The 119,346-nt window shown below is 41.0% G+C and overlaps 4 protein-coding genes across 4 annotated transcripts; 2 read left to right on the top strand and 2 right to left on the bottom strand.

Moving 5' to 3' along the window:
- Positions 1 to 2,031: 2,031 nt before the first annotated feature.
- Positions 2,032 to 6,504, top strand: LOC139463463 (chymotrypsin-like serine proteinase). The gene is made up of 6 exons (XM_071244732.1): positions 2,032 to 2,071; positions 3,281 to 3,458; positions 4,234 to 4,324; positions 4,960 to 5,131; positions 5,232 to 5,377; positions 6,367 to 6,504. Exons 1-6 carry the CDS (start codon positions 2,032 to 2,034, stop codon positions 6,502 to 6,504), a joined length of 765 nt encoding a protein of 254 aa, XP_071100833.1.
- Positions 6,505 to 11,701: 5,197 nt separating this feature from the next.
- LOC139463462 (ribosome biogenesis protein SLX9 homolog) lies at positions 11,702 to 16,236 on the top strand. The gene is made up of 5 exons (XM_071244730.1): positions 11,702 to 11,877; positions 12,137 to 12,344; positions 13,897 to 14,044; positions 14,719 to 14,775; positions 16,109 to 16,236. The coding sequence occupies exons 1-5, from the start codon at positions 11,776 to 11,778 to the stop codon at positions 16,230 to 16,232; spliced, it is 639 nt and encodes a 212-aa protein (XP_071100831.1). The 5' UTR covers positions 11,702 to 11,775; the 3' UTR covers positions 16,233 to 16,236.
- Positions 16,237 to 16,649: 413 nt separating this feature from the next.
- Positions 16,650 to 18,574, bottom strand: LOC139463615 (RNA-binding protein 6-like). Its single transcript, XM_071244887.1, has 2 exons — positions 18,023 to 18,574; positions 16,650 to 16,688 (listed from the first exon to the last, which is right to left on the bottom strand). Exons 1-2 carry the CDS (start codon positions 18,572 to 18,574, stop codon positions 16,650 to 16,652), a joined length of 591 nt encoding a protein of 196 aa, XP_071100988.1.
- A 3,299-nt stretch (positions 18,575 to 21,873) lies between these two features.
- On the bottom strand, positions 21,874 to 94,936 carry LOC139463461 (uncharacterized). The gene is made up of 64 exons (XM_071244729.1): positions 94,813 to 94,936; positions 93,262 to 93,397; positions 92,184 to 92,249; positions 91,375 to 91,449; positions 90,579 to 90,641; positions 89,622 to 89,699; positions 88,985 to 89,053; positions 87,922 to 87,993; positions 85,949 to 86,026; positions 84,065 to 84,136; positions 83,684 to 83,755; positions 82,628 to 82,780; positions 81,443 to 81,520; positions 79,744 to 79,878; positions 78,869 to 79,018; positions 78,120 to 78,266; positions 77,325 to 77,390; positions 76,374 to 76,517; positions 75,220 to 75,363; positions 74,218 to 74,361; positions 73,469 to 73,609; positions 72,836 to 72,976; positions 72,350 to 72,493; positions 71,696 to 71,764; positions 70,509 to 70,652; positions 69,666 to 69,878; positions 67,957 to 68,141; positions 65,071 to 65,191; positions 63,966 to 64,147; positions 62,695 to 62,761; positions 61,526 to 61,735; positions 60,612 to 60,698; positions 59,595 to 59,770; positions 58,910 to 59,007; positions 56,952 to 57,183; positions 56,188 to 56,304; positions 55,008 to 55,201; positions 52,975 to 53,144; positions 51,717 to 51,970; positions 49,569 to 49,688; positions 48,197 to 48,405; positions 47,503 to 47,659; positions 46,052 to 46,221; positions 44,678 to 44,843; positions 41,881 to 42,206; positions 40,635 to 40,886; positions 40,240 to 40,389; positions 40,000 to 40,113; positions 39,341 to 39,448; positions 37,815 to 38,019; positions 35,513 to 35,636; positions 34,923 to 35,008; positions 34,429 to 34,524; positions 32,938 to 33,168; positions 31,248 to 31,429; positions 30,438 to 30,610; positions 29,401 to 29,544; positions 28,388 to 28,468; positions 27,422 to 27,624; positions 26,453 to 26,535; positions 24,805 to 24,870; positions 23,426 to 23,549; positions 22,279 to 22,349; positions 21,874 to 21,915 (listed from the first exon to the last, which is right to left on the bottom strand). Exons 1-64 carry the CDS (start codon positions 94,934 to 94,936, stop codon positions 21,874 to 21,876), a joined length of 8,694 nt encoding a protein of 2,897 aa, XP_071100830.1.
- Between the last annotated feature and the right edge of the window lie 24,410 nt (positions 94,937 to 119,346).

Below are 119,346 nucleotides of genomic sequence, written 5' to 3'. Positions count from 1 at the left end.
GTCAAGTACGGCTACCAAGCACTTGTCTGCAATACGTCATCGTGACTGACAGGTCATCGTGACCTGTGAGGCCCTTATCATCCTAGGAGGCCAGATGCTTAATTTACGGCCGTGTGTGGGGCGTTGTGGGAGTACCACTGACCTTGAGGTCAAGTGCATAAGATTATCCTTGAAGTACTTCCTACACATAACAGTTTACTGCCACTTCACGTATAGCAGCTTCAACAAACACAACACATCTATTGTAACACAATCATGACGTACATGTAACGTATACAGACACTGTACACGTCCAACAATGCCCAAATATGGCTTTAACTTTCACTCCATGAACAGCGTGGCATGGGATTAAATTAAATTATAAGAGAATGTTAAAATGATTTAGATTTAGTTATGGGAAAAGTTGTAACGACAATAGAAAAACAAACAAAATATTTCATGGAAATTATAGGAAAAAGCAAATATATTATCATCTATAATAGATACAGATATATGCTATTGTGAGTGAGTTTGGTTTAACGCCGCTTTTAGCAATATTCCAGCAATATCACAGCAATATCACGGCGGGGCACACCAGAAATGGGCTTCACACATTGTACCCATGTCGGGAATCGAACCCGGGTCTTCGGCGTGACCCGACCGCCCCTCTTATGCTTATTGTGAAAGTTTGATATGAATAGTATAATCACCATGTCATGGCTATATTAATCATACAAGCATCGTGCTGATCGTGACATTATTTGATTTGGTTTGATATATAATAATTTGAATAATTTATGTACCAGATCGACCATGGAGAAATTGTTTCTTTCAAGAGCACCCACTGTGCCCGGAATATAGACTTTCCAATGGCCAAATGTCGTCATCTCCGATTTCGGGGCATTTTGAATATTTTACACAGTGACAATTTTGGGGGGAATTTTCCAAATAATGCAATCACCTTTGTTAACTTATTCTTTATATAACACTTTGAGTGAATATCTATGGGAAGGACATTCAAGTTTATTTTCTTCCCTTTTGAGTGTTGTTTGTTTGTTGTTTATGGTGCCGAATATCAAAATGCGTCCAGTTTTGTATAAACAAGTTTTTTTCACAAACGTCAAGGGTGCCAAAGAACTATATTTATTTATACTTAGTATCTGAAGGACCCATGGATCATGCGGGGTCGAAATTGGAAGGTCATGTCATGTCAACATTCTGGCGGACTATGACACAAAACAAAAGTGGCCACTCAAGCCTTTCTGTTTTCATATCATGCTTTTATTAAGGCAACGGGAAAAGTGAGGTATTATTGGTCGACTTCAATGTATTTTTGAACAATTTCGAATCATTTCGTTTGATGGTTCATAATTTTGTGAAAGGAAATGTTTATTTCTGACTTTGATTGTTCACGTGTGACTTGACAGCCGTGCTATGTGTACCCACTGTGACGTAATCCAGATGCTGAAGTACCCTCTTTAATATGTTCTTTTCTTAGACAACATAAATTTCAATGAATGAATAGAATTAAGGCCGAAACACGATAAGAAATTTATTCTCACACATAATACCATTTGGATTCACATGGGGAACGACTTTGCCATATGGTCTGTCGAAAACCCGAATCAATGTGGCGGCTATTTGAGATTGGTGCTTTTGTTATCAATAGGTTTATTTTGATGGCCATGTGTCCCTTCACAACAAAATACAGGAGCCAAAAACAAGCAAGTAAACAGGGCACATAGTTAAACCTTTCCGTGTCATGGTATTTTTTTAAAAGAGTTTTTCTTTGCTGTACAACGTTGTGGTGTGTATATTTCTGGCTTATTATTTTATGTATATATTGATGTCACATGGTTTAAAGTGAACAATCAATATCGCGAAATACTGTCTTGCCTCTAACTCTCAAAATATAGCCATAAAGTTGGCATGAGTTAAAAAAAAGTGACCACTTCCTCGATATGACAATGGGAAAATAACTCATGGCATTTCTCTGATGTGTATATAAGTCCCTCTGTTACCGTATCTCACCACTACACCTGGGAAGGCAAGATGAACGCTCTCCTGACAATTCTCCTCTGCACCTTGGCCGGTACGTATATATTTATTTTTATTTTGAAGATAGTTATGTCCATCTTGCAGCGACCGCCTCCGTGGTCTAGTGGTAGAGCGTCCGCCCGGAGAGCGGAAGGTCCGGGGTTCGATCCCCGACCGCGTCATACCAAAAGACGTTAAAGATAGTACTTGTTGTTACCCTGTCTGGCGCTCGGCATTAAGGTGGCTAAAAGGGGCTAAAACAAGGACAGGTCGGCTCGGAGTCAGTATACTGTGTCTGAGTGGGGTATTCATGTTAAACTGCGACATGGTATCTCAGTGAGCTAGCACTACATGTTCAACTGCGGCATGGTATCTCAGTGAGCTAGCACTATAAATCGACATCAGTCCGGACTAGTACAAGCAGCCACACACACACACACACACACACACACACACACACACGTGCATGCACGTCGCTATGTAAGTGCAATAATCTTGGACGTTAAACCCTATTTCACCTCACCTCACCTCACCATATTGCAGCCTTGTTATGTGCTAGGGCGCTGCTCAATCTTATATGATGAGCTCTATCAAATACCTATTACAAATATACCATTTCCTCAGTGTAGACCCGTGAAGATCCGCGATAGAATAGGTCTTCAGCCCATGCTTGCTGTAAAGGCGAAGATGCTTGTCGTAAGAGGCGACTAACGGGATCGGGTGGTCAGGCTCGCTTGGTTTCCCAATTGCGCGGTACGATGCTCATGATATTAATCACTGGATTGTATGGCCCAGACTCGATTATTTACATACTCCCGTCATATAGCTGGAATATTGCTGAGTGCGGCTTTAAACAACAAACCAACCAACCAACCAACCAACCAACCTCAGTGTAATGATCACGACTACCCACGATAATGATGTTAAAACTGAGATTATAACCATAATTTGGGGCACGGGTGGCCCAGTCGTCTAAAGCGCCGCGATCCGCTGTGCAGAGTTGCGTCCCTTGGGCACGCCAGAAACCTATGATTGTGGGTTCGAATACCGGTTCGCCCCGATTATGTTTCTAGGTTTGTCAGCACCATACCCGTGCTCGTGGGATTCACCGAAGTGGTAAACGTCTGAGACCTGCATCACTTCGGGCTTTCCTCCCACATTAAGCTGACACGCCGTGATATAACTGGAATACTGTTAAAAGCGGCGTTAAACCAAACTCACTCACTCACTATAACCATAATTAGTCATCGTTCGTGTGTTATAGCTACGGCCATGGCTGAAATCAGTCCTAGGATTGCTGGAGGCAGCAATGCAAGTCCAGGAGAGTTCCCCTGGCAAGGAAGTGTTCAGGTGAGGCGCGATGGCAGCTGGTTCCACAGTTGTGGCTGCGTCCTCTACACCGCCACCAAGGTCCTCACAGCAGCCCACTGTCTCTACAACAGGTACACGTCACGGACCTATCATCAAAAAACATTCAGGCACCTTGCAAATGCCACGTGTATTAGATCTAACGTTAATGTTGTTTCTTAATTTTAAGGGGGTACGGGTGCCCAGTCCTCTAAAGCGCCGCGATTCGCTGTGCAGAGTTGCGTCCCTTGGGCACGCCAGAAACCTATGATTGTGGGGTCGAATCCCGGTTCGCCCCGATTATGTTTCTAGGTTTGTCAGCACCGTACCCGTGCTCGTGGGTTTCACCGAAGTGGTAAACATCTGAGACCTGCATCACTTCAGGCTTTCCTCCCACATTAAGCTGACACGCCGCGATATAACTTGAATACTGTTAAAAGCGGCGTTAAACCCAACTCACTCACTCACTCACTTAATTTAAAGTTTGAAGTTACTACCTCTGAATGACAGTGTCAATGGTGGTCTTTGTTAGTTTTTTAGATCTCAACTCAACCAATTAGGACTTTATATATTTACAGTGGTGAATGGAAACTGATGGAAACGAAAAAGGGAACAATGAAAAATTTGGGGAAATAAGCTTAACTGTCAGTACATTTGAAATAGCGCGCATACAAATCCAACACATGTCAGAATCAAATGTTGAGATCAAAGGTGTTTCTGTGCATTGTTTCCAACGCGTATTTGGTAGACAAGGCAGGGAACCCATGACAGCATATCGTTTTACTGTGTCTAAAACTTAGTGTTCCTTTATTCATCAGTATATTACTCAAGCATGCCGATTAAAATATAACCGAAACATTTATCCCACAGCGCCAGCGATTATCGTGTTATATTTGGCATGCACCGTGTGAACATCATTGATGGAACTGAGCAGTACTCATCTGTCACATCGTACACCAACGTGAGTTTGTTGTGTAGATGTTTTCCCATTCCGATATATTCTCTCTTTGTATTCAGATAAGTTCTTAGGCAAAATCTATTGCAATCTCATTAAAATCAAATCTAAGTTCTCGCTACCGCTAAACAAAGATCCGAGGACATCCCATCAGGGGTCACGTCAGAACGACCAATCAGAGCATCGCTTACCAGATTATGAAAGTGACAGTCGGAATGTGATTTCTGATCATGCAACCACTAAAACTTTAACTCCGAACGATAGTTACGGGTTTAACGACTGAATCCATTTAATCTACATCATCTATTAGCCAGTCCAGAACGTTCTTTTGTTCAGGTTCCAAATTTGTAATCGAGAATTTGTCAAAATATGTTTCGAAGCATAGTCGCCAATTTGAAATTAGTGCCGCAAAGCACGAGAAAGCTGCCTACTGATTGGTCATTCCATTCGTCGGTCAAAGTTCGCGCAAGGTCGGTCTGACGTGACCCGTTATGGGATGTCCTCAGATCTTTGTTTAGCGGCAGCGAGAACTAGGATCTGATTTTAATGAGATTGAATCTATTGGATAGAAAATGTTGAATACACTTTTTGACTTTAGTCTTTCATATATATTCGACTGTTTTTACGTTCTTCTTCACCAGCATCCCCAATACGACGGTAATGCTGCTGGCTTTCCCAACGACATCGCTGTCATTAGACTTGAAACCCCAATGGACACAAGCAGCCCGGCTGTAAGCACCATCACTCTGGCTTCCGGAAGCAATGACTTTGCCGGAAGTAGATGCACCATCTCCGGATGGGGAGTACTCCCAGGTGAGACTTAATTAAAAGTTGTATTTTATTTGAATGCTCAGCTCCTCCTATACAGAATTTATACACTACAATGCACACACAAACCTGTTTGTTCCTGCAGATGGCAGTACGCCCGACATCCTCCAGAAAGTAACAATGACGACAATTACCAACAGCGACTGTGCCAGCAGATGGTCTGGCGCCAGTGGTGCCGCCATCAACTCTGGACACATCTGCATCTTCGAGTCAGGCAAGGCCTCCTGCAGTGTAAGTTTACTTTTTACTATGTACAACGCCAAGGTAAGAAAATAGAAGAGATGAAATGGGGTTCAACTTCGCGTGCAAGATTATTGCACTTAGATAGCGACTTGCATGCCGACCAGTCCTTGTTTTAGCCCCTTAATGCCGAGAACCAGGCAGGGTAACAACAAGTACCGTCTAATAACGTCTTTTGGTATGACGCGGCCAGGGATCGAACACCGGACCTTCTGCGCTCCGGTCGGACGCTCTACCACTGGACCACGGAGGCGGTCCGCAAACAAACAGTGTCAGTTATCCGAAGAAACAGATCCCATTGGGCGTAATTGGTAAAATAGTGGGGAAAATTAAATAAACAATCACTGAAGACCCTTGATAACACCAGGTGTTCGCGAATAGGGTAAACATGTTCTGCCACTTAATTTGCTTTGAGAAGTATGTGTTGTCTGACACCAAACGGCGACGCCGGCATGTAAACAAACTAGACAACCAAGTGATGGACCAGACATCCAGTCACATAATAGTGCATTAACCGATGACGGATATTAGTAGGAACACGAACATAAATTTGATAACGTGAACTACTCTTCTGGGTTAGTGTGCTATATGTGGCATGTAAGCATGTTTGGTTTTTGTTAAGTTTTCTAAGTAACTTGTTTGTTAGCATTATATGTTCTTTACGATGATATTTGAAATATCCTCCAAAAGGACACTTTGTTTGTTACCTAACGCCCAAGGGGCGGTGGGGTAGCCTAGTGGTTAAAGCGTTCGTTCGTCACGCCCAAGACGATTCCCCACATGGATACAATGTGTGAAGCCATTTTCTGGTGTCCCCCGCCGTGATATTGCTGGTATATTGCCAAAAGCGGTGTAAAACCATACTCACTCACTCACCAGCTAACGCCCCAGAGCAGTACTCCTGCAACACGATATCGGCCTTTAAATAATCGTATCAAAAGATCGTTGTTCATGTATCAATCGTTCTATATCGTTTTCAGAGGGACAGTGGTGGCCCGATGGTGTGCAATGGTCAGCTAGCGGGAATCACGTCTTGGGGTGTCGCAGGCTGCGTTGGCACCCACCCAAGTGTCTATGCTCGGGTGTCCCACTACCATAATTGGATCCAATCACAGTGAAAAAACACACAAAAAAACCACCGAGCAGTCCGAAAGAAAGACATTGTTACAAAAATATACAATATATCATGTTGTTTATTGTGTAAAACGTTTCTGATTTTATAAATACTATACATAAAAAGGTTGCTACAAAACCATTTACTTACTCATAATTAATCTCTGCTGAAGGTACGAATCCGAGTACACATTTACTTAGTGATGATACAAGATGCTGGGGAAAAGGTAAGCATACCATGCCCCACTGGTGGCACCTGTCACAAACACATGCAAAGGCAATGCAAGTGTGTTCACTTGAGCAAACATGTTGTACAAGTCTTAATAAGGAATTTCATCGGGGATAATTCTGGTCACTTGTGGGTCAGATTTGGAAATGTGCCGGCATTTACAACATGCTGGTACTCTATGGTCTGATGATTAGTCATTTAATTGGTGATAGTTTAATCTGTACGACATATTGTCGACTTCACGTTTGGTGTCTGCTAGGTTTTGCTGTTGTGTGTATTTGACTCTAACCAGCTCCAGAATGGTCGGACAGGTATCACCAGGAAATAAGTGATATGTTGTCGTGTTGACATTCAAACACATGTCAAAGGTCAACGAAATGTCAAGGACTAAGAGTTGTACATGTTTGTATTGGGTTCATAAATGTAAGGCTCCATTAAACGCAATGCTCTGTTTGTTTGTTTGTTTGTTTTTGTTTTTATTTGATTTTTAACACAGCCATATGACGTCGGCCTGTTAATAATCGAGTTTGGACCAGACAATTCAGTGATTGACATCATGAGCATCAATCCATGCCATTGGGATACGATGACATGCATCAACCAAGTCAGCCAGCCTGACCACCCGATCCCGTTAGTCGCCTCTTACAACAAGCATAGTCGCCTTTTACGACAAGCATTGGTTGCTGAAGAGCTATTCTTCTCCGGATCTTCACGGGTCTAGATTTGTGTTCCTTTGATGTGTCTGTATCGGCTGATCGTCGGTTTTTATCCAATATTTGTCTTTTTAGGATCTTTGGTGTGACTAATAAATAAATTCTAGCAACTTGAAACAAGTATTTACAGTCAACTTGAACATTTACAGGAATTAAAGTTTCATAAATATATAACGTCAACACTGCGGAATAATCAGTCTCCATGTCTGCCGAAAGAAGCAAAGTAGTGATGAAAATGAAAATCAGTGATGACACCAGGTGTTCGCGAAAAGGGAGTGAGTGAGTGAGTTGGGTTTAGGTACGCCGCCCCTAACGGTATTCCAGACGTTTACCACTTCGGTGAAACACACGAGCACGGGTCTGGTGCTGACAAACTTAGAAACATAATTGGGGCGAACCGGGATTCGAACCCACAATCATAGGTTCCTGGCGTTCCCAAGGGACGCAACTCTGCACAGCGAATCGCGGCACCTTAGACGACTGGGCCACCCGTGCCCCCGTTCGCGAAAAGGGTAAGCATGTCCTGTCCTACCGGGAGCAGTCTGCTGAAAACACGACATATGCCTCCTTTATTTCATAATCAAGTACCCTGTCATATATCTAAGAAGCTACACATCAACTTGCACGTTTGTTGTGCCCCTAAACCTGTAGTTGGCTTAAGTGTACAGTGGGAGGAGGTCATGCGATCACGTGACACTATCGTCGGTAAAACTAGTTAACGTTAAAGAACGCACGTCGGCTGTCATTGCGTGATAAGATTTCTCACGCACAATCTGCAAGTGAGGTATCTAACATTTAAGAATGTGTACTGTATTTTCGAGCCCAGACTTCGGACAGGTCGTCAGTTACGGCGTTCAAGCGACTTGCCTGTATCCGGAAAAATCACATAAGCCCTGATCAAAACATTGATATGCCTTTGCTATATCCTTACTTTTCACAGCAATTCACACCGAACACTGTAAAACCTCTTGTCACCCAACTCAATACTTATACATTACAGCTTTCTCTATTTGTTGTACGCAAGATCAAAGCAAACTCGATTTTTTTTATCATTCAATTATCTATTTTTATTTCAGGATCCCTCATAAAGAAAAAGCAACAACAGGGTGTAGACTAACATGTCCCAGGATTAAAGTCATCTTTTTTAAGAATATATATCTACAAATATAAATTAAAGCCTGAAGGGAATCCAGAACAATGCTTTGTCAGGCCTAGTGAGGCAATCTAGACTTGCCAAATCATTCTAGACTTGAGACCGCCTCCGTGGTCTAGTGGTAGAGCGTCCGCCCGGAGAGCGGAAGGTCCGGTGTTCGATCCCCGGCCGCGTCATTCCAAAAGGCGTAAAAAGATGGTTTCTTGTTGTTACCCTGTCTGGCGCTCGGCATTAAGGGGCTAAAACAAGGAGTGGTCGACTCGGAGTCAGTATACTGTGTCTGAGTGGGGTATTCATGTTAAACTGCGGCATGGTATCTCAGTGAGCTAGCACTATAAAACGGCATCAGTCCGGACTAGTACAAGCAGCCACACAAACACACACACACGTACATGCACGTCGCTATATAAGTGCAATAATAATGGACGCGACGTTAAACCCCATTTCACCTCACCTCACCTTCCAGACTTGACTTGGATTCATTTCTTAATCTAGCCTTCATGGTCTTGGACTACCCAGGGCGTGCAATCATCTTTCTGGAAACAAAATAACCAAATGAACAGATATTCTGATATTTTTTCCCACTTTCATCCACACAGTACTTTCATTCACACTGTACTGCTTAACAATGGTCCTCATACACGTAGAATATAAAACCTGGGCCCACTTGCACAAAGCGATCTTAGCACTACAACTAGTGTAAGCCTATGTTAAAGGATGGGAGTTACAATCATCTTAGCGCTAAGATCGCTTTGTGCAAGAGTGCCCTGAAGTAAGAAATATGGCATACGATTCAAGTTCTTCAATGGATACTTTATCTTCAAACAATATAAATGACACCCTATGTGTATAAAATCATTTGTTTTCAAATTTTATTTACATTTATAAATGAAACAAAATCAGCAAGTAACAAAATGAGATGAAATACATATGATATAGCTCGCATATTGTTATACATATGTGAGACAAAGATAGTGGTAGAATAGCAATCCATGCTTGTACGAGGCGATCACGGGAATGTAGGGCTTGAAACTCGGAATATGACTTCTTTCAGCACTTGCTAATGTTGATGTATCCAGTTTTCGTACATGTAAACAACTTTTGATTGTTTGTTAACGCTTAAACGTGTTTCTATCTTATGTATACGAACTTTACTACGTGAAATAACATGTTAAAACAAAACCTGAAGCGACATTCATGTTTGACTGACAACACAATGTAATTGTTACGGCTTACATATCCATGTTACTGGTAAATGTATATACCCTCATGCCAGGTAATGTGTATTAGTATTTCCTGAAGTGATCCACTTAAAGTTCAGGGCCCCGTTCCTCAAAGCGATCTTAGCACTAAGGTGATCGTAAGTCCAATACTTTAGCACAGGCTTACGATCATCGTAGCGCTAAGATCGCTTTCAGGAACGGGGCCAGGGACTATGTAACGACACTATATATCTTATTTTATTTTTAACCGTCGCTTCAGAAGGATGGCATCACCCATTTCTCTATGTTTCGTTTTATTTTATCACCAAACTCAAAAATCCATTTCTCTAGATTCCAGTCTAAATTTCAAAGGCAAAATAACTCTGATCTGATTGGATACAATGGATAATGCGATAAAGTGTCAGTAAATTGCAGGGGGCTTGGTGAAAAAAATAAACGCAAAGAAATAATGAACATATGGAGGAAAAAAAATTCAATTATTTACCTTCAAGATATCCACATTTCAAACCAAGACAATAATTCATTGAAAAATGAATGGGGGTTTAAACTTTTAATAACACCATACACTTCAAACGCAGAAGTTGCAATTCTTTTTAACAATAATTTAGAAATTGATATACATAAGAATTTTATAGATAAAAATGGAAACTTTATTATCACTGACATCACGTTGGATGGAATAAGACTTACCCTTATTAATCTGTATGGCCCAAATAAGGATGACCATGTTTTTTTAAGTTTTTTTAAAAACAACTATTTGGTGAAATTGATAAGCATGCCAACGAATCGCTGATAATATGTGATCTCCAGTAGATTTAGAGAATTATACAAATATAAATACCCTTAGGGAAGAAAAGGAATTTTAGATCAAATAGAAACTTTGGACCTAACAGATGCTTGGAGGGAACAAAATCCTGATCTAAAAAAGTGCTCTTGGTGGAGGAAAAATCCTAGACAACAGGTAAGACTGGATTTTTTCTGAACATCACAAGACACATTAACCAAACACTTGATACTGATATTGTCTCCAGTTATAAATCAGATCACTCACCAATTTTGTTGCCATTCTCAAATTCTCTTAGTAAGAAAAAGTGAAGAGGCTACTGGAAGTTTAATACTTCACTTTTAAGAAACAATGAATACATTAAGATAGTAAAACGTACATTTGAAGACACAATACAAGATTATATATTCCCGGAGTACAAAACTGGTGAAGCAGTAAATTTTGATGATAATGTGAAATTGAAAATATCTGATGCTCCTTTCCTTAAAACCTTTCTAATGAAACTTCGAGCGCTTCCTCGGCGCGTCACGGCGGGCGGCCTGTGCCAAGGTGGTGAGCTTCACAGCTAGCCAGTATTTTTTAGAATTTGAGAGTTTTAGATACCCGGCGCACTTTCACAGCTGAAACAGACATTAATTCGGATTTTAACACAAGAATAAGCTGGAAATAGCAGAGGATATATATCTAGATACATTCTTAATGTATTTCCCCAAAACGACATTTGCCTGGCGTGTTCTCTTATTGTGGTGTGGTATTGGGTTTCAGGGCAACGTGGACTATCAAAGGTTTATTTGCGCCCAAAACCTGAAATATCTTTAAACAAGAAAAAATTGAGTGAGACCATAGACCACTCTGCTTCGTGATCTAGTTTATATTTTAAAGCCGCAAGAAATCACTAAGTTATTTCTCAAAATTAAGAACACATTCCTTAAAAAAGCAGGAAAGAAAAAAAGGGAAAACCTTTAAAATGTTTTTAGAGTCAGTACACAGTGTATGTGTAGGTCTATGTCAAAGATGTCTGTTGTTAAGCCTGGACGAGTTAGCTCCCTTGATTGACATATCAAAGGGGGGTAACTCATTTTGTGAAACAAAATGGCCGCGCCCACAGAGTGCATGTGTTGTTAGTGGTATCTGGTGTGTGTTTTGTGTTTCTGACTTACAGTTCACGTTCAACATGGGGAAAGTGAAAAGACAACGATCTAAACTCCACAACACGCCAATTAAACCCAAGAAAGATGAGAAGACTAGCATAGCTGACAAATCAAAAGCAAATCTGGTTCGTTGAACTGCAGAGCCACAGGCACCGATATACCCTAATTATTATCAATATCATGTTTAAGCCGTTTGACATATCCCTATTAAATTACACTTCACGCAAGTTCTGAACTGGTACCTTTCGATGTTTTCGATAAAATCATGCAAAGGCAACAACTATAGTGCCTACCTTTCTTTTTTCTGAAAATTTTGCAAATGTGTATGGCTAGTAAGGATTGGCAGCACGTTGTTTTTTAACTTTCTGTTTTCTCTACTTCCAGACAAAAAGTCCCTCTAAAGCTGCGGTAGAGTCCAAACCTGTTTCTTTGTCTGACAACATTTTCAGCTCTCTAAAGATAGACAACAAAGCCCTCGCTCAAAAACTACCAGACTTTGATGCACGGAGTACAGTGACCAGCAAGACTTTCAAAGGACTGAATCTCAAGAAAAAGGACAAAAGGAAAATCAGACATGAAGTTTTCATGCAGAGTGTGTATTTAACATGTTTAACCTACAGCGCACTTGTTGGCATCTAATTTTTTTTTTCGAAATTTCATTGGAAGAGAAATATTTATCCGCAAATGATGAACAAAACGGACACTTGTGAGGGAATATTTTAAAAAAACTATTTAATCACCTTGATCAAATTCAGAAAAGACATGCAGGTGGTGCTACATGACTAATTCATGCGAAAATAAAAATCAAACAACACGATGATGCACATTCAATTCTGTCATTGCTTACTATCTGTCTGTCATTTCTACTCCAAACTACAATACTAAAACCTATTTGAGATATTCCAAAAATGCATAACCTGTATGTATCACAAAATCTATAGAACAAAGTGTTAAGCATGTGCAGGACAAATTTGGGGAATATTGGTTTATGTCAGTTTGCGGATAACAAATTGATAATAGCATTTCTAAAAGAAATTGAGTGATATACCCGAGATAATAAAAAATGTGTATAAATCATGCGGTCTGCATGATCACAAGGCACGTGCTGTTAAGATGATGCCGATAACTGGTACAGATAGTTGACAGGAAAGTTCTATTTCCACTGTTTTGATTCCCTATTGTAGCGTTATAACAGAAATCTACTGAAACTTGCTCAGATTTTCTCAGTTTCACAAGCATCAAAGTTACACGGTACATGGAATATGTCAGAAATAACATTTAACATGTTTAAAAATGGTGATAACTGTCAGTGACAAGTAAAGATTGTCACCCAATGTAACATGGGATTAACATGATTAATATTAGCATTGATTTATTTGCTGTGCCAAATCAGCATGATCTGTTGGCAATACAGTATATTGAGTAAAACGTATAAAAAACTATTTTCCTGTCTCCTGATTATGATGCTGATATAAAAAATGTCATCAGTTCACTTCTAAGTCTAAACTGTTTAGTCATCCAGAGTTCCAGATAACTTTTTGAGCAATTGAGTTATTACTCTAAGGTTTCTATTTTGTTTAGGTTATTACATTATTCATAGGGTAACCAATATTTTTTCACTCATCTATTCATCACTCTTTTGGGCTTTTCCTAAAATTAATGGATATTTTAAGATTTTATAAAAATTAAATAATGTTTTAGATGTATATAACTGTTCTTAATGTATAGGCTTGACTCCAAAAGTAAACTGGCTCGTAATTGTGTGTTTGAAAATAAGCTCTTCTGGTAGCATGCTGAAATACCTTCATTTGGTATTCACACATGCTGTTTTTATAATTTGATTTTTTTCATTTTTCTGTACGCAAGTTAATTGAGAGTAATTGGGTTCCAAATAATTGGCGGGGCGGGGTGGGGGGGGGGGGGGGGGGGGGGGGTTACGCAAGTACTCTCCTTATCTGTAGCCCTGTCTTCAGGATAACTGGTGTCTATAAAACTGAAATAAAATGTGTTCAATCCCAGAAATCAATTCATTTCTTTTAAGGTCATGTGACAAGCTACACGTTAAAAGCATTGCTTCAATACAACACCGGAGAAAATACATATAGTTTGGACACTCGAAGTTACTTGACATGTTTATTTCACAGAGATCGATGCAGTGAAGACAGCCAAACAGAAAGCCAAGGACAAGAAGAAGCGAGAGAAGACCCCCATCGTGGGAGACATGTCGGTGATGGAGGAGGCGCTCCCCACCCTGGAGTTGCTGATGAAGGAAGGCAACAAGTCCCAGAGGCAGTCAGTATATCATTCATCAGTATATCATGTATCAGTATGACATGTATCAGTATATCATGTATCCGTATGTCATGTATCAGTATATCATTCATCAGTATATCGTGCATCCGAAGGAAGGCAGCAAGTCCCAGAGGCAGTCAGTATATCCTGCATCCGTATATCATGCATCAGTTTATCATCCATCAGTATATCATGTATCCGTATGTCATGTATCCATATGTCATGTATCAGTATATCATTCATCAGTATATCATGCATCTGTATATCATGTATCAGTATATCCAGCATCAGTACATCAGAACATGTGTAAATACTGTCATTATTTTTCTGACCCGTGAAGATCCAGTGTAGAATAGGTCTTCAACAACCCATGCTTGCCGTAAGAGGCGACTATGCTTGTCTTAAGAGGTGACAAACGGGATCGGGTGGTCAGACTCACTGACTTGGTTAATGCATGCCATCATATCCCAATTGCGTGTATTGATGCTCATGATGTCAGTTACTGGGTTGTCTTGTCCAGACTTGATTATTTACAGACCACTGCCATATACCCTGAATATTTGCTGAGTGCGGCGTTAAGCAACAAATAAACACACACGACAATGTCCACATTTGAGAGTGTTTAGTAACTGAATGTGATAGTGTGGTGAGTTGTCTCGGTGTTTCCCTTCCAGATCCAATCCTGAGAAAGTGAGAGGAGTAGCCAAGGAGAGGAAGAGAAGGAAGCAAATGTAAGTTCCCATGGTTACGGATCTAGTGAGCATGGAGAGTAGGGATGAAATGTGTCAATGCTCCAGACTTTTCATGTATCTTTACGTCACGCCGAAGACCTGCGTTCGATTCCCGACATGGGTACAATATGTGAAGCCCATTTCTGGTGTCCCCCGCCGTGATATTGCTGGAATATTGCTAAAAGCGGCGTAAAACCAAACTCACTCACTCATTTATCTTTACAAATCCTACAGACCCGTGACGATCCGGGTAGAGAATTGCTCTTCAGCAACTCATTCTTGCCGTAACAGGCGACTATGCTTGTCGGAAGAGGCAGCTAACATGTTTGGGTGGTCAGGCTCGCTGACTTGGTTGATGCATGTCATGGTATCCCAACTGCGTATATCGATGCTCATGATGTCAATCACTGGATTGTCTTGTCCATAAACTACTCAAAAGAAGTTATGGATCACCTGATTCTTTCATATTACTATACTTAATCTCTCATGTCTTGACAGATTACCTTTACCATTATGAAACAATCGGGTGATCCTTAACTTCTTTGAGTAGTATATAATCGGAATATTACTGAGTGCGGCATAAAACAACAGACAAAAAAACACGCAGATATTATCTTCGAGGGTTTTCTGAACTGACACCTCCAGCAGAGGTTACATAGGTTGAACCATTACCAAACTACCGCCCAATCTAAGCAAAGGGTGTGTGAGTTCTTGAGACAGTGAGATGTCAGCTTTGTGTAATGATTAGGCCTCATTTCTTTTTGATTTGGAAATTTCAATATGTACAAATGAAAACCCTCTAAGAAAAGATTGGCTTGTTTGTTTGTTGTTTAATGCTACACTCAGCAATGTTCCAGCTATATGATGGCGGTCTGTAAATAATCAAGTCTGGGCCAGACAATCCAGTGATATTCGATCCACGCAATTGGGATACGATGACATACATCAACCAAGTCAGCGAGCCTGACCACCCAATCCCGTTAGTTGCCTTTTACAGCAAGCATAGTCGCCTGTTATAGCAAGCTTGGGTTGCTGAAGACCTATTCTACCCCGGATCTTCACAGGTCTGTTACGTAGGTATCCTCAGATCTTAATGCAAAGAGGTAAGTTTGGAGTAAGATCTGATTTTAATGTGATTGTCGTGAGTGAGTTTGTTTTTACGCCGCTTTTAGCAATAGTCCAGCAATATTACGTCAGGGAACACCAGAAAATGTACCCATGTCGGGGATCGAACCCGGGTCTTCAGCATGACAAGCAAATGCTTTAACCGCAAGGCTACCCGAACACCCCTAATGTGATTGTATGTAAAGTACCATGTATATCTTGTGCACAGGTTGTCCGACATCGCCATCTTCAAGCAAGTTCTGGAGCACCCTGCCTTCATTGAAAACCCAACAGCCACCATCTCCGAACATCTGCAGAACAAGCTGAAGCAAGAGGAGGAGATGGATACATGATGGATGGGGGGAGGGGGTGTGGTGGGAGGAACGGGTGTGTCAGGATGGGTTGGGTGTGTCGGGGTGGGAGGAAAGAGACAGCGATGAATTGTCACTCTGGTTTATTTTCTTCCAAATGTTCTGGGTTCACTCTACTTGTGATGCCACTTGTACCAGTTCAGTCCTTGTGTGAGATCACAGTGAGTGAGTGAGTATGGTTTACGCCGCTTTTAGCAATATTCCAGGAATATCACGGCGGGGGACACCAGAAATGGGCTTCACACGTTTTACCCATGTCGGGAATTGAACCCGAGTCTTCGGCGTGACAAGCGAATGCTTTAACCACTAGGCTACCCCACTGCCCCACAACTGCAGCATCCAGTAATCTGTTCAAATTGGCTGAATTAACTTTCAAGATAGCGTGAGGACAAGTGCAAGTTACTTCCAGAGAATCACCTTCACATGTGACCTGGCTGTCTATAAGAGATGGTTGAACAGAGGGAGGTTGTCAACATCAGAGTTGATAAAAGTAAACATGTTCTCAGCAGGAAACTAGAGGTTCCAGCACTAACTATGCAGAGTGTCCTCCCTTTGTTGCCAGGATTTGGATCTCGTTTGATCCTTGGTGTATAGGGACCATACATATTCTCACGTCTTTCATGAAAGTGGTAAATTTCTATGACCTGTTACATGTACTTTCCTGTCATATGCTATTCAAAAGAAGTTAAGAACCACCTATTCGTTCATATTACTGTACTTAATCACAGAATCGGGTTAATCACAAATTAACTATAGTAATATGAAATAATCTGGTGGTCCTTGACTTCTTTTGAATAGTATATTTAGCATACAGGTCGTGTACAAGTGAAATAGTTGAAGACAACGCCAAAGCCTAACGTGTGGACATTTGAAGTTCTTAGGGCACCAATCCTCCTTTACCTTCTTGAGAAATAACATTAAATAAAAAGATTATTATGTCATTATTACTTCGTGTTTAGGTTTAACTCCATCTTACAGATTCACTTTGTTTACACAATATGTTGTGGATGTATAGTGTCTGGTATATCAGACAATGTTTTAAGCATCACAAGACTGCAATTTTTGTGTAGTGTTTGTTAAACTTCCCTGTTCCTGGCTATGGACAGGTCACTCTCCTGCCACAGGATTCTGAAGCTCTGACTAAAATAATAAAATTGTTTGAGGTTGTTTGTTTATTTACTGTCAAACACGCCTCCATATGTACATGAACACCACGTCATGAATTTCTTAACATGACACAAGTGTCGCAAAGAACATTGTCCAATAAACAATTATTGGAGGGAGACGATTGGGTTTATGTAGCAATTGCAATGTAAAAAGGAGACTGTGTGTCTATGGCCATTGTAGTTTTCACAGAAATGCTCATGCTCCTATGATATCTATTGAATTGGTTGTACAGATATTGTTGGATGAAATAAACTTGTTTTGTAATTTGTGTTGGTTGATCTATACTTCTTGGCTTATCCACAAGTAGTCGGCTTTTACAGTGTAATCAAAGTATATTTGTATCTAAGACAGTGTGTGGGGCAGTTGTCTAAGGCGACGCTATTTGCTTTGCAGAGTTGCATCCCACGGGCATGCCAGAAACCTATGATCATGGGTTTCGATCCCGGTTCGCCCAGATTTAGTTTTCCAGGTTTGTCAGCACCAGTAGATTGGACGTAAAGTCCTAAACGTCCAAGGCCTGCATCACTTGGGGCTTTCCTCAACATCAAGCTGACAGGCAATGAATGATTGATCACTTGCTCCCTCCCTTGCTTCATCCATCCCACCATTACACTTCCATCCCTCCCTTGCAACTCCCTTTCACTTCCATCCCTCCCTCGCAACTTCCTCTCACTTCCATCCCTCCCTTGCAACTCCCTCTCACTTCCATCCCTCCCTTGCAACTCCCTCTCACTTCCATCCCTCCCTTGCAACTCCCTCTCACTTCCATCCCTCCCTCGCAACTTCCTCTCACTTCCATCCCTCCCTTGCAACTCCCTCTCACTTCCATCCCTCCCTCGCAACTCCCTCTCACTTCCATCCCTCCCTTGCAACTCCCTCTCACTTCCATCCCTCCCTCGCAACTCCCTCTCACCTCCATCCCTCCCTCGCAACTCCCTCTCACTTCCATCCCTCCCTTGCAACTCCCTCTCACTTCCATCCCTCCCTCGCAACTCCCTCTCACTTCCATCCCTCCCTTGCAACTCCCTCTCACTTCCATCCCTCCCTCGCAACTCCCTCTCACCTCCATCCCTCCCATGCAACTGCCTCTCACTTCCTTCCCTCCCACGCAACTCCATCCCTCCCTCGCACCTCCCTCCACCCCTTGCTTTCTCCATCCCTCCCTCACTCCCTCCATACCTCTCTCACTCCCATCTAACCATCCCTCCCTCACTCCATCCATCCATCCATCCATCCCTCCCTCGCTTGCTCATAACATAACACACAACATGAGACATAGAAATATTTAATACAAAAAAACTTTTTACAGGATGCATTGTATCAACATGATATATTTAACAAGAGGTAAAATAATATAATATTCATCATAGTTGTTTTAAACAACTGTCGTCATTTCTTGTCATAAATGTAATGCTGTTTTAATTCACTATCAAACATGGAAAAGAGGATTGTCTCAGTAGTTGAATGTGTAGTAAATGTAATATGCATTTTCAACTACCAGTTAAACTGGCATCGGATTTGGAAGAAACTTTCATATGCAGTTCAGCATGAAGGTTAAAGAAACTTACATAATGACAGAATCCTTGATTCCACCTCACCATAAAGAAGGTAGGGGTATTAATGAATAGCTGTGTGTGACCAAACAAAATCAGCAGGATATTAAGGAATACTGTTTGGGGATTGACCAGGTTCAAAATATTGCAACATAGTTATATGCATTCAAAATCTGTGATTTAAAGCAAATAATTTGAACAGGGAGAGAAAGATGTGGCCATTTAAATCTTCAAAACTCATTAATTTTAGCCTTGGCAGCATGAACATTATCTTACTGTCCATATAAATATTTGTTTTGGGCAAAGTGGTAACTGTGAGCCCCTAATTTCCATGCCTGAAACTTCCAAGAGAATGAGAGTCAAAGAGTTCTCACAAATAGACCTTTTAGAAACTTTGACAATGGTATAAGGATCTATACCAAAATGTCATTACGGTAAAAGAAAGAAGTTATCCATGAATTGTGTCTATGTTGTCATCCATCAACTTCTGAGTCATGTCTTTCAAACAATTGTCAAGGTTTGTTCAGAAATAGGCATGACGTTTGAAAATTACAATTATGAATTTCGATTTAGTCATCAGCAACTTGCTTGTCCTAAGACACTGATGAACTGATATATTTCTATGATTCCAAAACCAGTGAGTCCACGACTTTTCACTGTATGAAGAAACAAAACCTTCAATAATCTAGTATGACAGAGGAGGCGGCGAAACTGTTGATAGAAGCGCACCTAAAATCATATACGCTCGCCCCATTATCTAAGTCCTCTATCACGGGTGAAGGATTTTAAGAGCACTTCATTTCCCAACATGATTTTGAATATAAACACATTAATCCTTTTAACATGTAATACAATAACACACGCATTTTGAATGTTATAATTAAAATTTTATGTACAATTGAAAATATGTTTACTCAATTTTGCCATGAAAGGTGAGAAAATTGAATGTTGATGTTTATCTCTTCACATGGCCAGCATGTGGGTGTGTTCCTATTCAAGGGATTGTCCAACACGGCTGTGATCACTCTTATGTTTAACCATGTGTGCCTCTGTTAAAACTGTTGTATTCAAATCAAAGTATATTATCATACTCATAATATGTCAGCCTTATTGACTAGTTTTCAAAAACGAAGTATCTGTTGTGTTGAGAATTGCCAAACAACCAGAATAAATTAACAGTTTTATGATCTGTGATCTGTGATTGAAACATCATATGCAAATAACCAAATCTTTAATGTATGCAGTTAAAAGAGTATTTGACTGGCAGTCAAGCCTTGATGTTTTATACGTTTGCAATCCCAATGAGGGATGTTAAGCCGTCCTTGTTTTTTGTTAGTTGGTTAACATATTATTTCTGAACATTGGAAGTTAAAACAAACAAAAAATGACACTCTTCAAATATCTTTTGATTTTGTAAGAAGGTTGGTTTGGTAGTATAAACAAATAAAGGAAGTTTCAAATTCTCTCCTATCCCTTTGGTATTTTAGCGAAATGTAGGAATGGTAAAAATTTAAGTGTACAATGTTTGGTGAAGCTGTGAAAAGTGTTTGAGCTAACAGGATCACTGAGTCAGCCAGAAACAATGTGTGATGTTTTATTGAGAAGTGGGATTATCAGGATCTGAATAAATACTCTCAACCACACATCACTGACACTCTCTATAGCCCTGTAGAATACATATGCACACCGGGTCTTCGGCATTACATGCGAATGCTTTAACCACAAGGCTACCCAGCAACCCCTACCCTGAATAGAATTAGAACTAAGTGTCAACCAGGAGTTGGCACCACATGCCTAGCAAACGACTCATACTAGCATGATAGCCAAACAGAATAGGGAATCTAGTTCCCAGTTAGTTATCCTGGAATAATTATGGAGCTTTATTAATTTGATTAATTCTCTCATCTGTTTTTGTAGAATAGGGTTGTTACTCAAAGACATTCTAGAGTGTCCAAAGTAGCATATTGCGACTCTGATATATTTATCAAAATAGATATATAATATGCTGGATAATCCAGGATGTCACAGACACCAGACTTATTTCAGATTCAGTAAACGTGAAAGTGGCTATCTGCATCAGTTTCCACTAATGTCTGGAAATAATCAATGTAGCATTTTTCTGATAGTATTTTTTAGTCTTGCAAACTTAAGGTTAACCTTACATGTCTAATTAATCAGTTTTTGTGTATCTGCAATCTCATTAAAATCAGATCTTAGTTCTTGCTACTGCTAAACAAAGATCTAAAGACATCCCATTAGGGATTACATCAGAACGACCTTTCATCCGACCAATCAGAGCGTCTCTTAACAGATCATGAAAGTGACAGTCGGAATGTGATTTCTAATCATGCAGCCTTGAAAACTTTTAACATGGGGTATTCCAATCGATAGTTACGGGGTTTAAGACTGAATCCATACAATCTAGACCATCTATTAGCCATTCCAGAATGTTCTTTTGTTCAGGTTTCAAATTATTAATGGAGAATTTGTCAAAATATGTTTCAAAGCGTAGTCACCAATTTGAAATTTGTGCAGTAAAACACGAGAAAGCTGCCTTCTGATTGGCTAATGTCGACTTCTTGTCAGTCATTCCATTGGTCGGTCAAAGTTAGCGCCAGGTTGGTTTGATGTTACCTGTAATGCGGTGTTCTGAGATCTTTGTTTAGCGGTAGCGAGAAGTAAGATTTTAATGAGGTTGGTGTATCTGACTCTTGTTGAGCTGTTGTTAGTGTTTATTGTGTTGCGTTAACAAAATACCAAATGGTCATATGACATAAGCATTTCCATACACATGTACCCTATGTATTGATTATCCAGCAAGATATGACATTTCCTATTGAGTATGCACTGGCTGCTGATGGGGAGGTGATGAGGAGAGGGAGGTCGTGAAGTCTCCCGAGTGTTCAGTTGTAGGTCAGATCAAACACTTTCTGGTCGGACGAACTCTGAAAAAATAAAGAATTTCCTGTTTAATTTGTGTTTTTCTGCCAGTTAATTCTTTGTGACAAAATATGGCAGAATTTGATGATCTGTGATTTCTGAAAGTGTGAATGTGACCTATCTGAATCATTATTGTCACTGTTTACAAATTTCTCTATATTTCACAAAACATTTGCTTTGAAATTAGTAAGCAACTCTTAATTAGTAAATAATGTATTGTGTATTTCGTTTATGGGAAATTAGTGTCATAGCACTGTAGCTCACCTGGATATGTAGTCAAAAGTTTAACATATCAAAGACAGCCACTTAACAAAAGTTGGCCAGGTGAGCTAAAAACGCGGTAGGATATTTAATCTGGCATCACTTACAGGAACAATGCCAGGTTGTCCTATCAAGACAGCATCTTGGCCTCGGTACCCCTTGTCCTTGAGAATAGTTGCTGTAAACACGATGTAAATATACATTATTCCATGGTGAGCTACGAACACTATTCAAACAAAGTAACTGTGATCATGTGAATGATATTATGATTTCTAAAGTACATTATTCAAAACACTAAATCTTCTTTCTATGACTGCTGACCTATTTCTTATGTCCCCCTCTGGACCCTCAAGCATTATTGATTAAAAGGAATAGTTCTCCTGTCTTTCATGAGCTCTTAGAAGTTGGTTGGTTGCTTTGTTGTTTGACGCTGCACTCAGCAATACACCAGCTATATGACGGCGGTACGTAAATAATCGAGTCTGAACCAGACAATCCAGTGATTAATATCATGAGCATCGATCCATGCAATTGGGATCGATGACATGCATCAACCAAGTCAGTGAGCCTGACCACCCGATCCCGTTAGTCGCCTCTTACGACGAGCATAGTCGCCTTTTACGGCAAACATGGGTTGCTGAAGACCTTATATATAAATTCTATAATATTTGTATTGGTGTTTCATGGCAACTTCATGACAATACAAACATAAAACAAGAATGAGATACTCATGTCCCCCGCCAATATGAAATGTCCGGTTGTTGCAAGGCATTAGCCCTCCGGAAATGAGCATTCCCGTCATTGTCAGTCTGAATCAAAGTCGATGCTATGGAAACTCGAAAAATAGATTTTTCAAAAATCATAAACTATCAAATGGCACCAGTAGACCTATCTAGAAGAAATATTTACGTTTTTCAAGAACTGCTCCAGAAAGCAGCACTACTGCCATTTTCAATCTAAGTCAAAGTCGTTGCTATGAAAACTTGAAAAATAATAATAATATTTTTGGTTTTTCAAAAATCCCAAACTATCCAAAGGCACCAGTTTACCACAAGACCTATGTATGTGCCAAGTTTGGTTAAGATAGCACTCATGTTTTTCTTGTTCTGATCCAAAAACAAACGTGACGGACGGACGGACAGAAGGGCGGACAACACCCATTCCGATATCCCCCTTCCACTTTATGGCAGGGGATAATACGTTCTCTATGACAAGTTTCATGTCAGCTATCCATTTTGTAGTGTATGTACATACAGGTGTTAGTAGCCTCCTCCATGTTGTAGTGAGCACCGAGTAGGTAGCGGAACGGCTCCTCGTGTATATGTCTGGCCTCGGTGCTGGCAGTCAGTTCCACCATCTGGATGTTGTATATCCGTATCTGTTGAGGAAAACATGGTAGAACACAAATTCTTAAATCAATTCGTCTTGAGAATTAGTTACGATTGAATTGACAATAATAGGGCTCAGGTCCATTATTTTTAAAGAATGAAGAAGTACTCGGACATTCCCCCAACATTGATAATATCTCACGCAAATGACCAGCCTCAGGTGAGACTTTTTTATTAATTGATTTATTGACACATCCAATTCTAAAATAATTAAAAACGAAAAAATACTAATCTGATAAGCACCCTACCCCAGAGAACTCTGCAAGACAGTAGGTTGCAATAGGTTTTAAGATGAGACAAGCTTACTGACACTGCATGCATGGCAAAATACTTGGATAACACAAAAAATGTCTCTTATTATGTTTTTGTCCTCATCTACTGACTAGGAGTGTTTTCACACACAGTCCTGAAAACCAAGGAATAAACATGCCTTGACATTAGTTTGTACTTCCTACTTTGATTGCAAACTAAGTTCAGTACTAAAAAGTAGATCAGCATGGATTGGGAAGTAACAGTTTTCCACTCAAAGAAACATTATAGCATGATATTTAATATTCAGTTGGAGGTTTTCGTTACAGACAGAACAACTATTTTTCCATCACTGCTTTGAGATATACATTTGTTTTGAATCTGAAAGAAGTGAGGTGAGGTGAAATGAGGTTTAACATCGCTTCAAGATTATTGCACTTATAGAGCTACGTGCATGCACGTGTGTGTGTGTATTTGTGAGTGTGGCTGCTTGTACTAGTCCGGACTGATGCCGATTTATAGTGCTAGCCGACTGAGATACCATGCCACAGTTTAACATGAATACCCCACTCAGACACAGTATACTGACTCCGAGCCGACCAGTCCTTGTTTTAGCTCCTTAATGCCGAGCGCCAGACAGGGTAACAACAAGTTTCATCTTTTAACATGACACGCCCCGGGATCGAACCCTGGACCTTCCACTCCGGGCAGACGCTCTACCACTAGACCACACAGGCAGTCACTGAAAGGAGCTCTACTATTCTATTTTCACATCACATTTATTAAGGACAACCAGAATGTCAAGTAACATTTTTAGGTAAAACTTGAAACAACCTTATTTTATTCCAGTGATTTCTGGAAGCAATTATTTAAAAAAAAGCCCTGAGCCCCAGATGTTCGGTCTCCCCACGTCTGTAAACCATTTTGTTTTACCATTGTGTTATTCACTTTATTACGCTTTGTCCCTTATCTAAATTTGTGTAGTATATCACCTACCTCGTCCACCTCTCCCTGCAGAAAGGTAGAGCCGTCATAGCCAACGTACAGGGTCGTATTCCCATCCTGGGTGGGAGAGAGATGTTGACAAGTGTTTCATGCATATACACAGACACGATACATATTATATATATGACCCACCAGGAGAAAAGGGACCATATGGGTGCAAGGAAACAATTATGCTGTGATGTCATAAAGAGGTCTTTACAAAAGTATTTTATTTTCCACTTGGTAGTTCGTAATGTAATACAAACATACTTTCAAAACATTTCAGCATACCATGGCATGGACGGGTAACTCAGGTACCCGGGTCGGGTGGGTACTGAGTAGGACCCGGGTACCCACAGAACTACCCGGACCCGTGGTTAGTCACGTGATATATTATTAAATGACAAACATTATCTAGAACTCTATGGTTACACTACAAGTCACTTAAGTTCGCATTTCTTTCTGACTTTGCACCCATTCCTTCTGACTTTTCATATGGTTGAATAATGCTGTACTAGTAACTTAAGTCAACTTCAGTCTATGCATGGCCAGATTGTATAATACACGTATCTCCATATGTTTTGCTAGGGCTATGCTAAAAATGTTCCCAATCAGACAGTTTATACCTATAGTCAAAATGTTTGATACCATTTATCTGTCATTAAAATAAATTGAATTGTATTATTGTGTTCCTAGTATACTGTAGTTTTAATTATAATGAGAAGTCAAAATGTGATATTTCTCAGCAATCATTCCAACGATGAAGAAAACATAGAGGATATTTATCATTTCTTGTCAAATAACAAGTTTTTTCTCATCGAGTCAGCTGAAAAAGGTTTTGTAGTTTCATGTGCTGCACAGCCACTAGTTAAAAGACAAAACATAATAAACAGAAAAGAAGTCTTTGCTTGTCCAATAACATGTTTATCTCATCTCACGACCTGAAAAGTTTGACAACTGCATAGAGCAGCGATTCACTGTGCAGAGTTGCGTCCCTTGGGCACGCCAGAAACCTAAGTTTGTGCGTTCGAATCGTGATTATGTTTCTAGGTTTGTCAACACGTTACCCATAATTGTGGGTTTCACCAAAATGGTAAACGTCTTAAAACCTGCATCACTTGTCTCCCACATTAAACTGACACACTGAGATATAACTGAAATACTGTTCAAACCCTGTTACACCAAAGTTCGACCCATGAAGATCCAGGTGAGAATAGATCTTCAGTAATCCATGCTTGCCGTAAAAGGCGACTATGCTTGTCGTAAGAGGCGACTAATTGGATCGGGTGGTCAGGCTCGCTGACTTGGTTGATGCATGTCATCGATCCCAATTGTGTGGATCAATTCTCATGATATCAATGACTGGATTGCCTTGTCCAGACTCAATTATTTACAGACCGTCGTCATATAGCTGGAATATTGCTGAGTGTGGCATTAAACAACAAACAAACATAAACCAAACTCACTAACTGTAAGGGACATTGTTGCGCATTGTTGAGGTAGACTGAAAGTAGCTCCATCATTATGTGATATTTATTCCAGTGATATATTAATTTTATGTTTGGAGATAAAAAGAATCTTTCATCACTTAATGCTTAATGAACTGGCCAAGAATTTTGTTACAATACATTTATTCTGGAATGATATTTATGATACTTACCCACACAAGACCTGGTTCTACCGATGTGAGGTGGGCGTCGGTGGTCGTTTTGGGTCCATTCACAATCAAATCTAGCTCTCTTACTGAAATCGACAGACGTAGTATGGTTGGTTCTCTAGCATCATCATCACAAGAATAACGCCCAGCTGACATTGTCAACAAGAATTGCATGTGTAATTATGTTAGAAAGGAAACTTTTGGCAGTATTAAGCATTTTGTCCAAATCAATGTCTGTTCATTGATATATGTTTTGCATCATTTTCTGTGCAGAGTTGCTTCCCTTGGAAAACCCATGATTCAGTTTCTGCCTGGTTTCTAGGTTCGTCAGCACCACACCCGTACTCGTGGGCTTCACCAAAGTGGTAAACGTCTAAGATCTGCATCATTTCGGGCTTTCCTCCAACATTGAGGTGACACGTCGTGATAACTGTTCAAAGTGGCATTAAACCAAACCCACTCACTATTGGATCAGACCTGTGAAGATCTGGGGAGGAATAGGTCTTCAGCAACCTATGCTTGTCGTAAAAGGCGACTAACAGGATCAGGTGGTCAGGCTCGCTGACTTGGTCGATGCATGTCATCGTATTCCAATTGCGTAGATCGATGCTCATGATGTCAGTCACTGGATTGTCTGGTCCAGACTCAATTATTGACAGGGGCACAGGTGGCCCAGTCATCTAAGGCTGTGCAGAGTTGCTTCTCTTGGGCACACCAGAAACCTATGATTTTGGGTTCGAATCCCGGTTTGTCCTGATTATGTTTCTAGGTTTGGCAGCACCATACCCGTGTTCGTGGGTTTCATCGAAGAGGTAAACGCCTGAGACCTGCATCACTTCAGGCTTTCTTCTCTGGAATACTGTTAAAAACTCACTCACTCGACCGCCATCATATAGCTGGAATATTGCTGATTGTAGAGTTAAACAACAAACAAACAAAACGAACACTGTGGGATGAACATTTGCAACCTACACTGAGCGTTGTACTTGAGAGCGACATGGGTCCACGTATTGGCGGGGATGGTCGTGGCTCCTGTGATGACTGTGTCTATCACCTGACCCCGCAGGACGTTTCCCTCCACATACAGGCACAGCACGCTGTTGTTAGTGCACAGGATCGGGTGTTTGGTAGCATCGTAGCCAGTGGGTAGCTTGACCAGTGCTTCCATGGTGAAACTAGGAAACAAAGCATTAGTTAGTTTGAATCAGGCGGCTTAAAATGAATCAAGTCGTCTTGCTCGACAACATGGTTGATTGCGACTGTCATCACAACCCGGCGTTCATCTTAGTATCAGTCACTGGATTGTCTGGTCTGTTTGTTGTTCGTCCGTCTGTCCTTCCACCATCACAACCCGGCGTTCATCTTAGTATCAGTCACTGGATTGTCTGGTCCGTTTGTTGTTCGTCCGTCTGTCCTTCCACCATCACAACCCGGCGTTCATCTTAGTATCAGTCACTGGATTGTCTGGTCCGTTTGTTGTTCGTCCGTCTGTCCTTCCACCCATGCCCCTTCCATGTCTTTCCTAGTGACCAATCAGATTCCACTTCTCATATCACTTGCATTTGCTATTGTGATAAAACGGGTCTCACTTCGTGAAGTGCACCAAGTCATGTGAACACCTTGATTAAAAACATGACAAGATTTTGAAATATCTGTTAAGGCTGAGCTGGCAGTACACATGCTTTGCAAATCCAGCGATCGACCGAAATCTACAAGGCAGTTTACGAACCGGATGTCGATTTCGTTACGTGATTTTGATTTGACTATGCATAGACTCGTTAGTCCAGCTAAAATATAACTCCATAATGCCAGCCTAATTCGGCAAGGGTGGAAAATGGACTTTTATAGTCAGTTAACTCCCTTGCCTCGGGAAGATGATTGACGGAGATGAGGTTATTTCATACTTGTTTTCAAGTATATGTAGTACGCTTCACCCACCTCTTCTCCATGCCGAGGTCCTCGAGACGACCCACTTGAACGTAGTCATCCACCCCATCTAGGGACAGTGCATAGTTCATTCTGAAGACATGGAATGACACTAATGTGACCACAACATGTGAGCAGTGAGATATATCCTCATTAAAAAATAGAAATCAAAATATATATGGGTCGTTTTAAACAACTAATATGTATTGATTTGTTACTAGTCATAAATCATGGAAAATAACATCCTCGATTATCCTGCGCATTATATACATATTAAATATATTATATATATATGGCCAGATTTACTTTTATTTTTATTTTATTTTCATGTTTTTTATTTATTTTTATTATTTTTTAATTTTTATTTTTTAATTTATTTATTTATTTTTATTTTTTTTATTTATTTATTTATTTATTTATTTTTTTTTTTTGGGGGGGGGGGTTGTCTTACGATTTTTAATAATGAAATATTTGGATAGTAGTGATAAACAAAACCAAAAAATGGTAGAGGATCATTGATTTTTCACAGACATGAACTTCCAATTGTAGTTATCATCTCCACCTTAGTCCAATAAATTAAATCACTATTCAAGTATTAATACAAATTTAAATAGAATCAGGTGGGACTGTGGAATCAAAAGAGAAGACAGAATCTGTCAATTATCTACTTTTAATATATGGAATATAAATATAACTTTTTCAAACCAACTAAGTAAAGATTATTTTTCAAGGATCCCATTTGTATAAACTTTACTTATGATTGAAGACTGAAAGTACAGACACAATTAAAAAAATTTCCAGTGTTAATTTTCCATGCATTGAATCTTAGAAAGCATGCACTTACTCAACGACCTGATTTATTTTCACAATTATCTGGTCATTGATGTATATTCTGTTGTACAAATGTACCCTCAACTACATTGATACATACACTATAGGCCTATGGCCTTCTCTGTATATGGAAATAAAGATTGATTGATGCATGTCTAAGCAAATGGCCGTAAAAATGTGTTTGACAAACCTACCTGTTCTTACACTGATATTCCAGTCTCGACCAGATCGGGGCTTTCTGATCAAACACAAACACACCGAGTCTGCCGCCGAGGATGGTGGAGTCGTAGACGGGGCCGGAGTCCACTACAACGTTATCCTCCTGCTTGATCTCAACACTGCAACATGGAGGTCGGAACTTGTGAAAAAGCAAATTAACCAAATTGCAATAAACTGAAGGCACCCTCCCCAGGAATGTTTTAATTGCTTCAAGATGTACAATTTAGTCATAAACTGCTTCAAAGCATAAATATTTTGATTCAATGTTTCAAGGTATACTTTGTTTTTTCACTGCTTCAAGACACAATGTTTATATTCACTGCTTCAAGACACAGGGAGGGCGGTCGGGTAGCCTAGTGGTTAAAGCGTTCGCTCGTCACGCCGAAGACCCAGGTTCGATTCCCGACATAGGTACAATGTGTGAAGCCCATTTCTGGTGTCCCCCGCCGTGATATTGCTGGAATATTGCTAAAAGCGGCATACAACCATACTCACTCACTCACTCACTCACTCACTCACTCAAGACACAGGTTTTTTGGTGGGGCGATCTCAGGCACAATTATTCACAGTACTTTCTGGAACACATTATTATAACACGATAATGGTTTGTCATCAACATTCCCATGGACCCGTGAAGATCCGGGTTAGAATAGGTCTTCAGCAACCCATGCTTGTCATAAGAGGTGACTAACGGGATCTTGGTGGTCAGGCTTGCTGACTTGGTTGATGCATGTCATCATATCCCAATTGCATGGATTGATGCTCATGATATCAATCACTGGATAGTCTGGTCCAGACTTGATTATTTACAGACCGCCGTCATATAGCTGGAATATTGCTGAGTATGGCTTTAAACAACAAACAAACAAACAACATGTCTAGGAACTGCATCAATACTACATCCAAACTTAGACTGACGCTGTTATATAACAGAAATATTCTTCAAAATGGAATTTAATTCAATCCACTCGCCTAACATATCGTTACACCATTATATGAAAACGTGAGGTACCTGATTAGTCCTATAGACGGCCTGTGTACTATGTGCCATCTGTAGGCCATGTTGCATTCCCAGCCACGGAGTGCAGGGTCGTGCCAGATGATGCGTGTAGCGTCGGTGACGTCATCGCCGTGGTATAGAGCGTTAGCCAGTGTTTCTCCGACGTCAAAGCCAGCATCCACCAACTACAAAATAAACCAAACAATTACCTATTGGATGGCAGAAGTTCATACCCTTCGTGAAAGTCGTTACCTCACGGCACTTCCTCCATCTGTTTCCTTCAGTCTCATAAAGGATATTTTGATTGTTTCTTTCTTTCTTTCTCTCTTTAAAGCCGCACTCTGCACTATTCAAGCTATACAACATGGTTTGTAAATAATAGAGGCTGGACCAGACAGACCTGTGCTTGATATTACATGTACCTATATTCTAATCAGACAAACTGCAACAGTGGTTTTAACTGTCACAATGCTGCTGCAGTAGTTGAAATTCCATCGCTAATCACCCCCTTAAAGAAAGTTTGTTTTGTTTGTTTGTTTGTTGTTTAACGCCGCACTCAGCAATATTCAAGCTATATGATGGCGGCCTGTAAATAATCGAGTCAGACATCGATCATGAGCATTGATCCACACAATTGGGACACAATGACGTGCATCAATCAAGTCAGCAAGACTGACCACCCGATCTCATTAGTCGTCTCTTATGACAAGCATAGTCCCATTATACGGCAAACATGGGTTGCAGAAGATCTATTCTACCCTGGATCTTCACGGGTCCATTACAGGAAGTATCCATTTTAACAGCAAAAGATAACATTCCTACCCTTATCTGCAGTCCTTTCATTCCCCCGTTGTAGTCAAAGTTCTTGAACGTTTGTCTCCAGGTGATGAGGTAGAACTTGCGAGCGGACTGGAAGCCGAAGATGAAGCCGATGAAACCCTCACAGACTTTGTCCTCCAGATACGTCGTGCCGTAAAAGTCCATATGATCTAGAGCTTGGGGCCCTGAAGATGTCCAAGTTGATTGTAAGCATCAACACAGTGATATCATACAGGATACTGAGAAAGGCGAATCTTATAACTCGCCTGAAGGTAACACATTTTTTTTAAATTCTAGGGAGAAGTGAAGAATTCTGTTCTACATCTTATTCTTGTGTCTCTTCATAGCACACTCTTCGAGCTGCATTTTTACTTGAACAGTCGTTAAATAAAACATCTTGTAACCTTATTTAGTCAAATGTCCTCAACTGTTATCAATATTTATAGAAATATTCTAATGATTCTAAAATCCTCCCCAGATTTCTATTTCAAGAAAGGGCAGTATATATAGTTGGTAATTGCATCCAGGAAGCAATCCGAGTAGAGAATGGGTTTTCAGCAACCCATGCTTGCCGTAAGAGGCGACTAATGGGATCGGGTGGTCAGGCTCGCTGACTTGGTTTATGCATGTCATCGTATCCCAATTGCATAGATCAATGCTCATGATGTCAATCATTGGATTGTCTGGTACCAGCTGGATTATTTACAGACCGCTGTAATACATTTGGCATATTACTAAGTGCGGCGTTATACAACAAAAAAAGAGTCCAGGAGCAATGTATGTTGATACTACACAAACTGATATTCAGTGATCCATTCATATAATTTTCACCGCTATTTTGTATTTCATGCCCAATCTGTTTTGTCGTATATTCGAGACTGGCTATTTTCTGGCAATGACTTGCATTATTTTTGCATTATGTTCAAAGGAATATCTTGCTGAGTCAAATGAACTTGTTGACAGTGTTGTATGCCTCGAGTCCATTCCTTCCTGAATTAAGACATTTTCAGATAAGCTACAACAAGAGCAAAAGTGAGCGTGGCTCACTAATACCCCCGACCCACCTAGTATGTCAGTAGTTTCAAATTAAATAGCTAGGATAGGGTTAGGGTTGGAAAATTCATTAAAAAATGGAAAATTAATAAAAAAAATAATTTTCTTTTGACTGCGCCCCTCCATATAACACAGATTATATGTACTAAGTTTGAGATAAATCCACTGAATAGTTTAAGAGAAATCGCGTGGACCAAGTTTTCGGACGGACGTTAGGGTTTGAAAAATTCATAAAAAAATGGAAAATTAATAAAAACATTTTTTTTTCTTTTGACTGCACCCCTCCATATGACACAGATTATATGTACTAAGTTTGAGATGAATCCACTGAATGGTTTAAGAGAAATCGCGCGGACAAAGTTTTCGGACGGACGTTAGGGTTTGAAAAATTCATTAAAAAAATCGAAAATTAATAAAAAACATTTTTTTCGGACGGACTGAACCTTGGCCCGACCTTTTAGGTCCAATCTTACACAACTTGTCCTGATCCATTCCTGTGCCACAAGAAGCTCAAACCTACACAAATCACCAGTCAAGCTATATCATGAGCTGAGCTGTTTAAAACATCAGAGCCTGAAGTCATGTTGTGTTACATACACTAACTAACAAGCTATCCCAACACCATGGCAACATGTCTCACCTATCAGAGCAATAGGTCTCCGCGTGGTGGCCTCCTGCCTGACTTCTCTCCCTTGATCTAACACTCTCCAGTCAGGGGCGGCCTCAGTTGACCAGCCTGGGTAGAACTCCACAGCGGTGTAGCCCAGGAAGGATGTGAAGTTGATGAACTTGTTCTCCATGCAGTTGTCCACCCTGTCCATCGTCCCATCCTGGTCCATGTCTTTCTCACACGCATCACCGCGATGGTTACCTATAGGGATGTCGTAGGACTGGGGTAATGGGGTCACTCAACCATGCCAGAGAGTTGGGTTTAAAGTCACAGTGAACAGTATTCCCGTTATATCACGGTGTGTGAGAGGAAAGTTATGCAGGTCTCAGATGTTTACTACTTTGGTGAAACCCACGAGCACGGGTATGGTGCTGACAAACCTAGATATATATTCGGGGAGAGCCATAGATTCGAACTCACCATCATAGGTTTCTGGTGCCAGTCAGTCCTTTACCCTTGCTTCTCGGTATCTCAGTCAGTCCAATATCCTTACTCCTTGGTATCTCAGTCAGTCCCATACCCTTGCTCCTTGGTATCTCAGTCAGTCCCATACCCTCACTCCTTGGTATCTCAGTCAGTCCCATACCCTCACTCCTTGGTATCTCAGTCAGTCCCATACCCTTGCTCCTCGGTATCTCAGTCAGTCCCATACCCTTGCTCCTTGGTATCTCAGTCAGTCCCATATCCTTGCTCCTCAGTATCTCAGTCAGTCCCATACCCTTGCTCCTCAGTATCTCAGTCAGTCCCATACCCTCACTCCTTGGTATCTCAGTCAGTCCCATACCCTCACTCCTTGGTATCTCAGTCAGTCCCATACCCTTGCTCCTCGGTATCTCAGTCAGTCCCATACCCTTGCTCCTTGGTATCTCAGTCAGTCCCATATCCTCACTCCTTGGTATCTCAGTCAGTCCCATACCCTTGCTCCTCAGTATCTCAGTCAGTCTCATACCCTTGCTCCTTGGTATCTCAGTCAGTCCCATACCCTCACTCCTTGGTATCTCAGTCAGTCCCATACCCTTGCTCCTTGGTATCTCAGTCAGTCCCATATCCTCACTCCTTGGTATCTCAGTCAGTCCCATACCCTCACTCCTTGGTATCTCAGTCAGTCCCATACCCTTGCTCCTTGGTATTAAGTCAGTCCCATACCCTTGCTCCTTGGTATCTCAGTCAGTCCCATATCCTTGCTCCTTGGTATCTCAGTCAGTCCCATACTCTTGCTCCTTGGTATCTCAGTCTGTCCCATACCCTTGCTCCTTGGAATCAAGTCAGTCCCAAACCGTCACTCCTTGGTATGAAGTCAGTCCCATACCCTTGCTCCTCGGTATCTCAGTAAAGGCCTAAGACCCGCATCTCTTTGAGCTTTTCTCCCAAATAAATAACTGAGAAAGTGGTGTGTAACCGGCATTAACTTGCTCGCTCGGTGCAACCACTGAAGGATGTGTCTGTGAGTGTAGGTCTTACCATCCAGATCGTCCTGGTCTGCGTTGGGCACGTACATGCAGTTGTCCACAGAGTCGGCAATGCCATCGTTGTCGGAGTCATCATCACAGTAGTCACCTGAGGCAAAGAAAGTTCACGAAATAATGGGGGCAACCTATGACTCGGTGACTGAGTTGATTGTGTCTCTTTCCATACAACGTTTCAAGGTACCTTCATAAAGGTACAAACAACTGTACCGAAACGACGCATTGAAAAAATACACAAGCTGAAATCAACTCTGTCTTCCATGGTACTACGCCTTATAAAATGTCACTGAAAGAAAGTATGCCATCTGATCCTGACAACGTGGATCGTTGCTCATATTATCGATCACTGGTTTGTCTAACTCAGATTTGATTATTTATAGGCTTCTGTCATATTGCTGGACTATTGCTGAGTGCGGTGTTAAAATAATAAAACAAACACCATTAATACATAGATTACAATGAAAGGCTCAGCATCCCTAGGTCGAGTACCTGTCCCATCACCATCTGTATCCTTCTGTTCGGAGTTGGGCATGTCGGGGCAGTTGTCCTTGTTGTCCTGGATTGAGTCACCATCCCTTCAAAATGGAAGTGTATTTTGCTTTTTCATATGATGATGTAAGAGACACGATGCTATCAACGACTCTATATTCATTATAAATACAATGAACAAGGCACACAGCAGTTAATATACATTATTGTACGATATTTCATGTCACTGTATCAAAGACTATACACAAGAGGTTCGCAAGAGGCGATTGAGTTAATGGCTTGTCACCATACCCGAGGGCGTGAACCTTTGCTCATAATATCAATCACTGGATTATCTTTACATTTTTGATTATATACAGGACACATAACATGAGTGAGGTTGCAGATCAGAATAGGTCCAGACCCATTTGACTGTTGGAGCCATCTAACTGAGGGTTTTGTTGAGAGGCAGCTGTGAATAGCTGAAATATCGCGGCATAACACAACATTCAATCTCCCATTATTCTACTGTTTTCACAGCAACAAATTGCATCAATATGTTTACATAATTGACGCAGTGATGCAGGTCAATTATATTGAAACGCAAATACCTGTCTCCATTTTCACATGCATCCCCGATTCCATTCTGGTTCAAATCTTCTTGTCCGCTGTTTGCTACAGTCGGGCAGTTGTCACAGTCGTCCCCATTGCCGTCGCTGTCAGCGTCAGACTGACCTGGGAACAGGTTCGAATAAAGACGGGTTTAGCGTTAGCATCATCCATAAACATCATACCGAGGACACACCAAGGATTCATGTGAGATGTGACGGCCACCATGGTGTAGTGGTTGCAGCGTCTGTCTAGAACATCGGTAGTTTGATCACGAGCCACGTCATACCAAAAAACTTTAAAAGATGTAAGTATTGTAACTCCTGATGGTGCTTGGCATTAAAGGATGAAGGAAGGACTGGTTGGCTTGGAGTCTGAGTGAGGTATCCACGATAAACTGTGATGCTATCTCAGTGGACTAGTATTTCAAGTCCGGGCTTGTACAAGGAGCCTCACACACATGGGAAATGCCGAATAATGCTGTACGAGTGAGTGAGTATGGTTTTACACTGCTTTTGGCAATATTCCAGTAATATCACGGTTTGGGACACCAGCTATGGGCTTCACACATTGTAACCATGTGGGGAATCGAACCAGTGTCTTCAGCATAATGAGCGAACACTTTTACCACTAGGCTAACTCACCGCCCCATTTTGCCACGACAAGATTTAACATTAGGTTGCAACCTATAAAAACCTATAAAAACTTCAATAACTAGGCTTTAATACTCCTGTAGATATGATAATCAAACTATCATTTTATCTTAATGTTTATCAATATCCTCTCATGTGCCCATGCTTTATTTGTATCGATACATATATATATACATACCACACGATACAATATACACGCGATTAGCACAAAGTATCGCACAAAAATTACACCCAAGTCTTCGGCGTCATCAGCAAAAGCTGTACTACTTTGCAACCACTGATATAATTCGAAAAACACAAAATCCAAATTAACTGTGCAAATTAACAGTCAGAAATAGTTAATAAGCAAAAATACAATACTTATTTCCTAAACACCATGTCCACACACATACAACATCATGTCTTTCCTTATTTTACTTATAAAAGGTATATATGATGGTTTTTGTTTGTTTGTTTGTTGTTCAACGCCGCACTCAGCAATATTCCAGCTATATGAAGGCGGTCTGTAACTAATCGAGTCTGGACCAGACAATCCAGTGATTGACAGCATGAGCATCGATCAACGCATTTGGGATCGATGACATGTATCAACGAAGTCAGCGAGCCTGACCACCGGATTCCCGTTAGTCGCCTAACCAAGCATAGTCGCCTTTTACGGCGAGTATGGGTTGCTGAAGACGTATTTATGATGGCAAACCTATAAGGCTGGCCAAAAGGATTGAAGGCTCACTTCAATCAATATGCATTTGACGCCACAAGCATTCTATACACAAGATTTTACAGCAATGTTAAAGCTGATTGACACGATAATCTCATGGCGTTACTGTAGTGGGTAAATGTATCTGCTCTGAATGGGATATCACTAGTTGTAGAAAGGGACGCATTGATCATATGCGTATAAGGGAGATAATATTTAATAGCGGTGTATGTATAACCTATCATAAGCAGGGTACACCAGCAAGAAACCATCTTCCTGAGGAAAGTGAGTTAACTGACTATAAAAGTCCAGTTTCCACCCTTGTTGAACTAGGCTGGAATTATGGAGTTATATTTTGGTTGGACCAACGAGTCTATGCATAGTCCAATCAAAATCGTGTAACAAAATCGACACATGGTTCACAAACAAAACATGATTTCTGTCGATTGCAGGAACTGCTTGTGTACCCTCACCAAAGCGTCGATAAATCTTTTCAAAATCTCTTTATGTTTAAAATAAAGATGTCCAAGTGATTTGATGTACTTTGCAAGGTAAGAACCATTTTATTCACAAAAAAAACGTTGATTATCGATCAGATCGTCTTAACTGGGTGCCACCATTTTGTTTGAAGCAAATGCAGGTGATATGAGAGGTGGAATCTGATTGGTCAGTAGGAGGGACGTAGAAGGGATATCGCTACTGGTGGCGCTATGATTAGAGCCACAAAATTCAAACCTAGTTAGGCAAGGGTGGAAACGGACTGTCAAGAAACGGAATTTGCCTCCATGTCACTAGTAAAACATTCTACAGAATCTCTGTGTTTCACGTTAAACTTCCTTCCCACCTTGACTTCAAATTTGGATGAACTACATCTAAACTGTGCATGTCATGTATGAACTTGAAGGTTAATTGAAGTTAAGTATTCCTTACAAGTAATCGTTCACTTAAACTCACTTGGGTTGGCGACATAGGGGCAGTTGTCAATGACGTCAGATCGGCCATCAGCGTCAGAGTCCACTTGACAAGTGTCTCCCTGACCGTCTCCATCGGCATCGGCCTGGTTAGCGTTGACGTCGTTAGGGCAGTTGTCACATGCATCGCCAATGCCGTCGTTGTCGGCGTCCTCCTGTTTGTTGTTGAACACCATCGGGCAGTTGTCCTGTGAAGACAGTCGAGTGGGTAAGTGATTGCTGTCGGCATTCAGCAATAATCCAGCTATACGGAGACCTTTAAATAATCGAGTCTGGGCACAGCCAATAAGTGACTGAAATCATGAACAACGATTCGTGACATTGGGGCACCATGACATACAATCAGCCGAATAACCCAATCCTCATTAGTCGGGTCTTACAACAACCACTGGAATCTTGGGACCTTTTCATCCCTGTAAACCCCTTGGAGGTTGTTAAAAGAAGAGCACACTGTACATCCATAATAGATGTTTCTAAATCAGTGTCTTCTCAGACTATCCATTTTGATGGGTAGTGGTAGCCTAGTGGTTAAAGCATTCGCCCATCACGCTGAAGACCCTGGTTCGTTTCCCCACATTGGTACAATGTGTGAAGCCGATTTCTGGTGTCCCCTGGCCTTATATTACTGGAATATTGCTAAAAGTGACGTACAATCCAACTCACTGACTTAACTCACTGTAACCATGGAATAAGTCCCTCTGCACTATGAATGCCTTGACATCATACATCATCCTCTGTAATCCAGGGTATTATATCTCCATTAGGTTTGGATACATACCCTTGACCTAGTTTTTCAGTCCAATTCGAATGGCGATACTAAAAACAGCCATACAACATAAAACTCTCATGACCGAAAAAAAAATTGTGTTAAATTATGAGTGATGAAGTCAGTGACGTCACTTCCGAAAGGAAGCTATGGTTGCAAACGGTTCCAGAGTATTTATAGAATTGAGATAAAATACACTGGGTAATCAAAGATGTACATAGAGTATGGAGTATAGAAGGACTTTTAGTCCATTAATTGATATCGAGCATTGTGATATTGATGCTGCGTTGAACAATATTTCAGTCATAATTATCACGGTTTATCAGATAACAGAAGGACAGAAGCCCAATAGCAACGCAAATCGTAGACCTGTACCGATTTAGTAAAACCCGGGTATGGCAGACCAAGGATTATGATACACTGATATGACCTGTCAATAATCAATTGGGGTTAGATTTATATCATTCCCCAATTCCATAGAGTCGTGAAAAAAGAGTTGTGGCGGAATGTGGCAGATCGAGGCAGGCGGCAGTCCTTACAATCAGTTTAATGTCACCACCATCTTCACCCAAAATTGGGTATTTGAGGCAGAATACATTTTCAATCTATGCTTCAAAACGTAACAAAATATATCTGAAAAATGAGCAAACAATTATTTTTTACCCACAACACATTATTTAACAGAATATATATCTTCAGAATATAAATTGGTCACCTCAATGCATGTTCGACACTCTACTCACATCGAGATCAAAGACGGTGTCGTTGTCGTCATCGGTGTCGCAGGAGTCCCCCATGGTGTCGCCGTCGTTGTCCTCCTGTCCGCTGTTGGGGATGTCCTGGCAGTTATCCTGCAGGCCAAGCGGATGGACGAGTGGGGTTTTATTGTTCAAATATTTAGTTTCGTAAAGCGAACATGAAACTCAGGCAAAAGGCAAAACATGACGTGTTTGTAATAACAATATTAAGTTTCGAAAAATGTATAGCGTAATTAATAATTTATATTCTACCATGAATTTGGAAAATACTCGATACTGATTGGTCAATTAGATGTTTCAAATGGCAATAAATCACCATTGTTTGCAACAGTTTTATACATTCTTGTCCACCAACCTCTATTCTCGATACAGACGCCCTGTCCACTAGGCGACAACCAGGTCAACTAGACTGTTACCACACGAACCTCATCATCAACCTTACAACCATCATATATACCAAATATCCTAATCGCACCAGAATCCACAATGTATAGAGAACCCCTCTGTAGTAATGATTAAATATTGCTTATTTTAAGCAACCTAAATTCATTCACCATTTACTATCTAGTGCATTACACAGAAGTAGGGTGCTCTTCAGCAGCAATCACTTTCAATCTAGAGAGATGTCTAGCTGTAGCACTGACCTGTTTACAGTTTCCAAACTCCTCCCCATTACAGGAAATGCCTTCTGCCGGGTAACCATCCTGGTCAGGGTCGGGGCCGCAGGTGAAGCCATTACCGGCAAGTCCGTTGTTACACTGTGGCAGAAAGGTTCAGTTAGACCAACTTCAATCAAGCATGGGCAACGTTGATATAATTTTCCTAAATATTTTCCAAAGCTTGCCAGCTATGTTCAAGATGCACAGACACTCACACATACTCACCAGGCAGCTGTAGTCCCCGGGGCCGGCGTAGACACAAGTAGCGTTGACGTTACATTCATGTTTGCCCGACAGACAGAAGTCTGCAAGCTCACAACTGTACTTAGCACTGCCGATGTACCCATCTTTACACAGACCACAGTAGAAACTGCCCTAGAACCAAAATATCCCATTGACTTAAACGGATGTATTTACATCTCCCAGAGATAGATTGAAAATTGTTACCAGAAATTGGAACCAATAATATCGATTTTTCTTACCAATTTTGCAATAGCTAATATTACCCAGTTACAATTAATCTAAGTCCTATATAGGGACTGGGAAAATTCCCATTGTCTTTTACAAGAGTACCTTTTGTGTGAAACGATAGTTCTTTAATAAAAAAAAAATTCACCCACCACGGTGTTATGACAATAGCCATTGAGGTCACATCCGCCATTATTTGTGAGGCATTCATCTGTATCCTCGCAGTGCTGGATTGGAGAAGGGTCGTGCTTCTGGTTGCAGTCGATGAAGTTCCGGCGGGTCACGTTCCAGGCCAGGGCGTCCTCGAACGACCCCGTGAAGCCTGTGGGACACCTCCGGCACTGGTAGCCTGGCTCTGTGTTCTTGCACGATGACGTATTCCAGCAAGGAGAGTGTTCAACACACTGGGAACAATGGTGGACATGGTTATACCTCTTGAAAGTCTTTCCTCGTGAACATGAAGATGGGTTACAAATTTTAAGTGTCCTAGGACACAGGTGGGCGAATTGACTAAGGTGAGACTTTTCGATGTGCAGAATTGCGTTCCATAGTCTTGCCAAGTGGAATTGGGTTCGAGTCATTGATTCAGTCCAATTATGTTTCTAGGTTTGTCAGCACCGTACCAATCACTGTGGGTTTCATGAAAGCAGTAATTCAAAGACCTTTCCTCCCACATCAGGCTGACACGCCTTGAAGTAACTGAGTATACTGTCCAGGGCGGAGATATAACTCAATCATTTCACATGTTCAACTACGGTAACTCTTTCTCGTCTTGTTTGTAAAATATATTAACCAAATGGATATCTACGACTCTTGGACACGAAGACATTGCGTCTCTTTCAACTTAATTCCGCTCACTATGGGGTTTTGATCCCACAATGAGCTGACACGCTTTGATACAACTGAAATACTGTTAAAGTGTTAAACCCATCTTGCTCAGTCACTCACTGCACACAATAATTCAACCATAACCTTGGCCTTATGTCTCAATGTCACCTTCTTAATCCATCAATGTGTTTACACTTATAGTCTGGAAGGTAATTTAAGGTACGGACGTTTACTACAATATCGGAAAAAACTATCGGACCTACTCCAGTCGAAGTTGGTATGATATTATTAAACAGTCATACATAACTGGATATTACATTTAAAGACAATCGGTGCATGAATAAAAAATCTGTCTATATTGCATCAACAACCAGAACAGATTTATTATTCATGCACCGATTGTCTTTAAATGTAATATCCAGTTATGTATGACTGTTTAATAATCTCATACCAACTTCGACTGGAGTAGGTCCGATAGTTTTTCCGATATTGTAGTAAACGTCCGTACCTTAAATTACTTTCCAGACTATAGAATATGTTTTCAAAATAAAGGGGAAAAAAACTCCTCACCTCATCGATATCAGTACAGCTGACACCGTCACCGTTATAGCCAGACGGACAGGCATCGCACACATGGCCGTAACTCCCGTCAGCGTTCTGGGCATTCCTGCATGTGACTCCATGGAAACAAAGTCCCGTGCTGCCAATGCATGGACACTGAATGTTGTCAGTACATGCCTCGCAGTCAGACCCGTCTCCCTTGGACCAAGACCTGGGGTTGCACGGCGCACAACGGTCCTTCATTGTGGTGCTACGGAATCCGGTTGGGCAGGGTTTGCAGGAGGACTGCCCTGACTGATCCTGGAAGGTACCTGGTCGGCACAGCTCGCAGAACTCTACCGGTAAAACACATGTAAAATTGTGTATTATGGTTTGATCAACAGATCAGATACGATAACTCTCTGCGTCACTTTTTACCATTTCGAATCGGAAATGTGCCACACAACACAAATACATCCTCGTTAGTACATGCTTTTCGGTGTGATACCATGGTGCTTAGAGACAATAGGACGTAAAAAAATATCAACAACAATATAACAACCTGTCTTTATATCTTGCATTCGGAACCCCCCGTTGATGTTCGTGTTTGACATACAGAAATAAGATATGCTGGTCTGATTGGCTTCACTCACTTGTTGCCTCAAGTCTGATTGGATGACGAAACTGTTCATCAAACTCTCATGTTGTGTGCTCAGATATTCATGCAGGGGGGTATCGCATCCGAGTAAAAGATCTGGTATTAATGAATTGCTGTATCATTATACAGAAATCTATTTAAAATGAGACGATGATAGCCATTTGTAGTCTGCAGAGAGCATCGCTAGCAGCCTTTGATATTAATACAGGAGCCAGGAAAAGCAGGCTTGCTCTCCACATCGATGTGAAAGCTGTGTTTTGCTTGCCCTGTATCCTTCTTTATATGCCATAAATGGAACGTATGATCTTCAATGCGCCATGATTGCCATGTATAATCTTCAATGCGCCGTGATTGCCATGTATAATCTTCAATGCACCATGATTGCCACGTATGATCTTCAATGCGCCATGATTGCCATGTATGATCTTCAATGCACCATGATTGCCATGTATAATCTTCAATGCGCCGTGATTGCCATGTATAATCTTCAATGCACCATGATTGCCACGTATGGGCTTCAATGCGCCGTGATTGCCATGTATAATCTTCAATGCACCATGATTGCGATGTATACTCTTCAATGCGCCGTGATTGCGATGTATAATCTTCAGTGCACCATGATTGTCATGTATAATCTTTAATGCACCATGATTGCCACGTATGGGCTTCAATGCGCCATGATTGCCATGTATGATCTTCAATGCACCATGATTGCGATGTATACTCTTCAATGCGCCGTGATTGCCATGTATAATCTTCAGTGCACCATGATTTCCACGTATGATCTTCAATGCGCCATGATTGCCATGTATGATCCTCAATGCACCATGATTGCAATGTATAATCTTCAATGCACCATGATTGCGATGTATAATCTTCAGTGCACCATGATTGTCATGTATAATCTTTAATGCACCATGATTGCCACGTATGGGCTTCAATGCGCCATGATTGCCATGTATGATCTTCAATGCACCATGATTGCGATGTATACTCTTCAATGCGCCGTGATTGCCATGTATAATCTTCAGTGCACCATGATTTCCACGTATGATCTTCAATGCGCCATGATTGCCATGTATGATCCTCAATGCACCATGATTGCAATGTATAATCTTCAATGCACCATGATTGCCATGTATAATCTTCAATGCACCATGATTGCCACGTATGATCTTCAATGCGCAATGATTGCCATGTATAATCTTTAATGCGCCATGATTGCCATGTATAATCTTCAATACACCATGATTGCCACGTATGATCTTCAATGCACCATGATTGTCATGTATGATCTTCAGTGCACCATGATTGCCATGTATAATCTTCAATACACCATGATTGCCACGTATGATCTTCAATGCACCATGATTGTCATGTATGATCTTCAGTGCACCATGATTGTCATGTATGATCTTCAATGCGCCATGATTGCCACGTATGGGCTTCAATGCGCCATGATTGCCATGTATAATCTTCAATGCACCATGATTGCCACGTATGGGCTTCAATGCACCATGATTGTCATGTATGATCTTCAGTGCACCATGATTGCCATGTATAATCTTCATTGCACCATGATTGCCACGTATGATCTTCAATGCACCATGATTGCCACGTATGGGCTTCAATGCGCCATGATTGCCACGTATAATCTTCAATGCGCCATGATTGCCATGTATAATCTTCAATGCGCCATGATTGCCATGTATAATCTTCAATACACCATGATTGCCATGTATGATCTTCAATGCACCATGATTGCCACGTATGGGCTTCAATGCGCCATGATTGCCATGTATAATCTTCAATGCGCCATGATTGCCATGTATAATCTTCAATGCACCATGATTTCCACGTATGATCTTCAATGCACCATGATTGCCACGTATGGGTTTCAATGCGCCATGATTGCCACGTATGGGCTTCAATGCACCATGATTGCCACGTATAATCTTCAATGCGTCATGATTGCCACGTATGATCTTCAAGGCACCATGATTGCCACGTATGATCTTCAATGCGCCATGATTACCACGAATTATCTTCAATGCGTCATCATAACCACATATTTTCTTCAAATAAAGATCAACTGCAACAAGTGTAACATACAGCGGAGATTGGACAGTTTTTTTAAAGAGAGATATTGTTTTAAGTTTTAGAATGTACCTTTGTTTCCATCTGACCACGTGCCAACCTCGCAGTAGTACCTCTGGCCACCCCGACACGCATACCCGGACTCACACTGGGTGCAGGTGGCCGGACAATAGGAGTCATTACAGTAGTTCACGTAGTGAAACTCATCGCATGGTTCAGCATAGCCGTCCTTGCAGATCTGAAGCATAAAACAGATGTGTTGATACATCGTCAAGCTCCTGACAAGGTCATTACAGAGGATGATACCAAGTTCCACAGGCTTGTTTCTCATTCTTTTGTAATCCGGACAAAATCTTTTGATGTTCAATGAGGATGAATGACAAAAAATATGAAATTTAAGTCGATTGAATTAGTCATCTGGATTTATTGGTGATGTGTCTTTCGGTAAGTGATTTCAAAATTGGTCATGTGTCATTAAATGTTATCCATATCTAGAAGTTGTAGGATGCTGTTTTCAGTACTTCGGTTACGTGATGTGTCAGCGGAATGTGGATATCCAATTTAACGACGGTCAATAATATCTGCCATGTTGGAAGAACAAAAGAGCACAGATATGGTGTTGAAAACGAGGGTCCATAATGGGTGAAATTATGAGATTCAAACCCATGACATGCTGATCCTGGCAACTAGGGGACGCAACTCTGTAGTGCAGGTTGCCGTGCCATAACCCACTGAGCCACCAAGATCAAGAGAAGTGTTTATCATGCATAAAATAGCTTATACCAACTGCAACAACACAACAAGTGAGTATTTTGCTGTAATCTTCATCTCAATTAAACAATCAACCAATCATAGTTACCCTTACTTTCACAAGCTACCAAAACCGAACTGGTACTCGAAAAAACTAATTTGAGTGACAACATTGCACATACCCAAAGGTCAGTGGTTAGGTCGCTTTATCGCTTGGATCGATTTTCCTTGCGGGTATTGCGGGACTATTGCTAAAACAGCGTAAAATGTTACACTATCCACAGACAGGTTCCAGTGCAGCAGCTCAGACAATCCACAAGAACACGACACCCACCAGCATGGCAAAGTTCTGGAGAGTGGCTGATGCAATAAGACACTTCTAGTGATAAACATTGTCTTAAAGAAAGACGAGAAAGTGGTCGCGCCACTATGTTTATTTTCTCTTTTTTCTTTATCGTATTTGAATCACATTTCGTTTGTATTCTTTTCGCGTAATTCGTATTACTGTAATCCTAGTTTGGTATTTTTGTCTCCCATCTGAGTAAGCTCGTGAGAATTGGAGAGTCGGGTATGTGATATATTGGCGGACGTTAATAAATCCCATTTCACCTCACCTCCGCAGGATGTTCAGAGATTTATACATTGTAGTTGGTGAATACGATGACATATCTGTGAGACGGGTACACTTGTACTTACCCAACCCAGTGGGCAGGTCACGCACTCAGACGCCAGACCAAAACTGTGCTCCGTGGGGGAGCGGCCACAGGTGGAGTTGGACATTGGGGGGTCACAGCGTCCACATGGCAGCATGTGCCCGTTCCCCGGGCAGTACCACGTGGTCTGGCATCGCTCACAAGATGTCTGATCTGAAAACACAAGAAATACCATATTACAAACTGAGAGTTTCATGGTTATTGGTGGAGACGCGAAAGTAGCGTGCAATGTGCTGTGATTGATTATAATACGTACTAGCACACTAATCGTTGATGAGAGTGACTGAGTATGGTTTCACACCCTGTTTAACAATATATCTCGACGAAAGACTCCAGAAAGGGGTTTCGCACATTGTACCCATGTGGAGAACCGAAACCAGGCCTTCAGCGTGACGAGCGAACACTTTAACCACTAGACTACCCTACCTTCCTCAAGAATAAGAAGACAGCTTTGTTAACATGATGACTATATATTCATGTGATGTATGTCATGTTCGTCTATATAACTCCACAGACATCAGAAAACTGTCTCCTACCTCAGATCAAAGAATTCAAATAACCTTACCGTTCCAAGAATATACTCACGCAAAAAAACTTTTTGGAGTAGGGTTTTTAAGATTAGCCTTACCAGACCATATTTAGCTACAAAATTACCGCTAACGGGAAAAATATAATCAATGTTCTGAAACAAATCAGAGTCATGGATAGTGTTTGTGTATATTGCATTGTCTTAGAAGACATGGTTGATGTCCAGACATTAAATCGTTCAACAGAAATGTTATAATTCTGTTATTGTTAACAGAAATGATATAATTCTGTTATCCGATGTAGAATCGTACCCTTGACACTGCTTTTAGCAGATAGTTGTTATGCTTATTGAAACAGTTTTGTTGTTTTTATTATTATTATAATATATTAATTATCGAATCACCAGAACCAAACTTCTGAAATAATTTGGGGAGTATATAATGACTTTGTAAATAATAATAAATAATACTGAGTTTGTATAGCATCTCATACCCATAATGAGATGTTCAGTGATGCTCTACATAAACAACAACAATAAAAAGAATACATGATAAAGGTTAATCATCGTTGTCAAATGCTTTGCAGTTTTCAGTAGTGGCTTGAACTGTGATTTTAAAAATGCTACCCTGATTGGTAGTATAAAATTGTTGCAGAGGTTAGTCGCAGTAAGTGAAAATGCTCTATTACCCACGTTAACTACACTTGCATAAGTCACTCAGGAAATGATTATTAGTTTTAATCATTATTCCTAGATTATATGAATAATAAGAACAAATGGTCCTTATAAACGTCTGGTATCCTTATGGCTAATCCAAACTTGCTGTTATAAGGCTAGAATTACAATGCATCCATGGACTTATCTTTCAGTAGAGCCTTGGATCAAGGCTAAAGGTAAGATCAACTTACAATGCAACTCCTCCCGCTGTGAACAGCCAGTCAGCTCGAACCTGAGACTGACGTGCCCCACCCATGTCTGGGGGTTAATGCGGATGTATTTCCCACGGGCAGGAGGCTCCAGGGTCACATCCACCACAGTGGCCTGGTCCACCGCCCCATTGAACACCTGCAACATGGAGAAACATGCCACGCCCTTCAGAAGTCAGAACCGGAAGTGCTCGCGTAGGAACAAAGTCTATTAATTATCATGTTCCATATGTATTCATACCATGTTCCAGTTTGAATTGATAATTTACTGCATAGATGGTAAATTGAGGTTTACTTATAAAAAATGTGCTTTTTTTAGTTGTGATAAAATGTGATTTTTTTTCTCAGGTGAGAGCAATTGCTTTTCTGCTACAATGATAGTTTCGCCCCTTGTGATGAAAGTTTTGATAACGCGCTGTTTCTGTATTAGTACATATTTGCATTTTTAATAATATCAAAGCCATGTCGTGGCAGGGGATACTAATAGGCTTCACATATTGTGGGGATTGGAACCTCATTTAAAGCATGACGAGCGAGTGCTTCAACCACTGACCTACGCAAACGCACCAAGTCTCGGTACGGAACAACGTTTTGTTCATGATGGTTTAAGAAAACAACGATTCACCTTTATGCTCTTTACTCAAAAGTAAAGATTAAATAACGAATACAAACATACATCAAGGCCGTTCCCGTCGGTATATTTACTGAAGGTGATGCCGTCGTCACTGACGAAGACGGAGAAGGTAGTGACGTAGTTGACCTCATCTTCACGGCCCTGAATCTGTATGACACGGAACACATAGAGTTCTTCAAGCTCCGTCTGTATCCACTGACTGGCGTCATCAACGGCTGCCACCCATCCCCCACTCAACCCACCAAGCTCCGCTGTAGAACAAAAATATCGTGGTTTTGGGGTTCTTTTTTTCGAAAGCATCACTCAGCAATATGACTGCGGCCTTTTAGCAATCAAGTCTAGACCAGACAATCCAGTGATTGATATGATGAGCAACGATCTACATCATCGGGTACGATGACACACAGTCAATCAAGTTACAGAGTCTTACCATCCGATCCATTAAGTCGCATCTTACGACCAACATATGCTGCTTTGGGCATATTGTTTCCATGGAAACGTAACAAATTAAATTTTAGAAACTATTCAAAATAGCAAAGGCGCCAGTATAGCCGATGAGCAATGCTTATCCCAAGTTTCGTTGAAATTTGTTGAACGGTATTCCAAAATAATTGTCCAGATATTATTCAAGATATGGCCCGGAAACGAACCCTATACTCGTTTGAGACTTGGCAAAGTCTTTCCATGGAAACATATAAAAACAAAATGTTGTCAAATTTAAAAATAGCAAAAGGCACCAGTTGAGCTGAGTACTGAACGTAATTCAAGTTATGGCTCGGAATAGGATGGGAACGCCGACGCTAAGGGGAACCTAGCCAAAAACAATATGCACACCCCACTTCCATTTGGCGGTGGGGAGACATAACAATGGAACCGTGACTTCCCGTAACCTTTCAGAAATGATGGAACCGTGACATTCACCTTTCAGAAATGATGGAACCGTGACATTCACCTTTCAGAAATGATGGAACCGTGACATTCACCTTTCAGAAATGATGGAACCGTGACTTTCACTTTTCAGAAATGATGGAACCATGACTTTCACCTTTCAGAAATGATGGAACCGTGACTTTCACCTTTCAGAAATGATGGAACCGTGACTTTCATCTTTCAGAAATGTAATAAAATCTGATACCCACACTAAATACTTAGACAACCTACAAGGAAAGGCAAATCCAAGGCTATCTAGTTCCTTTTGTAGAAACACGCTCGTCGCTATATGAATGAAATAATGCCGATGCGACGTTTAACTTTAACTCACTCACTAGAAACACGACCGGGCACAAAAGCTGTACATGCACGTACATGCGACGGGTCACAAGTTCTACCTAGACGCTTCATCACGTCTCTATGCGACTTGGTGATGAACATTCAAGACTCTGTTTAACACCGACAAAAGATGACATTGAGCTACCTGTAAGTGATGTCATGTTGAGTCGGGCCCTCTCTGGTCCACTTTCCGGCTGGGAGGATGAAGCAGTGAGAAACTCATCCCGAATGAACGCCTTCTCTACCCCAGCAACTCGCATGCATTCTGATCATTGAGAAATATCAAATATGTAATTATGATCAGCCATTAAAAGTAGCAGGAGACTATAAAAGCCACTCGTGAAAATATCTCCTTTCCCTCGTCACTCGATGAGAGGAACATGATATTTCACTCGATACATGAAATATCCTATATACACTCAGTAACAAAAGTTTAGCAACACCCAAATCTTGAGCACTATTTGAAAATGAGAAAATGTCAGAAACGGACTGATGCACTGACTTCACGGAGAGAACAAATCGCACCAACACACCAAGTTACGCTGATTTTTAGTGACATCTTCATTTACACGTGCATTGCACATGATTTTACTCACATCGGGACTCCCGTGAATCTCGTCACATGAATCGCTATAAAACCTCGACGAAACGTTAGTGGCACTCATTGTTGAAAGGAAAACACTGGACGCTACACGATTTAAATTATGGGTCGACGCAGAGGAATGTCTCAACATGTAAGACATGAAGCCATTAATTGGCATGTTAAGGGCAGGGATGAGCTTGAGACAAGTTGGGAGACTCTTTAATGTGCATTACAGCACCATTTCCCGTCTACAGACACGTGTTGCACAGACTGGGACCGTGAAAGATCGAGCCAGCAGCGGTAGACCCCGTAAAACCACAGCAAGGGAAGATCGCTACATTGTGACGTCATCACGACGTAATCGACTAAACAGTGCACCAGAACTTGCTCAAGCACTTCATCGCGCAACTGGTACACGTGTACATGCACATCTTGTCTGTAATCGCCTCCATTCAGCCGGTTTGCGGACTCGACGTCTTCTTCGACGTATCCCCTTAACGCAACGTCACATCCAAGACCGAGTCGTATGGACACGGATCCACCAAAGATGGCGCCATGCGCAATGGAGACAAGTGTTATTCACAGATGAATCCCGCTTCTGCTTTCGGTTTACGGATGGAAGAGCCCGCGTATGGCGACGACGTAGAGAGAGATTTGACCCTTATAACGTCATTCAACATGATCGACAAGGTGGAGGAAGTGTAATGGTTTGGGGAGGAATCCACTGGGGTGGGAAAACAGACCTCATTGTGCTGAACAACACTCTGACTGCCCAACGGTACTGCGATCAGGTGATAACGCCAGTGGTTCTACCGTTCATGAGAGGTCACCCTGGACACATCTTCCAACAAGACAATGCGCGCCCCTACACAGCTCGACTGACTCAGAATCTGTTGCAACAACACAACGTTGACGTCCTCGATTGGCCGGCTGGGATATCCTTGGGAGACGTTTAAGAAGGAACCATCCTAACGTCAACAACATTCGTGACCTTGGCCTTGCCCTCCAACAAGCATGGGCAACCATCACTCTTGGTGAGATCAGGAAGCTCATTAGAGGAATGCGTAAACGTTGTGTGGCGGTACAACAGGCCGGTGGGCGTCACACTCGCTACTGAGGGATAGCAACAGTCATGTGTGAAAATGGTCAACAAACCCCCATGTCATTTGAGTGACTTTTCCTAATCTCTCCTATTGCTGTCACAAGTATGTCGAACATTCATGAATGTCACATTGAACAACACAATGGTCAAGATAATAAAAAAATCATTTCTCTGTTGAGTTTTCTTCTTTTGTATATTTGAATACGGTGTTGCTAAACTTTTGTTACTGAGTATATACTGCAAAACGTAACATGGTCTGACAACCTGTGTCATCTTCACACATCACTTCACAATATCAAGTTAAGTAAAGTTAAATTTCACTGCCACATTAAATAATGGATACTTGCTACCTTTTCAAACAACAATCGCATATGCGAATACATGAATGTGTTGTCAGAAGCCTCACTGCCTTTATTGAAAGCATAATATTATTTTTTTTTTTTTAAAACGATTTAAAACTTCCGAGGCCTGCATCACTTTTGGTTTTCCTCCTACATTAAGCTGACACGCCGCGATATCACTGGAATACTGTTAAAAGCAGCGTTAAACCCAACTCACTTACTCACTCACTCAGCAGTAGAACTTTGTATTCCTGTCGTGTTACTCACCAAACTCATAATGGTAATACCCAGGCACCACGAACGTAACTTCTCCAGTTATTTCGTCGAGAGGGAAATCAAAGGCGATAGCTTCATACTCCACGGACACCAGACAGGAGTTGTCCAGCACCATTGTGACAGTGCCTTTAGCGCCGCGCCGGGGTACGCCCTCGTCAACGACGAAGACCTCAAAACTCAGGGTTGTATTCTTCGTGTAAACAGACTTGTGAAGATCTTCAGTCTCGTTGAACGACACTGGAGGACTGTAACCAAGAAAATATTCTCTGTCCCGTTTGCATTACAAGTATGAGCGAGTGAGGCTCATTTTACACCGCAGGCAACCGTAGAAATATACAACAACCTCTGTTTGGGAATAAGCAGTTCTACGACGTTGCGAGGGCACGGGTGGCCAAGTCGTCTAACGCGCCGCAATTCGCTGTGCAGAGTTGTGTCCCTTGGGCATGCCAGAAACCTAATGGGTTTCGCCCCGATTATGTTTCTAGGTTTGTCAGCACCATACCCGTGCTCGTGGGTTTCACCGAAGTGGTAAAACGTCTGAGGCCTGCATCACTTCGTGCTTTCCTCCCACATTAAGCTGACACGCCGCGATATAACTGGAATACTGTTAAAAGCGGCGTTAAACCCAACTCACTCACTCACTCACTCACTCTACGACGTTGCGTTCGCCCATTAGTTTAATCTATAGGGCCCCGTTATACAAAGTGACTACAATACATGGACATTAAATTCCGTTATCAGGACGGTACCGGATTAACGAAACATGAAAACGGAGATATGGTTTCTACGTCACCGTATGGCCGCCTCAATTAAATGTAAGCGTTAAGGTGCTGTTTGTTTTGACGTCCTGACTCAAAACGTTAAAGATGATTCACTTTATTTTGCGAATATGTATGCGCGCACGTGTGTGTGTGTGTGTGTGTGTGTGTGTGTGTGTGTGTGTGTGTGTGTGTGTGTGTGTGTTAACACCGCACGCAGCAACATTCCGACTCTATACATGTAGAGTGGTAAACGTCTGAGACCTGCATCACTTCAAGCTGTCCTCCCACATTAAGCTGACATGCCGTGATACAACTGAAACATTGTTAAAAGCGGCGTTAAGCCCAACTCACTCACTCACTCACTCACTCACGCCCAACACCCTGGAAATAATCGAGTTTATGTTTACTCTACTGACATAACACTAGCAATTCAATACTCATACGTAGGACGAACAAGGACGTTATGTTGGAACAGATTTCAAACTCACGTTGCCGTTACATCTGATCGGTAGTATCTGAGGACGGAGTTGTTCCCGGCGTCTATGTCGGAGGCATTAAGGTCGACAATGGCGATGTCTTGGAGAGCAGGATTGGCCCAGATGGCGAATGTACTCTGGTCAAGCTCTGGGCAGTTGTCGTTCACGTCTTGGACATGGATCTGAATGATGACTTTATGAATGACGACACAAACTGAAAAACGATCTTTGAATACCTTAACATATATATCACATAGCCACCCGAAAGATCGCAAAGAACATGAAGAACGATGTGTGGTTTATTTCACGATAAAACGTTATATAATGGAGATCCGAACATGGGCTCCGAACTTCATGCATCGTAAATAGGTCGACGGTAGATTTTAGAGGCACGTGTCTAGTGAGTTGTTCGCAATAGATGTAGTTCGTCAACGCAGATAAACGCAATGACCGAACGATCGCATCCCCAAGTGGGAGAGATATGACAATTGACAAAAGGTACAGATAATCGACTTGAGGATTGTGGGAACATGCGGTAAGAACCAAAATTAACCCACATGTTCGTAATATTGACTTCTCCGACCTTTCGGATTCTATTCAGGGAGTCATCATTATTAAAATTTGGGTAAATATTTTTATAGTTTGTACATCTTATCAACAGCCTCAAAGAGGCTGTACATAACTTTGCTATCTCATATAAGCAATTGTATTGTACTATAAACAGCTCCCACTCATTTTTTTCTTAAATATGTAATAGGAATTAATTGGCGGGTTCGATTCCCATATTCACGCGATAAGGTCCTCGGTTTGTCCGCACCATGTTCGTGCACGTTTAATTCCTTCCATATAAGCAGGGAAGACGTGCTAGAACTCAAATACTGTTTAAGTCGGCCTTTTTAACCCACAACAAAAAATAATAAACAACATCGCATAGTCCCCTGGGGACGAGGGTTCTAATGGGTCCTCAAAACTATTGCTTTGCTATTGCATCGCAAGGGTCTGCATATTTTTTTGGATTGCGAGTTATCGTATACAGTCGGCGTAGGACGATGTGCACTCATGCAGACAACGTTTTGGTCTGCTCCCTACTCGACTGCTGTGATTTTAACTGTCAGGCAAATGAAAGTATACATTTGAAAATTGACCAAAAATTATATACGTTATCAAAACGTTACTGAATATAGTCGCTGAAACACTGCCAACTAAAGGTCCAATATGACACCCGTTTCAAATACATCATCGAATAGACATTTCTTGTTTGTTTCCCTTTCAGCCGCCATTAAACATGGGTGTACACTTTCTTTTGCTCGACAGTTTAGAAGGAATATTAACTGACTGTGTCGCAAAACAAATGGGAAACACAACATAGAAACAATGTATTATCTCACGTTATTTCTGATTCATCTGCAAGCACCAATTAACAATGCTACCTCGTGTTTCCTAAAATCTCCCGGGACCCGTGAAGATTCCGGGGTAGAATAGGTCTTCAGCAACCCATGCTTGCCGTAAAAGGTGACTATGCTTGTCTCAAGAGGCGACTAACGGGATCGGGTGGTCAGGCTCGCTGACTTGGTTGATGCATGTCATCGATCCCAATTGCGTGGATCGATGCTCATGATATTAATTGATGGATTGTCTGGTCCAGACTCGATTATTTACAGACCGCCGTGTGTGGCGTTAAACAACCAACCAACCAACCAACTAAAATCTCCCGGAAGGGTTTTCGGCTTAGAATTGGTCCCAAGCAACCTATGCTGGTCATAAATGATCGGACAATCTCATTAAAATCAGATCTTATTTCTCGCTATGGCTAAAGATAGATTAGCGGCAGCGAGAACTTAGATCTGATTTGAATGAGATTGGTGAATCGGATGGTCAGACATGGTGACTTGGATGATGGCTTGGATCATTGCTCATAATATCAATCACTGTGCTGTCTGACCCAGTCTCGATTATGACAGGCCGACATCGTATAGCTGTAATGAGTGCGGCGTTTAACAACAAACACACACCAATATCTGGTGGGGACTTGACCCAGGACCTACTTTTATGCCAATGGTTCCTGTTTGTTCGGGGGACTTGTTATAATCTACAACCTCCAACGCTACAGTGTACTGGTGGATGAGTTCGAAGTCTACTGGCTTAGCTAGCGTGAACAGTGCCGTGGCAGTCGTCACGTCAAACGTCTCCACACTGGTGTCGCTTGTGTCAGCCGGAATGGAGGAAGCGGTTGGACATTCTGAAATGAATGGAAACAAATCCTTTGTGATCCTTGCTTCATATGATGTCAAGTATCTCGGCACTCTTGTTACATTGAGTGAGAGGGTTGAAATTTAACGTCACATTGGAAATGTTTCACTCATTATAGAACCTCCTTTTCTCTACAGTGTGAGCAAGTGAGTTCGGTTTTTAAAGAGAACGATCATATAAGGAAATGTTAATGACTTGTTAATACCCATCCGAAACAAGACATTGTTCGGCAATGACCATCTTCATGAGGCAAGGGACTTAACTGACTGAAAAAGTCCCGTTTCAACCCTTGCCGAACAAGGCTGGAATTATGGAGTTATATTTTGGCTTGATTAACGAGTCTATGCATATCCAATCAAAAATCGACACATGGTTCGCAAACAACATGGCGATTTGGTCGATTGCAGAAATTGCAGAGCTTGTGTACCCTCATCTGAGCATCAACAGATGTTTGTTCTTTTAAAAAGCACCATGTTTTTAATCAAGGTGCTTAAGTAATTGCATGTACCTCGTGAGATAAGACCCATTTTATCACAATAAAGATGTTGATTATCGATCAGATCGTCTTGACTGGGTGCCAACATTTTGTGTGAGGCAAATGCAAGTGATATGCCAGGTGGAATCTGATTGGTCAATAGGAGGGACAGGGAAGGGACATAACTTGTAATCGCCACTGGTGGCGCTACGATCAAGCCTAGTTTGGCAAGACTGAAACTTTTGCAGACAGTTTACTCCCTTGCCTCGGGAAGATCATATAGGCAATTATATGAACACATCAGATACTTACTTTACACTATTACTGTTACAATTGTGGATGTCAAGCAGGCATGCTGAAGACAACACCAGTCCACAATATATCAACTACATGGGCATGTATACCCCAGCCTCATGTATACCCCAATTAGATGACCATTATGTGTTCAGATTTGTGTATACGATGACCGGACATGTTTATAGATCTTCTTTATAACTCACCGACAAACGAGATGTTGGCAATCGTTGTATAGGTCAAGGTCGCCGCCGTTGGAAGAACACCCGCAGCCTGATTGGCCGCCGTGTCGGACTTGATTGAGAAATGACGGGCCTCGTTACCTGCAAACAGAGGCACCGATACTGAGAACAACAACCCGACTTACGTTACAGCGTCAATCAACTACATGACGTCTGTGCTCGCGATCGTGTATATGGTGAATATTAATTAAGCCATACCCCTCACTAACTCAATCAATTTATGCTGAGTAATTACGTTTCTGTACGTTTATCTTTACTATGATATCAGAATGTAATTATACATGTTTAACAACAAATGTATGTACTTCTGAAAAAAAAGTTGTTTGGTAACGTTTTCTTATTGTGTGTATTCTTATGTGTGTGTGTGTGCGGGCATGCATGTATGTACACTAAACCTATTGGTCATACGCCTATTTATCATACTCTCATGTCCTATACGGCAAAGTGGAGATTCATTTAACTAAAAGTCTGAGTATACCCATAGAAGCTGAATGGTTTAGCTGAATGATTGTGAAAGAGGCACGTAAAGCCATAATCTTTAATCCCCTTGACGGTATACTCTTTGAATAAATGGAGGTTAAATAAGAAATTAATGTGAGTAAAGACTAGGAGTGTGTCGCCTGTTACGACAAGCACGAGAAGTTGGGGATATATTTTAACCCTACATCCCCACGGGATCCCGAAAGGAATAACGACACCGTTCTAGTCTGTAGATTGAGCCTACATACCATGAAGTATTGAAACCCTGAACGGCGGCCCAACAGAGAAGGAGTCGCTGAGTATGAGAGTCTGGAGGATGCCGTCGTTGTGGAAGTCTTCGTCGATGGTGACGGTGTAGTCTACAGGCGGGTCGTCACCGACGGCGGTGATGAACTGGACGTCCGACAGTTCCAAGAAGTAGCCGGAATTACACAACAGTCTCTCGGCGTGGAACACTGCAAAGTGGTACCTTTCTCCAACCTGAAGACAGTAATAGTTGGCAGGAAGGTATTACGCTGTTTGGACCAGGATAAACAACCAATAAATGAGATGTGGATGCTTGTAAAGCATGTACACCGGCATCTTCCCGAGGCAAGTAAGTTAACTGACTATAAAAGTCCAGTTTCCACCCTTGCCGAACTAGGCTGGTATTATGGAGTTACATTTTGTCTGGACTAACCAGTCTCTGCATTGTCCAATCAAACTCGCGCGCCGAAATCGACATCCGGTTCGTGAAGTGTCATGCAGATTTCGGTCGACTGCAGGGTTTGCAAAGCATGTGCACCGCTAACTCGTTGTCAACAGATATTTTCTAAATCTTTTCATGTTTTGAATCAAGGTGCTCACGTGATTTGATGCACTTCGCGATGTAAGACTCGTTTTATCACAATATAGATCTTGATTATCGATCAGATCGTCCTGACTGTGCGCCATCGTTTTGTTTGAAGCAAATGCAAGTGATACGAGAGGTTGAATCTGATTGGTCAATAGGAGAGCCACTGGTGGCGCTACGATCGAGCCAAGTAATTCCAGCCTAGTTCGGCAAGGGTGGAAACTGGACTTTAAAAGTCAGTTAACTCCCTTGCCTCGGGAAGATGGTACACCGGTACAACGGCAGACATCTTCCCGGGGCTAACTGACTAGGACTGACTATGACAGTAAAATTGGACTTTTATAGTCACTTAATTGCCTGGCCTTGGGGTGAAATCGTATGGTTTTACGCCGCTTTTAGCAATATTCCAGCAATATCACGGCGGAGGACACCAGAAACGGGCTTCACACATTTTACCCATGTCGGGAATCGAACCCGGGTCTTCGGCGTGACGAGCGAACGCTTTAACCACTAGGCTACCCGACCGACCCTGCCTGGCCTTGGGAAGGTGAACGGTAGGGTGCTACTATAACAATAAGATAATGTGATAATAAGATAACGTGACATTATCATACAATAAGACAACATAATAACATAATAAAATAATGAAATAAGATAATATGACCACATGATAAGATAATTTGGTATATATGATAATGACATCATTGAGAGGCATTTAGAAGTTGGAGTAGTAAGTAAGGATAAGATTTATGGATGAACAACTTCTTTATTACAATTAGGAGCGGCGTTTCGGTGTAGGTTCTAACACCTGATGGTACTCTTATTGTAATAAAGAAGTTGTTCATCCATAAATCTTATCCTTACTTAATATGATAATGTAATAAGATAATGGGACAATATGATAACAAGAGAATATGGTAGTTAGATAACAGTACATTGTGATAATAAGATAATATATGATAATAGGATAATATGATGACATGCATACAGTGACACTTTGTTAATACGTCGCGAGTGAAAGCATCCAGATTTACGAATCATGGTAAGTCAGCCATGATTCAGCAAATTCGTAATGTCAGGGCTAGTGGAACACTCCTAAGCTTCAAGTGTCCTATGCTGCGTTAAGAAAAGTCCCAAGAAAATTTCTTTGTTGTGAAGAGAGAACGTTTTAACCGCCAGGCTATTCGAAAGCCCCTCACTAGACTTGAACAAGTCTCTAAAGTAATACTTATTGGTTTAAACCATAATCTCTAGATTATGCAAATGATAAGAACAATTTGTCCCAATAAGAGACTAGAGTCCTTCATTTCTAGACTTGCCAGACATCCATGGACTTATCTTTCCGTACAGCCTTGGTGCAGGCTAGCCCCTCACCTCCAAATCTAGATGCACAGCTTCGGCTGTGGCGGGCGTGCTGGAACCACAAACACCTCCTGATACAGTGCCCTCTGTGGGCGTGATGGTGGCGCCACCTGCAATATTTACCAAATAAATACAAACCATCGGATCCACCAATGTGAGATTAATAGTGTTTAACGTGACGTCTAAGATTATTCCTTTCTAATAGCATCTTCCGAAAGCATTGGGGTTAACTTACTATAACAGTCCAGTTTCCACCCTTGCCAAACTAGGCTTGAAATATGGAGTTACATTTTGGCTGGACTAACGAGTCTGTGCATAGTCCAATCAAAATCCCGGAACGAAATCGACATTGGGTTCATAAACAACATGGCGACTGTCTTGCAGAGTTCGGTCGATTGCAGGTTCTGCCGAGCACGTGTACTGTCCACTGTCGACATAACTGGAATCTGATTGGTCAGTAGGAGGGACATAAGTCGTAATAGCCACATATGCCGCTAAGATCGAGCTATGAAATTCCAGCCTAGTTCGGCAAGGGTCACCGAATCACTGCAAACTTTAGGTCCAAAACACAACGATGATACCCGTGTCAAATACATCACCATCCAATAAATATTCTTGTTTGTTTTACTTCATGCATGAAAACATGAGTGTATATGGTCTTTTGCCCGGCAGTTTATTATTCTGTTGTACGACTCACCTGTTTGGGCAGCTGTGGAAAGGTCGATCTTCTTACAGATGATTGAGGTGGTGCCACGCGTGGACACGTAGAGGACCATCTTGCCGTTGACGTAGAGCCACATGTCGTCCCCGCCGCCTATCGTGATGGTCTCTGTACCTTGATATACAATCCCCATCCGGATGACTGACGTGAACCTAAAATATTTTTTATTGGTTGTTTAACGCGGCACTTAACAATATTCCAGTCAAAAGCAACTAATAATCGCGTTTGGACCAGACAACCCAGTTGGTGATATTATGAGCAATGTCCCATGCGGAGTGCTTTCACACTTCATCAACCATGACCACCTGTCCTTTCGATCGCCCAGACCGACATATATTACTGGAGCTCAATTCTAACCCAGAACTCACAGGGGACAAAGCTGAAAGAGACTGTCTGATGATTGTATCTCGGTCATCGAATTGAGTGAGTGAGTTAGGCTTAACGCCGCGTTTAACAGTATTCAAGTTACATCGCGGCGTGTCAGCTTAATGTGGGAGGAAAGCCCGAAGTGATGCAGGTCTCAGACGTTTACCACTTTGATGAAACCCACGAGCACGAGTATGGTGCTGACAAACCTAGAAACATAATCGGGGCCAACCGGGATTCCAACCCACAATCATAGGTTTCTGGCGTGCCCAAGGGACGCAACTCTGCACAGCGAATCGCGGCTCCTCATACGACTGGGCCACCCGTGCCCCCTCATCGAATTTAGGAACAGTTGGGTAGCCTAATGGCTGAAACGTTCGCTTGTCTCTCCGTTCGATTCCCCACATGACTACAATGTGTTCAGTCTATTTCCGGTGTTCCCCGCCGTGTACAGCTTGAATATTGCTAAAAGCGGCGTAAAACATCACTCACTCATCGGATCAGCAACGCGCTTTGTCAATTAGGCATGTACAAAAAAACACAAGATGTTCTTAAGGGCAAATATTATACGTCCGTAATGACTCTTTTCATACCACCTACACATTCTTTAAAATATTTGTAACTTACCCAAAGTTGTGGGTTGTTCCTCCGCAGTCCTTCTGTTCGTTCCCATACCCGAAGTCATCGACAGGGTAGAAGGATCCTGCGCTGTACCTGCAACACCACCCATCACCTCAACCATCTTCATCTCAAACAATTGTCAGCTTCAGCACAGTGGTTATCTTACTCATTTTGTTAACCCACCAACCAACATTTAAACCCTTGGAACTAAATATTAAATTTTAAAGAAAAGTATTTTTGCCTGTCGAATCGGTTAACACCTTTCAAAATTATTTTTTTTCTAATTTGATATTAATACCAACCACTCCAAGCTGCATGTTCCGCATATTCGCTATTTCAAATACTCTACTCTAAACAAATAAAGGACTACCTGTTTCTTTCATATTACTAGAGTTAATGTGTCTTGGCTACTTCTTTTGAATAGTGTATATCAGACTGGGTCTTTCAACTATGCTCAGTGAAACCTTTACTCAAAGTTAAGTTTCTCAAAATATCGTGATGCTGTCATCTTATGACCCCATTTGTCTCGAGTGAGTGAGTGAGTTGGGTTTAGCGCCGCTTTTAACAGTATTCCAGTTATATCACGGCGTGTCAACTTAATGTGGGAGGAAAGCCCGAAGTCATGCAGGTCTCAGACGTTTACCACTTCGGTGAAACCCACGAGCAGGGGTATGGTGCTGACAAACCTAGAAACATAATCGGGGCGAACAGGGATTCGAACCCACAATCATAGGTTTCTGGCGTGCCCAAGGGACGCAACTCTGCACAGCGAATCGCGGCGCCTTAGATGACTGGGCCACCCGTGCCCCCCATTTGTCTCGAATTACGGATAACTCGACATGTGTTCGAATTAAGGAGATACACAGTATTTCTCTTCACACAATACACATACACAACACTAATTCAGATATATGTTCTACCTATACAGCGGTGGCGAGTTAGAGAGATTCTCCAAGATTATAGTTCCGTTCAGTTCTATATTCACTCCGTCTTTTCGAAGGAACCAGTCGGAGAAGGAATCTGCAGTGGGGTTGTTAGACTGGGCAAGCCAGCCCCCGTAAGGACTCGAGATGTATCTAGGCTCGGCGATGATCCCTTCCGACAACCCCGCAAAGTCGGGGTGTATAGCACTGGAAGAAAGTCGGCAAGGTTTTCAACGAAATGTACACCCAGTGAAGGTAATAACGGTTTGGAATATTCAGAACGAAAAAGCATGGGTTAAACACCGCTTTGCCAATACAGTTATTTATCATGGTTCAACATGGCGTGGCGGCTCATTGCGGGAGGAAAGCCGGAAGAGGTCTGGGCTATTTAGCACTTTGGTGAAACCCACGAACACCGGGAAGGTGTTAATAAAAGTTAATACTACTACTAATAATAATAATAATAATAACAATAATAATAACAATAATAATAATAAACAACCCATGATCAGCGAGTCCTGGTGTGTCTAAGGGCCGTAACTCGGCGCAGCGAATTGTTGTCTCCTAGACTGAGTTACTTGTAACTGTTTGTCGTAATTTTACAGATAGCTGTGTTTACAAATAGTCACCTAGTCTGTCATACAGACCCCGAAAGAAATATATCCAATACAGTCTATGCAAGTCTATAATAGTGGGCAAGTCTAGATTACTGCAGTATCAGGATAAAGAAAGTCTCTGTGCTCCTGGTTTTTTTTTCATAACTATTATTTAACAACAGTTACTGTTTTTATCTGTAAAATATGTTTGTTTGTTTGTTGTTTAACGGCGCACTCTGCAATATTGCGGCTACATGACGCCGGTCTGTAAATAAGCGAGTCTGGACCAGACAATCCAGTGATTGACATCATGAGCATCGATCCACGCAATTGGGATACGATGACATACATCAACCAAGTCAGCGAGCCTGACCACCCACTCCCTGAGGACAAACATAGTCGCCTTTTACGGCAAGCATGGGTTGCATATGTATTCTAACCCGGATCTTCACGGTCCGTGAAATATGTTCATTTCAACAAGATGTTAGTCTAATAATCACCTACATGTAAACTGAACCGAATACATTTATACTTGTTTTGTAATATTCAAAACGGGAGGGGACATCATACCTGAAGTCAAAGTACGATATCGGCAGTCCTAGGCCAACATCGACGACCGTGTTATTCCCGGGCGTAACTGAAATAGACAAACGATGAACGGGTGAACATGGTAATGCTGTTTTATGGTGCAGTCAGAAACATATCCACCTTTATCCAGTAAAACAATCCATTCCGGCCCAGGCAAACCATAGATTGATATCATGAGCATCGAACCAGTGAATGGCTGAAAGCATTACAATGGCCAACGTCCAGTGATGTCAAACGGTGGCTATACACAATCAGCCAGAACTCGTGATCAACCCGTGTTATTCCGGGACAAGCCGAATAGCGACCAGTGCCTCTCCCCTTGCCATTTTTACGACCGGGTTCCGTCTAAACGCAAACGGGCATAGCTGAAAGTTGCGTAATGATTCACGTATATTTCCCCCATACATCATATGTATTTCAGACGCTATTTGATGCACATCGGGACTTGCCTTTTGTACAGTATGATTGAACACATTTATCTGTGTTTTGGGTATATGTTTTGATGCAAGGCATATGTGAAATCAAATATTATTTCTGAGGGATTCTTTGACCAAAATACTTGAAGTCATACACGCATTCTTGGTTTGTCGCATTTTCGCACATAACATTCATCGATGGGGGGACGAGTCTTCTTACAGGTTACGGAAAGGGGTGAGTGGTGACGAATGAATCAGCCAGATCACATTGTGACGGTCGGTCGGTACACCACAGGAATCAGATACTAATGTCCTATTCTGCCCTGAATTTTCTTTTCAGGATACATGCTTTCATATCTTGCACATAATAGTTATTATGAATGTCAAACAAAGCGACTGTATTGTTATATTAATAATGCGTTTCTAAAATCATTTCGCAATCCAATAATCCAATCATGAAAAAAAATAATAACAGTTTTACCCAAACGTTTTACTAAAATGAATCAACTGCCCCACGGAAACATAGATTTGTTATCTTAATATGTGGGGAAAAAACATGCGACAAAATTGCATATTTGGAAAGAAAGACGAATGACGTAAGCCTAATCATAATTTTTTAATTTTTGTATACTGAACGACAACAAGGGGAACATATGGCAATATTTCAGAAATAAAGATGCCAATAAAATATGTCACTGAGGAAAGTGTTATTATCAATGTATTCACTTTTTCATGCCAAGAGAATATTGGTATACGACATTTTATCTGACCACATTCTTCCGTATATCTGTTCCGTTATTTGTTTCCTTCAGTATATGTCAGTCAGTGCTGGGATACCTGGAGTAGCCGAAGTGTGGAAGAGAGCCGGTTCGCTGTAGCCGCTGATGATGCCGTCGACGGCGGCAGAGACGGCACACACATACTCCGAGTCCGCCTTCACTGTCAAGACTACACCTGTTGCGTTAATATTCGACGTCAGTATGTCGCCTTTAGAACCAGTGCAGGTTGCAGTGTAGGACCTGAAGAACACGGTATTAATCGTTAACTATTTAAATGGATCTTGTAGAGAAGAGGATACATTTCATTACACTTTCCAAATTCAAATATAAATTTATTGTATGAAGGGCAGAGGCCCAAATAGATATATTTAAAATAGTACATTATATTCTTAGGTTAATTCTTCTCTCTCTATTGGAAATAAAGGACCAAATAAAGCGTATCATTGAACTGTATTAAATCTTTTGATTCATACGGATGTATATTGTTTCAGGACCTGTTCACGCCATTAATATTTTTGCAAACCAAATACATTAGCATTGGATTTCATTTGTTTTCTACTTTTACATAAGTTCTAGATACTAGTATTCATTTCGATATTTGTCCTTAGTCAAGCCACCGATGGTCAAGTCTCTATGAATGAATTATTACTACTAAATATCATTATTATTACTATGAATTATTACTATTATAAAAAAACGTTTGAGATTTGTCCAAATAGAATTCTTTTTGTCATATTTACGATTGTTTACGATATTTTATGTATATGCGGTTATGTAAAATTTGAAAAAAACAAACTCTGTCACTGATAAATGCCATTCAAAGACTTTTAAATGCCATTCAAAGACTTATCACTGATATGTTTGAAAAAAAAGACTGGACGGATATGAAATTATAAGTTTGAAAGTATCTTATACTTGTGAAATGTTGGCTATGATCAGTAATAAATTTCAGTAAACTACGGTTATAACGAACTACGGTTATAAGGAAGCACTGATTTTAGTTCGTTATAAGCGTAGTTCAGAAAAAGCATATCTACAACATTTATACATCAAAGGCCGGGGCCCAAATATCAGTTTGTTTTACATGTCAGTTCGTTATAAGCGTGTTCGTTATAAACGTATTTTACTGTATTCATAAAAAGTCAAGAGACAAAACAACCTACACGACAGTATCATTGCTTATTGGCTTCTCGTCCTTCTCCATCTCCGAGTTCTGGAATAGCGGTCTCGTCCATGTGACGTTCAGGTTGGTACCGTCCACCGTGCCACGGACGTTGGTCGGTGCTGTAAATACGGTCATGCATCAGATGGATGTGGTCTCATGATTGAGACAAATATTCAGCAATGGACAAAGAAATTAGAATATAAATCGGATTTATATTCCATATATTCCATGAGCACTATTGCAGATCTTCGCCTTGATCATCCATGCATAGCTATTTCAAATGAGATGGACATGTAATAGACCTGGACCCACTTGCACAAAGCGATCTTAGCGCTAAGATGATCGTAACTCCCATACTTTAACATCGGCTTACAATAGTCGTAGCGCTAAGATCGCTTTGTGCAAGTGGGTCCTGGATACAGAGAATCTCACACGAGTGTCTTTTGATATCAAATTATCATAAAACTGAGTTTTTCCACTTTTATCAAAGATTGTTGTTATGTTTGATATCAAAAGACGAGAGGGTGAGATTTTATTTATCATCCAACATCATTCTTCCAACTTTTTCAGTTTGTAGACAGTAATAAGCAGTGTCCTAAGTGTAAAAGGTACTGCTAACAGCTTCAGTAGGAGAGCCATTAGTGATGTCATTTGATTGTGACGTCATGGTAACCAATGATGTCACAGTGGTCTGCAAATCATTGTGATCAAATTTCATTGCAGCGATTGTAATGATAAGTGTTAATGTCAACAGAAGTCCATTAACCTATATTAAGTAGTCATACCCAAGCAGTATCTAGCAGCTTAGCCAACGAGAGTGCTCTCCCTTGAGTTGTAACAAGATGGCCACCATGCTGACCACATGGTCTGAATAAAAGGGCTTTTTAACACGAAGTACCTTTCTTCACTTATTGTTACAAACCACTACAGCGATATCTACAATTTAGATATTGCTTGATCTCACCCAAGAGATATCTCCTGTGGGAGCAAGTTTTGGATGATAAACAAGGGTGTATGAAGGCCATAGCAGGGTACGAAGTACGTATACGCGAAAAACGTAATATTATTCTACACATGTTAGTATTTTTACTTTAAATCAAGTTTAATATCGGTATATGCAGAAAAGGTTGAGTTCATAACAAACATGACATTTTCAAACCTGTCACTGACATCGGATTGACATTCCTTATGCAGGTTTCAAAGACAACACTTCTGGCCTTATAAATCCAAAGTACCAACGTATAGAGTCTTATTTCAGTGATGGAGAAGGTGCAATAGTTTATGGTGGATGGACGGACAGACGACGCCATAATTTTAGCTCCCACTCAGTTTTAGGACCCAACTACCATGAAAATATAAATTGTCAATGTAAAAGAATAACCAGCCTAGGCGTTCTGCCGAAACAGATTCCACTTGACGTAAAGGGTAAATAGCTGAGAAAATTATACGAATGGACCATTGAAAATCAGTGAAGACACCAGGTGTTCGCGCAAAGGGTAAGCATGCCCTACCCTACCGGTAGCACCCACCATTCATAAAATTTGCATAATGCGACGTCAGCCTGTTAACAAACCAAACAATCAATTGACCGATGAACAAAAAAATCCAGTGACACGAGAGTACCATTACAAATTTTGTTGAAACTAATAAAAACGGTATGTTCATTTTGAATTAGGTCTGCTGTGTACAAGTGCAGAGATTTTTCTGCTTATCAGTAAAGCAAAACGTAAAGAAATATACTTGTTTTGCAACACACTGGAGTGCAGTTTTAACATCTTATTTCACAGTCATCATTTATTTAACATAAATTTTAATGTGACAAAAATATATATAACGTCCACTTTTATAATCTACATAAGATCTAACAATTTGATATACGTAATATCTAACTACATGTATACTAATGGCCCCTTATACACATATCGAACGTCAAGGCCAGGGAAAAGCCTGTCTCGATCACTGAATGAATGGATCACTGAAAATCAGTGAAGACACCTGGTACTCGCGAACTTCTGTTTAATGTTGGAAAGGTATGTTATATGTAGGACATCAGTTTCCGTCTTATGGGATTCCAAACAGTGTGAGGTGGAGTGTAACCATATTCGTTATCTCCCCTGTTTATATTGGGAGTGAGTGAGTGAGTTGGGTTTCACGTCGCTTTCACCAGTATTCCAGTTACATCATAGCGTGTAAACTTAATGTGGGAGGAAAGCCCGACGTGATGCATGCCTCAAACGTTTACCTCTTTGGTGAATCCCAAGATCACGGGTTACGGTGATGACAAACCCAGAAACATCATCGGGGGCGAACCGGGATTCGAACCAACGAGCATAGTGACTACGTTTCTGACTAGTCCAAGGGACGCTACTCTGTGTTCTCAGGAGATTTGCTCACCTATTGCAATGATCCTTAGCCGCTCCGTGGCCCGCTGGCCATGGGTTCGAAATCAACCTGGTCTAATATCTCTGAACCTCCAAGCATGATTAGGCTTAGTAAATTAAAACCCCGCCCCAGCCAGAAATAAATGCTAGCACGCAATGCATATCACTAGGCCTAATTCTATCTGCGTCCATCATCTTCCCGAGGCAAGGGAGTTAACTGAATATAAATGTCCAGTCGGTTAACTCCCTTGCCTCGGGAAGATGGCGTTCAGCTGAAAACATCAGGGTTCCTCTAAAACCGAGCTGAGTGTAAGTTTTTTTCTTATTCTTTTCTGTTCTGTAGCCTTAGACGTTCCCGACACATTAATCTGACAGGCCTTGATATCACAGAAATACTGCTTCGGTGACCTTGAACCAAATTCACTAACCCACTCGCCTGTTGTATTGTCTACAGGAATATAATTCAAGGTTACCGTCGCGATGAAAGGGTGAAAAAATCTTACCACATATATACTTTTCTTTGTCCACTTTCATGAAAAAATTTGTGTCCTTTTCAAAAGCTATGCCAAGCTGGATTCCAACTGTCACATTGGGCTCTGAACAGTGACCTCCCTTTACGACAGTGTGGACCTCGGCCAGGGTTCGATACAGATCACAAGTGCATTCAAAGGCGTTGTTGGTTAAGTCTCTGCAAACACATGTGACTTACTTATTCAAGTTATCTATTTGGTCTACTGACATGCATACATTGTCACTAAGCCAAGAAAGCGTGCGCGTGTGTATTAGGAGGGATGTGTCTTCGTGAACAAAAACATGACACAGGGAAAGACATACACACAGACATGGGATATCCGGTAGTAACCTTCACTTTCCCACTCAGCTAGAGATCCGCGAAGATCCGGGTTAGAACTGGTCTTCAGCAACCCATGCTCTATTCGACCCGTGGAGATCCAGGTGAGGACTGACCCATGCTCGTCAAAGGCGACGAACGAGATCGGGTGGTCAGGTTCGCTGACTTGGTTGATACATGTAATAGTATCCCAGTTGCGTTGATCAATGTTCAGGATGTCAATCACTGGATTGTCTGGTCCAGACTCGATCATTTACAGACCACTGCCATGTAGCTGGAATACTGCTGAGTACGGCGTTAAATCCTTTCTATATTCACAAATAATCCCTTGATTTCCCTTGAGTCGATTGCATAATTCCGACTATATTATGAGCATGTGTATATAATTCACTATCAAATAGTGATGATACCGTGTGTTCGCTAAACTGTGAGCGTATTCTGCCTCACCAGTGGCACCCGTCACAAACACATGCAAAGGCAAGTCATATATTCACCTGAAAAAACACGGGAACACATGGTACAAGTCAAAATAGGAAATTGCATCAGACATCATTCTTGTCGCTGATGCGTCAAATTTGGAAATGACCTCTCATGTCTGCCATAAAACATTTTGAAAGCTTTACTGATTTCTTGAATGTTGTAACCTTGATCAAACAACTTTTGAGCAAGCGTCGTATGACGCTATTTGAAATCGTGGTATAAAGAGCATGCTCGATTGTACCTCAAAAGCTTTGAAATGTAGACATCAAGGGCTAGAGCGGCAGGAATATTGCTCGACATAAAGGGAAAGTTGACTTTTGGAAAGTTGAAGTCATCCCTCTTGTCATACAGCCTGGTGGAGTGTGTTTTGTCACTCTGAATCTTTATGCATAGATCTAAATATGAAACACGAGGCGGTCTCGCTGGTCTCCTTTATTTCTAGTTCCACGGGGAGGAAGGGAATTTGCCGATTTGATTGTTATTGAACGATATCAGATCATCCATATACCTGAAATTAAGTTAAACTTCTCGGCTTGTGTTGAAATTCCGATTCATATATATGCATAAAGAAACAGATCAGCAAGAAGGGGAGTACAGTTGGTGCCCATGATGAAGCCTACGTCATGGCTTAATTTCCACAAACTTTACGTCAATACATATTTATTTCTACACATTATCAAGTGAATTAAGGCATCATTCGATGTCAAAGTCTGCTGTCATTTTCTTTTCATTTCGTAATATGTTGGAAGTGTTTGGGGCAAGGAAAATAGGATGAGGGCTTGCAACAATGTTTGTTAACAAGTCCTCCTGGCCAGTGAACATTGGAAACTAATTTAAATGCTGCACACAACACGTGTTGGAGGAATTACAGTGTACACGTACATATTAACTATTGTTTTGTTGAGGTAATCAAAAGCGCCGACTTCAATAGATGTGAGGAGGTTATCGGACAAGATTATTGACGAAAGAACGGAACCATTCCTGGCACCAGGGAAGTGGTACAGCAGGTTCTTGGAGAGGTCCAGTGTCTTGAGATTCAGCATTGGGTCCATCAATCCTTTCGGCCAAGTAACGATATCATTATCGCTGAGGTCTCTGTAAACAATAGCAGACTGGTCAGTTGACTGTAAACTATAGCAGACTGGTCAGTTCACTGTAATGTTCATGAACATAGACGACGCCAGCCTTTACAACGTGTCTCTAGGGGGCACGGGTGGCCCAGTCGTCTAAGGCGCCGCGATTCGCTGTGCAGAGTTGCGTCTCTTGGGTACGGCAGAAACCTATGATTGTGGGTTCGAATCCCGGTTCGCCCCGATTATGTTTCAGCACCATACCCGTGCTCGTGGGTTTCATCGTAGTGGTAAACGTCTGAGACCTGTAACACTTCGGGATTTCCTCCCACATTACGCTGGCACGTCGCGATATAACTGGAATGCTGTTAAAAGCGGCGTAAAACCCAACTCACTCACTCACTACAATGTGTCTCAGTAGTTCGTTAAAAAAAGGCATATTAATATCAATGGTGATATCTCCAAATAGCTTGTGATCAAGCTGATTTTTTTATCTTAAAAATAACGATAAATAATAAAACGTATCAAACGGTATATATGATTCTGATAACTGAATAAAACAACTTTTGATCAAACTGATATATATATATTTATGTATTTAATATTTTTGACTTAACAAAAGAAGACATTTCCTTGTAATTCGCGCAAAACTCACAATTTATTTGTATTAATGAGAGAAGCGAAGGACCCGTTCTTGATTTCTGTCAGCTGGTTGCCTTTCAGGTTGATGTCGTACATGTTGGTCAGGCCGTCGAAGGCATCGTCGGGCAAAGCAGATATCAGGTTATAGGAGATGTCCCTGCAAGGGTAAGTGACTATTTGGCATTCTTCGAATACACCACCAGTCACGTGACTTGTTTAAAAAACGTGGCTATAAAGAAAGTCTGATATAGATTTTGATGGAAACACATACTCTGGTATTGTGAAGGCGGGGTGGTTTATAAAGACAAAAACAACACAAATTATGGTACCTTAAATATCAGATGAGGTGAATTAGGGTTTAACGTCGCGTCCAAGATTTTTGCACTTATAGAGCGACGTGCATGTGTGTGTGTGTGTGGGGGGGGTGGGGGTGGGGGGGGGGGGGGGGGTGGGGGGGGGGTGTGGAGCTGCTTGTACTAGTCCGGACTGAGGCCGATTTATATTTTATAGTGCTAGCTCACTGACTGAGATACCATGCCACAGTCTTAACATGAATACTCCACTCAGACACAGTATTCTAACTCCGAGCCGACCAGTCTTTGTCTTAGTCCTTACTGCCGAGCATCAGACAACAACAAGTACCATCTTTTAACGTCTTTTGGTATGACGCGGCCGGGGATCGAATCCCGGACCTTCCGCTCCCCGGGCGTACACTCTACCACTAGACCACGGAGGCGTTCTGCTGAAGCATATTTAGTATCGCAGATATCTGTTGTATCATTAATAAAATAGCACTGAAACCACGCATGTTTTGCAGGTAATCGGCGTGATGTAACCTCAAGGATAAAGTATGTTTCCAAAATAACACCGACGGCGGGTTAGTTTTTATTTCACATTGAAAAGAACCATTAACGTATATGCAAATAAAAGCGACAAAACCCTTTCCATATTTATAATAAATCTCTGCAAAAATCAGAGTCAAAAGAGCACGGACGTCTCAATGATCAAAGATGCCGCAAGACGTTCCGTACAGTTACGTCGCTTACCAATACCAGGATCCGATGTTTGGTGCCCTGTGGGCACTACTTGTGATCAAGTGTTTCACTAAAATCACAAATGTCTCTCCGCTATCTACGTACACGTACAAGTACATGTACAATACTAATGATTTTTATTGTTTTATATATCAATTATACTTACATATATGTCATTTTATTCTCCAAGAAAATGTCCCGAGGGAAGTTTGTGAGTTTGTTATAACCAAGGCTCCTGAAATTCAACGATTGTTGGAATGAATTCATATATGTATTTGTATTATGTGCAGTTCTCGGGATTTTGATACTCTTAAACACATATAATTTGAATGATATTATTATGGTATTTATTTCAGTGTAAAAACCAGTCAACTTATGAGACGAATGTTGCTTTCAGAATACTTTTATGATAATATATGAATAATTAAATTTGCATTATGCTACACGGCCTGGTGCCCCTTGCCAGGCTGGAACAAGACATTATCGTTTGTTTGTTTGTTTGTTTGTTTGTTGTTTAACGTCGCACTCAGCAATATGCCAGCTATGTGACAGCGATCTGGGAATAATCGCGACTGGACCAAACAATCCAGTGATTGTCATCACGAGAATCGATCCACGCAATTGGGACACGATGACATGCATCAACCAAGTCAGCGAGCCTGACCACCCGATCCCGTTAGTCGCCTCTAACAACAAGCATGGGATGCTGAAGACACATCCTAACTCCAGTGGCAATTGCATTTCGGTCTTCCGATAGTATAGAAATAGCACAATAACTGCAATTATTCACATACGTTGCCTTAATGCTATATATACGTACACCAAGGCAACTGCGACGTTGTCTACAAGATCAGGCGGTACCATTTGGAGGTCGTTATTACGAAGGTCAAACGCGCTCTTGACTTGTGACGTGCCTGAAAACATCTTTCCGTAGATGGCTTTCAGCTGTACGCTGAACATGACGCTAAAAATAGAACGGTGAAGTTTGAAGTCATTTCCTGAAAATATTGATTCATTCATACATTATTTAATAATAATAATAATAATAATAATAATAATAATAATAATAATAATACACTGAACATGACGATAAAAATCAAACGATGAAGTTTGAAGTAATTTCCTGAAAATATTGATTCATTCATACATTATTTCATAATAATAATAATAATGATAATAAAAATAGTAATAGGTGTGAAGGTGTTAACTGATCACTTTTTAAAAATTTAACAGTGGCTTTCACCGCCGTTTAACTGGAAGAATAAATTATGTATGCACCGGAAATTTATTTTTCTCTCGTACTTACAAATACTCGAGAATGTTGTTTCCTGCGAATATTCCTTCTTCTACATAATCTATTGTATTTTCCGTTAAATACAAATACCGAGTTTCAATATTCTCGAATGTTGCAGTCTTCAGATGATCAATGTTGATATACTGAAGAAACCTGTAACAAAAGCAGGTGGTGTGTGTGTGACACGGTTCCTTTGGGGTCAACAATGTTTCAAAGATGTTTTGATTTTAACGCCGCATTATTTCCGTTAGGCAAGGCGTGTCAGAGTAATTTGTTTCCAACACGGGGTATAACAGACCATGGATCAAAATCGGGGCGAATCTGGTATTCCAATCAAAGCCAAGCGGATCCTGGTAAGGCTAAGGCACGCAACTCTGTATAGAGAGTTGACATACTGGGATTGGATTACCAAAGCATGGCTCGTTTTAGACGACGAAATTTAACGAAGTTAAACCTGGATATTTACGCAATCATGACAATATATACATTTGCATTGCCCATGATAAGGATTTTGACAATCTAAGATCTGACCACCCGATCCCTTTAGACGACTGTTACGACAAACTTGGAGGGATGAAGACTAAGTATAACCCGGATCTTAGGTAAAAGATACGAGGTGCGTATTAGGATATCCCGTCAACTTACAGGTCCTGTAACTTCACATCTCTGAAGGCGTAGGGTTCGATGACCCACAGAGGGTTGTTGTTGAGGGTCATGTCCGGCGTTCCCTTGATGTTCACGAAGGCATTGGGCCCAAGAAGCGCAATCTGGTTCTCGGACAAATCTCTGAAATAGTCGTAGTATCTGTGTGTTCACAAACAAGTCACTGGAATACACGTGTTATCTTGTGTTCTCAGACAAGTCACTGAAATACACGTGTTATCTTTGTGTTCTAAAGTCACTGAAATATACGTGTTATCTTTGTGTTCTAAAGTCACTGACATATACGAGTTATCTTTGTGTTCTCAGACAAGTCACTGAAATACACGTGTTATCTTTGTGTTCTAAAGTCACTGAAATATACGTGTTATCTTTGTGTTCTCAGACAAGTCGCCGAAATACAGGTGTTATCTTTGTGTTCTCAGACAAGTCGCCGAAATACACGTGTTATCTTTGTGTTCTAAAGTCACTGAAATATACGTGTTATCTTTGTGTTCTAAAGTCACTGAAATATACGTGTTATCTTTGTGTTCTAAAGTCACTGAAATATACGTGTTATCTTTGTTTTCTCAGACAAGTCGTCGAAATACACTTGTTATCTATGTGTTCCCAAGTCGCCGAGATACACGTGTTATCTTTGTGTTCTAGTACTGATAAAACGGAGAGGAAGAGCAGGAGGAGGGTAAGAAGGAGGAGGAGGAGGAAAATGGCGATGGATATGATGACCAACTCACAGTTTAACATTGCACGTCAAATTTGTAAAGGTCCCAGGTCGGACCTCAGTGATGCGATTGTGATGAAGCGAGAGCTCATTCACTACCAGGTTATTGAAGTCTCCGCCGTTAGGAAGATCAGTCAACCGATTGTTATGGAGATGTCTGAAACCAAACAAATACATACAGGAGGATGAAAAATAATAACTAATACTCCCATTCCTGTCATACAGGGCCGTTGGATAGCCAAGTGGATAAAGCGTTCGCTCGTCACGCCGAAGGCCCGTGTTCGATTCTCCACATGATATTCTTGGATTATTGCAAAGAGCATTGAAACATCCACCTCACTCACTCACTCATGATATACAGCTGTAATCGTTGAAGAACACCGAGACCGAAAAGGTGTGTCCAGACATTTTCAAACTGGTCAACCTACTGGTTCGACTCCCATAGAATTACAATGTGTCACGTGTCCGACTTCCCGTTCTCCGGGGGTGAACACCCGGGTTCGATTCCCCTCATGGGTTCAACATGTGAAACCCATTTCCGCCGTGACATTGCTTGATTGCTAAAGCAGCGTTAAAACCATTCTCATTCACTCTCCTGCTCGACGTTGTGATACTACTAGAATATTGAGAAAGGGGCTTAAAACAATTTGAGACTAAAACAAATATTCATCTGTAGTACATTGGATTCCTCTAATTGTATATCGATCTATGCATGTGTATTAAACAATGCAATCTAAGTCTCTTGAATGATTTTAATATAATATGTCTAAAAGATTTAATATGAAGCCATGTTTAGTATTATTATATTGATCTACTCGGCTTCTGCCGATACCCACTTGATAAATCGGGCAACAATGGCGTAGTGATATTGCCTGAATACACTGTGAACCGTGTAACGCCAAGGTTCGCGAATATCGCCATGTTGTGTTGGTTAATGTGATAGTCACGTGAACGAAACTGTTCCAATATGGATTCCTGCCAGCGGAGGCTGAGTGGTTGATCTAGGCGCACGTACATGAGTACACTGTCTGTGATGTGGCTAAGGGCGCCGTCCTCTACGTATCTGATGTTGTTGTGATGGAGCAAGAGTCGAACGGTCAGTGGGCAGTCGGTCAGAAGTTCTTTCTGAATCCTCTCCAGCCTATTGTAATGAAGGTCCCTGAAGTATAAAAGCAACCAGTCAGCTTTTAACAGCTCATAAAATAAAGCTGCACTGAAAATAGAATCTACTGAAGAAATTCAAGTTTATAGACTAAGTGATCTTATATTGATATTATTAAGATCGTAATTAATCCATCGCCATGAAACCCCAAGAAAAAACGCCTCAATGACAATACTACGATTCCTCAATATATCAATTTGGAGCAAATCTGACAGGTTCCAATCATGAAAAGGGCTGATGCAACGACGGCTACTACAGGCGGCTATACAGACGGGTACCCAGTTTGTACAAGAGCGTGCCGCGTCTCAAGTATAGTACCAAATGTAGTGAAACTACATCGTATTCAAGATTTATTTTAACTTTCAGTATGGTTGTAGCTATGATGATCAGCTCGAAACATGTGTTTTATTAATATGACAGATTCCTAGGAATGATTTATAATTCAATGATTTGAACCAACATTTGACGATTCAGTATTGCCTCCTGGAAACAGTCTATCCAGTGTAGAAAGTTTTTCAGATCATTGCCTCAGTTTCTTTTCTTGCTGATTCCCGACATGGGTACAATGTGTGAAGCCCAGTTGTGGTGTCCCCAGCCAAGATATTGCTGGAATATTGCTAAAAGCGGCGTAAAACCTCACACACGCACTTTTCTTGCTGGGAGCTATACATTTGGCTTTATTATCACGTAAGTAATTGGCAAAATTTCGGGTTTATTGTGGGAACGAATGAGTACATACACCCGAAACACAAGGGTCAAAACGTGTGGTGTCACCCTGGGAAAGTGACTCAGTTCAGATGTGCCTCTGTTTCACCCAGCAAGGAATGGGTACCTGATATGTGAGGTGGATGTAAAAACCTTCTAGCACCTCTGGGCAGCTTGGGTTTTATACTCCCCAGGGAGTTGAGAATGATAACTGGAATGCAAACGGATCCACTGGTCGGGGAACAAATAAAACCGCATTTGAGCAGATACCAGCATGATAATATTATGCCCGGAGCACCTACAGCGTGGTGAGGGCGGTGCAGCCTCTGAAGGCGGTGTCGGGAATGTCCACGATGCTGTTGTAGCCCAGGAGTAACTGCGCCATGTTGGTCAGATAGGCGAACGGGTTCTCGTTGGTAAACCGGAAGTTGTTAGACTGTAGGACGCTGAAAGGAAGATTGTCTCTGCGTTACTCAATTCACCCGATAACATCATACTCCCAGGGAGCTGAGAATGAAACTCGAGTGCACATTGATCTATTGATAGGGTAACAATGTAACACTTTGAACATGCTTATGAGTGGAGTTGAATTAAAAAAATAGTATGAAAATTTCTTGATGTGTACTGAATGCATGAAAACCTCTGAAAAAAACACTTTTTCAATGATTTTTTTTTTTATTTTGTTTGTCTGCTTGTTTTAGGATACGTGATACATTATATATTTTTTTCGCGAACACCTGGTGTTATCATTGATTTTCTGTGGTCCCTTCATATAATTTGCACCGCTATGTTTCCTTTTATTGCCAAGGATGGTTATTCCCTGGCGTTGAGGGGCGGTAGGGTAGCCTCGTGGTTAAAGCGTTCGCTCGTCACGCCGAAGACCCGGGTTCAATTCCAGACATGAGTATAATGTGTGAAGCCCATGACATCATAATATAATGGAGAAGGCGCCAGTGTATTTACTATAAATCAATTGTTTTTAGAAAGGATGGGGAGTGTTTTGACTTGTACCATATGTTCCCCTTTTTTTTCAGGTGAACATATGACTTGCCTTTACATGTGTTTGTGACAGTGACACCGGTTGGGCAGGATACGTTCACCTTTTCGCGAACACCTGGTATCATCACTTTTTGACAGTGATTCATAAACACCTGCTCACGATAAATTTGGAATAGTACAATCAACTATCTTTGAGGAGAGACTTCTTATGAATATGGAAAAAGTATTCCAAATAATTCTCAACAAATACTCACAGTGTCTGTATGCTGTTTGAAAAGGAGTCGTTTTCTATAACAACTATGTTGTTATTTTCAAGATATCTGTAAAAATAACACGTAAATATGAAGTCAGCAGCATTTAAATTACAGACGTCACGAATGTACGTGTCTTCCCGTGGTACATCCGGGTTACAACAGCAACTCATGCTGGTTGGAAGGGCGACTTAGAGAAGGACGATCTGGTGCCAGATTTCGGTCTAGGTTCAGATGAATATTTTCCGACGTGTGTCAAACTGCGGCATGTGCTTGATCGTTTAGAATAATTATCAACTGCCAGAATAATATATATCATAACTTTTTAGTTTCCAGCCAAAGAACGTGGTCTTGGGATGATTTTAGTATGTTTTGCTATGAGTACCAAATGACCCCAGACCAGTCTTCCTTTAGATCAGGGCCCACTTGCACAAAACCATCTTAGCGTTAAGATGATCTTAAACCTATGTTAAAGTATGGCAGTTACGATCATCTTAGCGCTAAGTTCGCTTTGTTCAAGTGGGCCCATGAAGTCAAAATCAATGATTTGGTTGATAGCGTGTCATCGTACCCCGACGGCGTGGATTGTTTGTCATAATATCAATCACTAGTTTGTCTGGTCCAGACTTGATTATTTACAAGCCGTCGTCCTATAGCTGGCTTTTTTCTGAATATGGCATTAAACAACAAACAAACACATCCTTCTGATGAATAAAAGGATGCAAGGAACGACCTTGGATCCAGTGACATTGTAATACAGATCTTCAGAGGCACCAGTAGAGGCACGCCCGAACTTACAGCAACTGCAACGCCGTCAGCTTGGTGAAGGTTCCAGCTTGCACGTGGGTGATGTTATTGTTCGATAGCTTCAGGATGGTGAGACTGGTCATTATATCACTGGTCACGGCTTTGGGGACGTAGGTCAACCAGTTGTGATGAAGGTATCTGGACAGAAAGATGGCATGACACAACGACAGAACACAAACCGCCAGTCGGCTTTATTGTACTACTTATTGTACCGCCTCCGTGGTCTAGTGGTAGAGCGTCCGCCCGGAGAGCGGAAGGTCCGGGGTTCGATCCCCGACCGCGTCATACCAAAAGACGTTAAAAGATGGTACTTGTTGTTACCCTGTCGGGCGCTCGGCATTAAGGGGCTAAAACAAGGACTGGTCGGCACGGAGTCAGTATACTGTGTCTGAGTGGGGTATTCATGTCAAACTGCGGCATGGTATCTCAGTGGCGACTATGCCGGTCGAAATGCATGTCATCAAATCCCAATTGCGTCGATCGGTGCTCATGATTCCAATCACTGGATTTTCTGGTCCAGACACGATTACTTACAGACCGCCGTCATATAGCTGGAATATTGCTGAGAGCGGCTTTAAACAACAAACAGACAAAGAAACAAAACTTGATTATTTACAGACCGCCGTCATACAGCTGGAATATTGCTGAGTGCGGCGTTAAACAACAAAACAACAGATCATTGTTTACGAGTGGTATGACTGAGTTAAACACACGCTCTGTACATTTATCATATTACTCACAGCTCCACAAGCTGACCCATGCAGGAGAAGGCATCTTCGGGGATGCTGCTGTCTTTCAGGCCGTTGTTGTTCATGTAGAGGTACACAAGGTTCGTAGCGCTACAGAAGTAGCCGGCTTGGATGAAGTCGACTGCGTTAGTTCCCAGGTGCCTGCAATTACAACAGTGTTAAATATAGATCGCATCTTTCTACTCTTCTACTTTCTACTGATAACAAAGACGCTGTCGACAGCCTCAGCCACAGGGATTTGATGACATGCATAAACCAAGTCAGCGAGCCTGACCACCCGATTCCGTTGGTCGCCTTTTACGACAAGCATAGTCGCCTTTTACGGAGAGCTTGGTTTGCTGAAGGCCTATTCTACCCCGAACCTTAACGGGTGCAATGCAATGTACTTGCATCTACGACGTCTGCTACTGTGTACCTGTGTTTAATGGTTCTTTTAACAAACGTAGTTGTCATTCCTCGTTGAAAACTTTTTTTCTGCATATAATCTTTTGATTTCTTATCATGTGATTAGATGTCGGAACTTTGCACATAGAGCAATGGTATTGTGGTGCCAAGTATATTACAATGTATTATCGGTTTGCCTTGTACTAAAAAGCATACTGAGACATGGCACCCGTTACGATATAGCACGCCCAGCCGTACTAGTGTCAATTCCGTTTTCTGTCACAGATTCGTTACCACTCCCATCTTTCCGTAACCTTTTTGCAGATAATCCGACATTCGTCACCACTCGCCCCCTTCCGTAACCTGCTATTCGGCTTGTCTCGGAATAACACGAGTTGGTCACGAATGCATAATACGAGTTGTCATTCGGCATGTTCCGGAATGACGAGTGGTCACGAATGCCTGACACAGGGTATACTTACAGCAACTGCAAGTTTGAAAGTGTTTTGAAGGGGATGAATGAAGCCGCCCGTAGCAGAGCCGTATTGCGCATACTCTTGGGGAAGTCATCAGGGCTGTACTCTGTGGGAGTTTTTATCAAGTTGTGGTCAGCATAACTGGAAAAGAACAAAACAAAATCAATCATTATCCATTATAAATAAAACAGTAAACTACCGGAAACAATTTAGAAATTATAAGAAATGTTATGTTAGGGATTCTCGTACTTTTTAAGGTTGAGTCCCGTCCGGGATTCGAAACCACACTGCCAGAGTGAGTCACTTAATCGCCAGCACACAAAGTCAGCGATCTAACCCACTCAGCCACCGAGGCTTCCACTAAAATGAAAGGCCGACAACTGGTAGTCTAGATCACATACTTTGTGTACCCCTCTGACAAGTGTAAATTGGCCGAAAGGTTATTAGAAATACAAAGGGGCTGTCAGGTAGCCTAGTGGTTAAAGCGTTTGCTCGTCACGCAGAAGACCCGGATTCGATTCCCGACATGGATACAATGTGTGAAGCCCATTTCTGGTGTCCCCCGCCGAGATATTGCTGGAATATTGCTAAAAGCGGCGTAAAATCAAACTCGCTCACTCACTAGAATAAGAAAATAATTTAACATAAATATAGTTTCACACAAAAAAAGAATGCATTAAATATTGATGTCCACTTTTAAGATCATTCCCGGTTCCTTTATGACTCTGGGATAAGCCGGATAAGTATTTTTTTTTTATCTGATATACTCACAAATACTCATGTATTGTCGTTCCTGGCGTTTTCAATGCTCGGAGGTACGGTGAATGTACGGCCTACGTTTTGTTGAAGTATTTACTGGGCCACCGAGTCCATGTAAAGGTTCGAATACAGACCATAAAACGACATCAATGTGTCCAGCGTAAATGCTTCAAGGGTTTGTATTCGCTACGTTATACACGGCCTAATTCCAACGTGAGGGTCATCTACCCTCGACAGAGTGCTTCTCTATAGGGTGAACAATTGACTTGCCTTTGCATGTGTTTGTGACGGGTGCCACCGGTGGGGCAGGATACGCTCACCTTTTCGCGAACACCTGGTATCATTATTATTGGATAGTGATTCATAAACACATGCTCATGATAAGTCGGAATTGTACAATCGGCGCTGCTTTATGCAGAGGTTTCTATTGGATATGGTAAGGGTTTTGTCCCTTAATTATATAAGGCAAAGATAGGGTTGTACAAAGTAGGCTCGTGTGACTTCCATGACTTAAACACGGCCTCATTTCATTCCCTGAATAAAAAGACATGCGTCACTGTTTCACCACATACCGGCCGTATTTATTAACGGCGATGAGTGAGTGAGTTGGGTTTAACGCCGCTTTTTACAGTATTCCAGTCATATCGCGGCGTGTCAGCTTAATGTGGGAGGAAAACCCGAAGTGATGCAGGTCTCAGACGTTTACCACTTCGGTGAAACCCACGAGCACGGGTATGGTGCTGACAAACCTAGAAACAACATCGGGGCGAACCGGAATTCGAACCCACAATCATAGGTTTCTGGCATGCCCAAGGGACGCAACTCTGCACAGCGAATCGCGGCGCCTCGGACGACTGGGCCACCCGTGCCCCCTTAACGGCGATGAAGGAAGGTATTATGTAATATTGGCCATACAATGTGTCAAGAAAAGAAAAGATATACTCACATTTGTTCAATCGATATATAGGTATCTGCCGATAACGCCGGGTGAGGAAACGTTGTCAACGCATTATCACTAATCCAACTGAAAACAAATTCAAAGATGAACACAATGCTACATATACCCAGAGTCCCGTGAAGATCCGGGGTAGAATAGGTCTTCTGCAACCCATGCTTGCTGTATAAGGCGACTATGTTTGTCGTAAGAGGCGACTAACGGGATCGGGTGGTCGGGATCGGGTGGTCAGGCTCGCCGACTTGGTTGATGCTTGTCATCGTATCTCAATTGCGTGGATCGATGCTCATGATGTCAATCACTGGATTGCCTGGTCCAGATTCGATTATTTACAGACTGTCGTCATATAAACTTGAAATAACGAGAAAATAATCGACGTAACTTAATTTCGAGAAAATAATTGATAACGAGTAACAATTCGAAATTTCGAGTTTTTTAAATAAACTTGAAATAACGAGAAAATAATCGAAATTACGAAAAATTAATCAGAGTGACGAGAGAAAAGCTCGCAGCAACGAGAAAAAAAATTGAAATAACGAGTAAATAATTAAAGCAATGACAGAATAATTGAAGAAATTTTTTTCGAAATTACGAAAACGAACCTCGAACTAACGAGAAAATAATTGATTTACTAAAATATAATCGAAGTAACGAGAAAAAACTCGAAATTTCGAGAAAAACAACAACACATACTTAAAATAACGAGAAATTTCGAATTAAAAACAAATATATGCAACCACAGTGGCACCATTATGTTTACGTGGTACCGTACCCAGTTTTACACCTCGAAAGTTTGTTTGAGCGATACACATTATTACAAACAGTTTTGCTGATGATAATTTTTACGAAAGCAAATTTACTTCACCTTTCAATTAATTTCACTTCATTGTTTTAATTCGGTAATGAATGCTGCGGTAAGTGTTGTCCATTCGCAGCCTACGAGAAATCGACCACAGCCTGTCTACCCCAGAAGGAGGGGCTCTCAGTCGATGTAGAGAGTTGCGTCCCTTAGCCACTAGGATTCGCTAATCTTGAGTTCGAACCCAAGTTTGACGCTTAACATGACCCTTGGTAATTAAACTCCACGCAGCTCGTGGGTTTAACAAGGATGATGATTTATACAACGTGGCGCAATTCGAGATTTCGTTCAGGTGTTATAACGAAGCTTGTACTCACAGGTTTTCTAGAGTGGCGTGGATATTGCTAAAGGCGTTGTACTGTATGTTGTTCAGGGACGGGTCCTGACTGTGGAGACGTATAGTGACAATCTTTGGAAGATTTGTGATGCTCCGTGCTGTCAACACCTCGATCTTGTTCTTCACTAGGTCACTGGATAAATCATTATTAGTATTATTATCATCATTATCATTATTATTAATTTTGCAAAATATAATGTAGCAGGGGAAGGTCGGGCAGTCCATGTAGGCACACTCTACACGCAGCCCAGACTTCTCCCAGGAAGCGCTGCCCAGTCAAACCTACCGAGAACTTTCCTATGGATATGAATACTCCCCAACACTGCAGCCTGCGCAATTACCCACATTGTCAGAAGAACACTAGTAATAGTAGTCGTAGTAGTAGTCGCAGTAGTAGTCGTAGTCGTAGTAGTAGTAGTAGTAGTAGTAGTAGTAGTAGTAGCAGCAATAGTAGCACTAGTTGCAGTGGTAGCAGTAGCAGCCGCAACAGCAGCAGCAGTAGTAGTAGTAGTAGTAGCAGTAGTAGAAGTAGTAGTAGTAGTAGTAGTAGCAGCAGCAGTAGTAGTAGTAGCAGCAGCAGCAGTAGTATATTATCTATCTATCTGTCTATTCCATACTGAACGGGTCTGTCGGGTAGCCTCGTTCTTAAAGCGTTTGCGTGTAACGCCAGAAGGCCCGGGTTCGATTTCCGACATGGGTACAATGTGTGAAGCCCATTTCTTGTATCCCCCGCCGTGATATTGCTGGAATATTACTTAAAGCGGCGTAAAACCATACTCGCCGATGCTGAACAAATGTATTTAACCTTCAGAACATTAAAACATAAGTCTACCAACACTGGTCAGAAACACGCGGAGAAACAATACCAATATAAATTGAGACGCACATTATCAATTATTGTGTGAAAAACATCAACGCACCTTAGTATAGACAGGTGTGAATAGGACATGAATAGTATTAATTGACCGCCGAAAATATTACTAGCCATAGTACAGCGGGCAATGATACATATGATGCACGCTGACTTGATACCTACAGATGCACTAATTCTGGCATATTGTTGAATGTTCCCTCGGGAATCTCAGAAAAGGAATTAGCATGCAGTTCTCTGAAACAGAACGAAATCATTTGGCATACCTCTCGTGACAAAGAAAACTTATCATAGTGTTCAAAATAAATGATACTTCAAATCAGTTGAGACGATCGTTATTTTCCTCAATGGTCGCAAGAGGGTTCGAATCCGCCATCGCAATATACCCCAATCCACCAATCCTGGTAGAAAGTTTTAAAAGGATTTGGATATAATTATGTAATCAATTCCTCCGTCACGGTCAATGCCATTACGATAAGTCAGGCTGAGTGTTGCTTTATTTGCCAAGTTGTTTGTGTAGCAGTGTGCTGAGACTAGAATACTCACAGAATCTGGAGGCTAGTAAGGAGTGACAGGGCTCCGGGTTCTATGTACCATATAGCGTTGTTGCTCAGGTTCCTGGAAATACCATGTTTTGGAACCATCAGTACCGTATTCGACGTAATAAGCGCCCGTTCTAATAAGCGCCCACGTCGACATTTGCTAATATATTGGCTAGTGAACAATCCCAATTAGCACCCCTTCCGATTGATCAATGTACACAAGACATATTTATTCGCGTATACTACGCACTCGTGTGTTATATGCACCCTTAATTATGGGCAATTAAATTCTGGAAAAATATATCTGTCGTATATCAACATTTCAGGCTGTCAGCAGAAACCAAGAAATTTATCTTTCAACTCTGTTTTTTTCACCAAAATAATATTCTAATAAGACCCCCTATTTCTAATTTTGAGAGCGCCCTGGGCGCTTATTACGTCGATTGCGGTATTTGATAGTGATTCATCAATCCATGCTTATCATAAACCATAGACTCTGTTTTTTTATAATGGAGATGGTTTTGTTGCTGTTTTTTTAATAGGGATGATGATATCGATGCCATAAACCTATCCCATAATTTTGGTATCATAAATATGCATATGGAGTCTTGATAACAAAGCTTGATAACATCTGTTTATCAACTCGAAGTTTACTTGCTCGATAAACTATTTTCCCAATGTGCTGTAAACAAACATAGCTGCAAATACTTGACATTTTATGTTACATTGGGCGGTTCACTCATGCATGGAATTCATACGCGGTTCCTGAAGGAGGCTCGCATTTATTCTTTGCATATTTATAATACGGAAACACGCAGGGGTAATCATTTCCGTGTACTGAGACTTCATACATTATCAATAGAAAGTCACCTGACTTATAAAACATTACATTCCCATGTTTGGGCAAACTGTTTTAGCTTAGTCAGAGGTGAGGTGAAATGGGGTTTAACGTCGCGTCACAGATTATTGCACTTACCACAAGACCACGGAGGCGGTCAGCTTAGTCAGACAAAGGACATTAATATGAGATGGTGTTTAGATCAGTACTTTATCTAGTAATTCCTTTGTCGGTTTTTTGTTTTGTTTTTTGGTTTGGGTCTAGTAGTGAGAATGATGGACATATGAAGTAAGCTTGCTGTTCCTTTCCACACTTTCAGCTTTGTCAGTCATGAGTGAGTGAGTTTAACGCCGCTTTTAACAGTATTCCAGTTATATCACGGCGTGTCAGCTTAATGTGGGAGGAAAGCCAGAAGTGATGCAGGTCTCAGACATTTACCACTTCGGTGAAACCCAAGAGTACGGGTATGGTGCTGACAAACCTGGAAACATAATTGGGGCGAACCGGGATTCGAATCCACAATCATAGGTTTCTGACGTGCCCAAGGGACGCAACTCTGTACGGCGAATTGCGGCGCCTTAGACGACTGGGCCACCCGTGCCCCCGTGTCAGTCATGAACGCAGTTGGCTGATGTCAAGGACGTTGTGTGATCTGTACTTGTAATGGCATGTTGCTCATATACAATTACGAACATTTACAGTGAGTTTGGTTTACGACCGCTTTGAACAGTTTTTCAGTTATATCACGGCGTGTCAGTTTAATATGGGAAGACATTCCGAAGTGAAGCGAGCCTTAAATGTAACAACTCTGATTCAATCAGTGAGCACCAAAGCAAGAGTCTAAATCAAGGCAAATCTGAGATTCGAAACCACGGTCATTGGATCCAGGCATGCCTAAGGGAAACAACTATGACCACCCGTGCACCGGAACAACTTGAAATAACACCAAGCACAGCCAGACTTAACTTGGGGACGCCTCAGCGCTAACATCGGTTTGTGGAAAGGGGTCTAGACAATCTGACTGTATATACTGATCTGATCTATACTCACAAATGTTTTAACGGCGAGTTCTTTAGATTCGTGAGGTGTTCTCTTGAGACAACTTCCAGGTCATTTTCGTTCATAGATCTGTTTGTAACAAAATACATAAAAACACAATGTCATATACATCTACAGTTTATAAACACATAGTGATGTCAGTTCTTTAATCTTTTCGGATTTTCTAGCCCATAAGAGGTAAGGATTCAGATGTTGGATTGAAGTGGATGTTGGTATACTTTCAGTTCATCGAGAAAATATATCGCTGAAACAAAAACGTGTTTTTATCACAGAAATCATGAATCTATTTTAAATATTTATCAAATAGTCAAATTTCATAAATGTGTTAAGTTAACTTCAGTGTCATCAGTGCTGAGAAGTATACTGTGATAACTCGAATATGATCGAAGACCTTCATTGTCCCATTAGACACCATATCACCTACGGATAATTCGATGTGTCGTTTAAGACGATGTTATTTTATTGTCCTAACAGAATCCTTATTGCCGCTTAACAGTCTAACATCTGCATTCTGCTTGTATCGAAGAACGTGTAAAACGATGTATTCTCGATGGTCTCCTCTCGAAAAGGTTAAACAGTACTGCAGAAATACCTTGTGTATATTCTTTTGACTCACACTAAAACATATAGCATATTGTGTGAATCAATGAATATGTTTGGGTCCTACGGCAAGGGAGAGCGAAAGTCACAACTTCGGTATTTGGGGTATTCGACACTGGTAATTGACAACGGTGTCATTGTCAGATTTGTTATGGAACGCATTATGGTTGATTGGTCTCGGGCTGTAATATATTACAAACGTCAGGTTTTAAGCCACCTTCAAAATAACAGATCACCAATCATGGCAGTCAATGTGTCATCACAGCGTGGTAAATGAACAACCGGACAATGCAATGAAACGCAAGACTGAGTCCCATGATTCAAAGATTTATGAATGCTTTTCTAAAGATAGGTTTGGATTAAATCCTAAAGAATGTTATTAGAAATGTCATAAAACTGTACAATTCGGAGCGTAGAGCAATTTTGTAATATAATACTGTATTACCATTCACATACCACCGTAGAACACGTGAAGATCCTTGTTAGAATTGATCTGCTGCAACAAATGCTTGTCGTATGAGGCGACTAACGGGATCGGGTGGTCAGGCTCGCTGACTTGGTTGATGCATGTCATCGTATCCCAATTGCGTGGATCGATGCTCATGATATCATTCACTGGATTGGGGACTGTCATTGTCATAATTGGGGATTAACTTTTCAGTTGGTTAATATATAAACAGTGAGCGTACACATTCTTCTTTCTATGATTCATTTCGAAAATCATATTCAGAGTTCAAGGTGATATATTTCTTTCGCCATTTCGTTTTGGATGTGTGACAATTGACTTTGGTATTCATGAAACCCAACTTCAAATGGACTTTTTTTTCGAAAGTAAAGTCAATATCGTTTGCAGTTTAGTTATGTGTGGAACTGTTGTTCCTTGTCAGAAGTTGTGGCACGTGATATCGTTTACAGCGCACAAGTAAAAAATAAGGCAAAGCTAGGCAACGTTCGTCGCGGAGAGTTGGTGGATGGGTGACTGAGAGCTAGGCTCCTGGGTGTATGTAGGGCTTCGGTCCTGCCTCACACTGAAGCCCAGGTTACATGTGGTGTTTCCTTAGACAAGTGACTTTGTTCGAAATGTGCCTCTGTTCACCCAGCAGTGAATGGGTACCCGGTAGGATGAGATTGTAATGTGACTGGTGACTTTCAAGCACCTCATAAGGCAGATTGGGTTGTATACTGCACAGGGAGCTGAGAATGAAATTTGAGTGTACACTCATCTACTTACCAGGTTAATAACGAAGGGCTTTAAGCAGGCTTTGGGATGTGGATTTGGCGCATTATAAACATACACTGTGGCATTATATTATTAGAGGTGTAATGTACGAGTATGTTCCCAGTTTGGCAGTGGACGTACTTACAGGAACCACAAGTTTGACATTTGTGCCAAGCCACTTCCAGGGAACTGACGAATCTTGTTTCTACTGAGAGCTCTGAAAATATTTGATAGAAAACAAAACTTGATCGAACTCAATATTGATAAAATGGTCAATAACAAAATGGAACTTTCCATGCCTTGATTCAAAACATTATGTAAGATCAAAATCGTCATCATATTACATTTATTGCTAAAACCATCCATGGTGATTTTATTAATATGAACCGACATTAATTAACACCGACACTTGGTTTGTAAACCTAGAATGGTGAAAACAATCAGTTGATAATTGTTAAAACGTTTTTGCGGTGTATTCAATTGTCAGACTCGAATACCTTTATATTTGTATTTTATTTTGATAAATAATCCACACCAATAACACGGAGACACGGTAACCATGTTAAAAATAGCATGGATATATTGTGGTGATTGTCATCTTCCCGAGGCAAGAGAGTTAACTGACTTTAAAAGTCCAGTAGAAACTGGACTTTTATAGTCAGTTAACTCACTTGCCTCGGGAAGATGGGTAATTGTATGATCATATCGTAGCACTCACAAAGGCGACAGGCCCGTGAAGGTTCGGGGTAGAATAGGGGTCTTCAGTAATCCACGCTTGCCGTAAAAGGCGACTATGCTTGTGGTAAGAGGCGACTAACTGGATCGGGTGGTCAGGCTCGCTGACTTGGTTGATGCATGTCATCGATCCCAATTGCGTGGATCGATGCTCATGTTGTCAATCACTGGATTGTCTGGTCCAGATTCGATTATTTACAGACCGCCGTCATATAGTTGCAATATTGCTGAGTGCGGCGTAAAACAACAAACAAACAAACAAACAAACACAAAGGCGACAGGGTATTATTTCAGCCTAATTGCCTCTGTATCTCCCAGTCCTGGCTACTGGTATTCATATATTGTCCACCCAAGTAGAAAGAGACAGGTGTTTTGTGAAACATTTTGTGAAACATTTTGTGAAACATTTTACTGCAAAGGGATACAGGAATACTAGATGAAAATACATCATTATACGAAAACAAAATACTTACAGCACCTCGATATTAGTGTTTCTTACAAATTCGTCCGGGAACCATTCAATCTCGTTACCTATAAGTGATCTGAAATACAGAATTGATATACTGAAAGAAATATACCGCCACAGTAAGCATACCATTTATATGTCATTTATAGTTAAAGTTAATCTGTCATACCGATTCTTTCATATAACTTGAGTTATTCTGTCATACCATAACAGCTTAACCAAAGTAGTAAGAAAGAATCGGGTGGACCGCCACTTTTGAGTAGTATATCTGGCTACACAGTAACCAATCACTCGAGATAACTTCTTGAGTGAGTTGGGTTAAACGCCGCCCCTAACAGTATTACAGTTATATCGCGGTGTGTCAGCTTAATGTGGGAGGAAAGCCCGAAGTGATGCAGGTCTCAGACGTTTACCACATCGGTAAAATCCACGAGCACGTATGGTGCTGACAAACCTAGAAACATAATCGGGGCGAACCGGAATTCAAACCCACAATCATAGGTTTCTGGCTTGCCCAAGGGACGCAACTTTACACAGCGAATCGCGGGGCCCCACACGACTGGGCCACCCGTGCCCCGAGATAACTTCTTAGACGGTTTCTTAAGAAAAAAATATATCTTGAAATACCTTCATAATATACTTACACTTTCAGCAGCGAAGACGGCAAAATCTGTTTTGTGTAATTGTGAGGGAAAAATCTGATCTTGTTGTTTACCAAATACCTGGAATATATAGAGAAAAGTAATATACACAATTCCTGGAATTCAGTGTACAGTGCAACCGATTCTGGTATTTTGTAAATGACTACTTTGACCAATTATTTGCCCGAAGCCATGGAATGATTATCTGTCGTAAAAATATAACTGAAGAGAGTGAGGAAAGTTTAAAGCCCCTTTGTTTGCTTGTTTGCTTGTTTGCTTGTTTGCTTTTTTTTGTTGCTTTTTTTGCTAACACCCACTCAGCTTAATGACGGCCTTCTGCTAAATAATCGAGTCTGGACCAGACAATCCAGTGATTGACACCATGAGCATCGATCCTCACAATTGGGATCGGTGACATGCATGAACAAGATCAGCGAGACAGACAACCCGATCCCGTTAGTCGCCTCTTACGACAAACAAGGGTTGCTGAAGATTCATTCTAACCTGGATCTTCACGGGTATAACGCCCCTTTGAATAGTATTATATTATTATAAGTTATATCACTGCGTATGAGTTTGATGTGGGAGGGTCGCCCGAAGTGCTACAGATTATGAACTTTTAAACTTTGGCGAATCCCAAGAGTACGGGTAAGATGCTGACAAACCTAGAAATATAATCAGGGAGGTCTGAGATTCGAACATTCTGGTACACCCAAGGGACGCAACTGCACAGCGATGACATAAGACATATAGAATATATGTTGCAATATTCCGAAAAGGTTGGAGAGGAATTCGATGAAACTATGCAGTCTTTGTTTGTCTTATACCAATATATTTCATGTTTGGCCATGATTAAAAGAACTTTAAAATAGCTTTAATTAATAGCAGCAGGGTTTGTTCCTTGTGATTAATAATAACTAGCCTTCGGAATCAGACGGGAATAAAATGTATGGCACTCACAGTTCTTGCATGGATGTCTTGCTGATATCAGGAACTAATCTGATGCCGGTACCATATATTTGTCTGGAATGGTATGTATGATATATAGTGAAACATAATATTTCAGTACATGTGTACATATGAATTAACAATACTACAAAATTTGTCACAGATTCTGCATACCAGAATATATACCAGAATAACATTGTAGAGTTCCAAATAATGTGCAGCCGTGTTTGATTAAAGAGGCATTCCCTCATCGGAAACCTATGTCTAAAATTATTTTGAATGGCTGGCAATAACTTATCGAACAATCAGGCAAAACATGATATGGAGTATGGAGCTAAGGAAAAAATAGTTCAAACAAGATGACCAAATTTATCTATTTCGTTTATCGCATGGATAGCTGTATCCAATATAATGATAAACTATATAGATTGTTGGAACAGTGTGTGTGGCTGCTTGTACTAGTCCGGACTGATGCCGATTTATAGTGCTAGCCCACTTAGATACCATGCCGCAGTTTAACATGAATACCCCACACAGACACAGTATACTGACTCCGAGCCGACCAGTCCTTGTTTTAGCCCCTTAATGCCGAGCGCCAGACAGGGTAACAACAAGTACCATCTTTTAACGTCTTTTGGTAGGACGCGGCCGGGGATCGACCCCAAAACCTTCCGCTCTCCGGGCGGACGCTCTACCACTAGACCACGGAGGCGGTCTATATTGGAACAGAAAGAGTGTGGAGTCTTAACGTCGAAGCTTACGTCGAAGAAAACGTTCTACACTGGTTATCGTCAATAAGTATACATACAATATCCTCAGGTTTGTTGCCTTGTAGAATGTTATGTTTTCCACTTCTACTAGATTCGGCATGTCGATAAGATGCCTGAAAAAAGGACATTGGTGTTAAAAGACGAGAAGATGTTTCTATATCAATCACACAGACGCTTTAAAAAACATTGATTTATATGGCCGTACGGTAAGTAATCGAGTCTGGACCAGGGAATCCAGTGATGGACATCATGAACATCGATCCCTGCAATTTGGATACGATTACATGTAATCAACCAACCTGACCATCCGATAACATTAGTCGCCTCTTAGACAAGCTTGGTTGCTTGTAGATTGAGGGGTAGTTCTGAAGTCTCCTCTTTGCAAAACGTGTATCGTCACGCCAAAGGCCCGGCTTCGATTCCCCACAGACCCTACCACCCGATCTTTTTAGTCGCCTCTTACGACACGCGTGGGTTGGTGGGACCTATATTACTACCCGGAACCCTCTCGAGTTACATACATTAGCGATACTGAACTATAAATGCAAAAACAGTAAACTACGGTTATAACGAACTTTTAATTCGTATAACCGTAGTTCGTTATAAGCATATATGCAGCATATATACAACAAATGGCCTGGACTGAAAAATGAGTTCGTTATATCGGTCAGTTCGTTATAAGCGTGTTCGTTACAAACGTAGTTTACTGTAATACTATAATATGTACATGGTGGAATGACTGAGATTGTAGCTATGGTCAGGATAGATAAATAAGTAAATGCCTATCGATGTAATGATATGCAAAATTATTAAATTTAATTGACATATTTGAGAAAAGTATCCTTACACTTCCTGTACGCCTGACGTGAAGGATTTCTCTGTCAATCTTTCTACGTTTTGACCCTTCACCTCCCTGGAAGTAAATGTGTTCTGTGTTATATTGAAGTCAGGTGCCATCGTAGGTCCTTCATAATCGTAACGGAACTACGTGCATATATGACAAAGATTCAAGGTTCTCATAGTGAAGGAATGAAAAACGTGGCAGGTTGGACTCTCTTACAGATCTTACAATTTAATAATACAATCGCCCTTGATCTCGTCTGCTCCTCAGTTATAGGAGCCTTTACTTGCCCCCCTTTAAATAATTGTAGTGTTTCCTATCAAGTTAAAAGACATCTTCCCGAAGCAACTTAACTGACTGTAAATGTCAAGTTTCCACCCTTGCTGACCTAAGCTGGAATTATGGAGTTATATCTTGGCTAGACTAACGAGTCCATGCATAGTCCAATCAAAATCGCGTTTCGAAATCGACATCCGGTTCGTAAACTGCCGTACAGTTTTTCGGTCGATTGCAGGATTTGCAAAGCATGTGTACCGGTAACGTAGCGTCAAAAGATATTTTCCAAATCTTTTCATGTTTTTAGTCAAGGTGCTCACTTGATTTGAAGCACATCCCGAAATAAGACCCGTTTTTATTACAATATAGATCTTGATTATCGGCCAGATCGTTTTCACTTGGCGCAGCCATTTTATTTGGAGCAAATGCAAATGATATGAGAGCTGGAATCTGATTGGTCAAAAGGAGGGATATAGAAGGGACATAACTCGTATTAGCCACTGTGACTTGAAGCGCGACGATCTTGCCCATAAATTCCAGCCTCGTTCTGCAAGGGTGGAAACTTGACTGTTACAGTCAGTTAACTCCCTCGCCTCGATAAGACGGTTAAAAGAAGGCAACGACAGATTGACAATACAAATGATTTGTAATGAATGAAATGTCATTCCTGACATACACCCTCATCCAACTGGGAACTAGTTCAAGAAATATCTGCTCTCTGTACGCATACGCAAGCACACGCACACGCACACGCACACGCACACTCTCACAGGGTAAAGGTATCAGAAAACAATGTGCGTGAGCTCACACTACACTGCCACTGCAGCCAACCAGCTCCTTCCCACACGAACAACCACCAGCACATTTCTTCTCGGTGTAGAAGTTAGTGTCTTTAAAGTAATTATCCTGAACACTGGGTTGGTCGGACCACAGGTAGAACCTTTCTGGAAACAGAATAATAATAATAATAATCATAATCATAATCATAATGAAAACAAGACATTCCACAGTTTTCTAAAACGAGCCAAGGATGTGGGACATAATCTCAATGTCGGTGTTGATTTTGTTGAAGGTTCTATACTGCTGGACGGTACAGAAATGAGGGTCAACCAAGCGAAAACCCAAATATTGTCGGTCCAGACTCAGTTTTTAATAGAGAGGCTATCTGAACGACCACTGCATCGAGTTTATATGCAGTGTGTTGAGAGAATCAGCAATCCTGCAGAGTCCTTCGCTTGGATGAAGTCGTCTGGCCTGAAGGCTTTCTGTTTGCTGCTCAGGACCCGTCACTTCCCACTCGAAACCGTCAATGTGTGATTTTGCATCAGAATGTAAATATAAAATGTAGATTATGTGATGAATTTAATGAGACTATCCAACACATTGTCAGTGGAGTCCCAGCCTTGGCACAAACACAGTATCTTGGTATGATGGTGCAGCTCGATCATTATATTACCGTCTTCGCCATGATTGTGGTTTTGACACAGAGGTCCATCCATGGTACGACCCTGAATATGTAGAGGGCGGCATGGAAAATGATAAATACAAAATCCTTTGGAATAGGCCCATTTACAGCCTCAGACGTATCCAGGCCAACAAACCTGATCTTGCCCTTTTGAGTAAATCCAATGAAATAATTTATATCATTGAATTTTCTGTCCCCTTTGACACTAATCTGATTGACAAGATTGAGGAAAAACATGGCAAATATGCGGACGCTTTCGAAATGTCACGCTTGCATCCCAAGTACCAAGTTGTCCGACTCCGCATTGTTCTCGGTGCCTTAGGTTTGGTACCTCTCAATATGTTGACTGACATTTGGAGAGTACCCGGGTTTAGTACCAGGAATACAGCCCTTCTGGCAATCTGGGTAATGCAAAAGGCTGCAGTGTTGGGGAGTCTTCACATTCTCCGAAAAGTTCCTGGTAGGTTTGACTAGGCAGCGCTTCCTGGGAGAAGTCCCATTCGCTGTCACGGCTGTGTGTAGAGGGGGCAAGGGCCCAGAGCTGATGACGAGCCTAACCAGCCTGACTGTGTCAGGATCACCCAAACCCTCATTGCTGCATTTTTTATTTTAATCTGTAAATAATAATAACGATAAACATTTGTAATGCGCCGAATCCACGAACTGAGGCATGTTCACAGCGCTATACTATTACCCCGGTCAATGGATAGGTGTGCACTCGAATTTCATTCTCAGCTCCCTGGGGAGTATATATCTAGCCCAAGCCGCCTGAGCTAGTGGGTTTACAGTCTCATTTCAGTCACGGTGTTAATGTATGGGTATACACTGTAAGCTATTTAAAGATAACGTTATAAATGGCTAATAGAGAGTATAGACGTCTGCCGGTCTATTCACCATTAGCATAGGCGATGCCCTCTGTGCCGTGCCTGTTGTTCCAGTAGTCGTGCCCATACCAGTTCTGACTGACCACCGTGTGTAGGGTCAGGAGGAGGAGGGTCAGGAGGGTCACACTGGTCATGTTGGCCGAGTGAGGTTACTGGATTCTCATGTCTGGAATGTAAAGGTAGAAGTTCCGTGTAGTTAAAATAAGTTGTTTTGGTATGGTGTGTCTGAATCATCACGGTCCCTTATAAATATGCATCTTTACTCCAGCAGTGTCGTGTCTCTCACAAATATGCCGGTCTGCTACAGCACAGTGTCGTGTCTCTCACAAATATGCCCGCCTGCTACAGCGCAGTGTCGGCCTCTCACAAATATGCCCGTTTACTTCAGCACAGTGTCGTGCCTCTCACACATATGCCGGTCTGCTATAGCACAGTGTCGGCCTCTCACAAATATGCCCGTCAGCTACAGCACAGTGTCGTGCCTCTCACAAATATGCCCGTCTACTACAGCATAGTGTCGTGCCTCTCACAAATATGCCCGTCAGCTACAGCAGAGTGTCGTGCCTCTCACAAATATGCCCGTCTACTACAGCACAGTGTCGTGCCTCTCACAAATATGCCCGTTAGCTACAGCATAGTGTCGTGTCTCTTACAAATATGCCCGTCTGCTACAGCACAGTGTCGTGTCTCTCACAAATATGCCCGCCTGCTACAGCGCAGTGTCGTGCCTCTCACAAATATGCCCGTCTACTTCAGCACAGTGTCGTGTCTCTCACAAATATGCCCGTCAGCTACAGCACAGTGTCGTGACTCTCACAAATATGCCGGTCTGCTACAGCACAGTGTCGTGCCTCTCACAAATATGCCCGTTAGCTACAGCATAGTGTCGTGTCTCTTACAAATATGCCCGTCTGCTACAGCACAGTGTCGTGTCTCTCACAAATATGCCCGCCTGCTACAGCGCAGTGTCGTGCCTCTCACAAATATGCCCGTCTACTTCAGCACAGTGTCGTGTCTCTCACAAATATGCCCGTCAGCTACAGCATAGTGTCGTGACTCTCACAAATATGCCGGTCTGCTACAGCACAGTGTCGTGCCTCTCACAAATATGCCCGTCTGCTACAGCGCAGTGTCGTGTCTCTCACAAATATGCCCGTCTACTACAGCACAGTGTCGTGCCTCTCACAAATATGCCCGTCTACTACAGCACAGTGTCGTGCCTCTCACAAATATGCCCGTTAGCTACAGCACAGTGTCGTGTCTCTTACAAATATGCCCGTCTGCTACAGCACAGTGTCGTGCCTCTCACAAATATGCCCATCAGCTACAGCACAGTGTCGTGCCTCTCACAAATATGCCCGTTAGCTACAGCGTAGTGTCGTGCCTCTCACAAATATGCCCGCCTGCTACAGCGTAGTGTCGTGCCTCTCACAAATATGCCCGTCTGCTTCAGCGCAGTGTCGGCCTCTCACAAATATGCCCGTTAGCTACAGCATAGTGTCGTGTCTCTTACAAATATGCCCGTCTGCTTCAGCGCAGTGTCGGCCTCTCACAAATATGCCCGTCTGCTTCAGCGCAGTGTCGGCCTCTCACAAATATGCCCGTCTGCTACAGTACATTGTCGTGCCTCTTAAAAATATGCTCGTCTACTACAGCACAGTCTCTGAAAAATATTCAAATCTACTATTGCTCAATTTGACGTCTCTCGACAATTTTTTGTAATGTCTCCGACGATGATTCAAAACATCGAAGTTCCACGTTTTAAGCTTAAAATGATTGGTTCTTGTATGATCCAGTACATAATTGGGACGCTTGCCGTTTATAATATGAATTAAAATAATACACTAAAACAGTTATCGATATGTACGATTACGTGATTTACGTGTGACCAGATCGTCTAAGGTGTTTCCACTCGTTGCACAGTTGTGTCTTTTTAACGTCATTATAACGTTCTTCCCGTTTAGCACTCTTTCTTTTTCATCAGTATTGCCGTTTACATTTAGCTGACATGCCGTTACTCAAGGAATGTGCTATTCAGCGTTGAACCAAACTCACTCACTCACTCACTCAATCACTCACTCACTCACTCACTCATCCATCCACCCACCCACCCACCCACCCACTCACTCACTCACTCACTCACTCACTCACCCACCCACCCACCCACCCACCCACTCACTCACTCACTCACTGTATGTTATTAATACTACTCAAAAGAAGTTAAAAAACGATTTGTTCATATGACTATATAAATAATCTATGAAGCCATGGCAGATATACCATAGTCAGATGGAAAAAAATCCTTAACTTCTTTTGAGTAGTATTTAACAAGATAATAGGTAGGCATTTCATAGATCATTAAAAAAAAACACCCTTCAGAGCATAACAGCTCCCCAATAATCAGTGCCTGTCGTTGCTAGGATTTTGTATCGAGATTAGAAATTGATTCACCTTTTTTGGCCTTTTATCTCCACCCCTCCCCATCCCCACCCCCTCCCCAGGTGAAGTATTCGGACAATAACCTCTCTGTCTTTGTGTATTAAGAAATACATTTTTTGTAGTTAATCATTTACTTTACATTTTTACATAAAATACCTGTCATGAGTTCATTGTAAGCCCGACAGTATGCCCAGACATGACCATGACATCCTGCTGACTCTGTAATTTGATATTACACTGCAGAGGGGTCACTCTACACTATATCAATGCCGATCAGACAACGTTAGAGATAAAACATGTGCTGAATAAAAGGAATGATAGTTTCATGCAGTTATTTTATTTGTTTGGCGTCGCCCTAATTTGCAATGTTAAATAGACTGTGTTTGATGTATTGAAATGAACTGACATCGATCCGCATTGTCGTGTTTCAATATTGAAATTTTCGTGTTATTTCATGTTTAGTTGCGGGGTTAACAAGAAGGCGTTATAGGGTGGTGATTTCAATTCACACTGATGGCATGAATATTAAACTAAAAAGCGATAAAACACATTTTCACAATCAAATAAAAGCGACAGAACCCTTACCATATTCGTAAGATATCTCTGCCGAAACAGAGTACAAATAAAAGCGACAAAACCCTTACCATATTCGTCAGACATCTCTGCCAAAACAGAGTGGATTGTACGATTCCGACTATATCATGAGCATGCGTTTATGAATCACTATTAAATAGTGATGATACCAGGTGTTCGCGAAAAGGTGAGCATATCCTGCGCCACCGGTGGCACCCGTCACAAACACATGCAAAGGCAAGTCATATGTTCACCTGAAAAAACACGGGAACATATGGTACAAGGCAAAATATTGGTTGTGATGTGTCTTGTCAGCCACAAGTAGTGAAATTTACATCATGAGCTGCCAATTCCACGTTCTGCAACTCGTTTCTATAGTTCCTACCTTCATGAAATGGCGTTTGTATAGGAAACTGAAATTGTTTTTAGTTCCTGAATTTTGAAACGTAGTGGACATTTTGGGAAACTGTTTTTTGTCTGTTGATGTTACTGAAATTTAAGGCATCGGTCCCCTTTTTTTGAAAATTGAAAATCCGTAAGCTACGGATATACCGAACTCAAAGGGATCATGAAATTTAGTTCGTTATAACCGTAGTTCGTTATAAGCAAATATACAGCAAAAGGACGGGACCACAAAACAAGTTCGATATATCGTCAGTTCGTTATAAGCGTGTTCATTACAAACGTAGTTATAATATAATGTTCAAAGCGGCGTTAATTCAAAAACTTGCACGCACTCCTTCACAGCCAACCTTACATATTTGGTAGCGGTACCTGGAATTGATACCTCGTAGGCATATTTGATAACATTGTTAGCGTCGTAGCTTATCAACAAAACATAGCACAGCATACCCTTTACATGAAGTCAGCCAGTATCATATTTACAGTATAATTACGTGCTGTCAGTCAGCAACATGACCTGTAAACATCAAACCTATCTCCAATAACAAGCCGCCTACTGATGCGAAGAGTTTGGTTATACGGTTATTTTAAGAGAGAACTTCTCGTCACATTAATTCTTTCATTTTAAAATCTAGTACGCATAGTCTTTCGCCAACAGTATTAATACTACGTTGCTGAACAATTGTTTATAATGATACTCGCAGTTGGGGGTACTCGGGGGGTTAGAGTGTCACTGTTTGTCGGTGTTGTGTTTACTTGTGTTTCACCTACCGTATTTGATTATACTCAATAAAAAATATGTTTGTTGGTTTGATTTTTACATGTTAAGGGGCCGTGTCATATCAACTCTTTCTACAGACTAGCCGAGAAGTACAAGGTAGACACAACCTCTTTAATACTGAAAAGGCGACGTTTCGGTATAGCTCCTTATACCGTTGTCAAGCAAGTGAGTGAGTGAGTGAATGAGGTTTTACGCCGCTTTTAGCAATATTCACGCAATATCACGGCGGGGGACACCAGAAAAATGGGCTTCACACATTGTACCCATGTCGGGAATCGAACCTTGTCAAGCAAGACTTCAGAAGTTGTTATCCATAAATTGTGCCTACTTTGTCATCCGTCAAATCTTAAGTTGTGTTTATCCGATACGTATTTAATATATAATCATATTTGGAAGTGTTAGGATAAGCCTAATCGTAAGCAGGGATTACGTCAAAAGATAGTACTTGTTGTTACCCTGCCTGGCGCTCGGCATTGAGGGGATAAAACCAGAACTGGTAGGCTCGGAGTCAGTATGCTGTGTCTGAGTTGGGCATCCATTTTAAACTGTGGTTTGGTATGTCAACTGGCTATCGTTAGTCCGGGTTGGTAGAAAGGCACACGACCCGTGAAGATCCGAGGTAAAATAGGTCTTCAGCAACCAATACTTCCTGTTAAATGCGACTATGCTTGTTGTAAGAGGCGACAAACGGGATCGGGTGGCCAGGCTCGCTGACTTGGTTGATGCATGTCATGGATCCAAAGTGCGTGGATCGATGCTCATGATATTAAACACTTGATTGTCTGGTCCAACTCAATTATTTACAGAACGCCGTCATATAGCTGGATTATTGCTGAGCGCGACGTTAAACAACAAACCGACCCACCAACAACCTGTACTTTAAGTAAGGGGTCTGGGTTTTACCCAGATCATTCATAAAAATATTTATACATATCATATATAATATAAATAAAAGCGACAGAACAGAACACGTCCAAAAGTCATTAGAAATCTCTGTTAAAAGCAGAGTCCATTGTACGATCCCAACTATATAATAAAACCCGTTCCATCGAATAATCGCTCTAAAAGCATGTTCGTATCCCTGAGATATCTGCTTAAAGCAGAGCTATTTTACGATTCCGACTATATCATTAGAGTGTGTTTATGAATCACTATCAGATAGTGTTAGTGTAAGGAGTTCGCGAAAAGGTGAGCGTACCCAGTCCTTCGGGTGGCAAAAGTCACAAACACATGCATCGGCAAGTCAATTGTTCACCTGAAGAAGCAGGGGAACACAAGTCAAAATAGGGAATTGACATCATGTTGTCACTGACGCATCAAATTTTGAAATGTCCCCCACATGTCTTCCAAAAAAACTTTTGAATGCTTTACTAAGACCTGAATGTTGTGACCTTGATCAAACAACTTATAAAACCCATCCGAAATGCTGTCTGTCTGTCTGTTTCCCTGTCTATTCGGGAATTATTTAAACTAATGAACTGTTGTAACAGAGTACTGATTTCATGTTAGGCCAGGTGACTTGCATCACTTTAGGACATCTGGACTTTATCCCCATAAACCAGAACCTCTAGTGTACGTCTCTATGTGCCTCAGGTGATGGGCGGTTGCTTTGTGTGGCGTACTGCAGTATAGCGACCGTTAAGCCAAAACAGATAAAAGAAAGTAAACAATCCTAATGCCTACCATTGTCACGAAGAGACCAACGAGAATCTACTAGTTCTACTTCAACTACAATGACAGGTACAGCCAACAAACATTTAACCTTATTGCAGTGTTTATATTGTTTTAAATAGGTTTGGCAGATAACGTCAAGTGTCAAACGTCCACGTTGACACAAATGTTAAAGACCCTCAACATGAATTCGTCTAGGGGCCACAATTCCCCGTGCAGAGGTGTGTCCCCTGGTTAAGTGTTTCGAGGTTTGTCAGCTAGTTGTTTCCTTTTTGGCTAACATTACTCATACTTTCATAGCATTACTCATACTTTAATAGTATTACGCAAACTGTAATAGCATTAGTCAAACTTTAATAGCATTACTCATATTTTACTGGTGTTATGCATATTTTGATAGAATTACTCATATTTGAATGGTGCTGTACATACTTTAATAGCATTATTCAAACTGTAATAGCATTACTCATATTTTACTGGTGTTATGCATATTTTAATAGCATAACTCAAACTGTAATAGAATTACTCATATTTTACTGGTGTTATGCATATTTTAATAGAATTACTCATATTTGAATGGTGCTGTACATACTTTAATAGCATTACTCAAACTGTAATAGCATTACTCATATTTTACTGGTGTTATGCATACCTGAATTGTATTACTCAAACTTAATAGCAATACTCACATATGAATGGTGTTATGCATACTTCAATAGCATTACTCAAACTTTAATATGAATACTGAATATGAATACTTTACAAGTGTTAGGCATACTTTATGAGCATTAGGCATACTCTACTGGTATTATGCATACTTCGCCAACATTATTCATACTTGAATAGCATTACTCATACGTTAATAGCATTATTGCTTACACTTTACTGTGTATCATTAGGCACACTTAACTGGTGTTGCGCATACTTTACTAGCGTTACTCATACCTTCATAGCTTTGAGCATACATTACTGACATTATTAATTATACATTACTATATATCATTACTCGCACTTTACTAGTGTTGTGATGCTCTTTACTAGCATTTCTTCTTTTCTACTAAAAATACACACATTCAACAAACGTTTCTCATACTACACTAGCATTACTCCCACTCCTCTACAAGTCGTTCATACTTGAATACATTCGTCACCACTCGCCCCTTCCGTAACATGCAAGAGGACTCGTCCCCCTATCGATGAATGTTATGTGCAAAAATGCGACAAACCAATCAGAATGAGCGTATGATTTAAATTTCTTCATCAAAGAATCCCTCAGAAACAATTTTTGATTTTACATATGTCTTGCATCTAATAATATACCCAAGACACGGTGAAGTGTGTTCAATCACACTGTGTAATTCCGCACGTCCCGATGTGCATTAAATTGCATCTGAAATATATATATTAAACGGGGAAATATATGTGAACCATTACGCAACGAGTTCACAATTGTTTTAGGTATGCCCGTTTGCGTTAAGACGGAACCCGGTCGCAAAATGACCATGACAGGGGCACGAGTCGCTCTGAAATATATATATTAAACGGGGAAATATAGGTGAACCATTACGCAACGAATTCACAATTGTTTTAGGTATGCCCGTTTGCGTTAAGACGGAACCCGGTCGAAAAAAATGGCCATGACAGGGGCACGAGTCGCTCTGAAATATATATATTAAACGGGGAAATATAGGTGAACCATTACGCAACGAGTTCACAATTGTTTTAGGTATGCTTGTTTGCGTTAAGACGGAACCCGGTCGCAAAAAATGGCCATGACAGGGGCACGAGTCGCTCAATGACTTGAATAGAATGAGTCATACTTCAGATGTATTCTTATTTTGCTAGCTTTATTCATCTTTTACTAGTTATACGTATACTATGCTTGATTGATTCTCTTGGCATTATCTATAATGTTATTATTATTACTTTACAAGTACGATTTTTCCATTATTTGTACTATTCATTCATCACAGCCCTTTAGGTCATCTCTCACAATCAATCTCACCATTGACTATGACAAGGAAGTTGCACTGATTCGCAGCCCCCCAGGGCGCAGTGTTCCTTAACATGTATAAAATGTACACACACATTTCATGGTTACTAACATGTTGTTGACTATGGATTTAACGTCTTAAACCGCCTCGGGTCTCGTCCTCTTTAATATCAAGTCATAGTATGGCTTCCCTATCCCTGCCGCTCAATAACAACCAAAGTCCATATAAACCTTGACCAACAAAGTCGTATGAACACCATCGCCCGTTTCTTAACAATATGTCCAGCAATACTTGGAGGGTGGTCTTAATGGGCGGAGAGTACCAAAGAAAAATATTTCAATGACCCTGTCCAGTTAAACCAATATTTCATATGCGAATCACTAAACTAATAACCTGCTGGGGGCGATGAAACCCGCCCAGTTGTTATCGACCATGTTGTATTATAGCGGTGCATTCACTCTGATTGACGTGTTACATTTCCAATTGGGTAGGTCGGTCTATTGACATGACTAGCTCTTGATAAATACGCTACTTGATTGCTACTCTCGATTGAATAGATACAGTATTAAACAGATATTTTCTTTTTAAGATTGTTTGTTTACACGCTTAAGAAGGATACAATCTTGAATTGACATGTTCATTTTATCACATGCATTTCAAAAGGCAACGAGGACGTGTTGAACTCAATTGCATGTGAAGTATCGATCTTATTGCTTTTACAAGGAGCCCTTACGTGTAACTAGATATTACATTTGTGATTATATTCATGGGGTAACACTTTGTATTAGGTAATTGAATGAATAATAACATAGTCATAAATCATACGATTACTTGTAATGACTATGTAATAGGGAAACGCAACAGGAATTGAAATTGATAGGTCAAGGTATCGAAGTAAGTGCACATTCCTCACTTAACAGGTTCGAGGTGTAAAAAAAGTCAACGAATATGATAAACATCAACATTCTTATTCTAATACGATCTCATTTTGTAAAATTGTTGTTATACGATTCATGCTCAAAATTGTTTGATCAAGGCTACAATATTCAAAGCCTTAGTAAAGCTTTCAAACGGTTTTTTTAGACACACATCAAGAACAAAATATATGTCCTTTGAATTCCCTATTTTGACTTGTACCAAATGTTCCCGTGTGTTTTCTTTTTAGGACCGTTGCATGTGTTTGTGACGTGTGCCAGCTTTTTGTCTCTCTCTCTGTTGTTTGTTGTTTAACGCCGCACTCAGCAATATTACAGCTATATGATGGCGGTCTGTAAGTAATCGAGCCTGGACCAGACAATCCAGTGATTGACAACATGAGCATCGATCCACGCAATTGGGATAGATGACATGCATCAACCAAGTCACCGAGTCTGAGCACCCGATCCCGTTAGTGGCATCTTTTCGAGAATATGGATTCATCACTGTGATGATAATACTTCACAAAACGCTATATAGTCGTACTCGTACAATGGACTCTGCTTTTAGCAGAGGTTTCTTATGATCATGGAAAGAGTTTTGCTGCTTTTGTTGACAATGAAAGCCCGTTAGCAACCCCTGCCTCCTGCACGTAACTGTAAATTGAAGGGACAATACCTGGGACCCTTTATTCGTATATCCGGACATTTCACTGAACCGTCCGTATTAACGGTTTGTAGCCGTAAAATGCATTATTTGTCTGAGGAAAACACAATAAATTTCTTACTGCGACCGCTAACAAGCGAGAAATGAATCCATCACAAAGTGAACTCCAATAGGTCCGAATCATGTTATTCCAGAAACGTGTTTATACAGTCGTGAACGGTTTCGTCCGTATAAAGGAGGTTTTAAAGAAGGTTTTACTGTAAAAGCTCGGTGTGTCACACGTTCCTAGTGTATTGCATGATGGTCATCAAGTATACAGCACACACACACACACACACACACACACACACACACACACACACACACACACACACATATATATATATATATATATATATATATATATATATATATATATATACACACACACTTACTTACTTGGTGTCGTCGCTGGAGTGTGTAAATGCATTATGGCGTCACAGCTGTAATTTATGACTGCATCATAAGTATGTCGTCATATATGTCATTGTCAATTACACTGAATAGCTGTCATGAGACAGCGAAAGTACTATGTCTGAAACTGATATAAAAATGATGATGGACTAACGTAGACTTTATTATTTTATTATATATTACATGTACACTACCGAGTGAACATTTACCTCATTTTTGTATATATATATGATGTATCAGCAAAGGTGTATCAGCAAATACAGTAAACTACGGTTATAACGAACTAAAAGGGACTACTAATTTTAGTTCGTTATAACCGTAGTTCGTTATGAGCATATACACAGCATAACTACAGCAAATAGTCGGGACCAAAAAAGTCGGTTCGTTACATCAGTCAGTTCGTTATAAGCGTGTTCGTTATAACCGTAGTTTACTGTACCTTCATTTATCTTTCTTAGGGATTGGGAGATTATCTTACAACCTTTCAACAGCTCAGGGAAAGGTTTGATTACAGAGGCGTAACAAGGATGGCATTATTCAACATGTTCAGTTCAATAAACATGTTCAGCATAACCTATCTCATGGATGTTGCCATGCCTCTCCCAGAACAATCACATCCGTCGTTTCAGCATGGGAGTGTTGTGGGGAGGTTCTTATCATAAAGAATACGCCAAGAATGACATTAATGCTAAACCATTATTCGGTTCCTGGGGCATGGAAAGGAATAAAAGACAATGAAACAACAAATAATGTCTGCGGGATTATCAGATCAACTCATGCCGTTGTTAATCCTAATGGGGGCCATCGAGATGACATCGGGTCATCCGTACTTCGAGGTGTTAATATTTGTCAGTTGAGTTACGTCGTCTCAAACTACACTGACTTAAAGGAGTTCGAGTTAACCAGAGTTCGCTGTTTTAACTGGTTATATAGCTACAGAACGTGTCAGGATAGGTTGCGTTTATGTGACGAGAGGTGTGTGGATGTTTCCATGGTAACCCATTCATACTTTCGTACGTGAACATTCGTGTATACGATTGACTGTGACATTGTATATACAATTGATGGTGCCATTGTGTATACGATTGACTGTGATATTGTGTATACGATTGACTTTGATATTGTGTATACGATTGACGGTGATATTGTGTATACGATTGACTTTGATATTGTGTATACGATTGACGGTGACATTGTGTATACGATTGACTTGTGATAAACTGATCTTTGAAATTGTATTGTAATTCGAATTAGGTGTAGAGGCCTGTGTTCACTGAGAACAGTATTACATAAACTGGCAATCTTAATGGCAAGTTTCGTAGATTAGATTAACTGGTATTTTCAAGTTTCTTCGTGTGTGTTTGTATTCATCATAGGCTTTGGATAGACAACTAAGCCATCAATGAATACATTAAGGTTACTCTACAAACAGGAGTGATTGATATAGAAAATTAATGTTGTTTCAAAGCCAGCAAACAATTGAATCTTGACCAGACAAGTCTGTGGTTGACAGCATGACCAACGATCGTGTATCACAATACACTCAGCTGCGTCAGGCATTGTATCCACTCGATCCCCATTTCAAGCGGTTCTCAAGCAAACTTTGAATCGAACATACATAGTCACTACAAGAGATGCTCCTCTTTTTAAATGAGTACCAATGTCCAATTATTCAAAGGAATCTCTTCGACTGTCAAAGGTGTTAATGTGTCAAAGCTACGACAACAGAAGAATCATATCAGGTCGCTATGTACGATCACTCACATGTCGCTGTGAGATAATAATGTATCGATCTCACAATAAATATTTGATGTGGACTAAAACAATAGTTGGTAAAATCAATAAATGTAATTCATATCTGTGCCCAAAGTCCGAAGCATATTTTTTCTGAATCGCAATATTTGGTAATGGATTGTCTTAATTAACAACAGACAAATATATACCTTTCTTTTAAAAGCTACAATATGAAATGAATATGGGATTTTTTTTCAAGTTAAAATATTACTCACCTTTTAAACTTCAAACGCAAACAACACTGAGGTATAATGACTTTTATACCAAATGTCCACAGACTGAGCGGTTCAACACGGTTCCGGTGAAAAGTCTGAATGCTAGTCCGAATATATAAACTCCGAATGAAAAGTCAAAATATAAACTCCGATGCGAAGTCCGAATATAAGCTCCGAATGAAAAGTGTAAATATAAACTCCGAATGTGAAGTCCGAATATAAGCTCCGAATGAAAAGTCCCAATATAAACTCCGAATGCGTCCGAATGTCAAACTGCCTTGTCCGTATCCTTGTTCGTCACTGCTCAGGAAAAGAATGTTATTACTTTGACATTTCCACCTGTAAAAATTCGAACACTTTCACTCTACGCGTCCAAACGCTTAATATATAGTGTTACATATTGCGAAGCAAACGTACAGGTAATTTTGTAATTGTCACCTGGGTCATACTGGTATTAATTATATACTCATATTGCAGGTGGCTTCAAACTTACTGTAGAAAAACATCACGCAAATACTTCTGGTCATAGAAGAGACCTTCCCAAACTGTGGGTGATTTCTTGTATCCAACCTTTCATCTATTAGCATACTCCCTTTCATTCACAGATCGCGTGCAGGGGCGGCAATCACGACAGCACTTGCCGTTACAAGCATGGAAAATATACTTATCATCATAATCTCGACAGCAAATGAAACTTACCTCGTCAGTTTTAATGACACCCAGTCACCGTGCGTCGATATGGAGACACTTTTATCAAGCCTTCTCGGAGTTCAACGTCGCGGCATAGAAAACGTCAGTTCAGTTGAGCCGGGAGGTCGTGGTTTATTCACCGTCTATTATTATCTCAGCGAGGACAGTCGTCGTATGCTCTTACATTCAATCATCACACCCCCTGTGAATTCGTATTAATGACTGTTTACAGAGGGAGGCCATTCGATAGGTGTAATGAGATTATTGAACAAGTGACAACCGGTTATAGGGGGTATCGGTGCTCGTATAAAAATAGATCGGCAGCTTCAACCAGTCATAATTTATTACCCAACGGTCTGCGATTCATTTAGCTCAAGATGTATTGGCCTGGCCTAAGGCTTTTGAAAAAAATCTATAAAAACGAATCTAATTTTCTGGTTTTTTTTATAAGGACAGCACTCGTGTTACAGTGAATGTAAACGCTGGGCAAGGTGAAATGTACTTTACAGGTACATGTACGTATGTCTGTCTGTTATAGAGCAATTAATTAATTATGAGTTGTACGACAGGTAGTATGAATCATCGTCATTAGGGTGGGGGTGGGGTCTTACCCTCTGTATATTGTAATATTTGATGAGAATTAACATGTTTAAGATTGTGTTCACGGCGTGCCTAAAAACAATGTTAAGGTTTTTTAGACATCTAAAAAAGATAAGTCTCAGCGCAAATTATGCTTCACCTTGATTTTGAATTTATTGAGTATTCTCATCTGTACCGTAAAACGCGAACGGGATATTTAATGCCATTGGTCTTACTCCATCATCATCATCATCATCATCATCATCATCATCGTCGTCGTCGTCGTCGTCGTCGTTGTTGATGTTGTTGTTGAAGCGGTGATTTTTTTACACTAACGAAGTATGCCTTTTTGAAGGCATATCTTAAGAACGATACGCTCATACGGGTATATCATTTTCATCGCCATATACACTTCATATTTCTATAATCCAGGAATCTATAATCTAGAACCATTGACAGAGACCCCAACACTACAATGCAGTCAAACAGCGTTGTGTCTAAGTTGAAGGGATCGAGATATTCGAGGTTCGACACATCCGAAAACGGATAAATAAAGAAGGAACTGGCACGGACCAAGTTTTCACTTATGTGTGTGTATCCTTGACATCGCGAGTTGGGTATTATGCAGACCTTAGCAATATTCCGCTGGCAATATCATAATTGGAGAAAATAATATTTGGTTTCGCACATATTACCAAGACGAGACTCGAACCTACATAATCAGTGTGACAAGCGAATACATTAACCACTGTGCTACCCCTACATAAACCTATCTTTGGGTGGACCTCCCATACTGATCTTGGTTTAACAAAATTGAAAGGATTGACGGTTTTTGCTGCAGTCAGCAATATTCAAGCTGAAGCGATGTAGGATGCCTCCGTGCTGTAGTGGATAGAGCATCTTCCCGGGGACAGGTCGTTCGGCGGTTCGATTCCCGGTTGCGTCATATCGAATTACGTCAAAAGATAGTACTTGTTGTTACCCTGTCTGGCGCTCGGCATTGAGGTGACAAAACCAGAACTGGTAGGATACAGTGTCTGAGTTGGGTATCCATTTATACTGTGTTTTGGTATGTCAGCTGGCTATCATTAGTCCGGGCTGGTACAAAGGCACACAACCCGTGAAGATCCGAGGTAGAAAAGGTCTTCAGCAACCAATTCTTCCCGTAAAATGGGACTATGCTTGCCATAAGAGGCGACTGACGGGATTGGGTAGCCAGGCTCGCTGACATGGTTGATACATGTCATCGCTCCCAGTTGCGTGATGTCAATCACTGGATTGTCTGATCCAGACTCGATTATTTAGTCGGGTAGCCTAGTGGTTTAAGTGTTCGCTCGTCACGCCGAAGACCCGGGTTCGATTCCCGACATGGGTACAATGTGTGAAGCCCATTTCAGGTGTCCACCGCCGTGATATTGCCTGAATATTGCTAAAAGCGGCGTAAAACTATACTCACTCACTCATTTAAATACATCTGTGAATTCAGTTTCCAGGAAGGATGATCACGTCTTTGTGCTCTTTGGTTTGATATCGCCAAACTTCCACTCTGGGATGTCCAGAATGTGGTAATGTGGTAAACGCTCTTTCACTAGACAAGGGGGCACGGGTGGCCCAGTGGTCTAAGGCGCAGCTATTCGCTGTGCAAAGTTGCGTCCCTTGGGGACCCCAGAAACCTATGATTGTGGATTCGAATCCCGGTTCGCCCCGATTATGTTTCTAGGTTTGTCAGCACTATACCCGTGCTCGTGGGTTTAACCGAAGTGGTAAACGTCTGAGGCCTGCATCACTCCGGGCTTTCCTCCCACATTAAGCTGACAAGCCGTGATATAACTGGAATACTGTTAAAAGCGGCGTTAAACCCAACTCACTCACTCACTCACACAGACAAAAGTCTTTACAGCCCATGACTACTAATGTATGTTTTATCAAGACATTGTTGATTTATTCCAAAAACACTTTATTGTGTAAATGCGGAACCAGTGAAGCACGGGTTCCCAAAACAAATGGATCTACTGCAAACAACGTTCTCGTCAACATATGGATTTTCAAATTGAAGCAGCCATCAGTCTTTAAATATTCATACCGTCTCAAACTTCCTGGTATGATAATCAGCTTCTTTGTCATGTTGTTTCTACATCACTCCTACTAACCCTTTGTAAACATCAACAACTGTATGCACATGCCTGATGAAAGGGCAAAAAGTAAACTGAAACGCCCTTACAAACAATTAACAACTTCTTATCTATACAATGTTTCATGTTTTCGTGTTCTTCCAAACCTAAATGTCCATCACAGAAATGACCAATCTAAACATCAGCGAGTAGGCCAAGAACATCACATGACAAAGAGTTAAATCTGGTTTCGTTTTGGTAAATAATTAATGACCCCAAACAGATTGAAATTCAATCAATAACTCACATCCTTCAAATGCCTATAGTGACTAAAGTGTAATATACTGAACCAAATAAACAACTTCACAATCCTAAAATTTTAACATTTGATCATTGTGGGCCCTTATTGTGTATTTAAACAGTAATGGCCACGTATTGTCTTCAGATAACACCCGTTTTTGTGCAGGTGAATCGATCAAAATCATGTGCACAGCACTATAGTGGCAAAAGTGTTTTTTCCCGTGCAACTGGTCACGTGGCCATAATACCGCACGTGTTTTCAGCCATACTTGTTAGCAGTCATTAACAAGAAAAGAAAAACACAAGAAAACAAAAGTCTTTACGGCCATTTGTCATGCCACGCCTTTCAAATGTGCAACGTGAACGTTTATGATTTACAGACGCGTCTACAGCAAACGGGTACCACAGCTGATCGCCCTCAGCCAGGTCGACCACGTGTGACGTCACATGCAGAGGATCGTCAGATTGTCACCTCCGTAACCGATGTTTGACGGCTACATCAAGCAGAAATGAACTGTTTAGGGGTAGACTGAGTGCGCAAACTGTTCGAAACCTTACGAATGGAATCAAGTCGTCTTCAGTGTTGAATCCCGATTTAATCTTCGATTTGCTGATGGTAGGGCGAGGGTGTGGAGGCGCCGTCATGAACGTTAACCCCAGTGTTGTGTACAGGAAGTTGACAGATTTCGAGGCGGAAGTGTCATGGTGTGGGCTGCTTTCTGTGGCAATGCACGTTCCAGGCTTCTTGTCATCCGTGGCAACCTCAACGCTGCTGCTTACCGCGACCAGGTACTGGCACCAGAACTTCTGCCTTTTATGGCAGCACATGGGCCCCGGTTTGATCTTCCAACACGACAATGCCAGACCCCACACATCAATTTTGACAAGGAATTTCCTCCAGAATGCGGGAGTCAACGTCATGGACTGGCCGTCAAGGTCTCCCGACCTCAATCCCATCAAACACGTCTGGGATGCTTTTGGCAGAAGTCTGCGCACTCTCTGGAACCAACCACAGAATTTGCAAGATATTGGCACCATTTTGCAGCAACAATGGCGTCGTCTTCCTAAGTCTTCACAAGCATCACAAGGTCCATGCGGAGGCGTTGTGTGGCAGTTGTCAACGCACATGGTGGCCATAAACGCTACTGAACTTGTGTGCCATCAGATTCTCGTGCTTGGGACTTATGATTTCAACTGTTGATTTTATTACCGAATACCGTAGGTGCTTGGAACAAATTATGGTTACCACCGTTAATTAAAATCCGTCTTTGGACATTAATGATTAAAATTTACCTTCTCGGATACATTTGACCGTTGTATATCATATATGGGATTACTTTTAAAAATGTGAAGTTTTGGATATTTAAATTATATTTCCATGAAACACAAACCTGATTCTCATATGACAAGTGTAATTTTAAGTACTTAAGTACAAGATGGCTTCTTGTAGTTTCCTGATCTTGAAGTCTTTGAGGTTGGTGGTGAGGGCTGTGACTCTCTCCCACTGAATGCTGTGGCGTGGGTTGTCACGCATGTGGTCTGATAGAGCTGATTTAGAGTCATCTTTGGAGACTGAGCTTTGGTGTTCTTTTACTCGGGTTTTGAGGGGCCTAGATGTTTCTCCTATGTAAGCTTGTCCACAATTGCATGGAATGTGGTACACTGCTCCTGATGGTGGCTGGTTGGTGGTTTCCCTGTGGCTTTAATTGTGTTCTGAATGGTATGACTACTCTTGAAAACTACATTAATATTGGCCTGTTTCTTTAAGAGTCCCTGGATTTTGTGGCTGATCACAAAGGCTTCAGACTGTTGACGTGGGGATTTCTGAGATTTCTTGGTGATGTTCTTTATCGTCTGTTGTACTAGTTGCTCAGGATAGAGGTTATACTGTGTAAATACTTGTTTGAGGTGGGTTAGTTCACTAGTTAGATGTTGCTTCGTGGAACAGATGTTGTGAGCTCGTCTTGCTAGGGCTGAAACAATTCCTTTCTTGACTTGAGGTGGATGGTTGGAGGCATAGTGTATGTATTGATCTGTGTTGGTACGTTTTGGTGTTGCTGGCTTCTTGTAGTTTCCTGTTAACTTCAAATTCCAGCTGGCTTCACGATCTAATCCAATAAGGTTGTTGCACATAGTAATATTTCATTGTTTATTTTAATTTTACCAAACGAAGATATTATTTCTGTGACATATTACAATGAAGCCTATATTAATAGTACAGTTCAAAATGTTGGGAACCCATGTATAACATTTTTTTTAAAACTTGCTACCTGATACATATGTCTATAAAATTCCAAAAGAAACCGGCACATACCGTATTCGACGTAATAAGCACCCAGGGCGCTCTCAAAATTAGAAATAGGGGCTCTTATTAGAATATTATTTTAGTGAAACAAAAACAGAGTTAAAAGATAAATTTCGTGGTTTATGCTGACAGCCTGAAATGTTTATGTACGACAGATATATTTTTCCATAATTTAATTGCCCATAATTAAGTGTGCATATAACAGATGAGTGCGTATTATACGCGAATATATAAGTCTTGTGTACATTGTTCAATCGGAAGGGGTGCTAATTAGGATTGTTCGCTGACCAATATATTAGCAAATATCGCAGTGGGCGCTTATTAGAGCTGGGCGCTTATTACGTCAAATACGGTATGCGCCGGTTTCTCATATATTATACCAACTTTGACACAACTGCACTGGCTGCCACTATAGGCCAAAATAGAGGACAAAATCTCTCTCTCTCTCTCACTTGGAAGGATACAGCACGTGAGTATCCCCCAGCTCTTGAAGAATTATACATCCTTTCATCAAGAGACCACAGTATAGGTTGTGAGTACAGTTTAATGCACTTGTCCCAGGCCTGAAGTGTGGAACCACCAAGGAGACCCAGACCTGAAGTGTGGAACCACCAAGGAGACCCAGACCTGAAGCGTGGAACCACCAAGGAGACCCAGACCTGAAGCGTGGAACGGCCAAGGAGACCCAGACCTGAAGCGTGGAACCACCAAGGAGAGCCAGACCTGAAGCGTGGAACCACCAAGGAGACACAGACCTGAAGCGTGGAACCACCAAGGAGACCCAGACCTGAAGCGTGGAACCACCAAGGAGACCCAGACCTGAAGTGTGGAACTACCAAGGAGACCCAGACCTGAAGTGTAAATCCACCAAGGAGAGCCAGACCTGAAGCGTGGAACCACCAAGGATTGAAGGCCACCAGTATATGTGAGGAGAAACGTTTTACACACTAGACACACACTTGAAGTGTGGAACCACCAAGGATTGAAGGCCACCAGTATAGGGGATGAGAAAAGTTTACACACTAGACCCAGACGTGAAGTGTGGAACCACCAAGGATTGAAAGCCACCAGTATAGGGGATGAGAAAAGTTTTACACAATAGACACACACTTGAAGTGTGGAACCACCAAGGATTGAAGGCCACCAGTATAGGGGAGGAGAAACGTTTTACACAATAGACACACACTTGAAGTGTGGAACCACCAAGGATTGAAGTCCACCAGTATAGGGGAGGAGAAACGTTTTACACAATAGACACACACTTGAAGTGTGGAACCACCAAGGATTGAAGGTAGGCCACCTGTATAGGGTGTTGGTAGGGTTTTACACACTAGACACACACCTGGAGTGTGCGACCACCAAGGAGTGTAGGTCACCAGTATAAGGATGAGAGTGAGTGAGTGAGTTGGGTTTAACGCCACTTTTAACAGTATTCCAGTTATATTGCGGCGTGTCAGCTTAATGTGTGACGAAAGCCCGCAGTGATGCAGGTCTCAGACATTTACCACTTGGGTGAAACCCACGAGCACGGGTATGGTGCTGACAAACCTAGAAACATAATCAGGGCGAACCAGGATTTGAACCCACAATCATAGGTTTCTGGCATGCCCAAGGGACACAACTCTGCACAGCGAATCGCAACGCCTTTGATGACTGGGCCACCTGGGCCCCCTACAGGGATAAGAAGGGTTTTACACACTAGACACACACCAGAAGTTTGCGACCACCAAGAAGGGTAGGCCACCAATACAGGTAGTGGGTTGGCTTTTACACACTAGTCACACAAAATGACACCAATCTCATTAAAATCTGATCCTCAACCCTTGGCCATGGGCCCCCTTTCTTAGTGCGATGACTGTTGTAAGTCTGTGTTGAAGTATTGGAGTTACGATCATCGCAGATTATACCAGCTCTATGATCGCAATGTTGAAGGGACCCTCCACTGCAAATTCCCCTGGCAATGAAAGGAGAACAAACACAACAATTCAGTTAAGTAGTTTATTGTATATTGCATATGACAATATATCAGATCCCACACCTTGCCTGTTCATATAGAACAATATTGCACGTAACAAGATTACATAGTGTTAATAGTCAATAACATGTATCAGTCAATTCTTTGATGTAGCATGTTATGATTATTCGAACTTATCTTCCATTCTATGCTGCCCTAAAGATTAAGTCTAATCTATGTGGAATGACACAAGCTTTTTCATTTCTTTTTTGATGCAATCTGAAAAGCAATAATAACTATAAAAAAGAAATTCCTATCTGTACAATAAATCATTAAAACCGGAAAGCTGGACCTAGAAAACTGGTAAGCAAATCCAGAAAAATGGTAAGCCAATCTGGAAAACTGGTTGACCAAATCTATAAGGCTGGCAAGTCAAATTTGGAAAACTGGTAACCCATATCTAGAAAAGGTAAACCACGTATAGAAAACTGGTAATTCTGGACAAGAACACCTTGAAGGCCTGGTAAATCAGTTAAAGGAGTGAGTGAGTGAGTGAGTAAGGTTTTACGCCGCTTTTAGCAATATTCCAGCAATATCACGGCGGGGGACACCAGAAATGGTCAGTTAAAGGAGATGGGTAAGCCAGGTTTAGAAGGTAAACCATGTCTAGGTGGTAAGCCGGGTCTGAATGGTAAACATGCCTAAAAACCTGCCTCCAAATTGTGAAAAACATTCCATAAAATTTGGCATTAAAAGTTTTTGTGGAGCAAAATATAGTTGAAGTAAGGCAAAATAACTATTAAATTGAGTGCTGAATAAAATTGGCTTGGTGAAATTACAAGACAGCAGTGTAGGCTCTGGATCCAACTGACACATTCCGGTAATATCATGCATGATGATGCCTCTTGATGACTGAAAAGTTACACCAATGCAGCCAAGCAAAGATTAACACTTGGTCGAAGGTCGCCCACCACAACCATCTTCCCTCACTACAACCGTTTTGCCTAGCTACAGCATCAGCAGGTGTGTTAGGTTAACCAACACATACAGTTTTTTTAATTATGCAAGCCCTTTCAGCATACTGTGAGGAAAACCCATATGATGCAAGTCCAATCAAAATCAGATCCATTACCTCACCATTCGAAGATCTGAGGACACCTCCATTGAAGGTTGTGTCAAGTGAACTGTATAATCAGCTAATCAGCATCAAGGCTTCTAAATTTACAGCATGTTTGAGTGAAGCACAGTATGAAGCATATTTCCTCTCTGTATACTAGTATCAAAAACGAATATAATCAAGGAATTTTGGCATAAAGCCTCACCTGAATTTTGTTGTGGATAGTTTCAACATCCAGTCATTTCTGAGCACATGCAAAAGTACGTACTATAGGGGGCGGTTGGGTAGCCTATGGTTAAAGCGTTCTCTCGTCACGCCAAAGACCCGGGTTCGATTCCTGACATGGGTGAAATGTATATGGTCCATTGTTGGTGTTCCCGCCATAATATTGCCAGAATATTGCTAAGAGCGTCGTAAAATCTCACTCACTCACTCAAACTATAGAGGGTATGTGTGTTGTACGACATTTTTCTTTTTTCTAGGATCAAACTTTCCGCATCAAGATGGAAATGAAATGAAACCAAATCAGTTAAAAATGTTGACATCTGATTGCCTAAAGAACCCATGCATCCTTAAGTTAGATCAGACAGTTTGATCAGGGTTTACCTATGGAGGTGTGGTCAGATCTTGACGAGGTATAGTATCAAAGTAAAAGATCTCATTTTTATCAGAATGAGGTAAGTCATTGCCACTTTGAAGATAACCATGAGCACAGTAAGATGCTGCGAGTCAAAGAACCATTATCTGGGGGAATTAGGGATTCAAACCGAAGACCAGCAGATCCTTGCATGATTAAAGAAGCACAAGAGCAACTAGTTCCATGAGCCAGCTGTATGTGGAATTCATGCTACTCACGCAAGGATGGTTTGCTGTTGTGAGATTCACTGCCTGGTGACAGGGTGGAGTTTATTAATGAGGACCTCAGGGTGGAGTTTATTAATGAGGACCTCAGGGTGGAGTTTATTAATGATGACCTATCTACAGATGTGCTGTAGGAAATATGGCCAAAAAATATGACGTACATTTATTTTAGAAAAAAATAATTCCTCAAAATATTCAATACGTTTCAAACTATTTTTATTAAAACAGAAATTCTTTAGTGATTGTTTCACTTATTTCATTTCACCTGTGAATCTTTTTAAAAAATGCCTGAAAGAATACAGAATTGAAATCCGGAAGTCATCCTCAATATCACTGAATGCTTGATCACAAACATACAAACAAACTGCGTCATGTGCGCTGTTCTGATCAGGATTATGGTATTTTGAGTTACAAGTTACAAAGTAATGTAATTGAAATAACTAACATTCACATGGCAAAACATGTAATTTATGCCTTATGAAGAATTAACTCCAAGTTAACTCGAAACTTTAATGTGGTCAATGAAATTTAGATGCATAAATATAATTTTGTAGGTATTCGTTATTCATTTTATAAATAAAATATATTTAATTGTTCATTTTTTTTTTTAAATATTATTTAAATTTACCGATATAATAAAGAAAAGATCATTTATCAAAAGGAGAGGGTGTCTGAATCTGCAGGATCTAATGCTCCTGTCACAAATATTCCATTTTTTTCATTGCGTCTTGCAAATAAACAAAGGACTCAGAAGGACCAGCAGTTGATAGCCTCAGCAACGAAACACAATCATAGTGTGAGACACAATCATCATCCTAATGGTATGAATCTAGCAACCTCTTTCATTCAAATTTCGAGGGCAAACAATCATTAAAATGACTTCCAAGTAAATTAGACTAATCCACAAAAGATTTAAGATTGAACGAATAATTCTAATCTGAATGCTTTGAACATCACATATGACATGAAACACATGGAATGAAAACACTAAAAGGGTCTAATCCAAAAAAGATCCTCGACTGAAAAGGAGAGCATTGATTAAACAAATAATTCTTAGACAAATGATCTGAACGTCACATGACATGAAACGCACATGTAACAAAAATAAAAAATAGTCCTCTTTCTAAATTGATAGTGCAGGATATGAGATGACAAGATACCAAAAATATGCTGTGAACTTACAAATACCGGCACAGTAGTCTTGAAATCTTCATCCCATCATTGACGAAATAGTTGAAATGTACAATGCATTAGTTTGGAATGAGTAACCATCTGGCACAAGGAGCTCTCTACAGAATCACTGTCATCATGTTAGGGGTGACCATTTCATATTCTGTTGGAAGGTGGCTAGCATTCTTTACAAAAAAACATAATCAGTCCCCCAAAATGTTGAAAAAATAACTTGTCCTCTGGTTTGTTTTTCTCCAAAGGACACGCTGGATGTTTTGAAAAATGTTTTGTTGGTACCCTAATATGTTTTGAGCTTCTCCTTGAACAGAGAAGTTTGTTTTTGTCTGTCTTGATGTGCTGACCAACAAAATATTCCGTCCCAAAGAAATGTTCTGTTCAACATTATGAATGGTCATTGCCTTAAAGCCATCTACTACATAGAAAGGAATGTTTGAACTAAACAATCAGATGCTTTAAGCATTTGGAGATATCTACACAAGCATAAAAAATGATGAAAAAAATAATTAAAGTACATTGTAGTGAGGAATCAGCAATTTTTTTTCATTTTCATGGAATGAATTATGATTTTTAAATAAGGACTCACCATAGGTAGTTTAATATATAAATTATTTGGGTTGCTTTATCATGAAAACCACAGAGTCCTTCAGAACAAACTCATACTATTTCAACTATGGACATGGAAAAATATATTAAAGCTGATTCCAAACCCCTGTTAAGGTAATCAACACTTTAGTGCAAGTTATTGTTCACCTTAGACAAGTAAAATGATATTCGGGAATTTAGCTACTTTAAACCTATAAAAAATAATTTAATTCATAAAAAAATCTTGATACAAATTTACCAAAGCACTATTACAAAGATTTCCATTCCTTAAGTTACATTTTTGTTTGTATTTTATCTGCCTTTTCCACTTAATGAAATAAAACAATTAGTCATAGAAGCAACATATCTTTTAAAAAAGAGAGTCGGAATCCTTATATAATATTATCAACTTTACACTCAATGCATTTAAACTGAGTTCATCCCAGTAAAAAATTATTAAATTTTCCTCCTGCATCTTGCAAAGATATATATGTATATAGAAAAGTAAAAATAGTCTTTCCTTAATCATAAAATTCATTTAAACTTACGTGAATATAAACATAATATTTCATTTCATTAAGATTACAGAAATTTCTTACCTAAGTATGGAGACGTGATATCAGTTTTTAAGCATGTGTGGATCCTTGAGAAGACAAAGTACAAATACATAGAACTACAGTCTACTACATTATCTTGCATATATGTTTCACAGATACATCTATTATCACATACACTAATCCAACATCGGTTACAGTATATACATGGCTACAGCTGATATGACAGCAGACCTGAAGAGTCTCAAGACCTTAATACTGAAAATACACAGGAGGTAATGCGAAAACTCAAAAACATCGAGTTATACCATAGAATATTGTACACACAATGCCCAAACAACTTTTTCATTTTCAAATTCTGTTTAAGTCATCAAACTAATTTTGTTAAAGCAACCTT

This window comes from Haliotis cracherodii, unplaced genomic scaffold (assembly GCF_022045235.1).
Source record: "Haliotis cracherodii isolate W230 unplaced genomic scaffold, xgHalCrac1.p SCAF_16, whole genome shotgun sequence".
Classification (NCBI taxonomy): Eukaryota; Metazoa; Mollusca; class Gastropoda; order Lepetellida; family Haliotidae; genus Haliotis; species Haliotis cracherodii.
The sequence above is the reverse complement of the archived record's forward strand: the minus strand, read 5'-3'. Positions and strand labels throughout refer to the sequence as shown.

Coding starts and splice junctions, on each gene's coding strand:
- LOC139463463 (XM_071244732.1), top strand. CDS start 2,032: ATGAACGCTCTCCTGACAATTCTCCTCTGCACCTTGGCCG. Junction 2,072..3,280: donor TCTCCTCTGCACCTTGGCCG/GTACGTATATAT, acceptor CGTGTGTTATAG/CTACGGCCATGGCTGAAATC. Junction 4,325..4,959: donor CTGTCACATCGTACACCAAC/GTGAGTTTGTTG, acceptor CTTCTTCACCAG/CATCCCCAATACGACGGTAA.
- LOC139463462 (XM_071244730.1), top strand. CDS start 11,776: ATGGGGAAAGTGAAAAGACAACGATCTAAACTCCACAACACGCCAATT. Junction 12,345..13,896: donor ACATGAAGTTTTCATGCAGA/GTGTGTATTTAA, acceptor TTTATTTCACAG/AGATCGATGCAGTGAAGACA. Junction 14,776..16,108: donor AGGAAGAGAAGGAAGCAAAT/GTAAGTTCCCAT, acceptor TCTTGTGCACAG/GTTGTCCGACATCGCCATCT.
- LOC139463615 (XM_071244887.1), bottom strand. CDS start 18,574: ATGGAGAAAGCAAGGGGTGGAGGGAGGTGCGAGGGAGGGATGGAGTTG. Junction 16,689..18,022: donor GGAGGGATGGAAGTGTAATG/GTGGGATGGATG, acceptor CATCTCTTATAG/ACAGCCAGGTCACATGTGAA.
- LOC139463461 (XM_071244729.1), bottom strand. CDS start 94,936: ATGACCAGTGTGACCCTCCTGACCCTCCTCCTCCTGACCCTACACACG. Junction 40,114..40,239: donor CCGGGGACTACAGCTGCCTG/GTGAGTATGTGT, acceptor TTTCTGCCACAG/TGTAACAACGGACTTGCCGG. Junction 22,350..23,425: donor GGAGGAGGCTACTAACACCT/GTATGTACATAC, acceptor TCGTGTTTACAG/CAACTATTCTCAAGGACAAG.